Genomic DNA, 121,896 nt, shown 5'->3' with positions numbered 1-121,896 from the left:
TATTAGGCTAGGCTATTATTAGTGTTATTATTAATGACATTCTTAAGTAGTCAATTTCAATCTGAAATGTGTTGGATAAATGTGTAAATGGCCAGATAAAACGAAAGTGTCTTTAAACTGAAGGACACAGCCTGTGACAGAGGCTTTTATCGGAGAACCAATCAGATGCTCTAGATCAGTTTTGGAAGCTGAAGCATCAGTACAAAGGTCGGCGTGCGCGAGCTTTTGCAGCGATCAGTCAGCGAGAGCAGCGGGACGCGCGCGCTCAATGGATTTTTGATTTCTGTATAGCCTTCATTAAAGCCAGAGATATGAGCAAAGAAGCAGAGGGGGGAAATCCAGACCAAACAAATTGCAAATATAAATCACACATGTTGTCCTCGTACTGCATCGACAGTATTCTGGGAAGGAAAAGTTCCTTAAAAGTTAAAGGTAAGTCGCTTATTATAATGCATTCCTGTTTTAGTTGTTTTCACATGAAGCCTATTGAACTGAATTATTATTTCTAAACTCAGTGCCTATTCAAGAGATGAAACCTCTGCTTTAAATAAGAATTTATTTCTGTGGACTTGAAATAGGCCTATAACAATTAATTAGTGTGTAGCAAATATTGTATTACAATTAGCCTAATTACAATAACAATGTGCTGTTACAAGTAGGCCTACAGAGTAATTACATATTAAGTACACTGTAAAAAAAAAAAAATTATGCATGACAACACGTTTTTTACGTTGCTTTAACTCATCAAAATAAGTTAAGCAATTTTCACAATTTTTTAGCTGTAAGTTAAACAAGAATCAACTAATTTAAGTCAGTTTAATGTAATTTAAGTGGAAATGACTGAAAGTTTCTGCAGCTTAAATACTCATTAAGAACAAATCATGTTAAATTAAACTGCACGGACATTAAAAGTATAGTCTTCCCTGTGTAATTAAATTAGATCCTTATCTATAACTTAATTAATCCTATTGATAATAGTTTAGATTATTATTTTTACTGACAGCATCACCGAAAAGTTTGTGGTCCCTTCAACCAGAGATGCACCTGCCGCCGAAGCTCCGCCGCCCCTTCGCCGGGTTCACAGACTCCTCCACCATAGACATTCACGCAAACGAAAACGAGGCAAGACTGCTACACACAGCTTGTGAAAAGATCAAAATTACTGAAGCCTCTCTAAGCATCACTCGTGCTAGGTCGTATCAGGAACATGCGTCTCTACAGTCCTGCAAAAACACGTCCAGTCCCACGCCAAGACCGGAGGAGGAAGAAGCCAAAAGAGAGACAAATGTGTCTCCGAATCTATTGGGGTTGCAAGAACGAGACGCATATTTGAAGAATTGTGAGGAAACTACTTTATCAGCGGGAAGTGACACTGAAGATGGGATGATGTTAAAACGAAAACAGAGGAGATACCGGACCACATTTACCAGCTATCAGCTTGAGGAGCTGGAAAGAGCTTTTCAAAAGACACACTATCCTGATGTGTTCACAAGGTAACGGCAACACCTGGCAAATAATCTGCCTTACATGTAGGCTACTAGACCTTAATGCTTTAACGTTATGCAATAATGCATAATAATAAAATAAAGTGATTTATTGGTTAAATGGCATTATCCGTCACATATTCATTTAACACAACAGTCATTTTCAGTAGAATTTAAAAAACACTTTTAATGTTTAATAAAAAAAAAAAAGCTTATGCATTAATTATAAATCATAATTTATATTTCATATATTTTCGTTGCAATACAGGCTGCCTAAATTCACATTAGCCGTTTCAATAGGGAATGTTTAAAATAAATAGATTGAATATTTGCTCACAAGAATGTAAACGAATAAATATAGCCTATAAATATTTTAAAATTTAGTCAAATTCATTGTCAATGTGAGTAAAAGTAAGAGATCAAGATTCAACCTACAACTCTCTCTCTCTCTCTCTCTCTCTCTCTCTCTCTGTAATTAAAGGGAGGAATTAGCAATGAGACTTGATCTTACAGAAGCACGGGTGCAAGTAAGTCACTTTCTTATTCATCTCACCTTTTTCAACATTCAGTTTATTAGCCTGTTCTCTTTCACTGGGGCCACTTAAAAAGCATTAAACATTAACAAAATCACATAATTGGATTCTTAATTCTATAGGTAACCGTTAAGTCTAATATGTCCTAAATATTGTTGGCATTTTTAAAGTACAATTCTACACAATGCCAACAATTCACGGGACAAACTATCGAAAATATAAGATTCATATTGAACATACAGACAGCCTACACCTGACTTGTGGATTTGTGTATAGAAGCTTATTTCGATACACTGAAAAGCAACGTAAAAAAAAGATCTAGATCTTCAGATCTAAGTGAGAAGTGGGCAAATAGATAAGCTATTACGTCAGATAAACAATGTCCAAGAATATAGAAACATTCGAGGTTCTTTTATTTAGCTCTTTATTTAGCTCTATAATAAAAAAACATTTTTTGTCATTGACATTTACTCACCCTCATAGTTGTTTGTTTCACAACTTTATTTTTTACAAAATACAAAATAAGAAATGTTTAGATTTTTTTTTCACATTTTGTATTACAGAAGACGGAAAGTCATTCAGTTTTAGAAAGACATGAGTAAATGACAGGATTTACATTTTTAGGTACAATTATTCTCAGCCATGACTCTTGTGTTATCACAGATATGAGATGCAGAAATAAAAAAAAGTTCTGTAACATTGCATTTCTTGTGATATCCAAGAATATTCTATTTGAGCCTGTGGTCTAGCTTTCATTTTTCTTTGACTAAGGGAACAATAGCAACAGCAACAGTAATAGCAACTTTATAGCACAATTAAAACAACACAAGTTGACCAATGTGCTTTACAATGTCACACAGAAAAGAAAAATATATACATGAAAGCACATCAATAGCTTGATGTGCTTTCATGGTGGTTGGGACAAGATTTCTTTACCAAACGTACAACTGTTCTTTTTACTTATAACTGACAAAAGCATTGTTTTCCTCTCAAGGTATGGTTCCAGAATCGGCGTGCAAAATGGAGGAAACGGGAAAAGGCGGGGGTTCAGTCGCACACTCTGAGCCTACACTATCCTGGAACCCCCTCTGCTCCACAGTCCTTATGTCATTACCTGAGTGGGAATCCTTTTGTCCCAAACCCGCATCCAGCTATTGATTCAGCTTGGCCTGGCCCCCTCCAAAGACTGGCTCAGCCACCCCCAAACTCTGCTTCCCCTCACGGCTTCAGTGCTCTGTTAGGGGCGGCCATGTTTAGACATCCCGCTTTCATGAGCCCCCCTTTTGGAAGGTGAGCCTCATGTGCATGTTCAACACAAAACCATTAAGTTCCGTTTCACACTATAATATTCTGTTTCTAAATTTCTCAACAGACTGTTTACAAGCTTAGGTCCAATGGCACTGCAAAGGATACCCCTTCCTGCCATCGAGAGTCCGATTCAACGCTCCCACCTCACCAACAACCTTCTCTCCTCTTCACCACCCTTACCGTCCCCCCCGACGGTGGACTTCCGTACTTCCAGCATAGCAGCACTGCGTCTCAAAGCGAAGGAGCATTCTGCTCAACTGACTCATATCACCACGGCAGGAATAGCTGGAAAAGAGGAGTGCTGAGCCTGAGACTCATCTCACTTGAGATATGGCAAAAGACCAAAGTCAAGCAGAAGCACTAATATCTACAGAGTTATTATAGATAGACACATGTCTCTTTAGTCTCTGGAAGTTGAACTGTAGCCTTCTAATAATTCTTTCTTTGTTTATTGCTGATTGTTGATGAGTGCTGAAAGTTTTTGTTTTCAACAGTTGTTGAATGAACCATCTAGATTTTCATTCTGTTTTCATAATTGTAAATGGATACAACAAAAATAACAGCTATATCTGAGCAAATTACTGTTACTGTTACACATCCGACACTTTTTCAAGGTCTGTTCTGTAACAGTGTTTTATTCTACAAGTATTTATTCTACATCAGAGATAAAGTATTAGGATTTTTTTTTGAAAAAGGCTGCACTCTCTGTTCTCAGAATAGTAGGCTACTAAAACAGTTTTTTATGGTTGTCATGTATTATACCATGAGTTTTATTTATTTATTAAACTTATGAGCCACAATTCAGGGAAGGAAATAAAATAACCATATGCTTATATTGATGAATTAGCCAGGGAAATATTAAGATAATGTGAAAATAAAATGAACTGAATTGAAAATGCTTTGTGTTGTCTTAAAATTTCTTCTGTATTTAATGCATTCAATAAATGGACAGGTTAAAAAATACATAAAGACTTATTGTTCATTTTCTGACCTAAGTGTAATGGGCATTTTAAAATGCTTTCCCCCCCTTTGCATTACATTAGACTTTTTTTTCTTTTTTTTTTTATCAAAGATTGTTTGCACAAAACTGCGTTTTAAAAAACCTTGCAGAAACCACAAAATGTACATTAATTTAATGCAGATTGGGTTTGCATTAACGCAAACGCATTTGATTGGGCAAACGCAAACGCGTTTGTTTTTAATTATGGCAACAGTTCGCTGATCCGATTGAGCGCTTTAATATCTTTATAGGTATTTGAAACAAACAAATATATAGGTAGGCTATAGATGAGGACGAATTCGAGAAAATAAACATTTATTTTAAAATGATTTATATTACCTTCTGTTACCTTCATTAGAACAAGGGGTATTCTCTGCCGCCATGGGAATTGCTGTGAAGAAAGGCAAAATTTAAAGCTTTAACACCTCCATAGGTGTCCATGTAATCTGGGCATTAATGCCCAAACTTGTTTTCACTATTCACGCAAATTAAGAGGCTTACGCTTGTCTCAGCTTCCTACTGTCCTTTTTTCTTGTCAAAGGCAGTTGTTAAGTCGATGCCATTCGTAAAAACTTTCCTTTCTTAAAAAAAAAAAAACTAGTTTAACTCCTTCGATCTAAGCTTCATCCAATTAGTTTGGTGTATACGGTGATTTGTCATCTGATCAGTGAAAAACAGCATGTCGTTGGACCAGCGTGGGACTATGTATAGCATCTTTGACCTAACATTGAAAGCAATGAATAATATAGGCTAGAATAGCCTATAATGTCCTAATTAAGATCTGAAACGCTATTCAGAAACCACCATTCAGAGGTCTGCCCGTGATGACGTAGGGCTTTAACGTGTTAAAATGTTTGAATGGTCAATTTAAACCACTGATTACCAACCACGGATTAAGACACTTTCTATAAAGAAAGGAACTGAACATTTTTTCGGGGCTTGCTATTGTGAGACCTCTGGTTATATGGTGACTTGAGGAGTAGGAGGATTAGCAAGTATTAGGCTACTATGGAAGTGCAGGTGTCTTCATAAGCCTTTTTTCAATCACAAACTAAATCACCTACTGATAAAATTGTATGAGAACCCAAGAGATTGGGGACACATTATATTTAGTGCTGTAAAATCGAATCATCGCATCATAAAAGTTACACACTTTTATGTTAGATGCGATTAATCGATTTGACAGCACTAAATATAATGTGTCCCAATCTCTTAGGTTCTCATACAACTTTACATATATACAATATATATTTGTGTGTGATATGTGTATGTATATAACACATATTAACAAAATGTTTGTTAGATACGATTAATCGTGATTTATCGATTTGACAGCACTAAATATCATAGTCACGGTCGGTTACTGTAATGAAGCGCACAAAGGAGATACTCAATATAAATCTTAAATCTAGGAATCAATACCATAAGCAAGGGAACAATTCGGAGGAAACACAACCACGAACACACTGACATCAAACAAACGACGAGCCTGACGAAGGGCGGCTCAGGCAGAACAGGAAGCCTCCAGGGTGGTACCAATGTTACAGGGAACCAGGGAGGTGGAGGTGGCTCAGGAAGCCTGGGAGGGACCAGATTCACAGGGAGGCAGGGAGGTGCATCAGCTCAGGGAGCCAGGGAGGCTCGGAGTGGCCTTGCCTGGGAGAGCGGGTGGCTCTAGGACAGCGGACTCAGGGGGCTGGAGCAGACTCTGGAGCGGATTCAGGGGGCTGGAGCCGACAATGGAGTGGACTGAAGGGGGCTGGAGCCGACACTGGAGCGGACTGAGGGGCTGGAGCTGACACTAGAGTGGACTCAGGGGGCTGGAGCCGACACTGGAGTGGACTAAGGGGCTGGAGCTGACACTGCAGCGGACTGAGGGGGCTGGAGCCGACGATGGAGCGGACTGGGGGGCTGGAGCCGACACTGGAGCGGACTAATACCCCTTTTCCACCAAGGCAGAGCTGGTGCTGGTTCGGAGCCAGAGCCTAGTTTCAAATCGGTTCTTTGTTTTTCCACCGCCAAAGCACCAGCTCCGAACCAGTAAAACTGGTTCTTAAGTAGCACCAAATCATTGCAGGGTCTAGAACGGAGCCAAGAAAGAACCGCTTGCGTCAGAGGCTGGGGGCGGGGTTACCGTGGCCAACAAGACTGAAGAGAAACTTGTGACCGCCATTTTCAAATAGCAGCTAATCGAGCTAATAGCGGCTCGATTATAATATCCGTCTATGTAAGTTACGGCGAGCTGCACGAACGCGTTGGATTCGCCATGTTTGGATGCCGATTTATTTTCGCAAACCCATGAGCATCCATAGTAACGCAACGTCAATTATTGTTGATGCCTTGTTCGAGATGCATCGGAGCAGCGTGGACCGATCAGAGCTGCGGGAGTGTTTGGAGATCATACGACTCCTTGTGCTTTTTTATCGCTTTCGCAGTGCTTTGATTTCATGTGCTGATCGTTCTGCGAGAAGCCGATGCATCTCGAACAAGTCTGGTGTGTTTGTGTTTGGCGCTGCCGCACTAGCGTTGCTGGGAAACATGATACGTATGCAGTGACGTAAGATATAGCTCTGTTGTGGCTCTCTGGCCGGTGGAAACGCAAACCGGTTCTTAGTAAGCTCGTCAGTTGAACCAACTCCGAACTGGCAATAGCTCTAGCTCTGAACCAGCACCCGGTTCTTGTTGGTGGAAAAGGGGTATAAGGGGCTGGAGAAGACACTGGAGCGGACTTAGGGGCTGGAGCCAACACTGGAGCGGACTCAGGGGGCTGGAGCCGACACTGGAGCGGACTGAGGGGGCTGGAGCCGACACTAGAGTGGACTCAGGGGCTGAAGCTGACACTGGAGCGTACTGAGGGGCTGGAGCAGACTCTCGAGCAGACTAAGGGGGCTGGAGCCGACAATGGAGCGGACTAGGGGAGCTGTAGAAGACACTGGAGCGGACTTAGGGGCTGGAGCCAACACTGGAGCGGACTCAGGGGGCTGGAGCCAACACTGGAGCGGACTGAGGGGCTGGAGCAGACTCTGGAGCAGACTGAGGGGCTGGAGCCAAAACTGGAGCAGACTGAGGGGCTGGAGCCAAAACTGGAGCAGACTGAGGGGCTGGAGCCGACACTGGAGCGGACTGAGGGGCTGGAGCTGACACTGGAGCGGACTACGGGGCTGCAGTGGATTCTGGAATGTGTTCAGGAGCTGGTGTGGATCTGTGTGTGGCCCAGATACATAAATGTTAGAGCCATTATGGACAGTGCAATGCTCTCCGGGTTGAGCTCTGTGATTTCCCTCACTGGAATGGACTCTGGAATTTTTCTCACTGGAAAAGACTCTGGAACATTACTCACTGGAACGGACTCGGAAAGATCACTCTCTGGAAGCATGTGACCATTTGTCTAGACTCTAGACAATGCTGAAATCCTTGGACCTGGAGACACTGTGACCATTTGTATTGGCAGTACTGCTAAGTCCATCTGTAACTGTCTTGCATTCTGTCACGGTCGTTGGCTGTAATGAAGTGCACAACGAAGGAGATACTCAAAATAAATCTTTAATCCAGGAATCAAAATAATGCAAGACAAGGAACAGAAAGAAACTGAGGGCTTAAATATATGAGAGCAAACAAAGGAGCTGATGATAAATTTAACGAGACACACTAGGACAGAATACTCAAATCAATCAGAAACCATAGAAACAAACAGGCAGGGAACAGAGGAGAACTGAAGTAATGAACAAGTAAATAATCAGATTATCAATGAAACTCAGACATAAACAGAACATAAAAACAGCTTAAAAACAATATATAATAAGACTATTAACCTGACAACATTAGGTTACAGCAACAAAAGTCACTTTTAAAGGTTAGATCAGTGTAGAAATAGGCCCACAAACACTTTTTACAGTGTGATTTCAACAGTCGCAATACCTCGATCCTAAAATGTTTACTTTTCTTTCTTGTTTTCTTGTTGAAATGAAAACTCATTCCACATTCCCTACTAAGAAATGAGCCAAGTCAACCCCACATATCAAAAAGTAAGAGATAGAGAATTGCAAATGCAAAGAAACAGAACTCTTTCTAGCTTGGAAGAAAAGACCATATACTTCTTAAAGCAAAGATGTTTAAATGGGAAAAAAAGCATGAAGGATTGAAAAACGTGACTAGACAGACTGTAGGTTTTTATTCAAATTTCCTGAAATTGTACATGAATTAGTGCCGCATGGAACAAGTCTTTAATTTCCTTTCTCTTTTGATTTCACAGTCATCTAATTCACCACCACCTCTTATTGACCTGTTAAGCCTACTTTTCCTCGATTACCGCTTTACCACATCTGCTGAACTGACCCCTCGGCTGTCTTTTGAAAATCTTTAACCCCACAGCCCTTTCTGTTTCCCTCAGCAGAAAGTGCTGCATGTAAATTTTCCTCAATCACAGCAATAGCAGGTATCTCCACTGGCTTCACTGTGAAGGGGAGCAATCAGGGATAATTGAGTGCCTTTCAGACGGAGCCTGGAGCATTCACTCCCATTCAACACCCGTCCATTCACCACATAATCACTCTTTAAACACACCCAATTTTCTAGGGAGCAAAGTCCTGTTATAATTTTGCTTAAGTGTATTCGGAAATCATACCCCCTTTGAGCCGAGATAATTGAAATCAAATCCTTTTCATGGCTACTGACATTTTTTGCGCTGCCAATCCAGTGTAATTAATTGTTGAAAATTGAGCCTGAATATCGTTAAATAGAAGGCCATTATGTTTTGAAAGGGGTGAAATGATCTACCATGCAGTGTGGAGATGTCAACGTGTGCTTCAGTTAAATGTCTTTGTTTCCCATGACTGTTTGCTTTGTAAAGATTAACATAAATTGGCTCATAGCATAAGTTTTACTCAAGTCTTAGAGGATGGACCCTTTCTTATTATTTGTTCTTTGAGCACTTCAGATTTCTGGATAAAATGTGCTTTTTCTTCATGAATGTCCTGTTCTGTGGAGCTGTGCTTATGGCTGTCACTTCATTAGTTTACGACTGGACTGCATTTGAGTAAATTCGACATAAGATGATTTGCTGTGTGACGATCAGAGTCAAAGTGCTCTGGGCTGATAAATTATTAATAAATAATACATTATTTTTTTAAGTGTACCAAAAAAAAAAAAAATGCAAACATTTTATTTCATTCTGAATTCTGCATTTCAAAGGGTTTATTTCAGACTTATTAATATGATAGTTTTATGCATTTATACTAGATATATCTCAAAAATGACATCCCTCTTTTTTTTTTTTACAGTTCGCCATGCTCTGTTTATGATTCTCTGATGCGTATTCATCTGTTTTTGATTGGCTAGAACCACAGTTGGTTTTCCGTATTGCTGTGCTTTAAATTCTGATTGCTTTGAAGCTGCATTCTCAGCTCCATCATTCCACTATTCGGTCATTTACTCGTGTTTTCTAGCTTTCACTCATTCTCTCAGCGGTACCTCTAGCCATTTGAATTCTGATGTGACTCCTGCTGGGTTGAAACTATTGGGCAGTTCGTAGCAAACAGAGCAAAACAAATTTCATATTTCATCACCATAATGGTAAGGCAATTATATATAGATGGCTTCATGAAAACACTCCAAATGGACCAATCAGTGATCAGCTGACTGAAATCAAGATTTAGATTATGGATCAGGCCAATGGGGCTGATGCCCTGGGGTCTCTAAAATAATTGTGTTGCCCTATTACGATACTAAGGTTCTTAAAAAGAACGGAAAGGCGATTTTCTAGTTTTTTTAGCGTTAACTCTGTGTCTTGCTTCAGCTGGTTGTATCTCAGGTCAGAGTTCAGAACCTCATCACCTTTATGCAATTGTTCCACACAAGAACAAATCTCTTTCTCCCCCTCCCCTCGCTCTCTACCTTCTCCTTCCGCAATCGTGCCCTGTTCTGTGTCAGTTTCCATTATATAAAGTCATTGTAAAAGTGATTGCTAGCTTTTGAAAATCAGTGATAGGAAGTCAATCAGCTTCAGCACTCAAAACGACTCTAGTGTGATTACCTGGCTGAGAGTGTGAAGTGTACAGGGTTAGGAGTCTCTGCTCTGCCACGGTTAGTTAATATGTCTCTTTTGAGGCCTTTTCTGTCTGTCAGTGTGAAAGAGACAGAAATTACAAACAAAAAAAAACGTGGTTTGCTCATTTAGGACTTTTAAAGCACTCCCTCGTTGGTCAGTGGTCGACAATCATCTTTGCTGTGTAAAATTTGGATTACTTGCAGTACATTTCTCTTCAGGTTTTGTGAAGAAATTCTGGTTTTTGTGGTAGGCTACTGGCACCATCCTGAGGGGAACTGATTTAAGGACAAATATGTTGGAAATCATATTTAGTACTGTTATTTATGACAGGAACAACTTCCTGTTGCATCTCTCTCGCACTGCGACAAGTTGTCCAGTCCATTCACAGAGCAGGGCTTCGCTAAAGATGTTGTTGTGTTGTGAGTCCTGAAAATTTACAGACGTGAGTTTGGCTATAGAATGTGGTTGTCAATCCTGTAAATAGTATCCGTATTAAGGTCTCAGATAGACTGGCCACAGTATTCTGTTGAGTGTGAAAGTGACTGACAATCAAATGAAATGCCCCCTGAAATAAAAATGTAGGTTTTTTAGCTTTTAGTATGAATATGTTGGCCTTAAGGTTATGAGTAAGCTGGTGTGTTCCAAAACAATGACAAAATTCGCATTTAGGAGATATAAGCATTCAATACTTGGATCACGGATTTTTATGACATCACTGTGGACTTCAGCTTCTCATCACATCTTCTGTCCAATCAAATGCTCTCTAAAATCTAAAGCGTCCCGCCTCCTTTGCTATAAATACCACCTGGCCAAAGCCACCGTTGACACCGTACGTCACGGAGCAATATGAGTTGGAGATGTGTGTTCGGTTGCTAAAACGCTCGAGTTTTATTCCGTTTTCCAACTGTATGTTGGTTAAGAAAGAAATAGCCAGAATGTATTCACACCTCTACTATTGAATCCAACATATCATCAGCGCACGGATTCGCTTCCATGGTGCTGTCAAGTACGAATTGCTGTCTGTGAGGTAAACTAAACGCTATTGGCTATTTGAAAACAGGGAGGAGCCATTCAATATGTCCTGCCTTAGTTTCTTGTTTCAGTGGAATTTACGACAACGCATCATACAGAGCTTCCCGTTCCAAGGCACTTCAGTGGGCCTTTAAATGTTATAATATGAGGTTGCAGTGCCAAACAAAGCTAAGCTCATTTCTGGTCTGATAGACTGAAATGAAGAAAAAATGCATGAAAGAGGATGAATAAATAAATAAATTCCAGCCAGTGGTGTCTCCATGGCTATACTGTGCAGACACCATAGCAGATATGAAGCAGGCAGCAAACTTAACTGTATTGAATTAATAATACATCTTTTATAGTTTGGTTGTTTCTTCTATATCCTAAGTAATATATATCATATATTTATATTTCAACTATATTTTTCAGTTTGAGCATCTTTCTACATCCTTTTATTTCAACATATAGACCCATTGTCCACTATTGCAATTATGACCCCTTCCTCTCCAGCTTTGCAGGTACTTATGTATCACCGACTTTTGATGGTTGACATTATACATACTAGACTGGTCTAACCACTGTGACTGAAACACTTTTCCTTTAGAGACAGACCACTTGTCCATTCTAGTATCCTCACTCTCAGTCCCCCACTGACTATGTCATTCAAATGGAATTATATCTCCTTTCCCAACCACTGCTGCCCAGCTGGTGCCCACGGGCAATTAGCCCAGTAAGCATAATTGCAGTAATTTGTTAAGCGCTATGGCAACCTCCATTTAGGCCCAGAGGTAAATATATGTCTCCAAGTGTGCAAGACGTTTATGGATGTTCAAGACCGACATACATAGGGCTCGGGAATGTACACGTTCTAATGTAAATTTGCTTTAGTCCTACTAGAGAACAGAGAACTGCTAATAGGAACAGTAACCATGTGTCTAGTACAGTCAATACCAATGCTGATTAATGAGAGTCTTGTGTTTAGACAGCGTGCTTGTGAAGCGAAACTTACTGTCGCTATGCAAATACAGCCAGCGCTATGAAGATTACTTTTGTCTTCTTGTCAAATAAAGAAGGATGTGCTAAGGGAGAAACAATTCGTCTTATAGCAATAGCGCTTGGATGGCTCTCTTTGCCGTTTGTCTGCCAAACGAGAGTAAATGTACAGCCGTGGCCAAAAGTATTGGCAGAGACCAATCATTGTGTTTCATAAAGTTTTCTGCTTCAGTTTTAAAGGCTTTTATTTGTAAAAACATTCAATATATGAAAATAATTCATATTTACTTCTTCATGGCCTCTGCAATTCACTCTGGCATGCTGGATATCAGCTTCTGGACCAAATCCTGACTGATGGTGATTCATTCTTGCCTTATCAGTGCTCAGAGTTGATCACAATTTGTGGACTTCTGCTTCTCCATTGGCCTTTTGAGGATTGACCACAGGTTCTCTATGGGATTACGTTTTGGTTGAGTTGACTCCATGGACACGGATCCAAAATTTCAATGTTATGATCTCCAAAACACGTCATTATCACTCTTGCCTTGTGACATGGTGCTCCATCATGCTGAAAAATGCACAGATCCTGGATTGTTGGGAGAAGTTGCAAGAACTCTTGCAGGATGTTTTGATGCCATTCTTTATTCCTGGAGGTGTTTTGGGGCAGAATTGTGAGAAAGCTCACTCCCTTGGATGAAAAGCAACCCCACACATGGATGGTCTCGGGATGCTTCACTGTTGGCACGACATAGGACTTTTGAGACATCCTTCGTTCACCTTTTCTTCACCGGACAAACGATTTTTCAGATGTCCCAAACAGCTGGAAGGGGGTTTCATCAGAGAAAACAACTTTTCACCAGTCTTCTGCTGTCCAATCCTTGTACTTCCTGCAGGATTTCAGTCTGTCCTTGATGTTTTTCTTGGAGACAAGTGGCTGTTACCCTTCTTTAACACAAGGCCATTGTCCAAAGGTCTTCACACTCACACTCACACCCACCTGCTGCCAATACTGATCAAGCTCTGCACTGCTGGTGACACAACTCCAAAGCCGACTCAGACTGCTGGTCCTGGCTCTTGCTGGACACTCTGGGACGTCCTGAAGCTATCTTCACTGGAGTTGATCTTTTCTGCTTGAAATTCTTGATGATCCGGTAAATGCTTCTTTTCAGGTGCAATATTCTTTGCAGCAATTTCCTTGCACTTGAGACCATTTTGATGCAAAGCAATGGCTGCACATCTTTTTTCGAGGTAACAATTGCTAACACAAGAACACAATGATTCCCTCCTTTTATAGCAATCAGTCTACTCTTGTAATCCAATCAGAATGATACTGACTTGTACTCGTTTATACTTTCCAATGTGCTGATGATGTGATTAGTAGAATGATGTAAGTTGGTAATTTTGTACCAGAAAAAAAAAACAAAGAAAGAAAAAGAAGGAAAATTGGAAAAAGATTTATTTGGGTTTTGTGATAAAGTAAACATTTTTGGTCAATTAAGCTTTTTGCAATTATGCATCTGATCACAATAATACAACCAATCAAAACCACAACAACTGAAGCTGCAAACTTTGCAAAACACATTACTTCATTTCTTCTGTGGAACATAAAAGGAGATATTTTGAAAAAAGTTTGAACTCATTCAAGTTGATTTACCTGTTGATTTTCCTTGTGTGGACAAAAACACAGACATTTTTCAAAACATCTTTTATGTTCACAGAAGAATTAAAGTCATACAGGTGTGGAACAACATGAGGGTGAGTAAATGATGACCAACTTTTATTTCTGGATGAACTATTCCTTTAATCACAATTGCTGTATTTGAAATAATGTTATATACTGCCTACAACTTTACTGTGAACAATAATAAAAAAAAAAATGCCACACAATACAGCACAGAAAATGCAACACCACATGTTTTATATTGATTTGCGATGAATCAAGGTTTCAAAATGATAGTGTGTTATGTTAAAAAATTACCACAGCTTGCACTAGCAGGACACTTCCAAGAAGATCGATCAAGAGCATCAGGATATCACAGTATTTGTGAAGAGATGGAAAATGAGGAAAATCTTTATCATCAGATTTTCCCACGGATGAAATAAGTAAAAAACAATCAGCAAATCAAATATTTACCATGTGAAATGTAAGGGTATAACATAAAATCAAATCTAAAAAGAAACAGATGCAATCAAAGACTGAAATAATGCACAGTAATATTGTGAAGTTGGGGGCCCCTGGTGGTGAACGTGGAACATTTCGGGCTATGCATGACTCTAAAAACAAAACACTATTCCGGTGTAATTGGTATATTTTTCTGTGGAATTCAATGTTTTAGGCCAGGGAAGGAGATAACATTGAGCTCCGCAAAACTCAAAGCACTTACCTGACAACAACCTCAGATATCACTATTTTGCAATGTAATTTTGTGCGCACGCTGTAAAACTGCCCAAAGTTATGTGTGAGAGTGAATGACTGCGTAGGCTATATGTTAGCCCTGTGATTCACTAGCCATCTGTTCAGCATGCTATCAATGGTCCAAGATGCTGGGATAGGCTCCAGCATCCCTGTAATCCCTGTAAAAGTGGTTTGGAAAATCAGCAGTTTAGGATGGATGGATATTGTGCGAAGGAGAGTTTGTGTGCAGTAAACGCCTGTGACGATTGCTACTGACAACACATGAGAGGTTCATGTGTCCATTTGTAGGCACTAGATTAGCACCATTATTTCTGAACAAACACATACCACCTGTCCAAATCCCTCTGCTTTAGAGGTCACCACATGTAAACAAATCACTTCCAGTACCTAACACAGCCTACACACATACTCGAAGATAAAGTGTAAAAAATTACAAAAAGTACATTAAAGTAAATTAATAAAATAAAATAAAAATCTATTAAAATTAATAGATTTAAAAAATAATAATAATACAGCTACAGTACAACACAGTAATAGAGTAGAAAGAAACGAAATAATGTAACAAAATATATAAATATTTTCCAATCACTATTTTATGCAAATTTGCAGAATTTTACAGAATAAATTTGGTCTCTGTACATGAAAATATATAACTGCTTTTTAAATTTTAGGATGGGGGGGCCCTTGCACATGATCATATTTGGGTGTCCATGATATCTAAAAGATTACAAACCCCTGCTCTAAAATACTTCAAACACATTCAAAACTACCTGTCAGCATATCGTTTCATAAACACATTCAGAAATAAAAATTCACTATAATTTTGCCATGGGTGGTTGCAGGTGAACAGGTGAAGTCAGACGATGAATAAAGTTCTAACACCAACTTTATTAATAATGTTCCAAAAAAACCATGGCAAACAGGCAGGAAAAACCCACTAAACGTAGATGTGACCGGATAACAAACAGAGGAAAAGGAGGAACTTAAACACACAGTGATAATGAGGATGTAATGAACAGGTGTGGTGATCTGATGAGTGTCCATGGTTGAGTGGCGGGAAAATCAAACAGGAACACATGTGATGAAAACAAACTGAAAGTCCATGAAAACCACACTAGGGACAAACACAACTCTGAGTGATTGTGACAAATATGCTGTTTGATTAGGACAAGGCCCAAACATGGATAAGCTGTTTCCCAGTTACTGTCGGAAACAGGATCAAAATACTTTAGAAAAACCATCATTGGATAAGTCCATGTACCTTGATGAAAGGGTGTTTTGGAATAAGACATGAGCATTGGCACATTTTAATTTTGAGTATTCAGAAATGGGTAATATTCAAATCTAATATTTTGTTCTGTCTGCATAACCTGCAGCTACTTCAGGAATGTTCGACTATCTGTCTACATGTCTGATTTAAACACCTTTACTGTCTCTCGTTAGACTAATGCAGTTATGTTTACAGCCTTTTGCTCTCTGCCAGGACATTGCACACAGTAGGAGTGTGTCTGCTTTTAACTTGACCGATAAACGGAGAATGATATATGAGAGGGATCACAGGGGCAGGCAGTGGAACAAACAGATGTCAGATAGGCCTACAATCCTAAATAAGTGGAGAGGTTAAACTTAATATACAGTGTATGAACAAATAGGGCATGATGATAAGTAAACCAAACAATGATCAAGGTCTTTCTGAATGAACAATACTGTGTTGAGCAAGAAATAAATAACTTTTTGTTAAAAGTAACAAAAAAAAAGTCTGATTTATTCTTGTGAAACTGTTTGTTCTGTAAATTAACAATTAAAAATCCATTCACTGATTCAAGTCTCTGTACTTTTATTTCAACTTCATGTTAGGGTATTGTTGTATTTTCTATACCCTAATTTAGACGGTCACTCAGTTACTTTCACTCAAACCCCCTCATTGTTTTTGTGCAGTTCTGTTTGTAGTTAAATCTTTTTAAAACCAGTAGCTTTAGTTTAACTAACTGAAGTTATCAGCTTGTGACTTGGTAAGATACAGTTCCAAAGCAGCTTCCCCTGAAACACCTTGAATGTCTTCCAGTTTGAGTGTGACGCTTCTGAGAAGGAGAATGAACAGAGACTGAAAGACAAGTGGTTGGTCGACCGGTCAGTGAGGTGATGTTACTTTGAAAATGCACGACTGACACGTCCTCAACAGACACAACGGACTGAAGGATGACACGTTGACACAAGCTCCACATGTCACTGTCTCAGACAGGAATGTCTACATCCAAAGGGACTCACACACTCAGGCTTAAAAGGTAAGCCTTAAAATGATATGGAGAGTGGATGCAAACATATTAGATACTGTACTTAAGCATAATGTTTTTTTTATGCTTTCTGAAATTTTCTGAAAGTGTTTCAGAAAATGCTAAATGTGTATGATTATAATCCTTATAGTGGACTACTACTGGACTAAATCGTACACAAAATAAAGCAACACTGCACATTTTCAGCTGGTTGCAAAATTCTTCCAGAGTACGGCAGATTTCGGCATCCCCAAACCCCACACCTACCCGTTTCTTTGTCTATGTCTCTGGCTGAGCAGTAAAAGGCCATTATGTGCGTGATTAGGCAGTGTTCTCATGGAACCCAAACCTGTCGTGCCTCCACAAATCCCCAGAAAGCCCCCTCTTATTTAATACAGCTGCCCCGGATAGCATGCTCATACTGGCATGCTGATACTGACACCTCAATAAATCAAGATGCTTCTATATTTTACTACCACACGTCCCTAACAATGATCTGACACCCACCACAAAGAGCAAACATCCACATCGTGGGAATGCCACAACAATTATTCAATAATATTCAGCTTTTTGACTTCTAATTCAGGTCAAATTAATGTATCAAATAACAGTATCAGAGATCTTACTACTCTTTTCACATATTGTTTTTTGCCTTCTATATGTGATTGCGGAGACAGCCACTAACCTGATTCATGGTCTGATTCAACTGATTCATTCAAAAACACTGAATCAGTACAAAACAACTGACTGGCCTTATAAGGGAGTCATTGAATCAACTCAACCAACTTGTTTAAAAACAGATTCTTTTGAAAACAAAGCAACTGACTGGCCTTATGAGTGAGTCATTGAATCATTCACTCAGCCAATTCATTTAAAAACACTGATTCATTTAAAAATAAACAAGTGACTCCCCACCATACCACCCCCCTCTACCCGCCTCAGGGAACCACAGCCCCCACCATGGTACACCCCCCTGCCCGCCTCAGATTTGTCAAATGCGTGAGACTGTGCTTGTATGTTAAAAACGAAGTAACTTTATTTTTGCACCATTTAATGCAGTTGACACTCCTGAAACATGAAAAACAAAACTTTTATTCTTAATGTCAATGTGTAATTATAAACAGAATGTAAGCAGAGAGTGCTCCCATTACAGAGCTGACGTCACTTCATTGAGTTCACGGAGAATCTCTTATTTAACTCTCTTATTTAATGTTTACAATGTTGGTTATAATTAAAAGTTAGAGGTATTAATAATAATAATAATAATAATAATTAAACATTTGTAAAGCAACCCTGAGTATGAATAGGAACTATAAAAAGTATAAAAAGACTATAAAAAGGTGCAACATTTTCGTCTTGCTGACAATTTCAGACAAATGCCAGACCTGAAATTACTTGTGAAAACAATGCAGACTTTTCAGTTTTCACTAGGAATAAGGACTTTTTTTTCATCAGTTCTTGTTAAGTTTATTTGCTCAATCATTTTTCTTTATGCATGTTCAGTGACACTTTAAATAGGACAACCATTACAGGTTTAGTAAGACTTAGCTAGATAATAAACTCAGTAAAAGTACAAATATTGCCTTAAGTAGGCCTACTGTAGATAAAAGTCTTACGATCCAAGTTTTAATTTGTGGCCCTTTGCATTTTATGTGGTTTAAAATGCGTCCCTCTTGGCCTCCGAACTTGAGTACCCCTGATTTAATAGTGTATTATTTTGCTTTATTTTTGTTAAGAATTTCCATGATCTCCATTCAGCCATTATGTTATGAAACATACTGCCATGGCAATTCAACCTGCCATTCAACCCACTGTGTTAAACGCATCACACTTCATTCAATGTATTTATTATTGGAGATAATTATAATGGCTTAAGTGACATGTAAGGGATAATGTAGTGCGAGGCGGTTGTTATAGCGAATACAACCCCGACAGGCTGATCAGGACCCCGACGCGACGCAGATAATTATTATTACATGGCTTGGTTGAATTCTAATGCAGAATGCGGTCTATTATTTCTTGATAACACACCGCTGCCATGAAAAACAGTGCGTTGCTATGGATGCAGGATTCTAACCGTAGAGACGGAACGGACTATTTTCTTTAGCGGAAGCAATACAATCGTTTTTAAATCAATAAACTCCTTTATAAATCAATATTTTGTGTCAAATTATTTATTTACTTGGTAGGTAGCCATGTAATAAGCAGGATAATGTAGAGCGAGGCGGTTGTTATAGCGAATACAACCCCATCAGGCTGATTCAAGATGATCAGCCTGTCGGGTTGTATTCGCTATAACAACCGCCTCGCTCTACATTATCCCTTACTTAACAGCCTGAATAATTTCCATCAACTTCTAGGAAAATGTCATTCAAAGTGACCACCCTTTTACACACACAGAACTTTCCATGAATGACAAGAGGGAATGAAGCTGTTTGTCATGATGTAACTTATGATTTGCTCTAGAACTCCATTTTATCTTCCTGGAAACCTAGAGAGCACTGCCTGTGGTTATGAAAAACCTGTCACTGAATATAGAGCACTATGTATGAGCACTATACAGAGCCATCTTCTTTCCATACATGCATAGTTGATCCGCTCATGCTTGCGGCAACTGACCTCAGACCTACAAGGCATTCACACACACACACGCACACACACTCACTACTGATCAGATAATGGGGCTCATTTAACTCTGCACCTGCTCTTCAAAATACTTGAGGCTTAAAATGACACATGGGTAAGATTTCAAAGAGGAAACTTCAATTATAAGCTAGCTAACATATTTATGACTCATCATATAGCACATAAACCTACATGAAAAAAACATGCAATATAATAATACTCTTTAAAGGACTAAAGTGCTTACTTGCTGCCTCTTTGTTACCACCTTACTAAACCTGACAATAAATGGCATCCAGCTATGAAGAGATAAACTCATCCATATTTTCTCTGACAGGGTCATGATATTAATGAGGAATCGCACGATGAAGGGTATCATAAGGAATAACAGTCTTTATTGTGATCCACAAAACCAGGAGAAATATAAACAAAAAAGCAAACTGAAATGAGAATCAACAAGGGATAAAGGACTAAACAAAACCGGGATTTTAAATACAAGATGAACATAATGACTGACAGGTGATAATTATACATAATAGAAACAAACGAGGAGATAATCAGAAACCAAGAAAACCAGAATTAAACTGAGCAGAGAAGCAGGAACTAACCAAAACAGAATTTAAAAGTCCATAACCCCGACAATTATTATATTATATTACATTACATTACATTATATTATATTATATTATAAAAATGTATACTGTAGTACATGGGCAAATTAGTTTTTGTGAAAAACTTGAATTACATTCAACTATTTCTTCCAAAGAAACAGCTGATATTGCATATGTCATCTTCCTGGTAACACACCAGAATATGTTTCTATTCATTTTGATTTCATCACAGTTCCCTGAAACTGGTGGTGCCTCAGGTTGTCTATGTAGTCCTGCACGAGGCTAAATCTAGCTGGTGATTTACTTTGGCAGATAATTGGGATAATCTGTCCACTAAATGCCCAACGCTTCAGACATGCCTCTGAGAAACAGTGAGGTGGTTGTTTGCCATTTTGCTTCTGGACAGTAGCCTGCACAAGGCCGTTGACTATGAGCTTGAAATGCTGACTAAGTTCATTTCAGACAAATGAGTGGCCTACCATGTATTTATAGAGTTGCAAGTGGTGAATGAAGTGATTTATTACTCTTAACACCTTATTCAAACAGCACAACAGTTATTTTGGCACACATATCAGTCTGTTGTTGACCTCTTTGTTCAAGGACAAGGTAACAATGGGCACATGATTAAATTAATCATATTGCTAATTCAAAATGAGGCATTTCTTATTCTGTATCTGAACACCAAACTGCCTCATTGCATTAAATAGCACTCTACAACAACTCAAATGAAATCATTGTTCTTGGATAGTATGATCATGTTTGGTCACTAAAAACAGGTGGACACATGCCAGAGGTGATTGTTGGTGACTGTAATCTTTTGGACACCCATGGAGAGGGACAGACTAAAGTAGTTCCTTCTCCTGTTTCGTCTTTCTCTGTCCTTTTCCCTCTAACAAATTAAGCGTCATGCTTTAACAATGTTTCAAATTGTCAAAGAACTCAAAAGCACTTACAAAAATAGATCGTGCATATGTAGAAAACACAGCACATTTGTGAAGAATTGTGTCACTCACAAAGTTTGATATGTTTCCCACCAATTTTTGTTCACAATTTTCTTCCATTTCTGTATGGTGGAAACAGAAATCACTGAGATCACTAGATCAGCTGCCAAAAGAAGCTTATGTAGGACCTGGTATTTGTTTAACCAATCCAAGGTAAAAGTGGTTGTCTGTACTGTTAACTTTCTCTGCCAGATGTGTATAAAATTCAGCATATAACTCAAAAATGAAGAATATAGACAGATTACCAAAGAGATACCTCACATTATGAAAGGGGACACACCAAGAGGTGAAACTTTAAATCTAACCTGTTTTAAGTTAAAATGTAATGCTGACCTCTGCTGGTCATGATGTGGCTGCACACTCCTTAATTATTTGTAAAGTTTTGCCAGTTACATTCTAATGGCAGGAACTTGGCAGGAAACACTAGCATAGCATAGACTCTGGTGTAAATGGTAGTTAATTCTGGCCTAAGCCTGCTTAGTTAAACAGGAAGGGGCCATCTGACCAAAGTGTACAATGACCAACCACAGTTTTATGTGATTTCAGGGGCTGGTTATCTCTGAAATGAATGAAAACACTAGCAGACCATCGTGCAAGACCTTAAAAGGATAGTTCACCCAAACATTCTTTTCATAATTTAGTTCCAAACCTGTATGACTTTATGGTTACAGTGTAATCACACAAATGAGTAGGCTACTGAGTAATATGAATAAGCATGTATATACTATAGGTTTAAGGTTAGGGTATGGTTACTTGTAATTCAGTACAATTTACTCTTATTGCTATAGTAAGTACATCTAACTTGTAACAAGGACTATAAGTTACTTTGCAACTAGATGACAACTAGCAGTTATCAAGGTTATGTTTAAGGGTACGTTTACTCAACAATGATATGCTTAAAACTGAGAAGTTTTTCCTTTGCGTTTTCCGCGACGACACCATTGTCAAAACGATCCCCTTTGGGGATCACGGATCCGCGAAAACGACTAAAAACTCTGTGTTCTGCTGCCAGGCCATTAGATGACGCTGAAACATTATAGACTGAACACGTAATACGCATGTTGCGTTTGTGTTGTTGACACGGAGACCGTTTTCAAAAACTTGGACTTTGAAACCCGTTTTCAAAAGTTTGCGTTTTCAGGTACTCAAAACGGCATTGTCGTGCAAACGAACGGCCAAAACACATAAAAAGTTTTACGGTTTTAGATTAAAACGGTGTAGTGTAAACAGCCCCTAAGTCTGTCTAGTTTCATTGTGATTTGTTTTTTCCTGTTCCTGTTTTGCCTCTATTCCTGGTCGTTATTAGTTTCGTTGGTTTCTGATTAAATACGCACCTGTTTCTGTTCCAGTTAATTACCTCACTCTGTGTCCTTAAGCCCTTAGTTCCTCTTAGTTCTTTGTTAAGTCTTGTCTATGATTTAACATGGTTGTGTTCTCCTGAGTTTTTCCTTGGATTTATGATTAAAGATTGTTTATTTCCCTTAATCTCCAGCATTGTGCGCTTACTTCAGCCACACACTGTGACAAGATTGAACCTAAAGATATGATTTTTTGGTGGCATTTATAATAATTGACTTACCAGCAGTCACTCTGCTTTGCTTAGAGCAAGAGGAGCAAACCCTTAAGGACCACATGAGTAAATTTTTTGTCTCAGTGGAGCCAGGGGATTACTTGGCAAGTGGATCCCCTGGTTTCATCTCTGGACGCAGAGCCTGTCACTCCACCTCTGCCCTTTGACCAGTCAGCTCCACCTTGGCTCCCCGCCCCATCGACTTCACCTTGGACTGTCGTCTGAACGGCTCCACTGGGCTCCTTTGTCCCTCCAGCTCTGCCTTGGTCAGTCATCACTTTACCTGCACCACAGACTTTCTGGCCTTCAGCTGTGCTTCGCCCTTCCACCTGTTCAGCTCTGTCGAGCTCCACCTTACCTTCAGCAACGCCTTGGTCCTCAATTCCAACGGCAGCACCTCAGTCCTCCGGCACATTGGCTCCACCTCAGCCGCTTGTTACCGCAGCTCTGCCATGGCCTCCAGGACCTTCTGTGTCGCCAGGTCTCACCGACTCTTTTGCTCTGCCTGGGTCTTCACCTCCATCAGCTCCATCTCAGTCTGTCATTCCCCAGGTTTCGTCTGCCAAGTCTCCACCATGGCTCCTCCCTCCCTCAACTCCGCTATGGGCCTTCGTCCTGGCTTTATTCTGGGTCCCAACCTGGCTATTCTTGCCATTGTCTCCTCCCTGGCTTCGTATTTTTAAAGTATTGTTATATTATTTACGCACTATTGCTTTGTCAGGATACTTTGTGCATCACGGAACCATTACGACTTTCTCCTGAGACTGCATCCGGACGCTCGTAACAGCTAAGGCACTGCAAGTATCGTACATTTAACTAACTAAACAGAGATTTTAGTATAAGCTGCAGACCCCTTGTTTACAAGGTGCTTTGAACTAAGAAACTGATGGTTACTTTTCTTTTTATAATAAACAAAAATGTAAAGGTATGTCCTCATGTCCTTGAACTCCAGTAAACTCAACCAACATGGCTGATGTCCTTTTAAGGTTCTAGGAGTAGAACCACAGTTCAGTTAAGTGTCCTTAATTAGCAATTACTGTACATCTCTGCCCATACAGTATAAGGCATTTGTTAGATACAAACAAAAACATTCCTCCGTGAGACTAGAGGCCGGTGTGGTTCCCACGACTCTCGGCCTCGCTCTGCGTGCCACAATACATTTTTACATTTTCAATTACATATACATGTTTACATGCATATGTGATTCAATTATAACATCACCATTTTTGTCCAGGTCTTCCATTTGAGAGATGTGACAGGACCCTTGGAAATGATTCATGGCCAATCGGTATTACTCCACATTCACCCTCTGGATTCTCCAGGCATTGAACAGAAACCTGAAACACATTACAACGGTTTTAAATATGTAAAACAACACCTAAGCTGCTCCTAACCATACTAATTTCATTTAAACTGTTTAAACTGAAATTTCATTTAACTTTTTCACACTTTTTGTTTACACTGACAACAGCATAATTATCATTTCACATCCAGCTTTTAAATCTTTTAAATCGCATGAAAGCATACATTAAAAAATGAATCAATCATGATAGGTTGAGTGAATTATCATGACATACGTTTGGTTGAATGATGTCCTGGAAATGATTCGGAATCAAACACTACTATTCCATCTTCACCCTCTGGATTCTCCAGGCATTGCACAGAAACCTGAAACAAATTATGGTATTGATAGGCTGAACTTAATAAGCACTTAAACTTTATTTCATTTTGAATACCTTTTTTGTCCGTTTAAAAGCACATCAAGTTTACCCATGACTTTATTCACAATATAGAATGGCCTCTTATACCAAATAATACATTTGAGCAATATCAGATTGAGTGAATTATGACCTACATTTGGTTGACCGATGAAATGAAAATAATTGGGAAATGATTCAGAGTCAAACACCACTTGTCTATCTCGACCATCATGGTTTTCCACACACTGGACAGGATACTAAACATAATGAAATAGATATATGCAAAATAAAACTTAGATTGTTATTTTGATAGTTTTTAGATGTTTAATTAATAAATAGTTGGGATAAACTACCTTAATCTGCCCAGAGGCAATGACAGTTGGACACAACTCCAAATCCGTCAACCAGGAGAAATTGCAGCATGTGTTGCCCTAAAAAAAAAAAAAAATATATATATATATATATATATTAATATATATTTTAAAATTATTATGTATATAATTAATGTAAAATGCCAAAAATATGATGCACAAAATATATTTATTTCAAGAGCAATGCAGTCCTTATGAGACTGTGTGCATGTTCCGCAATGCTAGCATGTTTGCATTCCAAAACAAAAGTAATTGTATATTTGCAATCCATTGTTTAAGTTAAATTTGCAAGTTCAAATCTCTGTTTAATCTTTATTAATCCTAACTAATGAAAGAGTTTGGTTATACTATCTGATATTATAACAGTATTATAACATTTATATGTTACAGGGGAGAGGAAATGTGACGATCGTGAAACTGCTGTGTCACTTGCTAGCATGAAGCACAACTAGAGCCTCTACAACTTTTTCTCATTGTACAGAACATTTCTAAAAACTAAATCAAATTGTAGATAGTTCATACTGATTGTTCAGATTAACAATTTTCTATTTTGCTTATATTTTTGTTCTTGTTGCCACTAGCATGCTCATCTCCATTTTTTTCCGTCCGGTCGGACATCTTTGCCAGATCTTTAGCCTCTGTAAATTCTTTAAGTTTGTACACCCTTGATAGCCATAAATAGTTGCAAACATACTTACCATTGAAATATAATGTTGCTGTTCTTGATGTTCCAGATTTTTTCTATGTAATGATGTGATTAGCTTAGCTACGTTTTAAACGTGATTAACCCTCGATTGTAAGCATGTATGGAGATTTGTTACGTAGTGCGAAGCATTCATTCTGATTGGTGGAAAAATAACCCATTTACATGATAAGTACATAAATAAATTATATAAGACCTATGGATGAATGGATTATTAATACATTATATTTAGCAGCAACATACACCAAAGGTTAAAACCTAATAATAAAATTAATTAATAATATGAACAAACATTATTACATTATATAGGCCTGATGCTTGAAAGATCATTATAATACATTTAAATAATTAAAAGTCTCATAAAACTGTGATTAAGTTTTTGGACACTTAAGTGATTTAATTAAACATTTTGAATATCCATTTTATCCAATTTTGAATATCCATATTGATATATCCATTGGTTTAGGATCTGAAACCTAACAAATACATTTTATAAATTTTTTGTTTAAAAGATGTTCTTGTGCTATCTTTCTTTACAATAACTTGGTTTTATATTTTGATATAATGCAAAAACATTCATACATTTTTAAGTTTGCATAAAGTGAAAAAGATCACTATAATAGGCATATTGATGTCTAGTGTGTTACTGTTATGTAGGCCAACTGTTTGGAAATTAAAGTTATTACAAAAGTTATTGCCAACCAAAACCAAATAGAAGTCAACAATGTACAGCTTTCTAAAAGACAATTATCACAGCAAAAGTTCATATCACCTTTTTGTCCCTGGGCTCAGCATTGTGAAGGGAAGGCTTGACATTGTGAATTTCCAGACATCCATCTACTCCACAATGAAGTACAAAATCCAGACAAAAAATAAGCCCAAATGATATAGCATATACAGTATCCACAGGTGACTAGTCTGACTCCTGACTCCAACACCTTTTATGACTCTCACTCAAAACATAAATAAATTCTTCACATTTTCTGAAGTAATTGTACAACAGGATTGGCAGGCTTCACAACTAAAGGAATGCAATGCAAGATGACACTGTGGAAACTATGATCCAGGCGGGGCCACCAAAGGCAAATGAATGGAAAAAAGAGAGACAAACATTTGCCTGTTTGCAAATTATCTGCAGTAGTGTAATGGTCACCAGCTGGAGTGCCCTTGAGAGCCACCAGAGGGCACTCCACAACAGACTATTATCACTCCCTCACAAACTACATTTCCCATAACTCACTGCCTGGACTCATCATCACTGATTGCTTTCACCTGTGTCTCATTACCCTGTTAGTCACAGCCTATTTATACCATGTTCACTCATTCACTCACTGTGAAGTTTTGGATGTTGTTGCACTGCATTTCCGAGCGGTTTCCCTGGTTTCTGGATTTTTTTTTGCCTGTTCTGTGGATTACTTTTTGCCACTGACCCCTGTTTGTTTGTTTGTTTGTTTGTTTGTTTGTTTGTTTGTTTGTTTGTTTGTACGGCCTACCTGTGTTTTGACCTATTGCCTGTATATTGGATTACGTGTCTGGATTGCCCCTTAATTAAAGCTGCATTTGGTTCTCGACCTTCGTGTCTCGGAGCAGTTCGTAACAAGTAGGAAGTAAATCCTAATAAATGGATGTTTTGCAGTGAATAAAAGATACTAGAAGTAGGGATGTCCCGATCCACGTCATCAGTATCGTGCTAGCGTTGCCACCCGTCCCGGTTTTCCAGGGATTGTTCTCTTTTTTGAGCGACAGTCCCGAAAAAAAAAAAGAAAAAAAAACACACACACACACACACACAGACACACACAGACACACACAGACACACACAGACACACACAGAGTTTAAAAGCCAAAATGATCTCATCTTTTGGACATTCATCATATTCCATTGTATTGGTTTTCATTTCTTGTCCTAAAACAGACTAATCTGTTTATTTTTAAGTTACACATTCTACATTGATTAAAAATGAAAATCAAATGTTTTTTTAGCCTAGTATTATTTTATACAGAAATAAATTATTTATAATTCAGATGAGAATAACGTTAAAGTTAATTAAAATTTTAAGGAAACAAATATATTGATCTGAAATATAGCAAATTACAGGTACAATTACCAAACATATCTCAAGATCTCTTGAATAAAGGGTGGCAGTCTTTCATTAACAACTGCTGTTGTGGTCTATATACTGGAGAAGTATTTGTTCTCCATTTGAGTGAGATGGTTTTATGTGGCTAATTGAGCAAAGTGCTTCCATATATTTTATTATTATTAGTATTAGTTCAAGAATAAAATAAAAATATCGGATTGATATCGGTATCGGCAAATAGCCAAACTGCGGCATCGGTATCGTATTGGAAGTGAAAAAGTGGTATCGGGACATCCCTAACTAGGAGGTACATCAAATATTTACAATATGTATTTCTTTAATGAAGATAATTACAAATTCAAATAATTCTGCATTTTACATGTGTGTCCTCAAAATAACAAGCATGCTGGGTGATTAATAAGCTGGCCAACCACAACTCACAGAGGGTAAGGTTTTGCATGTACAGTATATAAAAAGTATACACGCCCCTGTAAAACAGCTTTTTGGTCATTTAAAAAAACGAAACGAAGAAAAATTATATCAGAGCTTTTGCACATGTAATGTAAAAATTACAATCTATGCAATGCCACTGAATGCCAAAGTGACACATTTCAGATAAAAACAAAATACTGTATTGTGTGTAATCACTGCATAAGAGTGCACACCCCTGAACTAATACTTAGTTGAATCACCCTTTGATTTTATCACAGCACTCAGTTTGTTTTGTTAGGAGTCTCCTTGGCACATCTTGACTTGGAATATTTTCCCAGTTTTCTTAGCAAAAACTTTCTAGATCTGTTAAATTGGGAGGGTCGCCTGCATACACGGCCCTCTTCAGATCCCTCCACAGATCTTCCATAGGATTCAAGTCTGAGCTCTGGCTGGGCCATTCCAAAACATTCATCTTTCTTTGCTGAAGTCATTCTTTTGTTGATTTACAGTGTCCTCCACTAATATTGGCAACCTTGGTAAATATGAGACTTACCAAGGTTTAAAACAATTGAAAGTGGGGGGAAACTCACGTTATGAAATAGGCCTACATGTTTTTCTCCAATGCATGTTAGCCACAATTATTAGCACCCCAAGAAATTCTTATGAGTGAAATATCTCTGAAGTATATTCCCATTCATATTTAAGTTTTTTAGCACACTAGGAGCATTAAATTGTCCAGCCATGACTTCCTGTTCCACAGGAGTATAAATATGAGGAAACACAAAGGCCAAATTCCATTAATCATCCATCACAATGAGTAAAACCAATGAATATAGTTCTGGGGCCGTATTCACAAAGCATTTTATCTTACCACTAGGAGTACTCCTAAATCGCACTAAAAGATTTTAGCTAGGAGTTTTCTCTTAAAAGTTATTCACAACGCCTTTCAGACCTACTCTTAGTAAAGAAAAATGAAAACTCCTAAACTAAGAGTGAGTCTTCGTTGCTATGGATGACGTCATTACTCATGCACGAGCTTGACTGAAGTGACCACCTTGATTGGCTGATGATTGTAACGCGGGAATGATTCCAAACACCTCCCCTACGATGATGAGTGACAGGTGACAGGTCTGAGAATGCGTGCGCTACACAAGTAGTGCGAAGGACGGAAGATGATGAATAACTGAATAAATAGCCTAAATAAATAAAGAGTAAGGCAAAACAAATATATAGTAGCCTAATGAAACATATGGATTGATGCAATATCTTTGCAACATTATTGAATTAATCTGTCTCTATATGCCTCTGCCTACGTTTGCAAAGAGAAGAACATTTTTGATTCACAATGAAACGTTACAATTAGTTTACATGCAATGAGTAGCCTAGGTTTGGTTGTTGTTGGTGGCGTTATTGCATCCAATGCAAAATTGTTCCCTTGCGATTGGAAGCTCCTGAGCCGCCGCATACGCATTTCAAAACATCGCAACGTGAAATGCCACAAAAAGCGGTTTGTGAATCGGTCTTAGTGAGTTACATTTACATTTAGTCATTTAGCAGACGCCCTTATCCAAAGCGACTTACAAATTAGGACTAAATTCAGCGAGTCATCATAAAGAGGCAAAAGCAACAACAACGCAGGAAGTGCTCAAAATACGAAGTTCAGGTATTATTCAGAGTAGCATAAGCCTGATAAGTGATGTTTCAAAGGGAAAGGAATTATTTTTATTTTTTTTCTATAAGGTTAAGTGCTCACGGAAGAGATTGGTTTTCAGCTGTTTTTTGAATGTTGTCAGGGATTCTGCATTCCGGATGAGGGTGGGGAGAGCGTTCCACCAGCATGGAACTGTAAATGAGAATGTTCTGGAAAGTGATTTTGTGGCTTTCTGTGATGGAACCACGAGACGTCGCTCGTTGACCGATCGTAGGTGTCTGGTAGGGATGTAGACTCGTAGGAGTGAGTGAAAGTAGGAGGGAGCTGAGCCTGTGATAGTTCTGTAAGCAAGCGTCAGTGCCTTGAACTTGATGCGAGCAGCTAGAGGTAGCCAGTGCAGAGAGATGAACAGAGGAGTGACGTGGGCCCTCTTGGGCTCGTTGAAGACAAGACGAGCTGCAGCATTCTGGATCATCTGTAGGGGTTTGGTCGCACATGCTGGGAGTCCAGCCAGAAGGGCATTGCAGTAGTCAAGCCTAGAGATGACCAGGGCCTGGACGATAAGTTGTGTTGCATGCTCAGTTAGGAAAGGCCTGATCTTCCTGATGTTGTGCAGTGCAAACCTGCATGATCGAGCTGTCTTTGAATATGCTGGAGTTTGTTTTTGGATGGGCAAGGAGGATTCTTCTTGAAAGCCTCCCAAACAACTTGTGGTGATGTAGGAGTTAGGAGTTAGGAGTTAGGAGTCCTCTCGACTTCTTTTAAGCTGTCCCAGACTTAGGTGCTACTTTTAGGGCTAAAATGCTTCGTGAATTACTCTTAGTCAAAAAAATTAGGAGTCCTAAAGTTACGAGTGACACGCCCATTATTTTTAGGAGTTGCTCCTAAATTCGCCAGTTAGGAGCTACTTTTAGCCTTAAAATTCTTTGTGAATACGGCCCCTGATGTGCAGCAAGTGGCTGTAAGAAAATAACTAAAGCATTGAAAATCCCCATTTCCACCATCAGGGCAATAATTACGAAGTTCCAATCAACTAAAGATGTTACAAATCTGCCTGGAAGAGGACGTGTGTCTATATTGTCTTCATGCATGGCGAGGAGGAAAGCTTGAGTGGTGAAGGATCACAGATGGAAAGTTGCAGAGATAAGCTGAGTCTTGGGTTCAGAAAGCCTAAAAAAAGGTATCAAACAGCACCTACATCACCACAAGTTGTTTGGGAGGCTTTCAAGAAGAATCCTCCTTGCCCATCCAAAAACAAACTCCAGCATATTCAGTTGTCAGACACGAATGGAACTTCAAACGGGACCTGGTTCTATGGACAGATTAAACTACAAAAAGAGTTTTTTGGCAGATGGGTTCAGTGGAGATCATCATAACTATGCCAAACCTATGGGCGGCAGTGTAGGGAGAAGGATAAAGCCATGCAAGCCAATCATAATCCTCAGAAATACTTAGGTAACATTTGCCTTAGCAGTGCAGTTTTGATCAATTTTGGAAAAAAATGGTATAAGAACAGCTGAAATTTATTTGGAGTCACTTCAGGTGAAGACAGGTGTACAATTTTACATGAGCTCGATGATAGGTTAATTCTGAAGACAGCTACATACCCAACTATAAAAGGGTGTGCACACTTATGCAGTAAAGCTATTTTAAGTTTTTAGTAACAAAAGCACACAATAGCAGCAAAAGTGTTTTGCAATACAACATGAACACAATCAGTACACTGTACCAAACAATTATTTTTAGGGCAAGTACATAGTAAAGACACCAAATATAAAGCGTGACCAGTATATCTAACTTTGATGTTATTTTGACACTCCCCATGTGCAGAAGTTGTCGAGAGGCTTCCAGTAAATAAACAGAGACTCACGACAACAAATATGAAAAACACAGCACACAATATTTTTTTAAAACAATACATTTGATTGAGCCTAGAAAGTATTAAAGGCACATGAAAAACAACCTTTGCTCCTTTGCCTCGTCACAAGGGTCAGTGTGACTGGCCAGTTATCAGTACAGGAGTAAAAGCAAAGGCTTGTCACATATCTGGGAGAGTGCAACTGGTGCAAAGCCAAATAAGAGTAAACTAAAATCTCTGCCATGGCGAACAGGAGAAGAAATGGATCCCGTGCTAATGGTCGTGCTGGTCGAGGAGGAGTTCAACCACAGCAAACGCAGCAACGCAAGCGGCCACCTATTAAGGTTAGTTTGAACAACTAATAATATTATAATTTCATAATTTGGCTATGCAGCATCTGTTTGGCTCTGATTCCGGCCTGTTTCTGTCCTCTCTAAAATATTCTGCTAACACTATATTTCGATGATCCACTTTAAACATTATACCGACTATAATTAACTTTGAAACTACATGTCAACTTATTCTACTAACCCGAACCCTAACACCTAACCTTAACCTAACACTCGATTACAGTTCACTATCACCCTAATGAGAGTTAGTTGACATGTAGTTGACAAGTTACTTATAGTACAATGTCTGAAGTGGACCATCGAAGTAAAGTGTAACCAATAGTCTTAACCATGAAGAAAATAACTTACTGCGGTGAAATATGTATCCACTTTATATGGAGAAATCTATGAATTGTATGAATGAATGCTTTAAAATGCAATGAAAATTAAAATATGAAACCAAAAGAGCAGCACATGGCTTTCAATCATTGGTATTTCTCTTACATAATCTATGAAGTCTGTTATCTGAGTACATGGTACAGATTCCAAGCCTGATGCCTTCCTCTAGTCACGGCAATTATTATTTATTTTATATACAGCTCATCATAGTTCATATCCACCAATCAGATCCATCAAGCAGTGGTGTGGTGTGGTGTGATTATAACTATCTATATCTGTCTGAGGGGTTCCCTCCTGAACAGCTGATGGTTCTAAAGGGCAGTTCCAACATCATAGATTATTGGGAATTTGCACATACACTCATTCATGCACGTTTATTGAACACCTGCATATTTGTGCAGTGCTTGCTCAGCTCCTCTTATCAAACAAGGACAAGATAATTGCTCACGAATTTGTACATTTTGCAATCAAATTTTTGTATAGTATTTTAGGGAACGTTTACACAACAACGATGTACTAAAAAAGTTTTTTCCTTCGAGTTTTTCGCATACATACGACAATGTTGTCAAAACAATCCCCGATCACATGGATCCACGATAGCAATTAAAAACGCTGTATTCTGCTGCCAGGCAGCTTTAGAGAGCTTTTTAGACAGTTTCATGTGCTTTACAGGACCTGATTCCAGTAATTCTTTATAATAACAGCCGATATTTCTCTGATAGGCTCTAAGAGACCCAGCCATTTTTGCTAAACAATCAGGCAGTGACTCGGACACCCCACAAGACAAAGTGACTTTAGCCCAGGCACGCCGTGGCACTCCAGGTGAGAGAAAGAGTCAAATGTAGAGATACCGGTAAGATAAAATATTTTCATACAAATTGGTGCATCCAAATTGTACTTGAAGTATGTATTTGTTTTTTGTGCAGCTCATCGGCCCGTGCGAGTATATGCCGATGGAATCTTTGACCTCTTCCATTCGGGTCATGCCCGTGCATTGATGCAGGCCAAGAATTTGTTCCCAAACACACAACTGATTGTTGGTGGTGAGTCACACCGGCGTATGCACAGACTCTTGTCCAGTTTTGCAACAAAACCACATCAACACATCAGGTTAGACACCATATTGAATTTAACGCAAATGAGGCTGTGAGTGAAACAGTCTTTACAATGGCACACACTGTCCATTGGTCCTAGTGTCACAAACTGCTATGAGACAGTTAAGGATCCAAATGCAGCTTTATTAGGACAATCCAGAATCTTAATCCATAAAACAGGCAATGGGCCCTATTTTAACGATCTGAAACGCAAGTATCAAGCACAAAACGCAAGTAACTTTGTGGGCGGGTCTTGGGCGCTGTTGCTATTATACCGGCGGGATAAATGACTCTTGCGCCCGACGCAAATCTAAAATGGGTTGGTCTGAAGTAGCTTCATTATTCATAGGTGTGGTTTGGGCGTAACGTGAAATAAACCAATCAGAGCGACATCTCACATTCTCTTTAAGAGCAGACGCGCTTGTTCTAAAGCGGATTCCTATTGTAACAGCGGATTTGCCAGGCGCGCGCCAGGAGCGGTTCACAGCCGAGGAGACCGACGTTCTCGTCAGGGCTGTAAAACACAGAGAAGTGACGTTGGGGATGGAGAAACACACCCAAATTAACTTCGGTTAAATAGGCGTATGATAATTTGGGTAAATGTGTAAGCTAGATGTATGCTTTTATAATAATCTATCTATCGTAATAATGTATGATTTGCAAAAATGAAAACTGCTGCTTCTGTGTAGATGAGAGAATCAAAGTGTATGCGCGTTGTGCACATTGATTATGGCCAAGCATGCGCCCTTAAAATAGCATCTGAATAACATGCGCAACGCGGCACTGACTTTAAACTAGTTTTTTTCGGTTAGTGGCGGAATTGTTTTCTAAACCTGTAAAATAGCATGAGGGAACGTTTGCGCCGGAACACGCCTCCTCTTTGCGCTGAACCGCCCCCGGGAGCGCAAGTGTATTTCTTAGTTAACCGACGTGCTTCTGTGGAGGGAAAAGTCCGCTGTGCGCAGGTGCAAAATAGGAATGATACATGCGTCGGTGTACAAAGTCAATTGCGCTGGGTGCAAGATAGGGCCCAATAGGTTAAAAACCATAGACTGTAAAAAAAGGTGTCTGTGACGTCAGCTGTAGGTTTCTGAAGAGCATTTTTGAAGCACAAAGTGGTGGGCGGAGCCATCTTGGCAGCGTGTCAATGCGCGTCACTCCCGGATAAACAAAAAGGGGCAAAGAGGCGGAATTAACTGAGGTGACGTGACGGCTAACAGACAGCAGACAAACGGCCTTAATTATGCACTTTAAGGCTTAATATAATTTAAACGGAAGAGTTATAAAAATCACCAATATATAATTAGACATATAGACCAAAACCACTTTTTGTACCAGGCTGTAAACATATTTTTTTCTGCTGTAAAGTTGGGCATTTTAACATGGGGGTTTCTATGGGATTGACTCTCTTTTGGGGCCTGTCTCTAGCGGCCAGTTGATGAATTTCAGTTTAAGCCACTTCCGTGTTGGATTCAAGAGAGAGATCGGAAAGTTGCCGCTTGATCAAAACACAGGGAAGATAATCCAAAAAGACAGCAGGGCAGAAAAATACAGGCAAACAGGGAAATTCAGGAAACTAGGCAGAAAGTCAAAACCAAAACACAGGTAACCAGAGGGCACACACTCAGAAATGCAGTGTGACACTTACAAGACTTTGCAAAGAATGAGTGAAAACACAGGGATTAAATAGGCAGGCATTATTAACAAAATAATGAGACACAGTTGAAAGTAATCAAACATAATAATTCCAGGCAATGGGTAATGGGAAATGCAGTTTATGATAGGAAATCCAAGGAGATGGGAGGAGTGCCCTCTGGTGGCGATCATGTGCACTCCAGTAGGTGGATGTGACACCTAGATCATTTAATTTTCAAAACTACTTTCAGAATTGTTTTATATAGTTTTTGTCTACTGAAAGTTATTTTCTTTTTCGGAAAGATGTTTTGTCAGCTGAATAATCAGTATGTTGTTAAACAACAGTACAATCCATTAAACGCACTTTATTCTATCTCTCCACCTCCCTAAAAGCCGATGTGCAGAAATAAAGCTGAAGAAGTTTTGTAAACAGAAACTCGTCTCCTACATTCCAGAGCGAAGGGGGACTGAGAATATCGTGGCGGCACTGAGAAATAAAGATATCATCTAACACTCTCACAGCCTCATTTTCATTCCTGTCAAAAAAATGTATATGGCGCTATCCTGACTAAGGTCTATAAGCCTCATGTCCAAAATTTGGAAAAGCCAAAGGTTTATTTGACTTTAGTCTTTAGTCTCTTTTTCATTGTCTTACTTAAACCATGCCTGATGACTGCTCCATACCTTGTGTGTATCTCTGTCAGTTTGCAGTGATGCTCTGACGCACAAGTATAAAGGCTACACAGTGATGACGGAGGACGAGCGATATGAAGCCCTCATACACTGTCGTTATGTGGACGAGGTGGTCCGTGATGCTCCCTGGACCCTCACTCCTGAATTCCTTAAAAAACACAAGGTAAATTAATATTCAGTTCACTGTAGTAAAAAAAAAACATTATTACATAAAATGTATTATTTAATTATGTCCATTTTGTGTGCAACCCTGTTACCACAAAACTTTTCTACTCTTAACATATATAACATTCTTTAAAATCTTGACATTCAAGAATTAACACAGTTTGGACGAGAGGACAAGTAAATAATTCCATTCCATGGAAGTTGTTCTGTTGACTGCATTTGTCAAGTTATTGTATGAAAAAATAATCAAAGAAATATATATTTTTAAACTGAAATAAATTTACATTGATATAAGTTTATTAACTACAAGCCAACATTTGTTGTTCCAAATAGTAGCAAGCTCGATGCTAATGTAACGTGTGTGCTGTTTTGGTTTAGTTTCACTGTTCTGGTTTGCCTGTGTTCCCAAGTGAATTTTCTTGGTTGTTAATTAGTTCTACACACCTGTTTCTGTTCAGTTGATTACTCTCCCTTGTATTTAAGCTCTCAGTTTCCTTTGTTTCATGGTCTGGTTTTGTTTATGTTAAGCCTTTTTCCTGAGCTTCTTCCCTGTGATTCTCCTACGTCTTCCTAGTGGAATTTACTATTAAAGACTCCTTTTGTTTTAAAGCCTACACTGTGACTGACAGCTACTGAGTGACACCTCAATTTAGACTGCATTTGCAACCCTGTTACCACCAGTGCTATTTTAGTAATTGATTATAATTTTTGTTAGTTTTTTAAATATATTTTTTTAGTTTATTTAGTTTGTTATTTTGCTGTCTTAACCTAAACTAAATGAAAATGAGAAATGCTGCCTTGACAGCTAGCTAAAATATATATTTGCCGTCCATTTTTATATATTTTATTTCATTTCGGTTAATGTTCAGTTCAGTTAACCTTGCCTGTTAAAACATTCGGTACAGTTTTCTATTTTTACTGTATTATTATATTTACACAATATTGACTGTTTTTGCTAGACACTTGCAAAATCAAATTTTTTAACTATATTTAGACAGGATTTTAAACTGCATTCTGTCCAAAACTTTAACAGGCTTGCAAAAAATTACAAATTACATAAAAAATAGAAAATAAAACAGCTCATTTCAAAATGAACTTGATATTCAGTTTCCATATTGTATCGCTCTGTTTTATACCACATTCATGGAAAAGTTATTTAAAAAGACTAGAGAGATCATTGAAAATGTGAATTCATGGTGTCATACCTATTTATTTATTTTCCTGTTGTCCTCAGATTGACTTTGTGGCACATGATGATATCCCATACACCTCTGCTGGATCAGACGATGTCTACAAACATATTAAAGAAGCAGGTAAAGACTTTAACAGCAACCAAACTGCACAATTCTAGAGCTGAGTCAAAGGACTCATAAGAATAAACTTCTTCTACATGATCTGTAAGGAATGTTTGTGGCTACTCAAAGAACGGAGGGGATCTCCACCTCTGATCTCATCACTCGCATTGTTCGAGACTATGACGTCTATGTCAGGCGTAATCTGCAGAGAGGATACACAGCACGGGAACTCAACGTGGGCTTCATCAATGTAAGAAAGAAATTGTATGGCTTCAGAACACACATAGAAAAGTGGCATTTACTACTTTATATGATCTTTGAAACACATCGCCAGCAAGAGTTGACAGGTCATTCCAAAACTGGCAAAATGTGTGTTCCGTTCAGTGTTCAACGGAAGAAATTTGGTACGGTATGAGGAAGAGGAAATGAAGATGGGATTTACATGTTTAGGTGAACTATTCCAACTCTTTTGATTGACAGGAGAAGAAGTATCGTCTGCAAGAGCAGGTGGACAGAATGAAGGAGACTGTGAGGACGGTGGAGGAGAAGTCCAAACATTTAGTGCACCGTGTTGAAGAGAAGAGCCACGACCTCATCCACAAATGGGAGGAGAAATCTCGCGAGTTCATCGGAAACTTCCTGGAGCTGTTCGGTCCAGATAAAGCCTGGGTACGAAAAAAAAAAGAAAAAAAGAAGTGGTGTAGAAACAAATTTCTCTCAGAAATTGCTAGTAAATTTCACAAACGATTACAAAGAAATGGCAAGTGACACACTGAATTAAAAGTAAAAGTTTGAAGAGTATTTGTGAAACAATCTTGATTCATCTTTATTTTATTTATTACTCCAAAAAACAATCATGAAGGACATTAACAAAACGCAGGCATTAAATGTACAGTGTTATTTACCATTTTTCAAATTGGTTCTTTTGTGCTCTTTAGCACATGATCCAGGAACGGAGTGGCCGTGTTCTCCAGGCTCTGTCTCCCTATCAGTCTCCAAGTACGTCGCCCAGCTCCAGTCCCACCAGAAGACGCTCAACATCGCCCGTCAACCACTGGCCACCATTCACCACCACCCAAAGGAGCCTCAGTCAGCAGTAGTGAGGGTGACAAGGAGGAGAATGTAGATGGATGCTGGCTCTACCTCCTGCACATGCAGTCACCTTCTCATTCTGTTTACTGTATTTTATGCACCAAAATGTTTCATAATCGAGATCTACAATGGCATGCTGCTCAAAGATCCAGACTGACCTCATAATTCTGTAGAAAAACAAATATTAAAATGCCATGATTTGTAATACCATTTAAACACAGAACTGTGCACTTCATAACTTATCTGTCAAGTTAAGACCTGTTCAACCCAAGAAAGATTAGAATAACTATAACTGTATTAGCATCCACACCAAGGGACAATAACGTTCTGTTTATTAAAAGTCAGCAGCACTAGTTGTCATCTACATCTGCTGCTTTAAATGCTCAAGCTCTTTATAGTTGGGTAGATTCTGATTGTCTGTCAATGTTTTTAGCATTCATCAGCTGAAAAAAAAATTGTATAAGGATAATCGTGCCATTATCATTATAGCTGTGATGTAGACGTCACTATTAGAGTGATTAGTAAAACTTTATGGTTGTAATTATATAACATATTTATGAATTATGTATTTTATTAAACACTATCCCAACTAACAACATGTTTTAAGAATGTTTTGCTAATGTTCTCTGAATGTTCAAAACGTCCAGTTTTTTCAATGTTTTAAAAACTTTTTTCTTTGGTTATGTGAACATTTCATTTTGCAAACATTATGGGATTGTTACTTTTGAATGTTCGCTGAACATTCTGAAACAAGTAGTAACATAAAAAAAAATATGTTTTCCAATCGTTCCATGAAAGATGTCTAATAATGTTTTTATGCCAGTGTTTTGAGAACATTATTGAAGACCATGGTCCTAGTTTATACAATGTGCGTACACACAGATTTGAAGACTGTGTCTGCGCTAAAATCCAGGCCAACGTTCATATTTCCAGTTTTTGACGTGTTTTCCTTATGGTAGAAAGTCGGAGTACTGTAGGTATTTGGAAATCTAATCAATTCTTGTCGCAAGCCGTTCTCAAGTAAGGATTTGGACGTTGACTGCTGCTCTTTAATGGTAATGACAATAATAAATGACATTAATTAGGCAGCATTTACAAGGCGGAAGTCTGAAACCATTCAGCTGTGCACAATTTTGAGATCATTTGCAATTTATAATTTCACTTCTGGAATAGAGGCGTATGCACGTTTTTTTCTGAGTATGCTCGTTTCACAAATATAGGATGGTTTCTACGCAATAAATAAATTATATAAATGAGGCCCCAGATAACTTTGGGCAAACATTCTATTTAAGTTACTGGAATAATGTTTGTTCATAACTTTGAGAGAACCTTGCCAGAACGTTAGTTAAATTTCAGAGAATGTTGTTCTGAATGAAATGAATGGTGTACCATTTGACCTAATGTTTTAGAGTGTTTTAATAAACTGATTAGGTTAGATTTAACATGAGCTAAGAAGCACATTGCAAAATATGGCATGACACAATCATATAAGGAACATAATAAATATACTAATTTATGGTGGCCGAGAATTGCTGACAAATTTGATAGATGGATACTCACACTATGTCTACAGTGCAAATACAGGAATATTTTGAAACTAGTGTAAAATAACTGCATTATTTATATGTTAACATATATTATATTTATATTAACTGTCTGTATTGGGAGGCATTATTAAAACATTGCTCTCAAGTACACATGCAAACCATAGCATCGACTGCTATAAGATACGTTACTACCCCAGTTAAGAGTCACATGATCTCACATGATCCATTAGCTAATCCACTAAAGTGCTATCAGTGCTTGTGCATTATGTGTATTCTTCTAACATAAGAATATAAAGCAATGCACTGAAATTAAAATATTTGAGCAAAACAGGAAACTGAAATTCACAATACATTAGCCAAACACCGAAACGATCCGGTTACTGACGTAACCTCGGTTCCCTGAGATAACGGGAACGAGCATTGCGTGAGAGATTCTCTTACGCTATGGGAAACTCCGTTTTCTCTGAATACTTAAACCTGATTGGTTCACGTCTGAATTCCACAAACAAATGGCCTTTCAGCCCGCCAGAATGGGTGAGACCGATTGCCTATTTAAGTCGCACTGAAATGGCCATCTACTCAGATTTTCTCAACTGAATCATGACAGTGTCAACTTGCGCATGTTTACTCGCATTACGTGAGAGATTTTCTCTATTACACTATGAGGAACGGCTACAAAAAGCCGTGCTACCGGCGCAGAACGGAAGCCATCCTGCGAAGCCGTAGCCCGGAGGCACTCAGTGAGGAGGGCCCCAGGCAGGCTACAAGAGTCAAAGACTTCAAATGTCCAGAAAGGGCAGACTCCGGTTCGATGACCGGAGTCTGATGGTGTGGTTATTTTAGAAAAACCCTGTCCTGAGGGTGGGGCCCACTCTAGACCGACAGAGGACCCATGCCTGAAGGACCAGGACGTCCAGGTTGTAGAACCTGATAAAGGTGGACGGCGATGACCAGCCAGCCGCCGCACAGATGTCATCCATGGATATTCCACCAGACCACGCCTAAGAGGAGGCCATTCCTCTGGTGGAGTGGGCCCTCACTCCAATGGGACACTGACTTATAGGCTACCACTATCACATCCACTATCCAATCGGACAGTCTCTGCTTCGTGACTGTGTTGGGACGAGGCGGATATAGCCTTCTGGCTCCTCAGAGAAATCTGACCATCAGGTTGTATTTCCCAATCGACTGGCCGTGTATACTTTGAGCGTGGACGGAGTGTGTCCGCCGTCCAACAGCTCCTGAAGAAAAGAGAGGATGGACTCTATCTCACAGGATATGGGGTCTATAAGCCAGGTTGTTATTGGAAAGCTCGTACTGAGCAGAGATTGTTCTGTGCCCACAGGAGTAGGCATCATGCCAGTCTGTTCAGTAGACGGGACCTGAGACCACCCTGGTGGTTTATATAGGCTACCACTGTCATATTGTCTGACCAGACCAGGACATGGTGCCCCCTGAGCTCCCGCTGAAATTCCTTAAAGGCAGCCAGCTGGACAATTTTCAGGGAGCGATCCGATGAAATGTAGGCCTGCATTTCGGATGAGTCGAGTACTGCCCCCAGGAATGTAATGCGTTCGCTGCCCTTTGACTCAGCGGGGAGAAATTTGCATCCACGCATTTCGTAAAGGTGCATGGAGCTAGAGACAGTCTGAATGGTAGGACTGTATATTGGTGAGCCACCCCCTCGAATGTGAATCTCAAGAGTGGTCTGTGGAGGGGGGGCTATCTGGATACGAAAGAAGGCATCTGCGAGCAAATTGGAGCGAGTAACCTCGTTCTATTATCCCCCTATTATAACCTGCTATTATCCAGCACGGCACTCCAGGGATGGCTTGCCATGCCCTGGGTCGAGTGGCAAATGGTTGAAGTATTACAGTATTACCGCGCTGAGGCGGGAGAAAAGCACCTGTTACAACATTGAGAGGAGGAAGAATGCTCTTTTCGTGAGAATGTAAAAAAAAATTTTTTTGCTTCGCTATAACAGCGAGAAGTGATTTGGGCTGGTGGGGTGGGCATTTAAAAAAATAATAAATGCTGTAGAAGAAGAAAGACATTTCTTTCTTTTTAGAAGACATTTGCTCTTCTGTGATTTCGCAGGAAAGCCGCAGGGGAGAAGCCGTAGATTCCACTGCAGGAGGCTGTTCTTGGTGGCAAGTAGAGAGGCTTCTCTTCTTAGTCTTCAGAGTCAGCGAGGCGATGTGTCTTCACGCTGAAGGAGATTAAATCTGACTAGATGGCCATTTCAGTGCGACTTATATAGGCAGTCGGACTCGCCTATTCCGGTGGGCTGAAAGGACGTTAACGAATCAGGCTTCAGTATTTTCCCATAGTTTAAGAGAGAACATTTCTCACGCAATGCGAGTGAACCGTATCGAAAGGGAACTAAGAAACGAGTTCTGTTGTTTCTTTACTTTGCCAGTATCACTGCATAAGTACAAACATATTTGATAGTAACTTTAATTTAATAATAATTTACACTACCATTCAAATGTTTTGGATCAGTAATTTTTTTTGAAGTTTTCGAAATAAGTCTCTTATGCTCACCAAGACTACATTTACATTACAAGATTTAAATGTTATTACAATTAAAAATAACTATTTTCTATTTTAAATATTACATTTTTTTATATATTCCTGTGATGGCAAAGCTGAATTTTCAGCATTACTCAAGTCTTCTTCAGTGTCACATGATCACATTTTTGATTATTCAAAAATCATTGATATGTTGATTTGCTGCTCAAGAAACATTTATTAGTATCAATGTTGAAAACAGTTTTGTTTTGATAAATAGACATTTAAAAAGAACAGCATTTATTTAAAATATAAATCTTTTGTAGCATTATAAATGTCTTCACTTTTGATCAATTTAATGTGTCTAAGCTGAATAAAATTGATCATTTCTTCAGAAAACAAAATCTTCCTGATCCTAAACTTTTGAACAGTAGTGTATGTATAATAATTTATTTATATCATTTGTAGCATTACAATAATTTATCATACACTGTAAAAAAATATATTGTTGGTTTAACTTAACAAAAAGTGTATTGAAGTAAAAAAAAATGTTTAATACAATAAAGGAGAAACTCAAAATATAGAGTTATCTGAACCACATAAATCATCTAAGTTGATTTGACAAAAGAAAAATGTTTGTGATAAATCAGGAAAATATTTTTTTACAGTGTATAAAGCAAATTTCTAGAAAAAGCATCAAACTAACAATCTACTGTATTCTCCAGATAACATTCTTCCAACATCCTTCACACCCTCACTGATGTAAAACTATTCACTCATTAAGTCTGACGTCACACGTCACCGCTTCCGGGTCCAAGTGCTCTATCAGATGCCAAAGAAAACAACAAACACTGCTAATATACACTCACAGCGTGTTGTAATACTACCAAAAAATCATGATCCTAACCTTTATCTCCATACCGAAATCCCAGAAGGCCAGACAGTGATTCAGCTTTTATAAATTGTTAAAATATTTATGCCCGGGATGCCGTGAGACTGCCATGAGAATACACTCCCATGCGACTACGTTTTTAAATGCGTTTCTTAAATGTGTAATATGAATAAATAGGCTATAAATGACTGTTGAGATAGTATTCTCAAGTGAAACGAGTAGAGGCTTGCACCCGGAAACAGCATTCCTTACATCACGACTATTATTTTCAGACAGTTAGAAGTGGTAAGCAAGTACTAAAAAGGCCTAGAATCAAATTTCCTTATCTGGCAGTGTTCAGTATAGCTTGGCAGCAGTAAGCAGCTCATTACTAGCTACTGCAGCAGGTTTAATAAAGTCATCTGTTGGCTTTATATGTGGATGCATCTCGTGGGTCACTGCTCGGGTTACTCCAGTCATCAGCCTCAGGACCTGTCTGGTAATGTCGCCATGCTGACTTATTGAAGACTGGAAGACGCTCAAAAGATTCACTCGAAAGAGCCTGGAGAGAGTGGAGAGAGGCGACTACTTTCTAGTCAAAGCTAATATTATTACTCTCTGTAATCCAAGTGTCCCACAGATAGAAACGTCAATGCAATTACCTTAAGATGAATTACTGCATCTGTCCCGAGCCCTTCAATCGAGTACAAGTTCAAGTCTCCCTGAAAGTAGCGTGCATAGAGTCTAGAGATTGGCAACCCATAGCCAAATCCAGCCTGCAGAGACAATGTAAACAGGGTGCTTGATACAACACATACATATAAACACAGACGTAAGCTGTGTGATGGGTATTTACCAGTGGGACAGCAGCTTGAGAGGAGTCCAGACGTGGTGTTGGGGCAGTGGAATACATATAATTGAAGAGACGATCAATCTTTCGTAAAGGGACACCCCCACCTTTATCACTAATCTTAGAAGACAGACACATTGGCATCAAATGAATAAAGTGGACGTGTTTTGAGATTTAAGCAAGTCTCCATCAACATTTATGTTTTTGCGAAATAGGCATGTGTTGAACCTTTATGGAGAGGTCTTCTTTTCCCAGAGTAACCTTTGCTTTCACTGGAGGAAGACCCTCACTGTTGTTTTCATAGAGCTCTACCGTTGCCCGCATGGAATTCTGCACATATACATAATATACTGACTTACAAAAAAAAAAAAAAAAAAAAATTAAAAGCAATAAAATGGCTTACAAAAGCCCACCTAAAGTGTGATCATTTGAGAAACATCTAATTTAATTCCACTTAAAAATATAAGCAACTTTTTCGTGATACTTCATTATAAGGTTCATTTTGTTAACATTATTTTATGCATTACATAAAATGAAAAATACTTTAAATTGCATTTATTAATCTAGGTTAATGTTAATTTCTACATATACTAATCATTTTTACAATTTCGAGTTACATTTCTACATATAGTAATGTCTTTTTAAAATAATTTTCTTTTAAATAAAATACATAACATGAGTTATTGTAATTATTGTACAATTATCTAGTGATGGTGTTAGCTACATATGTGCCAACATACCAGTGCATGCATACCAGTAAATGGCCTATGCTATTTGTGCCTGAGCCAATACGGTTAAAACGCACCTAATTAGAAAGCGCACTATACATTTACATTTACATTTAGTCATTTAGCAGACGCTTTTGTCCAAAGCGACTTACAAATTGGGACTAAATTAAGCAAGTCATCGTGAAGAGGCAAAAACAACGCAAGAAGTGCTCAAAATACGAAGTTCAGGCATTATTCAGAGTAGCATAAGCCCGATAAGCGAGAATTTACAGGAATATATACATATATATACAATTGTTTTTTTTAACTTTTTTTTATGAGGTTAAGTGCTCACGGAAGAGAAGAGTTTTTAGCTCTTTTTTGAATGTTGTCATGGATTCTGTATTCCGGATGCCGGTGGGGAGATCATTCCACCAGCATGGAACTGTGAATGAGAATGTTCTGGAAAGTGATTTTTTGGCTCTCTGTGATGGGACCACGAGACGTCGCTCGTTGACCGATCGAAGGCTTCTGGTAGGGATGTAGACTTGTAGGAGTGAGTGAAAGTAGGACGGAGCTGAGCCTGTGACAGATCTGTAAGCAAGTGTCAGTGCCTTGAACTTGATGCGAGCAGAGAGAGGTAGCCAGTGCAGTGAGATGAACAAAGGAGTGACGTGGGCCCTCTTGGGCTCGTTGAAGACAAGACGAGCTGCAGCGTTCTGAATCATTTGTAGAGGTTTAGTTGCACATGATGGAAGTCCAGCCAGAAGAGCATTGCAGTAGTCAAGCCTAGTAATGACCAGGGCCTGGACGAGAAGTTGTGTTGCATGCTCAGTTAGGAAAGGCCTGATCTTCCTGATGTTGTGCAGTGCAAACCTGCATGATCGAGCTGTCTTTGAAATGTGATCTGTGAAGGTCAGCTGGTCATCAACTGTTACTCCAAGATTTCTGACCGACCTTGATGGGGTTATTGATGATGAGTCTAGCTGGATAGTGAAGTCGTGTTGCAGAGACGGATTGGCAGGGAGGACGAGAAGCTCAGTCTTTGCTAGGTTGAGCTGCAGGTGATGTTCCTTCATCCATGTCGAGATGTCCGCCAGACAGCTTGAGATCCGTGCAGCTACTGTGGGATCATCTGGTTGAAATGAGAGGAAGAGCTGTGTGTCATCAGCATAGCAGTGGTAGGAGAAACCATGCGCCTGTATGATGTGTCCCAGTGATGTGGTGTAGATGGAGAAGAGGAGGGGACCAAGAACTGAACCCTGAGGAACCCCTGTGGTCAGATGATGTGCTCTGGATGCCTCGCCTCTCCATGCAACCCTGAAGGACCTACCTGTGAGATAGGACTCAAACCAGTGGAGGGAGGTTCCTGTGATGCCCAGTGATGAGAGGCTGGACATAAGGATCTGATGATTCACAGTGTCGAAGGCAGCAGACAGATCCAGAAGAATGAGAACTGAGGATTTGGAAGCAGCTTTTGCGATCCGTAGGGCTTCTGTGACCGACAGTAATGCAGTCTCAGTTGAGTGTCCTTTCTTGAAGCCGGATTGGTTGGCGTCCAGCTGGTTGTTCAGAGACAAGAATGATGTTACTTGGTTGAAAACAGCTCTTTCAAGTGTTTTTGCAATGAATGATAGGAGAGAGATAGGTCTGTAATTGTCTACAAATGATGTGTTTAGTGTTGGTTTTTTAATCAGTGGGGTTACCCGAGCCTGCTTGAATGCAGTAGGGAAAGTGCCAGTGTGGAGGGATGAGTTGATGATGTGTGTGAGTGCTGGTAGAAGTGTGGGAGAGATGGCTTGTAAAAGGTGTGAGGGGATGGGGTCTAGAGGGCAGGTGGTAGGATGACTGGACATGATAAGTTTAGATACTTCTTCCTTGGTTAGCAGAGAGAAGGAGGAGAGAAGGTTATTGGCTGTGGGAGAGGTTGGTTTGGTTTCCTGTGTGTGTGGAGCTGGAGCTGAGAACTGACTGCTGATAGTTGTTGTTTTGTCGGTGAAGAAGTTAGCAAAATCGTCAGCAGTTAAAGAGGAGTTTGGTGGTGGTGGGGGTGGACAGAGGAGAGAGTTGAATGTCTTGAAGAGTGATCGTGAGTTAGAGGCGCTTTTGATCTTGTTGTGGAAGTGGGAAGATTTAGCAGCATGAACATCAACAGAAAATGAAGAGAGGAGAGATTGATACATACTAGATCAGATGTGTCTTTTGATTTGCGCCATTTCCTCTCCGCTGCCCTGAGTTCGGTCCGATGTTCATGAAGAACCTCAGATAACCAGGGGTTAGAGGGAGTAGCGCGTGCAGGCCTGGAGGAGAGAGGGCAGATTTTGTCTAGAGAAGAGGTTAGAGTGGAGAATAAGGTATCCGTTGCGGTATTCACATCCAGAGATGAGAATTGTGAGGGTGAGGGAAGAGAAGATGACACGGCAGAGGAAAGATTGGCGGGAGAAAGTGAGCGCAGGTTTCGTCTGAAAGTGACTGGTGGGAGGATTGGTGGTGCAGGGGTAGAGAGTTGTAGACTGAAAGTTATGAGGAAATGATCTGAAACATGGAGAGGTGTCACCAAAATGTTGTCTGTGATACAGTTGCGTGTGTAAACCAGGTCCAGTTGGTTGCCTGATTTGTGAGTACCTGTGGTGATGAGCCGTTTGAGATCGAAAGAGGCTAGGAGAGAAATGAAGTCTGTTGCATGTGGCTTTTCAAGATGAATGTTGAAGTCACCAAAGACTACAAGTGGGGTGCCGTCCTCAGGAAAAGAGGACAGAAGCACATCCAGCTCCTCTACGAAGTTACCCAGCTGACCTGGGGGGCGATAAATGACTACAAAATCAATCTTAATGGGAGTTGTAAGTGTAATAGCATGATATTCAAATGAGTTGTTGTTGCATAGAGAAGAGAGCGCTTTTGTCACATACTGTTTTTCACCTACTATATAGTACTATATGTATGGTATGTGATTTCGGATGCAGCCAATGTGATTGCAAGCAGATTGAATTAAGGACCTTACACCCTGTGCCATCTAGAGTTTCATGACAGAACTTTGTATATCTGCCCTCAAATGTTTGAATAAATAATTTAGTTTTTTTCTTTTCGTTTTCTTCTAATGTATTATGACTAAACACAAATGAATACTAGTATATTTATAAATGAGCTTTAACCTAGATTAATAAATGCTGTAAATGTTGTTTGTCAATTTTTTCATTGTTTGAACCTAATGCATAAACTAATGTTAACGAATTGAACCTTACTGTGAAGTGTTACCCAGTTTTCCTTCTCCTTTCAAATGACCCCACTGTCTATTTCTCTTGCCTTGAAGAGCTCAAACAGCATGTGGAAAAGATGAGAGGGCACATAGACCACCTGTATAGGCTTCTTTGGAGTTTTGGCTAGCAGATAGAGAGAGATAAGGCCAGAAGGCACAGATATATTAAAAAACCAACTATGATTTTGATATATGTTATTAAGACAATAAGAGAGATCACATTCTCACAGTTGAATTCCCCGATCTTTAGTTCAGGCGCCATCATGTAGTACTGCTCACAAAGCATCTTTGCGGTCTCATATGCATCTGTAAGGAGATATCAGAATCTTCAAAATGGTTTATGTTGTGTATCTGTGTATTTTAAGTATCTTTTACCTTACCTCTGACCACTTCAGCAACATTGCAGGCTGGGTCGATGCTTCCGATGTGTTTTGGTTGTGCAAGAAAAGTGGCATCGCCAAACAGAAGAGCTGAAACAGAATAAAAGAGCTGCTTATTGCCATACTTCAGTAGCTTGAGGTCCCAGTTCTAAATGGTATCAGGACATTTCTTCTGTCGTATTTAATTACATTTATCCAACATGAATGTGATGTCACCCACTGTGCTGGTTGATGAGCATGCGGAAAGAAATGCGATTGGTGTAGAAGCGGTCAAGGAAGTACTGCACATTGCTGCTGATGAAGGGGTCGAAACCAAACTTCTCTTTATATTCGATGACGCCCTGGGCCATGGTGGGCACCACGTCATTGTGCCTGTTCCGAATCTTAATCAGGATATCTAGGAAGCTGAAGCCCACAATAATAAGTTCTTTACTACTAGAAGACTTTGGTCTTATGACTAAGGAGAAATAGGTTGTGTTCACACTTGCAGTTTAGTAAGACAATGATACAATTTACAAAGATACAGAAGAAAAAAAAAGGCTTTTATGACGTATTTTTACGGAAATTACCGAAAATCCATAACGATGCTGTGTGCTGGGCTAAATGCGCTTGTTGTTGTATATGCGTACATATTTTTACCAGCTGAGAACTCACAAAGAGCTTATAAAATGTGTAACGGATGTTTTCGGCTCCGCTTTCACACGTATTCAAATGAACCGCATTAACAGAGCAATCGCACCAGAGTTCGTATTATTCATACCAAACCTGCCAAGTGTGAACACACCCAAAAACAGGTTTGATCTATTCATTTGATCTATTATGTTAAACTATACTGCAGTATTTGGGTAAAATTAATAGTGCTAAATGTGCATTTTTAGTAAAAATACACATTTGATACACATACCTTAGTTTAGGCAAAACATTATTTTACACTTTCCCTGGCAAAATTGTGTTTGCTGAAAAACAGGACAGCACGTTTGCAAAGGTTGGAGACTCACTCATTTAGGGTGTGGGGATCCTCTGGACTTCTTGTCTCGTATTCTAACAGCTCGTCAAAGCTCTGGCTGTACCTGATACCACAAAAAATAAATAAAACGTATTATATAACAACTGGCTCTTCCCTGTACTTTATGGCTAAAGCTTCATTCCTCTCATAACCACTAAGTGGCGTATGTGGCTCAATAAACCTAAACACTGCTCAGTGAGTGTTAACAGCTCAAAAAAAAACATAGTGTGAAGAACCTTTTTCATCTATAAAGAACCTTTTTGTGCAATGGAAAGATCCCATAGATGTTAAAAGTTCTTCATGCATGCATACTGTATGAGTCTGCACAGCATGCACTGAATATCTAGATGACTGATTGCACTACAACACTGCAAATTTACTTTGAATTTACTTTGATTTTCACAACAAATAATTACAAAGATAAATGACAAGCGACACATTGAGTTAAAAGATAAATTTTTAATTGACGTAGAAAGACTGAACTAGTATTTTCTTGTAAATGTATTCCCAATAATCTTTACTTTATTCACAAAAATCATTCAGTGTGCTGTGTCCCATAATTCAATGTGCTCAAACTGTTCTTTCTTTTCCAGTCTGAGACACATTTTTTTTAAAGGGATAGGCCTAGTTCACCCAAAAATGAAAACACTGTCATTAATTATTACTTACTCACTCTCATCTCGTTCAAACCCGTAAGACTTTTCAAACAAAAGGTCTTTTTGATGAAATCTGAAAGATTTCTGTCCCGCCATTGACAGTTACACAACTGACACTTTGATGCTTCAAAAAGTTCATAGAGATCGTAAAACTAATCCATATGAATTGAGTGGTTTAGTCCAAAGTTTCTGAAGACTCGATCGCTTTATATGATGAACAGATTAAATTAAGGCTTTTATTCAAATATAAACATTGATCAGCGAATATAAACAGATGTTGATGCACAAGAACAATCCTCTTGCGGAGGCTCAAATGTTCTGTGTAACACAAGAATGAACCTCATTGGTTCTTGTTTAAGCTCAAACGTGCTGCATTTAAACATGAGAATGAACGTCATGAATGAGGTTCTCACGTCAAGCGAACATGCTTGAGCTTCCAGTTACCTGAGGCCTATACCATGAAGCCGGTTTAGGTGGCTAGTCAGGTATGTTTCAGTTTAGTTTGTGCCAACCCTGGGTTTTAGGCACCATGAAAGTGGTTTGGCTTTTAGCAGTGTTCATTGCCATAGTAACTTACGATCCACAGCTAACCTGGTCCGGGGCAGGTTATGTTCCAGGTAAGAGGTTGGACCAAACCGAACTTGGACCAATCAGCTGTGAGCAAAGTGACACATGTCTGATGCGATAACGTCACTCCACCTGTTTCTACTCCAAATTAAAGGTCACTACATAGCAAATAATTTTTAAAGACAAAATCGTCTGGCTTTTAGTAATGCTTATTTAGAATAATAATTTTGTATGATTTAGATATTATTTATGTAATTATTATACCCCTAATCGATCACACACATGTACGATTTTAATTTATTATGTATTATTACGCACAGTTTAAATGAATAAATATAAAAAGGTAATATAAACACGCTTTAGAATCAACAGATAAAGCTATAAAATGACTATGTGAGCTTAAATGTTAAATTATCTCTATACCTTTATCAACTGTATAAACTTTTACTTGCACTGATATAGCAATACTTTTTCTTTTAGTTCTCCTCTTTCATACATGTATTTTCTTCTTGCTGTGTAAATTTGTTTAAATTCTTAATATTTTTCAATCTCGTAATATTAGGCTTGTTTGAGATGCGCCTTGCCTCGCCTGAAATGTAGTCGAGAGTAGGCGGCTGCAGTGAGGGGAGGAGTGAAAAAAGCGCAGGCAAGCCGGACAGATCTCTCTTCTCGTAGTGGATCTGACACCTGCGAGATCAAAGATGGATATCGCGGGATTCACGCTCGTGCACAGTGTTGCTAATAAACTGGATGTAATTCAAGTTCTGTTGCTTTTATATGAAAATAAATAAAATGAACAAGACACCCAAAGTACTTGTTATTTAATTCCATTCCAAATACATGTTTATCAATATTTTTTTCTTTAATACAGACATGTGTTTTTATTTTTTTATTTTTTTTATAAAAATGAAATTGCATAACCCAAAGAGATCGGACTGTCAGATAGTTTGGGAATATTCACACATAACATATACACATAAAACATGATATTAGAGTTTTAAAATCAAACATTTTAAAAGAGACTCACAGTTGTTTAAACCAATGAGCATTAAGCTTTGTCGTCAGCAAGTCGTTTCCCATCGTGCTTTTGATCAGCGCAGTCAGTGGAGAGCAACTGCGCTCGACTGCAGAATCCGACACGTGCGCCTTGCGCTCGCGAGAGATTTTTGACATACGTCAGCATGACAGCAAGGCGGACCGCACTCGGACACATTTCTAACCGGCATGCATCTCGCGCTGATCACCGGTGATCGGTTCTGCGCAGATTTTGCTCATCTCAAACAAGCCTATTCTGCAGAAGAGAGAAGTGAATCGCGCTGCTTCTCTCGCGAGGACTGAATCGCAGTTTCACTCTTTCTCAGCATGTGATTGGCTGTTCGCTACTGATGTCACACCTAAACTCCTAAACTCAGGATCAAAGCCTAAGTTGACAGAGAAAGTTGATGATCAGCATCATGTACCAACAAAGCCTGATTGGATTGGTTTGGTTTTGTCAACTCGAAACTAATCCTGTAACCCTGAGTTTGTTCAACTACCATCATGGTACAGGCCCCAGATCTGATGTGTGAGTTGATGAATGTTTATATGTGAAAGTCCCCCTTTAGTCAATAATGTTATCCCTTAAAACTCATCTTTGATCACCAAAATTACATATTGAAATTTTTTCCGTGAATCTTTTTTTGCTTCATGCCTTAAAATAGCTTGAATGTAACTCTACACCCCTGCCTCGTTTAGTATACGCGGTTCTATGATTATGTAAATTAGCCCCGCCTCCACGCACTCACAGCAGCTCAGAGATCCACTTGTTGACGATCACACATTGACGTAATCGGTTACAAGGTAGTTTGTAACGTCAGAAACACCAGCGATTTCAAACCGCAATCTTGAGACTGTCTTTGGTTCATGCAGTTTTATGGAGAACATACTCAGCAATGGTGTTGACATGAATTTGCACATGGTTTGTCTTAAAGCATATTAAAAACACCACATAGACATACACTGTATAAGCAATTAAAACCTTGATTTTCACCACAGGGGGGCTTATGTGAAGAAAAGCCTAATTTAAATCTGTTCGCCATATAAAGCGATCGAGTCTCTTCAGAAAATTTTGACTAAACCACTCAATTCATATGGATTAGTTTTATGATCTCTTTATGAACTTTTTGAAGCGTCAAAGTGGTAGTTGCATAGCTGTCAATGGAGGGACAGAAATCACTCAGATTTCATCAACAAGATCTACATTTGTGTTCTGAAGATGAAGGAAAGTCTTACGGATTTGGAAGGACATGAGGGTGAGTAATTAATGACAGAATTTTCATTTTTGGATGAACTATCCTTTTAAGATCTCAATATGTGTTCAGACAGCCAGACTTTTTTGTACAAAAATGGAATTAAAGGACAAGTTCGGTATTTTACACTTAAAGCCCTGTTTACAGATCGTATCTGATGAAATAGAACGGTTAAGATTAAAATTTGGACACATGCTCCTGTCCCGAGAATTTTAGGTTTATTTCGCTTTTGTGGACCTATTTTGCCAAACGCGTCACACCCGTGATTCTTCCGTTGAGAGCTTGAATAATAGACACTCCAGCCCAGTTGGTGGCGATAATGCACCTTTGCCAATTGCAAGCAAACCACGGGCATTTCATTGAATACACAGAAGAAGCAGAAGAAGAAGCGGCGGAGAAATACCGTAGAGGTGCTGCGGTCTCACAGCATGTCCTATTAAGTCAATGGAGTTGGACAAAAACTACGATAAAACCTGTTGGAATGCATCTTTTTCAGCGATTTTTGAGGGAACATATCAGTGAACACCCCTGACCACTCGATGAGTTTCACGTCTTTGTAAACGAAAGTTTAATGTGTTTTTAGGACGGAATCTTCCAGTGCATATAGACAACCATTGTGGGGGGGGGGGGGGGGGGGAGCGAAATAAACCTAAAATTCTCGGGACAGCAGCATGTGTCCAAATTTTAATCTTAACCGTTCTATTTCATCAGATACGATCTGTAAACAGGGCTTTAAGTGTAAAATACCGAACTTGTCCTTTAAAACGTTTTTAAAATGATCACTGGATGCCAAGCACTTGACAACAATGTCACATACTATTAATAATCAATCATGGAATAATGCCTACTGTAACTATTTTCAGAAAATAGAATAGTATAGTATGCAGTGTAGTATTCCAGGACTTCAGCTTCATCCAGCATTTACGTTCTGCTTTATAACTTATGTGATGCTAGTGTTACATATGTATTCAGAACACTCACTCTGAGCACTTTACAACAAACCCAGTCACTGTTACTCACAGCTTACTCACAGCTTACTCACATTATCACACCTGGCCACAGGGACGGATGACGCAGTCGTGCCCTGGGCCAGTCAAAAGGCCCCCAGTGCTCCGATTTCTCATTGTGTATGGGTTTAGCGGTCCAGCACGGCACTCCGATTTGTCATTGAGCGGGTCATTGAGTTGATCCTATCATCACCCTCCCACCCCCGGAAGCTTGTCCGGGCCGCCCTTCTAGACTAGTGCCCGGTTGGCCCGTGCGTTTATCCGTCCCTGCCTGGCCCTCACTAAGCCCTGCCTTCCTCACCAGGACTCCACCAGTTTGACAGACGGCTGGCTCTGAAGATTGGGGGGCAACAAGGTGACTTCCCTCATTGTATTGGCCAACCTCACTGCCAGTTCTTTCCGCAGAAACATGTAGGAGGTTTTTTCACACGCATTTTCCCTGCCTGGTTAAACAAGAAGCAAGAACAAGTTATTCTTTGTTATTCAATGATGCGCCCGTTTAGTCTGTGTGCATGAGTGATACAGCAGTATTACAACCATTGTTTAATGCCAAAGATTCGAAAAAGAAAGCAAAGTCATTAATAAATATAATAAGAAAGTAGATAATGACCATGAATTACAATAATCAATCAATCAATTAAGGGCACTGAGAAGGAATGTGACACCTCAAGTATATTAACATATAAATGATATATACTATACCAGTAGAAAGTTTATAATTACTATTTCCCACATTTTAGAATAATAATGAAGTCACCCAATCTGTGAATTAACACAAATGGAAGTTGGGAATTAGGAAGTGAATTGTCTGCATACTCCAGTTTTGTTTAATAAACTAGGTAATATAGGTTATATTTCTCTGTCTTTCCAAACTTTTGACTGGTAGTGTATGCTTGACATCATGCATAAAAAAACACACACACATTGGACTCTTGAGATACAAGTTGTGTATAATAATAAAACATTTATTTATTATAGATATATAGATTATGTATTCAATATACTCATAAAACACGTATTATTTAGCCTTTGCAAAACTGGACCAGGTTCATGATGTTCTGAGTGATATGAAACGGCGAGTCTATTTTTATACAGTTGATGTCAGTGCTGTGCCAATGCTGAGCTTTAGCTTTCACTTGACCTTAACATTCAAGGTTAATATAAGTTACGGCATATGTAGTCAACGTGTTGATTTAATCACGCGGAATAAATATGTGGTGAAATTAAAAACAATTTATTCAAAATGAGACAGACAGCAGAAATCGCTGATTCAAGTTCAGCACGAGACAATCCTACATCAAAAATACAATTTGTTGCATCATTGGCGGTTCTTTAACTCTATGCGTTTATCCCAATGTTTCATTACTCACCAAAATCCAGGAATTGCTTGATTGACATCGGTGAGGGCGAAAACCTTGAATAATATTCGATTTTGTGCCTGACATCTTTCAGCAAGTAGTTAAAGAGTTTCATGTTTAGATCTGTCAACTTCCAAACAGCTCGAGTCCCGCGCTGCGCGCTCACTCATTCAACACTTTACGATCTATTTCGTTTCTATCATAGGTTTCTATAGATACAGCGTTGTTGTAGCGCTTGTTATCGAGCAGAAGCTTGTGGTTCTCGTCACGTGACATGACAGCGCGTGCTATTACTTGCAGGGTTGATTACACTGGTTGTCTGTAGGATGGATTGAGACATGGATCTGGTATGTAATATAAATATATAGCAATAGGTCTAAATTCTTGCTTTAAGCTTCTATTTTGTGCTAACTTGTACCCTATTATACGGGGAGATCCATTAGGAGATAATATATGAATAATTAGTGACTTTGGTTTTGAAGATAAAAAAAAAATATTGAACGAAGACAAATTGAATACACAATCAATAGAGCCTGCAGTTGTTGAACAGACTGGGCGGACGTGATTTCACCAAGTACAAAATGTTCTTGGCTGAATCAACATCTTTTCTGATCCTGGAACAACATTCTAATCAACCAATCAGATTTGAGGGACAAATGTCAAGTTTAGGCTTACAACCAAGTTTGTACAGGTGCGTCTACATCAGTGTTATTCACCTGTCATTTCCCTCTGATTTTAGAGATAAGTTATGGCCGGGTATAGGGTTAGATTTAGGGGTAGGGATAAGGTTAGGACAACATTTTTGGACAGGAATGTTGTTCCAGGAGGATCAACAAAATGTGTTAGTCCAGCAACATGTCTTGGCAAAATCAAGGTGACCGAACAGACTGTTAAGAGTGGAGCTTACATTGTTTCACTGTTACAAGGCAGCCCTAAGACGTAAGGGCTGCACATCAGTATTAAAGCATATACCAAGTAATTTATGCTCATCATTTTTAACATTTTTGTGACATTACAAAAAACTGCAATTTTAATGTAAAAAAGAAAATGAAAAATGTTGTTTCAACTTTTTAAAAAGTGTTTCTGCTGCCTTAAATTTTTAAGTTTAATCAACTTGAAATGTGAAGTTGTACTAAGTGAAAACTTGGATATTTGAATTGACTAAACTTAAAATTTGAAGGCAGCAAAAACACTTACTTTTTAAAGTTGAAACAACATTTGCATCCAACCAGTTATCTAGCATGAACATACAAAGAAACACAGAATGAACAGCAAAAAGTAAAAAGCAACTCAAACTATATAATGGTTTAAAATTAACCATGAAATAAATTATATTTAAGGAAATAAACAATATCAATAATAAAAGTTGTATGAAAATGAATGCAGACTAAATATGTTAACAAATGAGAACATAACACAGTGTAGTAGAACACAGATCTAAATTATAGAAATAACTAATTATTAGTGAACAATAGGAGTAACTTATAAAGGAAATAAAGAGCCATCTTGTAGCTTGAACAGTAAACCATGGCACTAGCAATAGCAATGCCAAGTTTTGGGTTCGATTCCCGAAGAAAGCAAGAACTGACAATACCTTATGCAATGCATGTCGCTTTGGATAAAAACATATGCCAAATGCATAAATGAAATAAGCTGTATTTGTAGTGAAGTCAAATGCAGCAAATTTAATGTTAAACAACTTTTATTTGAAAACATATTAGGTTAAATCTGACATGAAAAATCTATTAGCTATGCTTAAAATAATGAATAATGTAATAAGCCTATTACATTAATCCCAAGACATCCTCTATAGCAATTTAGGCGGTTACATAAGAGGTGATAGCTAGGCAGTCAATAGAACTTGATAGACTGTTATCTGCAATGTCAGCAACCATTAATCCTCACTGAACTACAGATGCAGATGATAGAATAAGGGTCAGCTGTTATTTATGACAGTGATAGCCAGTGGAGGTGTTTGTAAACAGGTGGGATTGATAACACTCAGATTCTCTATTGATCTGATGACAGCACAAACATCATGCTTTTGTTTGCATAAAAGTGTACCTTTGTAACACACAATATTGTAGTTTGAAATACGTAAAATACTGTGGAAACTGTTCTCAAACTGTTCCAGAAATCATCTTTTTACAAGCTTATAGGACTGAGGTCATTTTATTACCATTTCACACCAGTGAGGCCTTTGCCAATTACAAATGTTATGGGCCAGCAAAAACTCAAGACATGATGCCTTTCTCCTCAACCTTTCTCCTCTGCTGACTGTCTTTCTCTTTGTGTTATACTATTTTTGAGGTTATCTCCAATCATTATTCTTATTTCCTAATGGGAAGTGTTTGCCAGATGTAATCTGTGTGAAGTGAGTTCAATGTGTCAAACAACTATGTGATGCAATAAGGTGTTGCACAATTAGATTTACATTAATAAAGTAAATCAGAAATATTTTAGATGCTGCACTATGTGTAGGTCATTAATCAAATATATACTATAAAATAAATATACTATATTTGCCACCAGCTAGAATGCTGATAATATATATATATATATATAAGTAAAAGTAAATCTCCCAGAATCATAACGATCTACCTATTCCCTCTGAGTTATGAACTTACTTGAAGTTCAGAGCAGTTTTAGCACCATAAGGAAGAGAATATTATATCAGTGTATGACAAATAACAATCTGCCTATATCCATTTTTTTTTTAGTTCACATTTTAAATGCATCACATTTATCACACTCACTTATTCATTGTCAGTTGCTGTTAAATAAAAGAATTACATCTGAAATAAACCAAGAAGCTTATTATATCTTCTCACTGGATTTTTTATGACCACAATCTGTCAAACACCTTATACAGATAAAAATACAGATATAATTGTATAACATAATCATTGTCTTAAAGTGAAAATAGATTTGATTAAAAACGATATCAAAGGTACAAAATGTTGAAGCTATTAGGCAACAAATGTGGAAAGAAATAAAAAAGGACTTAATAGTACATATTTAGAATGGCAAGAAAGGTGATTGAAGTGACTTTGAACGTGGCATGGTGGTTGCAGACGGGCTGATTTTCAGAAACTACTGATCTGTTGGGATTTTTACGGCACGCCCAACCATCTCTAGGGTTAACAGAGAATAGAATAGAATAGAATAGAATAGAATAGAATAGAATAGAATAGAATAGAATAGAATAGAATAGAATAGAATAGAATAGAATAGAATAGAATAGAATAGAATACCACTTTATTGTCCAGCCAAGGCTGGAAATTTTTCTTTGGTCTCACCAGACCTATAAAAACATCATTATACAAACATAAACATATATAAACATACCAACATCATATCACATCAGTGCCGTACATCTCTCCGCCCATCACATCACATCACTGCAGTTTGCCCCATACACATCTTGTACAATATACTTTCTCTCCAGAAAAATACCATTTAGTGTGGTTTATTCATTAAATTTATTGCACTAGGTATAAAAGATCGCTTATAGATATTCTTGTTTGCCAGAGGCACTCTGTATCGTCGTCCTGAAGGGAGCAGCTCAAACTCAATATGGAGGGGGTGTTTTTTTGTCACCAATGATGCTCAGGGCCTTTCTATATAGAGCTGTACCATAAAGGACATCCAGTGACTTTTGTTGCCGGCCTGTTACCTTTCCTGCTGTTTTGACTATCCTGCCCAACTTATTTGTATTTATAAGTGTTAAGTGACCGAACCAGACCGAGATATTAAACACGAGAATACTCTCGATCAGGCTGACATACAGAATGGACAGAATAAGACAAAATTCCCAGTGAGTGGCAGTTCTGTGGGCGAAATTGCCTTGTTGATGCCAGAGGTCAGAGGAGAATAGCCAGACTGGTTCAAGCTGATAGAAAGGCAACAGTAACTCAAATAACCACTCGTTACAACTGAGGTCTGAACACAACACGTCGAACCTTGAAGCAGATGGACTACAGAAGCAGAAGAACATACCGGTGTCATTCCTGTCAGAGAAGAACAGGAAACTGAAGCTACAATTCACACGGGCTCACCCAAATTGGACAATAGAGGATTGGAAAAAGGTTGCCTGTTCTGATGAGTCTGGATTTCTGCTGCAACATTCAGACGCGGGTCAGAATTTGGCGTAAACAATATGAAAGCATGGATCGATCCTGCCTTGTATCAACGGTTCAGGCTGGTGCTTGTGGTGTAATGGTGGGGATATTTTGTTGGCACACTTTGGGCCACTTTGTAACAATTGAGCATAGTTTAAAAGCTTACCTGAGTACCGTATTGTTGCTGACCATGTCCATCCCTTAATGACCACAGTGTACCCATCTTGGCAATGGCTGCTTCCAGCAGGATAACGCATCATGTCACAAAGCTCAAATCATCTCAAACTGGTTTCTTGAACATGACTATGAGATCACTACTCAAATGGCCTCCACAGTCACCAAATCTCAATCCATTAGAGCACCTTTGGGATGTGGTGGAACGAGAGATTCACATCAGAAAAATCTGCAGCAACTGCGTGATGCTACAGTATCATGTCAATATGGACCAAAATCTCCACCACCTTGTTGAATCTATGCCAGAAAGATATATATAATGTGTACAGGCTGCTTTAACACACAAAAAAGTCTGTCAACAATAAAGACAAGGATGTGTGCCCATCTGTGTCAATCACAACAGATCTAGTGTTAACCATAAAACCAGTTTTGCCTGTCTTTCACAGTTATGAGACAGTCTGGGCATGTTTTCCATATAGGTATGGATACTTGTCATGCCACATTATAGTGTACAGTGAAGCAGAAGGAAACAGAAAAGCAATGCTTTTTGGGTTTGGTTCTTTGAGTGGGTTATTATCTGGACGGTGTGAGAACATATGAATTTGATGACCGGCAGGTGGCTTAGAGCTATATGTGGAAACCAAGCCTAAAGTTACATGTTAATCAGCTAAGAAGCTCAGCACTACAACTGCACAGTCTCTCACTCTCAGGATAAAAGGATAAAAACACTGAAGGAGTCTTCTGTTCTATACACAACCAAACATTTCCTGCAGAAAGAGAAAGTAATGTCTAATGGGCTTGGGGCATATTGATTAAAGTTATAATATTGATTTGGAAACATACTGGTTTGTTAATGGATAGATTAACTGCTCAGAGCTTTTTGCCTTAGCCTTCTGTGATTCCATGTCAATGACGATTCTGTAATACATCATTTAGTTTAGTAACTACTGAAAAAGACACCTTACAACTTGGTAGGCTACTTCTTTTGACCGCGCCCAGCCTGTTGTGAATGCTTCACACTATGTGTGAAGTCTGACTCATTCCCACAAATCGGTTTTTTGAGCAATTCAGATCCCAGCGTAACATAGCCTAGGGCTAGCTAGCTAGCCTATAAAACTTGCCAATAAGCCACCTGCAAAAACAAATATACAGAGAGATTGATTACAGCAGTCAGAAAAGAGAAAGACTTTTCTAGATTTGCGATGTTGATAACTCTGGAAACGCATTATCATATTCCGTGAAAAGGGTCAATTGAAATGGCTGAATTTTGCCAAGTGAAATTTTGCTGAACATTTTCGCAGGAGAAATTTCTATTTACCATTGTTCAGTGAATTTTCATACGTGAAATTCGTTCATAGGAATTCACTCAATCTGGAATTTAGCAAGAGTGCGTAAGATTTCCCCACGCAGATTTTGTGACTGCACCTAAACTTTTCTGCAAATCGGCTATTAACTTGTAGCTTGCAGATTTGAATGAATAAATTACATTTATTAATAGATGTAAATTACAAAATTACTCACAAATAATTTTGTAAACTGTAGCTATTTGTTTGTGTAAATTTTATCTAATTTTACAATTACAGTTAACAATTGTTGGCTACAACGTTTTACATACAATTTACATAGGTTATATTTATTGCTCCATCATTTCAATATGACTTGAGATCCGCTCTGACAGATTCAGCCAGATTCGTGAACGACTAGTTTAATCGGTTGATCCGATTCAAAAGAACGATTCGTTCACGAATCGAACATCGCCTCTGTGCTGGTTGGATTGCAGTAACGTTAGGAGCAGAGAGAGTGAGGTGAGAGAGAGAGAGAGAGAGATGAAAATCACTGCCCGGCCACAAGACAGACGGGCCACGCATGAAGAACTTTTACGGCCGAGGCGACATTGAAGGGCTGTCATATCTCGGGTGGATACAGAGAGCGCCCGTGGTGTTGTTTAAAGAGCCACTCACAGCATTTCTCCCGTGTTTTCCACGAAGGGAAGGAGGTGAAAACTACCCGCCGCCATTTTTTTGGAAGTGACTGACTGGGAGTGGAGAGTTAGCTGTAAACTGGCCACAGCTGATTTAGTTTATATTCCCTGTGAGTCATCACCTTCGACACTGTCAGCCCGGACGGCCTGGATACTGTAAATACACCGACTCGTCTCAACTATACGAGCTGCCGAAGGTCCAAAGGAATAAACAAGAAGAGAATTTGTTTACACGTTTCTCCTGAATTCTCACTAACGTTAACTGTTCCTCCCAGGATTGCTGGTGTGGGCTACGTTAGCCACATTAGCACGCTGAGGATTTCTCCTGGAGTCCAATCAAACCTGGCCTGGTGGACGGGTGAGTTCAACTACACCCTCAAACGAGCCGTTTATCTATTCTTGTCAGGACCTTACAGATGTCTCGTTGCGGTTGTGTCGTTATTTTGTCGTCGTATGAAGTTGGCTAACATTCCACGAACTGCTCAGCTAATATGTGGCTAATATGGCTAAGTTGGGTTCTGGTCTGCAACTTTTCACGTTGTTTAATACTGTGAAACAGCCAAACTGAAAATATACCCTCTTTAAATGAGTCTTCTCTCAAATAGCCGGTGTCACTAATGTGAGAGAGTTTTGTTGCTGGTTAGGTAATGGCAGCTTTAATTGTGCCAGCATGCAGGTTTAACAAACTTGATTTATTTTGGTGAAACTACTTTGGCATTCATAAAACTCAATGTCGAATGGACTGCTCAATTAACGTTAGTGTTGAGCTAACTAGCCAAATGTTTAAACTTGGCAAACTTGTGCCCTTCTTTGAAGGATTAAGGATTAAACCAATAGATGAGGGAAAACATTATTTTTCCCCCCCTGAAATGTATTTTTTTGATTTAGCATTCGTTTTTTTACTCCATTTGTCTGTAATAATATCAGTTAACCACATTGTTTACAAGACAATGTCCAGTGTCGCATATTATTGCAATGACACTCCCTCCCAGTTTCACTGCACTGTTTCCAACAGCAGGCTTTGATAACTAAATAAAACAAGCCTTTTAGGGGCTTGTAGTATAATTTGCTTCCTCATTATATAAATTATGCCTCTGTTATGACAAGTAAGCAGTTGATTAAAGTGCTGGTTTATCGAGCTGGGTATTCCCTTGTTGTGAGCTGCATTCAGCGCCGCATTCCTCTTCTCACAGTGTTGACATTGCGTAACACACACTGGACTGGCCAGAAGCCCGTGTACTCTCTCCATACCTATTTAAAGCGTCATTCATGATCGTCACCTGGCCTAAGGACAATACGGTTCACCTATCAGCGTAGTTACCGCTATTTAATAGACCACTTTCAAACAGCATCGTCTCAGAGCTCAGCCTGAATATTGATCGCCTTATTGAGTCTGCGCTGCTCTTCCCGTTCTTTGTCAATGTGGATCTATCGGTTTGTATATTTACGAGATTCGATGCGCTTATGTGGAGTTTAGCAACCATTTGCATGTTAAAATATCTCTAAATGCATATCGCATAGTGTCTGAATGATAGTGTTTGTTTATATTTTGCGTAACAAGGGGCATGCGCTTGGATATGTATCTGGTTGCAAGCCCGTCGAATGTGCTGTTCCTGCTTATGCTGTGCATTGAATGCTTAGTGCGTTTTCATGGATGTGATTGTCTAGCAATTTTGTGTCCCTATAATTTACACTTTTTTTGTCCTTGTTTACCTTTGTGGTGAAGTGGCATATTCATGTTCGTGTAATTTAACTTTTTTTTGGGGGGGAGAAATTGTTACATATTTTATATAGGCTATTCTAGCCCAAGTAAAACATTTATTTTGTATGATACTTTTATGAACCACATCTTGCTTTTTAAAATTATTTTATAGTAGTGAATAGTGATGCAAAGTGTTGTTAATGCTAAATGTAATCCGTTTAAGCATTCAGGCGTGTATTTTCAACCTACAGTAAGGATACATTTTAATGATCAATAATTATATTTTCAGTACATATTTTAATAGGTTCTCCTGCTGTAGGCTACTATCTAGTTATTGCAATGGCACGAGTAAGCAACAGCAATTACTTCTCTAGATTATCCATTATAAATCACTTTTTGTTTGAACTCCTGTTCATCAGTTCTCCTTTTTTTTCCCTTGGCCTCGATTGCAAATTCTGATTGTTCCTCGTTCACCTGCCCTTTCTCAATGTTGTATCATCTTAATGATGTGCTTTATATCTTCTGTCCTTTAATATTTTGATACTTGTTATGTGTGGAGTAGACTCATTTTTCAGTTATCTCTCTGTAATGGAAACTGAAGTCACACTGCTTTGGCTAAAATTCTGAGATAAATAGCCATTCAGAATTGCAAATTTTTTACAACATGTCAAGTTAGGCCTGCTTAATGCTAGACTAGGCTATATCATCCTATTTTTGTAGTACTATTTCTGTGGACAGAACTAACATTTCTGGGAATTGTAGCATGACAGTCATTTATGAGAGATCATGACCTTGCCGTGATTTGATTGACTTTATCTAACCATTTTGCGTTATTGTACATAAATAAGCATATTTCTGTCTCACAATCTCACATAGGCTATTCTGAAATGCCATTGAAGTTTAGTGACGCATGCATTTATCTAGCCTAGCAGATGGAAACTTGATGAGTGTGTGAGAATGTCACCTTTAGAGAATCAAACTGGATACCTGCACCAGGAAGGAGGAACCTTCTGTCATGTGAACAGTTTTAACAGCAGAGATCTTGATCAATATAGGAGGCTTCCAGTGAAGAACAGTTATGCTGTTTTGCACAAACAAGCTGGAAAGAACACGTCTGATGTTGTCTGGTATCGTTTTGACTCGTGTAAACCGCTTCATTATGACATTACCAGTTAAGAGAGGCAACCTTTTCTTTATCTGATAAACGACTGCAGGGATTTTGACAACATTGTCTGTCCATATAGATTTATTAATGTGACGAGGGAACCAGGAGGATGACCATAGCTGTCAAACTTGTTGACGCCACATTTAATCTAATCACAAAGGGAAACTTTATCGGGAAATTGCTCAAATAGCTTGGTCCTCATCCTCAGAAAACCAAGAATGTACTGCACAAATTGTATGAACTTAGATTTTGGATCTTGACAGCTGTGGTCACCAAACTGTCATTGTAGGGCTGTACGATTAATACACATTTTGTCTAAATTTGGCTTATGAAAACACAATCATTGAGAAAACAAATGTTTATTGTGCCGCATTTCGTTGCTTTCCCCTTATTGCGCTTTTGCCCCTACAGGATCAGTTTGATTCTCTGAGACGTAGCGAAACATGGACCAGCGAATAGGAATGTCAGGGTGAAGAATTTTTCACTCTGGTATATAAACTTGTGACAACACCGGTCATACCGATAACACCAGGAGGAGGGGGGTTATTTTGAACGGGTGCTTGCTTTCCGCTTTTGAATTCGCAATACGCGTACTCTGTGTATAGGCCTATTATTCGTGGGCATTACAGGGAGCTGCTATCAATATGCGGGGTGCTGAAATCACTTATGAATGCACGCTCTCTTTTCACTTAAAGGGATAGTTCACTTTGAAATTAATTTTTGGTATGTTTTAGCTTACCTCAAGGGCATCCAAGATGTAGGTGTCTTTTTTTCCGCAGTAGTTTCAATTTTGATATTTTTAGGTCAAACCGTTCTTGTCTGTCAGTCATAATGCAGGTCTATGGTCACTGTCTCAAAGAGCATGCACAGAGTTCAAATTAAAACAATTCCCCGTCGTCCAAATTAAACAATTCCCCATCGTAAGTACACATTGATGGCCTAAGACACGAAAAGAGCGGTTTGTGTGAGAAAACGAACAGTATTTATATCGTTTTTACCTCTTATACACAGCCATGTCCAAGTGATCTGATCTGACGTGTACGCAGACTGGTGCATAGATATATACACTATAGGGGTGTCAAAATTAATCGTTTCTACGATGCATCGCGATGAAGACGAGGACGATTCGGTATCGGTTCAGTAATAGACCATAACCGGTTATAATGTACTGACGCTTTTCTTACGTCATTTGTCGCGTACGTGCTTTGTTGCGGTAGCATACAATGGCAGAGGGAGGTGAGACGCGAGTGAGAGAAAATTAAAAATGCTCCAACTACTTTAAAAGCCAACATCTGGGCACATTTCGGCTTTTATGAACAACGTGGTAAGCACGACCTGCAGAAGACACGCGCTGTGTGCGCTCATGTCACGCACAAATAGAATATGCAGGAGGATATACCACTAACTTGATAAACCACGTTAGCCGTTTTCACCCCGAGCTGTTATCGCCCGGCAGAGTCTGACTGCTTTAGAGTAAGTGGATGAGCTCCGTCACCCGAATCCGCAGCCAAAAACAAATCACCCACCCGCCCCAATAACTTTCTCTGACTTAAGTATCCGCACCCGATGGTCAAATTACAATTATTCTGTGTTGTTACACGTGATTATAAATGGATGATCGTCACTTTCAACAGCGGACTCGGCGACGGTTGATGCGCGCATCTGTGGTGAACAATTAATCCGTGCAAGTTAAGACACAGAAAAAAATTGTTTGCCGTGGTAATCTTTAATCAAAGTCTGAAAAGTTACTTCCGGTCTGGAATGGCGGTCCCTCTCTGATGACATAGGCTTGACGGCTTGGGTTGAAAAACGCTTAACCACTCCCCTCAAACCGTTAGTCTGCTATGAGCGAGAGATGGAGAGGAGGAGCGCTAGAGTAAAACCCTGCCCTCTGTTCAATATTCCGTTTCACTGGGAAATACGTCACAACACTGGAGAAAAATCGTGTGCAACTTCCGGTTCACGGGGACTTTAATACAAAAACATAGGGCTGCTCAATTATGGCAAAAATTATAATTATGGTCAATATTAAAGGCTCCTAATGTTGGTTTGGAGTCTCCTACAGGTTTACATGCGTCAAAGGTTTCATTCTCTCATAATACACATTACCACATTTTTCAACGACTCGATAGATGAATCAATGTCTCTAAATCCCTCCTTTCTGACAGCTCAGTTTGTTGTGATTGGTCTACCGCTTACAAACAAAAACGTTCATTACCATAACTGAACGTCAGCTCCATCCGGAGGCTTCCTACAGCTCAGCGACTCTTCACTAAAGACAGTAACGAACAATGATGTCGATTTTTACAATATCAACCCGAGCTCGAGTCTGATGATGAAACGTTGGAAGAACTAGTTATTCAACCCGAACCTCCATCGCAAGGACGACTTGAGCAGAACGTTTCTCAGTGATACGCTACTCATTTTGAGGTACATTATGAGATGTTACAGCTGTAATTCCTTACCATCAGCATTACGTGTATGTCCATCAACAAACTGATGTGTATATTTCTCATGTATTGCGGTGCACATGCGGGAACTGTATCAATAACGGTGCATATGTTCGCCCAGTACTAACGTGAATGACTGATGTAGCATACATGTTTGTAAAAACAAATCTTGCTCCATCCTTTATCTTTGCTCAAAGTAGTAAGAACGACAGACAATCTCCATTAATAGACACAGTTTTAGGTAATAGTGGCACACAGCTGAATATAGCAGAAGTATTTCAGTAAGCCAGTAATAACGTGATTTAGCCAGTTAGCCGGAAACTTACACAACATAAAACACAAAACTAAGTATTTTGAACACCTGTAATTTGAAAGGTAATTTAAAAAAATCCATAATTGGGGCACTTTAAACGGAAATTTTGCATCCGACTAGTTTAAACTTCCTTTCTGCATTGTCCCTCATAACCGGTTAGTATAACAAGCCCATAAGGCAAGCTTAATTGTTATATGACATGACATTGAAGAAAACGGAAAAGTTTTGTGTAGGCTTTCAAAATACCTGAGCAATTTCACAATACCAAAGCAGAAACCAATACTCTGCAAACTAATGCAATTAGAAAAAGTCCTCAAACAATTATTGAAAAAAGTGAACGTGAATTTTATGTGAATACTCGCCAAAACAGGCATTTTGACATTGTGTAGGCTATTTGACTGCTTAAACGTGTATCCAAACCCCAAAGTATACTTCGCTTGTAGGCTTGCTGCGGTAATCTGTGTTACACGGTGTTCGGCCATACAATGATTACATTACTTTTTAATGGAAATAAAAACCATTTAGTTCAGTTAGACAACGGACGCTACAATTAGAAACTGAAAGCTCCTGCTCTGCTTCATATAGCACGAGCTGTAGCCTCGCAGCACAGTGCAGACGGAGCCAGATTTCACTGATCACATGACAAGAGTAAGGAGAGATGAGATGACTGATAGGGCGATGGCGGAGGATTTGAGGAAATTAAACATCCCTCTTTTCTACCTCGCTTTTAAATCACGTAAAAAAAAAATTGAATGCCGTGTGCATTTTACTTTTGCTTTCAAATTAGCGGCTTTTTGGGGGCGGCAATAGCTTGAATGGTGGGTTCATTATTATTCTTAATGAAAAACATAAAACAATACAATGAACCCGCTTGTATTAAACAGAACTTTTATCAACAAAATGAACAAGCACGGCATACACCATGCAATAGGCCTAATATAAAATAACAAATAACTTACAGAAAATTTGAATAAAAAAAACTGAAAATCAGCAAAACCAAATATTCCGCCATTGTCAGTCAGCTCGCCTCATTCTCGTCACGCGATAAATGAAATCTGACTTCTGCTGCTGATCTGTGCTTGAATTGAGCAGACGCGTTCAGTTTTTAATTGTGTCTGTTCTGTAACACCGATAACTTGGACTATCGCAGCAAGCCTAGTGCGCAACATATCCTGAGTGTCATTGACAAATATCTTGCAAAATGTGCGGTCAGTCCCACTGCTCCCTATACACAATGTACGCGCGATCGCAAAACCTTAAAGGGATAGTTCACTTTGAAATTAATTTTTGGTATGTTTTAGCTTACCTCAAGGGCATCCAAGATGTAGGTGTCTTTTCTTCCGCAGTAGTTTCAATTTTGATATTTTTAGGTCAAACCGTTCTTGTCTGTCAGTCATATAATGCAGGTCTATGGTCACTGTCTCAAAGAGCATGCACAGAGTTCAAATTAAAACAATTCCCCGTCGTCCAAATTAAACAATTCCCCATCGTAAGTACACATTGATGGCCTAAGACACGAAACGAGCGGTTTGTGTGAGAAAACGAACAGTATTTATATCGTTTTTACCTCTTATACACAGCCATGTCCAAGTGATCTGATCTGACGTGTACGCAGACTGGTGCATAGATATACACACACTAGATGTCGCCTTGTCTACGGCAGTTCATTGGAACGAATGTCTTTAAGGCGACATCTAGTGTATTAGGGGTGTGAACCGACACTGGTCTCACGGTTCGGTTCGATTATGATTATTATGTCATCGATCCGGTTCAATTCGATATCACGATGCATCACGATGCACCGCATCCTCAGTTTTAAATTTTACTTCAAAAGTGATGTGTGCGCGCATGTGCTCGCCTGCTGGGAAGTTGCAGTGACAGAAACAGTGACATTCCAGTTTAAGTTTCATGGGATTAAAGCTTGTTTATGACACTAAGAAAAGGAAAATCTGTCAAATAAATTTTGTTTTAAAGAAATGTTCATTTAAAAGCAGCGCTCATTAATCAATGTATTATGTTACCATTAAAAGACTAGTAATATGCGCTAACAAAGTAAATAGGGTCAATTTTGATTTCACGGGGACTTTAAAGGAATTTTTAATCCAAAGATGAAAATTATCCCATAACTTAGGCTACTCGCCTCAAGCCATTCTAGGTGTATATGACTTTCTTCTTTCTGCCAAACACAATCAGAGTTATTTTAAATAATAATATTATAAAAAACGCATCCATCCATCCATCATCATAAAAGTAATCCATGTGACTCCAGTGGGTTAAAGGGATAGGCCTAGTTCACCCAAAAATGATTAAAGACCCTTTAATTTGTCGGGTCCGAGGTCACCCTTCCGCCGTAATGCGACACTCTCGTGAACACGCTTACGGCCGTTGCCAGAAGCCAGTGATTGATTATAGTTCATAAAAGTTTTAATTATATATTATTCTTACTAAAACCCATCGCTTCGCTTCAGAGGCCATTTATTAATCCACTGGTTTTGTATGGATTACTTTTATGATGGATGGATGGATGTGCTTTTTGGAGCTTCAAAAACTCGAGCTCTATTCAACACCTTTACAATGCTGGGAAGAGCCAGGATATTATTTAATATAACTCCGATTGTGTTCGGCTGAAAGAAGAAAGTCATATACGCCTAGGATGGCTTGAGGGTGAGTTAATTATGGGATAATTTTTATTTTTGGGTGAACTATCCCTTTAAAAGGGCTGTGTAAATTCTGCAGCATTTCTCCTACATGACATGAGGGTAGTAAATAACGAACTTATTCCTTTAAGGAAACAATGCAAGTCTGTATAAGATGAGTTTGAGTTTGAATACCATGGTTAATTAAGATGCCTCTGTGATTTGAATGTCAGTGCTGGTACACACAAGAATACCAAATAATCAACTTAAACTCTTAGCTGGACTTCACCTTTTCTTTGGCTCTTTGGAGTTATTTTTTATTCTTTCAGCAATAGATTGTATAAAAGTAAATTCTTTATTCTTTGTTATAGTTGGTTTCCAAACAGCACAGCAGAAAACTTTGTGTTAGTTATGAAATACTAACTTTCAATCTATTTCAAAACTCGCTGGAACAAACAGATGGCACTGATTGTGTCATTTAGCGATTCGTTCATTTACACTCCCTGGATATTTGTCAGTCAACAGTTCTTTTTGGTTTTGAATCACGCCTGTACCTCCAGGTAGGCTAGATGTGATGGATAATCTCTTTTCGGCTATCGAAGTTTTTAATATATGCATTTCCTGTTAGTGCTGTCTGGAAGAATGTCAGTATGGTTGCAATCATTCAGCAGTAGCGTGACCTCAGAGTAAATGACATGCTCCAAAAAATGTATCTGTCCTAGTTTGTTGTTTTCAGTGGTTTTGAAAATCAGCCGGAAAAGTGTTGTGAAAGCTGTTCTCTATGTCTACTCTCTTCTGACCGTGTCGTTGAGAAATTAACAGCACGTTATGTGATGGCGATTTAATCGTGGTGTGAATTCCTTGCAGAGGTTAAATCCAAACTCTAAATCCGCACTGCTTATTGGAGATTAAGGCCCAATAGACCCCTCTCACTTATTTAATTTTTTTTAAAGCATGTTAAAGGGAATTCCCACAGAGACTAACCAGAGATCATGGCCAAGTTCCTGGAGTTACTAGTCTGTGTCCCAGACTTCTCTTGCTGAGCTTCTGTTCTGTCATGTACAGGCCTGCAGCACAACAAAACGTTGCTTATGAAAGACCCAGGCCTAAGTTAAAAAGCGGCATAGTCTTCTAGTTAACCGCTCAGCTTTACTTGGTGTATTGCCACCCAGCATACTATGCAACCCAGTTTCTTTTTCTTTTTAATGATATATTGTCCTGCTGATCATGACCATGTTTTGTTATGATTTCCATTTAGATCTCGTCTGAAATTCTCCAAATTATCCAACGCTGAATTACAGTTGTTAAAGACATTATCTATAAAAAGTGAAGCCTGTAATTATAATTATAATGTAAGCACTAAGCAGATTTAGGAAGTTGGATTGCAAATGACAGTGTGAAGATCAAAATTGTACATTATAAATATTCTCTGGTGCATAATAATATATTCCCTACAGCCTTATGAATGCTGAGCTGTTTTCTGTTTGGTCCCAGAGGAGCATCAGTAAAGAGTAATTCAGCATTTTTTTTCTCCGTTATCTGTGGAATAGGCTGATAGTGTTTGATATTTATGAAGGGATTTTTCTTTAATGAACCGAATCAATCAATGAAGTCAACTTGGTTAATTAGGCTTACTCAGCCTTGTGAGGCAAGATTTTGCCCTGTGGGGCTTGTTTGTCTGATTTCAAAAAAGTCATTACTGTACATGAAAAGCTTGGAATTTATGTGAAATATTGACTGTTTTTGCTGTCAGCCATCAAAAAAATCATTTTTAAAGAAGTGGGTTTTTTTTATGTTGATATACTTTCTCCCATCTTAAAGGCACAATATGTAACTTTTTTGCTTTAAAAACAGCAAAAATCACTATATCTATGTTATATATTTTTTTTTGTTGTGTACTTACATTATCCCGACTGTTTCCAACAACTTTCAAACCAGGAGAAATTTGTAATTTAATTCGAGAAACGTCCCGTTTCTTTATTTCCGTTTTGTCGCCGTCAATGGCGTCATATCCGCGTTGTCCCTGGTTTCCGCTCGTACTGCCATGGCAACCAGAGCTATGAACCAGAGCCCTCTGATAGTAACCAAAGCGACTGACGGTAGTTCGCAATGTCTATTTGCACGCTGTTGTTGTTTCGTTCAAACATTATGGACCATGGCAAGCAGACTTTGGATACAAAAGGAGAACTAAAACGAGAATCAATATCAGCGCGGTGTTTTCGAGATGCCTAGAGCTCCCATAGACAGTATATAAACGAGAGCTCCACGTCCGAGACTTCGACCGCTTCTACATGTACTTTATTAAACAGGTGAGCACATTTACATAAAACTAATCAATGTTATATGGCTCAACATGATGAAATGTTAGAATATGATCTGTATGTTATTCTAATGTTGATCTAGCTTACTGCTAGTCTCATACAGACAAACTAACACATACATTTCAACACATTCAAATGCAGTTTAGTGTGATAGTGTAATGTTAGACCAAGTGAAACAACGCTGCGTTACCTCACAAGTTTAATTTGTCTAATAAACTGACCTGTGACTGTGAGTAGTAATTCTGCACTCGCGTGTAACGTTAGTTCGGTAGAATGAAATGTCCATATTCCTTATGCGGGACTCGCGTCGCGTGTGAAGCTGATAGCTGTCTCTTAGCAATCCCGAACTGCTTCATATCACAGTCATGATAAAAGCATCGATGTATTCAGTCATCCATAAACATTATTAGATCCATAGATTAGATCGGTCGGCTTGACGTTGACGACAAAATCCATAATTCTTAGCAAATGTTGCGTCATCAAACTACGCCTTTGTTATTGTAAATAGGTTAGTGACCCCTAGTGGCGAAAAATTCCATACTGTACGTTTAATGTAGATAGAAGGTTAACTGTTAGTAGGTTGCACACCCCCACCCCCCAAAAATGTAAATGTTGTAGTACTATCAAAGATGTCCTCTCTTGACTTGGGCCAGCAAACCCAGAACACCCTAGCAACCACATTTAGAAAACCTTAGAAGCTGTATAGCAACGCCCTGGCATCGTGGTGACGACTGTTGTACGGGCAAGCACAACAATGGGCATTCTCACAGAAACAGTTTTTGCATTTAAAACCTGAGATGCCATGGCTGTGAAATGAAATAAAATCCTGCAAAATCTAGAGATATTTTTTCATAGGTTGAACTATGGCTGTGTGATTAACTGTAATTGATTTTCAATTCCGTTATTGACTTATGTCAACGATTATGAAAACAAGATATGTAAAAAGTTCATTGTGCCGCTGCTGCATTCCGTCTAGCGCACCTTCCTTTCCTTCACAGCGGTGTGCTTTCAAACACTTTGTTCCTAACCCGCCGCGACACGCGATAAAAGGTATCTCTTCCATGTTAATCTGAGTTTTTGTTCTAACCAGCCGCGACTGCGACACACGACAATTCTATTTTAGAAACAGTTCCTATTTCTGCAACGTCGCGGAGAACAAAGTATGCTAATCTCAGGTAGGCTACTATTAATTTGCTTTATTTAATGTTAAAAGCGTCTGTGTGAGTTTGCATATAATTTTGTGTGTCTTTTATAGCCGTACTGAAAGCATCAATTCACCTCAGACCTTCTAAATAAATAAATAACTCATTGTTAACAGTCAGGTGTATTCTATGACAACGATTGTTTCAGCAACTCAGTATGTATTTTTAATAGTGTTAAAATGGTGTAAAATTCATGAATTTGATTATGTACTTATCCATTTAGTTGAGAGTGCCGGGAGCTTGCCTAGAGAGCCCACTCACTCACGCTCTTCTGATTGGCTGTGAGTTTTGATTGACTACATCTCGTCCCATAGTTGCATCGCGTCTGGTGTGGACAGTCAAATTATTTGTCGCTGGAATCTTATCGCATCCGTCTGGTTAGGACACGGTGTGACATTCGCCTAATGATAAAAAACCCGAACAATACACGCGTGTCTCGAACCGTGAAAAGTGAATTGAACGGTTCAGATTTTTTTTCATGAACCGTTCCACCCCTAGTCTTATCCGTACACAGTTGAGAAAGAAAACTCGTGTGTAACACTATATTGGATCCGTGCATTACCTAGCTCTTAAAGTGACAGCAGCCAAATATACCTGCTGCTGTCTGTCATCATAATAAACAAACAACAAATGGCAAAAAATCACTCACTGATCTTGACTGAATAACTAGCTTTAATAAGGATTAATCTATATTTAATGTGAACAATAAGACTGCAGTGTTATATGCAGTTATTTTACATTTGCTTATTCCATTTTTTTGGTGTATGCTATTACTTATCTGAATACCACTGTTAGTATACATCTTCCTGAAAAATGTAAAACACTGTGACTGTTTATTTAATTTGCATGTTCATTCTGTTGTATTTATTTGTCCATTTATTTTGTAATTAGTTTCTTTGTTCTTATTGAATTTCTGACTCAGGGCTCAACAATAAGGACTGCCTGATTGTCCGGGTCCAGCGTGAAAGACACTCGGGCCAGTTGACGGAACTGTCACTTGCCCCACTGCACGAGTGCTGCATCTTCACAGATGTTGATCATTTGCCATAATCGATCAGCCCCAGGTTTAGCTACTTTAAACTTCAGTGTTGTGTGCAAGAAGCTGCAGTAGACATGCAGTGGTCAATCATGTCCGTCTAGCACGTTTACGTAGAAAAATTATAGAAAAGCAGAGAATTGGCATTAAAGTTCTGTAGGAATTACTTCTAATACTGTCTTTAGAAAATCTACAAATGTAGTTATCTAAAGGAGAAAGATAATAAATCCTAACCTGTCAGAGCATTAAGTGTTTAGTAGTCACCCTCCACGGCCTGTCTTGTGACTCGAGCTTCCCTTCTCTGTTATCACATGTCTAAGGAATACTTTTTGAAGGGCTAAATCTGTTGTTTACCCACAGATGCTCTGACTAATGCAGTCACTGCAGGAGAGATAAAGGATGGTGAAAAAGCCAGTGGTCTTAACTGACCGCACAATGGACTTTTTGGAATATGTTTGCTTTGAGCAACTACATAAGAAGTATCTACACAGGGTGCCAATGCCCAGCCTGTACACTTTCCACACATTTCCAGCCAAAATAATAGGTTCTGCATTTGACAAATTTTCTGGTCTCGACCAGGATTATAACTTCACAGAGTGCTGAGGGGTGGTATAATGTCGACACCAATTAGCCTAAAGTTTTTAACGTAACAACAACTGACGAAAAAAAAAAAATCAACAATATCGTGCTTTATAATCAACAAAGCACTTAAAGTAGAAATATGATTTGCAGTGATGATGTGACATGCTAGGCAGCTACTCTAGCCACTTCATTGATAAATTCAGTACTGAGTTTTATGTCTGACGCTTGCATAAAAAGCAGCTTGTCATGGCATAAAGACTCATAAACTCCCTACAGATAAACATCTACAAGTGTTTTGTTGGAATGTAGTCAGTTATGTCATCGCTTCGGCTCTCAAGTCAGTGGAAATTCCATTTGAATGGAAAAGAGGTAACCTACCCACAATTGGTCTTTCATTTATCCAGCTAATCAGCTCTAATGGTTCGTGAATACGCCCAGAGTTTGACTGTTATTCAACACATTGCTTCAAATCCCTCCAAACCTGTATGAGCCTGAAGAGGTGATAAGAATGCAGCAGAGCAGGTCAATGTGAAAGCTGGGAGCACGTCAGCTGTCGTGCTGCGACATTACTGTATTTACAGCCTGTAAACAAAGGTCAGGTCACCGGTCGTTGTTTGGAATTAGTATCTGAAGATAAGACAGGTACTGTGGCCTCATGGTCTGTTCCTCTTTAACAAATCCACAGACGCTCATCTGGCTTATCTTGTATTTGCAGCTCAACCTACAGATTTGTAAAAGGGAAAATAAAGATCTGGGCAGGTAACTAGTGTTGTCAAAAATATAGATTTTTCCGGAAATATTTGAAACGGTTCTGATATTCATTTTCCACAGTATCGATACACGGACAGCAGCTGCGCTTCTTCATCTCTGACACACCCGCCTCCTTTTAGGCCACGTTCACACTGCGAGCCTTAGTGATCAGTTCTGATTTATTGCTCAGATCTTTTGTATAGCTGTTCACATTATTGTTTTAAATGTGGCCAATATCAGATTTCAGTGTGAAGTTGAACAGATCATTGTCCTGGACTGACCAGCATGTGCAAAAGAACAATAAAAAGATGACACGCAGCACACTGTCATACACTCTAGGGCCTTTCACACTGCGCTTAACCCCGGGTTATCGTTGTTCTAAACACCACTTTTAACCCTGGGTAAAGGAGCATTTCACACTTGTAATTTAGATGCGGGGTTAGCACCACTTTTTACCCGGGGTTATGAAACCCTGCTCTAGAAAAGGGTTAGCATCACTTTTGCGGTGTTAACTCTGCATTGCAGTGGCAAACTTGTACAGTGTGAAACGATGCGGTGTTAGAATGTTACAACTAGATGCTTAGCATCCACAACCAATCGCGTGCCTTATATTCACGCACTTTAGGCAGTAATGGCAACAACGCGCGATGCATACAAACAGTTGTTTCTGTGTATGATAGGATCAAACGGTGATGGAAAACGTGACAATTGGAGTGAATAGACCATCATTCTTAACTTTTATTGTTCGAAAAGTTCACTCAGAAAAAAATTTATATTACAGTCAGCAATGTGTAATTAGGACGTGCAATGCTAGAGTCTTTATGTAAACGGTCACATGCTGCGTTTGTCCAGTGAGGAATGTGAAGTGTGAACTGGCAATTTATGAATACCCAGGATTAACTGTTAACCCCGGTTATAGTATGAGAAGTGTGAAAAGGTGAATAAAGATAACCCAGGATTCCGAGTTAAGAATGACCCAGGGTTAACTAGGCTATTTCAAGTGTGAAAAGCCTACAAGGTACAAAAGCTGTCCCTGGGGCGGTACCTTTCCAAAAAGTACACTTTTTTTACTTTTAGGTATTAGTTCACTTTAGGACAGGTATTAATATGTAACTTTAAGTTATCAATATGCACCCTTTAGGTATAAAAGTGTACCTTTTGAAAAGGTACTACCCCAGTGACCACTTTTGTAAAAAAAAAAATCTGAGAGTGTACGAAAGTAAATACAGATGACATTAACTCTTTCCCCGCCATTGACGAAAATTTCTGTCATTTATGAGACTACGCTTCCCCACCATTGACGGAAATTTCTGGCTTTCCATGTTTTCACTTTTATAAGGTAGGGGGCGCTTTGACATCATCTGAAAGAGTACTGAATTTCTTTATCAAAAGATGTGAAGTAGTAGCAGAAACGAGCGATAGCATATGTAAGCAGATGCAAATGTAAATAATGTGATCATCAACATTAAACAGCATACAGGCCTACATCAAAACTGCCTAACGTTACTGAATGAATTGTTGACCCAGGACGAGGTATAGGACTTTGCAGGCTGCAGAGTATGTGTGTGGAGTGGAGCGCCAACGATTTCCCCTCCGCGCTCTTAAGCGTTCAATAATCACTACGCTCCTGGTTCACCATTTCCCGCTCCACTCCTCACTTACTGATATCAAAAACACTGCTCCATCTTCACTCCCTGAGGAAATTTGTGGCTAAAATATTTATATGCTTTGAAATCTCACCCAAAATCTGTTCATAGCATATAGTTAAATACTAGGAGAATAGTTTCAATGTGGTTTATTGGAACACTCGTGTGCAAATTATTTTCCTAGGACATGCCAAGCTTATTACATGGTGATCAGCATTAAAAGATAAATATCACTGCTGCTTTTTGCAGTTCAGATTTTGTTTGAAAAGATGAAAATAACGTTTTTGTCAGTTATTTTATCTATGGGTCGCCACATTTGTTACAGATTTCTGCTCATTCGAAATCAGATAAAGATATAAAGATAAAGTAGCACTGCAAGACCCGAACGCATTAGTGAGAGAGCGATTGCGTGTGTGAATAAGTGCTACCTGTTTAAAGTGTGCTTTCACTCGATCATATTCAGTAGCCTATCTAGAAGATGCAAACAACACCTGTATTGGATTTAGGACCACATATGGAAGTGGCCCAAATCTGAATTGAAAAGATCAGATTCTATGTGGTTTTTGCTGTTCACACACGGTCCTGACAAACAGATCTGAGTCACGTATGAGCAAAAGGGTTAGTATGGAAGCTTGTTTCCACCACTGAATAATAAATAAATAATAATTGCGACTTTTTATCTCACAATTGCGAGTTTACATCTCGCAATTCTGACTTTATTTCTCAGAATTGCGAGATATAAAGTCAGAATTGCGTGAAATAAAGTCGCAATTGCGTGTTATAAAGTCAGAATTGCGAGATATAAACTCGCAATTGTGAGATAAGTCAGAATTCTGACTTTTTTTTCGCAATTGCGACTTTATATCACGCAATTCTGACTTTATAACACGCAATTGCGACTTTATATCTCGCAATTCTGACATCTTTTCTCAGAATTGTGAGATATAAAGTCCAATTCTAAGGGAAAAAAAGACGGACTTTTTTTTTTTTTTTTTTTTAGAGAATATAGTTTATATCTCACAATTCTGACTTTATAACACGCAATTGCGACTTTATATCATGCAATTCTGACTTTATTTCTCAGAATTGCGACTTTATTTCTCAGAATTGCGACTTTATTTCTCAGAATTGCGACTTTATTTCTCAGAATTGCGACTTTATATCCCGCAATTGCGACTTTATATCTCGCAATTGCGACTTTGTTTCTCAGAATTGAGACTTTATTTCTCACAATTCTGACTTGTTGTCTCGCAATTGTGAGAAAAAAAGTCAGAATTGTGAGATAAAAAGTCACAATTATTATTATTTATTTATTATTCAGTGGCGGAAACAAGCTTCCATAGGTTAGTCCGCATTTACCTGCAGTCTGAACTTAGCCTTAATCACTCTTTCATTTGCTCCGGTTGAATAGAGTTGGTGCTACAAGGCCTGAATTTCGGCATACATTTTTTTTTTTTTGCAGGTTTTGTGCTCACACACATAAAGCTGCTTCTCAAACTGATTTCCCAATTGAATTCTTTTACGCTGCTTTTGCTCTTAAACTGTCAAATACACAAAATTTCATGCGTTTGGTCTTAAAGGTCTGTAAGAATTATTCCTGTATTTAATTTTTTACAATTAAGACAGTCCAGTGTTATTTTACATTTGATTACTTTGTTCAATTTCTGTAGTATTTCTGAATATTACTTTTAGATCTACCTGAAAAACCTAAAGCACTGTTTATTAAATTTTTTTCTTTATTCTGTTGTTTGTATTTGTGCTATCATTTGTAATTTGTTTGTTTGTTCTTATTTTATTACTGACTGTCTACTTTTTTTATATTTTTTTTATTCAAAGTTTGAAATCAAGCTGCTGTGTATATTAAGCTACTGCGCAACAAACACACAGCACAACAAAATTATAAAAAAAACAATTGAGTGAGCAAACATTTAGGCTAGGTGAGATTATTGTTATGGTAATTCATCACACAGGGTTCCTACGCAGTTTGGAAAAGTATGGAAAAATATTTGTTTTTCCAGACCATTGCCCCTATTCAGTTTTTTAAAAGACTATATGTAAAATTAATAAATATTCTTATTCTTAATAAAAAAAGAATTTTTAAAAATAAATGTTTCTAAAGTTTTCATTTTCAAGCCCCCCAAAACACCATTATCTTGAACGGCCAAAACGCATAAAAAGTTTTCAGTTTTTAATTGAATATGGTGTCATGTAGCCCAAACGGCACATAAATCAGACTGTACTTTGCTGTTTGGTGATTATGCAACATCAAACCACATTTACAATATCAAAGTGATGTTCAAAGGAGAATATATGCAGATTATAAAGATTTATAGCTTTCTTCTCATCATGCAAGCATCTTGTCACTTCGAGAACCCAATGAAAAACAGAGAAAATATTTATTCTATATTTTTATATATATATATATATATATATATATATATATATATATTTATATATATCTACAGATGACTGTACTATTCACTGAAAATAATTGTGTGTGTGAGCCATTTATTTTAAAAATCGTTTGGAACGAGGTCTGGAAATTTGAGTCTGGAAAAGTATGGCATTTTGAAATAGAAAAATGTGTTGGAACCCTGTTTATATGTGAATATAAGTCTAAATTAAAATCTGTTCGTCATATAGGCTAAAGCAATTAAATAGATTCTGTAAAAAACAATGGGGTGTTAGACACCCAGTCTTCTATTTTGGGTGTGATTCATTGTCAAAACAGGATACAACTAAAAAGAAATGAATGAATAATTTTATTCAAAATGTCTATAGCTGAAAGCCTGATATAGTATCAACTCCATTACAAATGTTGATTAGGCCTGTATTTGTTTACCTGCAGGTCTCTATGCGTACACTGCCTCCCTCTGGCAGATGAGTAACCAGCGGGGCCTGACGGCCAGATAGTCCCCTGCGAGCGCGGCGCGGCCCCGGCTCGCAGCATGCCCTCCACCAGCAGGGCAGGGAGTCTGAAGGACCCCGAGATCTCAGATCTCTTCTTCAAGGAGGACCCCGAGAAGCTCTTCACAGACCTCCGTGAGATCGGTCATGGCAGCTTTGGCGCGGTCTATTTTGTATGTTTTATCTATTTAATAGGATTTGTCATTTTAATGCATGTTACAGTACATTATGAAATGTTTGGGAGATTAAATTGTGAAATATCAGATGTGTATATTGCTCAGGCACGGGATTCGCGGACTGCAGAGGTGGTGGCCATCAAGAAGATGTCCTACAGTGGGAAACAGTCTAATGAGGTCAGTTTTCCTACATTCCAGAGTCATTACATACAGTCATGCAACAGTTTGGTTGTGGATTCAGCTTTTCCTTTTGAGGGTGGGCACAGTGATAGAAATGATTGCATTACACTTCTAAGACTTTTTTCATGTTTTTGAAAGAAGCTTCTGATGCTCACCAGGGCTGCATTTATTTGATCAAAAATGCATTAAACACTGTAATATTGTGAAATATTACAATTGAATTGCAATTTTTCTATTTTAATATATAATAAAATGTAATTTATTCTTGTAATGCAAAGCTGAACTTTCAGCATTATTACTCCAGTCTTCAGTGTCACATGATCCTTCAGAAATCATTTGAATATGCTGATTTGCTGCTCAAGAAACATTTATTATTATTATTATTATTATTATCAATGTTGAAAACAGTGTTTTCTGCTTAACGTTTTTAGTGGAAACCATACCATTCAAGAGTTTGGGGTGAGTAGGAGCAAAGAAATGAATGGAACTTTAATTTGATCTAAAGTGACAACGAATAAACACATTTATAATGTTACAAAAGATTTCCATTTCAAATAAATGCTGTTCTTTTGAACTTTCACAAAAATATTAAGCAGCAAAAACTGTTTTCAGCATTGATAATAATAACTATTATTAATTGTACTCGGTTATTAATAACTTAAAATAATCTATCAGCATATTACAATTTTCTGAAGGATCATGTGACACTGAAGACTGGAATAGTGGTTGTCACAGGAATAAATTACATTTTAAAAATGTATTAAAATAGAAAAGAAGCTATTTTAAATTGTAATAATATTTTACAATATAACCTTTTTTTACTGTAGTTTTGATCAAATGCTGTCTTGGTGAAAGACAATTGTATGAAAACCAAGAAATCTTGATAATTCCAAACTAATAGATATTTTTGTCTCTTTGTTTCATACTTACAAACAACTATGGCTTGGCTCTCAAACAGTGACTTGGCTCAGTATCATACGAGCAAATTAAAGTCAATTGCTGAAGTCACATTAAATCTCCTGTAACACCTCAGATTGAAGTGAAGCACCAATGCCATTCATACTTTAGCTGGTGGCAGCATTTCCTTTGTAATTTCAGATTAGCAGTAATCGGATTACACATAATCTCTGCAAAGAATCCTTCAGAAGCTTTAGGACTGACTTTCTTTTTCAGGAACTGTACTAGTAAATCGATATGTCCAGTCTGCTCTTGTCAATAGTGGATACAGTGATCAAGTGGAAAATTGGAATACATTGTATGCTTTTCCGGCCAGTTTGAAAGAAGACTGTTTGACTTGATGCTTTCTTCTCTTTACTTAGAAATGGCAGGATATCATTAAGGAAGTCAAGTTTCTCCAGAGAATACAACACCCAAACAGCATAGAGTATAAAGGATGCTACTTGCGGGAACACACAGCATGGGTAAGATCTTTCTTTTTCTCTTCTGAATCACTCATTCTCACTATCACTCTTTGGCATGACATGTTAATGAGTGCATCAACACAATATTCATCTTTTTTCCCCCTCTTTAGCTTGTCATGGAGTACTGTTTGGGCTCAGCCTCGGACCTCCTTGAAGGTGAGATGCCAAACATTTGACTTCATGTGGAAGCATGATCAGTATTTTATCCAAAATGTGTGTGTTTATTTATTTATTTAAAATATCCAAAAACCACTAGCCACTAGTGTCATATTTTATTCGCTTGTGTACTAACATTATCCCAAATATTTACAACAATGTTTAAATCCAGAGAAATTCGCAATTTTAACCAGTGTAACGTCCCTCCTCATTGCGTCGCCTGTCAATGCCGTCATCCTCGGTTTCCGCTTTTGGTGCCGTAGAAACCATGGCAACATAGCAAGTCTAATGAAAAAATGCGGAAGTAGTAATTTTAGCGTCTGGCACGCCACTCCTGTTGTTGTTTCGTCATGGACCTCAATTATTCGTTATTGTTTGCAGCAGGCTTTGTCGAATAGTTTTGGACAAGATGAGAAATAAAACCAGGATCAATATCAGTGTGGCATTTCCTAACACTGTTTTACAAGTCTATGGCAGTGTAATTAAATACACAGTATGTGTTAAACATAACTTAAATAGTAAGTCAGCCTTTTTGCAAATGCTGTGGGTACGCTTAAATGTGCTTTTAGTTTAATAGTTTTGTACATGTAAAACTGCGCTGCGTTACCCCACCATTTAATTTGACAAATAAAGTGACATGTATGAGTAGTAATTTAGCAATGAACATTACGTTACTTGTGGCTAATTAAAATTAAATAAAACCATGTGATCAAATTTAAAGGTTATAAAACTCTATTTAATTTCATACCTCATTCATGAACATGATTTGAGTCCTGTCAACTCCCATCATTCCACGCTCCTTCACAGCATCATCAAACTATGCCTTTGTTATTGTTTTGAATATGTGACCTCTAGTGGCAAAAATTATATACTGTGCCTTTAACATTTACATTTATTATTACAAATAATAGAGCATAGTGCTAGCAACACCAAGTTATGGGTTTGATTCCCAGGGAATGCATGAACTGACAAAATGTACTGTATATCTTGAATGCAGTGTACATCACTGGATGAAAGGTCTGTCAAATGCATTAATGTAAATCATTGTCACTTTGATGAACATGCAACTTTACTGTTTTTTTGTTGTTGTTTAGTTCACAAGAAGCCCCTTCAGGAAATTGAGATTGCAGCAATTACACATGGTGCTTTGCAGGGCCTTGCATACCTTCATTCCCATAACATGATTCACAGGTTTGTGGGTTTTTCTTTTTCTTTTTCCTAGTAGTGTTGGGCATCGAGAACTGGTTCCACAGGAACCAAATGAATTTCATGACTGCTTCCGCTAATAGATTCTGCATTCTTGCTCTGGAGACAAGAAACCTTGTTGGAATACTCTGGGAGGGTTTCCTGCACATTTATTATTTTACGGCACAGTGCAGTCTCTAATTAAATTGTTTTAGCAAGTCAATGAATTCAATGCAAGGGACGACAAACATACAGACCTGATTCTGTGTCTGATTCACGAACATATGGTTCTTATGGTCACAAAGTCTCACAAATAAAGTTACAATGAAACATAAGTAGTAATAGATATTTTTTTCCATATTGTGGGGTACATCCGAGTATTACTGGTTATGGGAAAAGAAAAAAATTGTAGGACGGGGACTTGGTTCTATGCATGGGTTGTTGATTGGATTTTGAGATGTGGGAAGTCTTCACAGTACATTACCTGTGGGTGTCAAAGAAAATGTTGATTATTCTGTGTATATTGTCATCTTAACTCAGGGATATCAAAGCTGGGAACATCCTACTGACCGAGCCTGGACAAGTCAAACTGGCAGATTTTGGTTCTGCCTCCATCGCCTCTCCAGCAAACTCTTTTGTGGGGACACCATATTGGTGAGCACACTGAGGATCTTTAATAATAATGACTCCTATGACACAGCCTGGTTACTAACACGCACGTCTGCTCTCAGGATGGCCCCTGAAGTGATTTTAGCCATGGACGAGGGACAGTATGATGGAAAGGTTGACATCTGGTCTCTTGGGATCACCTGCGTAGAACTAGGTGACGAAGAAGTGCTGCTCATCGTAAATTGAATTGTGCGTCTTTCACAGTGTGAAAGTCGAGCTTACTTTTGCCTCTCCTTTTTGCTGTAGCGGAAAGGAAGCCTCCTCTGTTTAACATGAATGCGATGAGTGCCTTATACCATATAGCGCAGAATGAGAGTCCCACACTGCAGTCAAGTGAATGGTAAGTCCTCTAACACAGGGTTTCAATCTTTTAGATGACCCCCAAATATGATCAGTCTCATCCTAAAACGTACTATAGTACTATACTGTTAGATATATTAGTTATTTATATCAATTTACTTATTTAATTTTTATTTTAATCAAATTTTTATTTATTTATTTAGTGATGATAAATTCGAACATGAAACTCTAGTGTTGTCTTTAGTAATCTATAGCGGTCTTTTAGATGCCATAGAGAGCCCAAATATGATCTTCCTCGTGTGAGACCCCATCCTAAAATTTAAAAGGCAGCTATATTGTTTCATATCCAGAGAACCAATTTATACGGTGTAAAATTGTATATTACAAATATGCGTAAAATATAATTTGGAAAATATTTAGTTTATTTTCTTTAAATGATTTCCCTTTTTGTTCTACTCGCTATGGTATGATACTAAATAAATAGATTTAAATAAATCTAACAGCATTTATTTAGTAGATCTACTAAATAAATTCTGTCAGATTTATTTTGTTCAAAACCATTATTCTTATTTAATTTTAATCTTATTTAAAAAAAAAATTTTTTCATTAAGGCTAGGTAGTAAATCAAATATTGGGGTGATTTTTGCATACTTTTTATTTGACCATTTTTTTCCATGTGAATTGCGAGTATCTGAGCAATAATTAAATAAATTAAGTTTCTGATTTAAAGGGTTAGTTCACCCAAAAATGAAAATTCTATCATTAATTACCCTTATGTCGTTCCAAACCCGTAAGACTTTCGTTCATCTTTGAAACACAAAGATATTTTTTATCAAATCTGAGTGATTTCTGTCCCTCCATTGACAGCTACGCAACTACCACCACTTTTATACTTCAAAAAGTTCATAAAGAGAACGTAAAACTAATCCATATGAATTGAGCGGCTTAGTCCAAATTTTCTGAAGAGACTCGATCGCTTTAAATTAGGACAATATTTATTTTAATTAACTTTATTTAAAAATATTGAGCGATTTCTGCATTAGCGAGTCGCTTAACCTGCTGTGTTATTCTTTCCTCAGGACGGATTATTTTAGAAATTTTGTTGACTCTTGCCTTCAGAAAATCCCCCAAGACCGACCACACTCTGAGGATCTGTTGCAGGTGTTCACTTTGCATTGAATTATCAAGAAATTTAAATAACCTTTTTGTTTGTTAGTCTTAATAATCCATTTGAATACTTAGTTAACTGCCTTATTTTCTGCACTCTTTGCAAAAACAATAGCATGCATTCGTCCTGCGAGAGAGGCCAGAATCTGTTCTGATGGATTTAATTTTGCGGACAAAAGATGCAGTCCGAGAGCTGGACAACCTGCAGTATCGCAAGATGAAGAAGATCCTCTTTCAAGAGTCCCACAATGGGCCGACCACTGAGACCCAGGAGGGAGATGAGGTCAGATCTCAAACCATCCCTAGTTCCAGTGCTTTAACATTGATTGGCTCATATAAATTAGTCAAAATGTCTGAGTAAAGATCTGAGTGTTAACGGTACACTATGTAACTTTGGCCCTTTAGCGGTTAAAAAACAAAACTGCATGCATTTTGCGGAAGAACGTTGTTTTGGTTGTGCTTCGGCTATGTAATATGGTTATCCTACAGCTCATAAAACATTCACTACTAGGCTTAGGCTACGTTCACACTGCAGGCTGAAACGACTCAATTCCGATTTTTTTGCCCCTATGCGACCTGTATCTGATCTTTTCATGACAGTCTGAACGACACAGATCCGATCTTTTCAAATGCGACCCAGGCCACTTGGGTATGTGGTCCCAAATCCGATACATATCCGATCTTTTGAAATGCGACTTCAGTCTGAACGGCCAGGTCGCATGTATCCGACCCGCACGTCATTGATACGCGAAAAACGTCATAATTCTGCGTTGAAGTAGTCGTCGGTTTGAAAACGGACTGCATATTCGTCGAGCTGAGGTAAATCTGCCGAACGGGTCGACCTCGACGAGCCCGTTAATAAAAAAATAAATAAATAAAAAAGCCCACGGCCATTATATATACATTATGTTAACTTATTTGTGCTGAATCTGATATTAAATAGGTCAGCGGCTGCTGTCTGGCTCTTGTGTAACGGTCGCTGCGCGCGCTCGTGTGTGTGTGAGAGAATCACAGTTAAAGTTTAGCTACTTCCGCAAACAACAAGTGACGTCGTTGACCGTTGAGTACTCTTCTGCGCATGCGGGTCACTTCTGGGTCATTTCACGTTCACACAGGAGATCACAAAAGGTCGCATTTAATTGGAAATGTGAACGGCCTTGCCAAAAAATTGAATTTTTTCAAAAAATCGGAATTGAGCATTAAGCCCTGCAGTGTGAACGTAGCCTTAATAGATATAACCAGTTTAGATGAAAATGGATCTCAAGCTGACTAGAGATCCAAATGTTACTGTAGCTATATCCATTAATAGACACGGTACCATTCCAGCACAGCGCTACGCCATAATGAAATGACCCTTCACGATAGATGATGCTTTATAATGATCTCTGTTAGAGAGCTACATATGACAATTTATCTGTTCAATAAAATACCTTTCTGACCTATTGAGTAATAAAACCACCATCTCCGCTTCGCTTTTGCAACATTTAAAATCCCTCAGGTCTCACCCTCTCCGAAAAGCCAAGCCAATGTTGATTCTTTTTTTATTGCGATCTCTTTCGCGTTCTCTTTTTGCCAGCGAATCTCCTCTGTTCGGTGTGATTCAGAGGTGATTCCTCTGAGGTTTTAGATTCAGTGGCTCCACGTTAACCTTTTTTCGCACGTTGTGACAATTAACCTATGCCGTTCCCACACGTGTAAAAGTAGGGGGACCAACTTTTCTCTATTGACGGATATGACGAGATGGGTGAGTGATGCATGTATGAAATTACCCACAGTAAATCAGGGTAAAATAAAAACAAGGTTGATGATTTATTGACTAGTTATTTAAATTAATTTGTAACAAAAAAAATTTTTCATAGTGAACCTTTAAAACAGAACACTTTTGAAAAAAGGCCGAATGTTCTCCTTTTACAGGATGATCTTTGGGTCATTCTCAAATCCTGGTAAATAACATGACTATCAGGTTTAACACAAACTTATGAAGTTTATGCAGTTTATTTAATAATAAAAAAAACTTAATTATAAGAATTGTCAGTCATGATTTCAGTCTTTTTAAGCCAACTCAATGTTTTTTGACTTAAATAGAGTTGCTGTTTTACTGCTGTGCTCTGAATTGCTGTTTTTTTGTGTGTTCAGGAGTCGGAGCACAATACTGGTCGCACGGGCACAGTGAGCAGTGTGGGCAGTAATCAGTCCATTCCCAGCATGTCGATCAGTGCGAGCTCTCAGAGCAGCTCAGTGAACAGCCTCCCTGATGCTGCCGATGACAAGAGTGAACTTGATCTGGAGAAAGACCACACTGTTATGTCTAACAGTTCGGTCATACATCTGAAACCTGTACGTTCACACACCTCTTCTTAAAATATCACAGAAACCTTCAGTGTAACCCAAATCAGAGATTCTTTATACTAAGTAACTGTGAACAGTGAATATACATTTTCCTGTTTTTGTGTCCATTAGGAAAGGGAGGAGGTTTACCCTGAGGATCCTGAAACACATCCTCGTCCCTCAGAAGCCCAGGCGCCACCTGCACAGCCCCCACAGCGCAAACACCATCGCAACCCTGAGCACTTTGCCACCATCCGCACAGCTTCACTGGTGAGGCAGTCAAGTCCAATCTGTACTGAAATGCTTCACAACCCTAGTGTCCACATCAGATTTGTCAAAACTGAATTGCTCATATTATAATCGATAAACCGTGGCATTGGACGCTTTCAGTGTAGACACAGTGTAAAATGAATGACTTCGCAAGAATTTATTGTTCACTTCCAGTCTCAGGTTCTTGAAATGTTCAAGATTCATTTCATTTTTCTTAAACATCTCTTGATCATTTTTATTCCTCTTCCCTGTCCCTTCATTTCCTTGTGTCCCTCCTCTTGCCTCTTTCAGGTAACACGACAGATGCAGGAACACGAGCAGGACTCTGAGCTGAGGGAGCAGATGTCCGGTTACAAGCGCATGAGACGGCAGCACCAGAAGCACCTTATGGCCCTGGAGAACAAACTGAAAGCGGAGATGGACGAACACAGGCTGAGACTGGACAAAGAGCTGGAGGCCCAGAGGAACAGCTTTGCCAGTGAGATAGAGAAACTTGTGAAGAAAAACCAAGCAGCCATTGAGAAAGATGTAAGTGCACACGAGACATGTCACATGACGGAATTCCACCTGAAAACTGCTCAGGAATCGGAAATTCCCCTCTTCCTCATATGCCATTCAAACAGTTTCTTAATCAAGTAATAATATCTTTCATATACATGACTTGGCCAAAAGTATGTGATGCCCCTTTCTGATTAACTGTAAGCAAGACCCCTCAATTCCAGTGAAGACAAATCTTAATGTAACATCATAAAATTACATTCTTGAGAATGATGTGCTCCATACTTTGTTGCAAGGGGAGGTTCCTGTTCTGCTTCATTATGACTAAAAGGCTCTGTGCACAAAGCTATTAATATTTAATTTATTCATTTTACATTTTCATGAATATTGTCTTGAAGGCCAAGTCATTTGCCAATGATGAGAAGAAATTCCAACAGCACATTCAAGCCCAGCAGAAGAAAGAGCTTAGTAGCTTCCTGGAGTCACAGAAAAGAGAGTACAAGCTACGCAAGGAGCAACTGAAAGAGGTATAGGCATATTTCAGCAAGGCTTTTTGCCCACCTATGAATCCACCAATTGTGTGTTTCATCTTGGTGTAAATCCACCTAGATTGACCTCTATTATGAGATCTTTTTGCATGAACAGTGCAAATGAATCAAGAAAAGTGAAAAAGCAGGAAAGTGGGCATGGTCAATACAGCTGAATTAGAGATGCACTGAAATTTAGCAAACTAAAAAATGTTGTTTGTTTTTGGCTGAAACTATTTTTAAAGGGATAGTTCACTTTGAAATTAAATTTTGGTATGTTTTAGCTTACCTCAAGGGCATCCAAGATGTAGGTGTCTTTTTTTCCACAGTAGTTTCAATTTTGATATTTTTAGGTCAAACCGTTCTTGTCTGTCAGTCATATAATGCAGGTCGATGGTCACTGTCTCAAAGAGCAAGCACAGTCCAAATTAAAATGATCTGAGAGCGCGGGCGGGTATAGATATATACACTAGATGTCGCATTGGCTACGGTTTCGCAGTAGCCAATGCGACATCTAGTGTATATATCTATACCAGCCCGCGCTCTCAGATCATTTGGACGCAGCTGTGTTCAAGAGGTAAAAACGATATAAATACTGTTCGTTTTCTCACACAAACCGCTCGTTTCGTGTCTTAGGCCATCAATGTGTACTTACGATGGGGAATTGTTTAATTTGGACGATGGGGAATTGTTTTAATTTGGACTCTGTGCATGCTCTTTGAGACAGTGACCATCGACCTGCATTATATGAATGACAGACAAGAACGGTTTGACCTAAAAATATCAAAATTGAAACTACTGTGGAAAAAAAGACACCTACATCTTGGATGCTCTTGAGGTAAGCTAAAACATACCAAAATTTAATTTCAAAGTGAACTATCCCTTTAAGGGCCAAAATCATTGACTGAGACATTGACATTTAATTAGTACTTCTCCTTAGGCTGGCTTTTTCGTGGATAAGCTACAACAGATAAACTTTTCTGTTTATAGCACAAAATAAACATGAATGAACATCAGAAGGTATGTTGGAAGAAACAAGTTACTGAAATGTATCATGTCTTATGTAATCGCTCAATCAGTGTTTCAGTCTTGGAAAACGTCAATAAAACAGCTTGTAAACAATGTTACATAATTTAATATTTACCTCAAGATAGCAATTCAATGTCTGTAGCTTGTTAGCTAACTAGAAAACAACTCTAGATAAGGAACATTTTGCTAAATATATGCGCTTATTCATTATTTTTACATGTTGTCTTCATTATTAATGTATGTTTGAATAAATCTGCCATGAGAACGTACATCTTTATTATAGCCACAGAGTAAAAACATTATAATATAATCAATAAAAAATTTAATATAAAAGAGCCTTATATGCAATTGAAATAATTATATAAAAATTTGTTTTGAGTGTTAATTATTAAATAAATTTCATGGATTAATTATTAACTTTTATTTTGGATTCTGGTTTCAGTATATCAATATTTCTCAGCATCACTACTAAAAAGTAATGTTTCTCTATTGTTCAGCCATTTGACAATTTTCAGTATACATCCTAGAGGATGAGAAGGACTATTGTTACTAAGTATATTCAAGTAGATTGCAAATGTACATTTTATATTTATATAAATATAAGTAGCTAAATTTTATTTATTAATAAAGTATTTCCGCTTAACAACTCCCATTAATGTTTCCCACACTGTTTAGGAGCTGAATGAGAACCAGTCCACCCCCAAGAAGGAGAAGCAGGAGTGGCTGTCGAAGCGGAAGGAGGACTTTCAGCACTACCAGGCAGAAGAGGAAGCCAACCTTCTCCGCCGACAACGCCAGTACCTGGAGCTCGAATGTCGCCGCTTTAAACGCAGAATCCTCATTGCAAAACACAATGTAGAGCAAGACCTTGTGCGGGAGGTAATGTTACTTTTCATAAACTGTCAAATGTGTATTTTTATTATTGACTAATCTATCCATGATTCCTTCGATTAATTGGATTAAAACCAAAGAAAACAAATATAATGACAAGAGGTTTTCTTGATCCAGGAGCTTAATAAGCGGCAGACGCAGAAAGATCTGGAACATGCCATGCTGCTCCGCCAACATGAGTCGATGCAGGAGCTGGAGGTGAGGCAGCTGGGCACCATCCAGAAGATGCGCTCAGAGCTGACCCGCTTGCAGCATCAGACTGAGCTCACCAACCAGCTAGAGTACAACAAACGCAGAGAGCGAGAGCTGCGCCGCAAACATGTCATGGAGGTCCGGCAGCAGCCCAAGAGCCTTAAGGTGCGTTTCCTTTTAAGCCTTTTTGTAGTGCATACCAGCCGCGGCTCGTCTGTAAGGGCCTGTGGGGCAGCGCCCAACCAAAATATTAATCCAAACATACACCTCTATATAAACTGAATTAATAATAAATTGTAAATATTTTCACGTTACCTCGCATAAACCTCGCTCCAGACCAAGACGATATCAGTGCGCTTAAGCTATGTGTCTGCATCAAGTCAGTAACTAGTTGGTGTGTCAAGTTAATTCAAGTAACCTTTATTCATATAGCGCTTTTTACAATACAATACAGTTTCAAAGCAGCTTCACAGTGATAACAGGAAAATAATGCAATAAAGTTTGTTTCGGCTATACAGCAGATCTGGAAGAAAATAGCATCATTGTCCAGCTTAAGTAAGTTCAGTGATGGTTCATTTTTCAAAAAAGTTATTAATTTAGTTCATTTATCTCTGGAGAAAACCTTGATGTCATCGTCCAGCTCAGTTCAGTTCTCATATAATAGTGTCAATGCAGGCAGATCAATAATATTGTTGAATGTTAAGTCCCCAACTAAGCAAGCCAAAGGCAACAGTGGCAAGGAACCAAACTCCATCAAGGTGACAGAATGGAGAAAAAAACCTTGGAAGAAATCAGGCTCAGTCGGGGGCCAGTTCTCCTCTGGCCAATGAACAAACAGTGTATGATTATGATTCAGGCAGCATTACAGGTCAGAAGTCAGATTGGATCAGAACATTCAGAATATTATCCAGTTCCATCTGGTTGAAGATCGGAGTCATCATGCCGGTATGGAGACGAGTTTGTTGAGAACAGTGTGTCTGTTTTTCCTATGTGGAGTAGTGTATCAAATTAATGAATGTATAAATCCTTTAGTTTAAATGTGCTCATTTATATTCAGTTGTTCTGTTGTGTTTGTTCTGAGAATAGACATGACTTTGTTTTCCTCACAGGAATTCCTACACAACATTCTAAAACAACATTCGGAGGCAATAAATGCTATATTAAGGCAATATTATGATAGCAATCTATAGGTTTGTCATGTGTAATAGTCTGTCAGTCGTCATAAGAGCGCCATCCTCAGGCTGTATACTGCAAGGACATTAGAATTCTGCCAAAAGATATATGTTCAGCGATTAGAATATAAAGCTTACAAAATGTGTATCATAAACTAGCGCCAAAGTTTACGCTTCTGGTGCATACTAGTTTTGTGGTGGAAGTAAGCCTTTCCTCCTCTTTGATCTGTATCAGTCTAAAGAGACGCAGATAAAGAAGCAGTTCCAGGACACGTGTAAGATCCAGACACGGCAGTATAAAGCCCTGCGCAACCACCTCCTGGAAACCACACCAAAGGCCGACCACAAGGCTGTGCTGAAGAGGCTGAAGGAGGAGCAGACACGGAAGTTAGCCATCCTCGCTGAGCAGTATGACCATTCCATCAATGACATGCTCTCCACACAAGCTGTGAGTCCTCCCATCTCATGTGTATATCTTCCTGTAAGGCCATCAAAGAAGGACGCTTGCAGAAGGCGGAAATGTTATCCTAATTGAAAAATCTTTTACACACTGATTCTAAATGTAACTCCACCTCCCGTCTTGATCCTCAGCTGCGATTGGACGAGGCACAGGAGGCCGAATGTCAGGTGCTAAAGATGCAGCTGCAGCAGGAGCTGGAGTTGCTAAATGCCTATCAGAGCAAGATCAAAATGCAGACGGACTCGCAGCACGATCGTGAGAGGAAAGAGCTGGAGCAGAGGGTTTCGCTGAGGAGGGCTCTTCTTGAACAGAAGGTAACTGATACAAATCCAAGCAGCACACTACAGAAATGACAGCGCTTTTGACGTTCCAAAATGAGAATTAAAGGTATAGTTCACCCAAAAATGAAAGTTTGTTTTCAAACCTTTTTTTTTTTTTTTCAGTGGAATACAAAGGTTGAAAGTTCAGAAGCATTTAAAAAAAAATATGGAGGAACGTGTTTAGCCTAAATTCATGTCATTCACTTACTATGTTTTGCCATTAAGGATGTTGACCCTGCAATTTTCTACCCTAACAAATTCTACTTTTATGTTCTACGGATTCTAGAACATAAAAGAAGAATTCTACTTTTGTGGCAGTTTTAGAATGACATGAGGGTCAACAATTGAGACAGTATTTTAACTAAAGGCTGGAATACACTACATAACTTTTAAAATCTGAACTCGAGGCATCATACACTTGCCGACTGAGGTTCCAACCACAAAAAACCTTGGAGATGCATGACAACGATGTGTTCTAAAATCTGCTCAAAATATCAAAGATGTTACGCAATTTTCTGTGCAATCTCTCAACTCTGACTGCCCAAAATCTGCAGAATCACTCTGACTTTCGGCACACTCCAGACTGCAAATCAGGGCAAAATTCATTGTATAGTGTATTCCAGCTTTAACTATCCCTGTAGCAGCTGGGAAGATTTCATGTCATCGCTGAAGCGTTACCTGATTCTATTTTGGTTTTGGTCAGATTGAAGAGGAGATGGTTGCCCTGCAGAACGAGCGATCAGAACGAATCCGCAGTCTGTTCGAGAAGCAGGCCCGGGAGATCGAGGCGTTTGACTCTGAAAGCATGCGTCTGGGCTTCAGCAACATGGTGCTCTCCAGCCTGGCTTCGTCTGACGGACACAGCCACAGCTTTCCAGGGGCACAGAGTAGCTGGGGCTCTCAGCACGGTCCAGGCTCTCAGGGGTCACACTGGGGAGGGCAACATAGCGGCAGCCAGCACGGCCACCACCAACACCCAAGCCACGGTGGCTCTATCCAGCAGCCCTGGGGCCACGGCCTGTCTTCAGGGGGACCGCCTCCCTGGGGCCACCACGGGTCTGGAGGCAGTCAGCGCTCGAGTGTGGGAAGCAGTGGGCTACGGAACAGTCCCCAGGCGGTACGGCGGGCCACCTCAGGGGGCCGCAGTGAGCAGGGGATGAGCAGGAGTGCCAGCATCGCCTCTCAGATTTCCAATGGCTCGCACCTGTCCTACACGTAAGATCCCCCGCTGCTCTCCCACAACACCTGTCTTGGCCTAAAATGCCATAGGGGAAGGGATAAAGGGGCACCATGGTCCTTTTTTCTTTTTTTTTTTAACACCCATTCCTTTGTTTCTAGTCCTCGAAATACATATTTTATACACATGGCAAGCACAAAATGCATTCACTGTAAGTTCCAGTTAGAGAATGTCTATATATTTAGTCAGAATGTCAAAATATTCTGGCCTGTTTTATCAAACTTCAGCTAGAATCCAGAATGACTAAGTCATTTTTTGCAGTGATGCGATGTGCATTTTAGAGCGCGTTAGATTTGATATGAGAATGTTAGTTATGGTAAGAATGAATAAATGAATGCTGTGTATTGTATGCAAGTCTTTATGCAGTGGGTTTTTATCATGGTCTTATTAGCAGGTTGTTTCGGCTGGCTTCGTTTGCAAAGAGAGGGAGTTGAATGCATATGAATCCTAAAAGAAATGATAGGAATAGGTTGGATAGCAGAATGTGAAAGAATCAAGCTTTACAGTGCACTTGATTTTTGTCTAGCGTATTCTTTTATAAAGCACTAATGTTTTAATGTGTTCATAAACCGTATGCTATTTTGTGCCAGAACAAATTTTAACTATGAAAAGATACTGTGAAATTCCAAGATTTTGCTAGAAGTATTATTTTGATTATTAGATTATCGTGATTTTACAATTTTGCCATGCATTGCCATCCCTCCACTAAAAACTGTGGAGAGCAGGATGCCATTTTGCTTTTTGAAAACAAAGCTTAAAACTCTGATAATAAGTGTAACAGGTTTGTTCCATTTCTATATGCCAAAAGGACATACAGTAGTAGTAGGTTATAAGGTAGGTGTGCAAAATGACTACATTAATGTGAAGGTCTTGAAAAGTTGAGGTGTCTTGGACTGAATATGTAGAATGACACTTTAAAAAACAGGGTTTGCTATGTGAATGTACATAAGCATTAAAGCATGTTGGCAGGGTAGATCTTCACTTCTGGATACCAGTATGACAAAAGCTGTTGAAAGTATATTAATGTTCGTTTTAGTCTTTTGATTTAGTGATGCCAAAGGTAACAATCACAACTATGCAAAAGGAGAATAGCCTGTCACATTCACATCTTCTTTCACTGAGCGTAACATCCCAGAAAAGCACTTTACCATCCCTTTCTACTCTTAGTTGAACACTACAATCACATACGAGCAGATCTCCTGGACCTCGGGTGCCCCCTCCTCCCCTTTCTCAGGCTGGGTTTTACAAGAGCGTGTTGTGTGGATTTTAAGGGTGGGGAGGTCTAGGTTGGGTAGGCTTGAGACCGCTGAATGTTTTTGCTGGGCGGGCGGGTGGGTGCCGCTGCTGTCGTCCCTGCAATGCCTTGGTTTCTTCCATGCCCACCCCAGAGCTCCAGTGACTGCTGCCCACCCTCCAACCGAACACTTATCACAGCATGTAGAAAAACAAAAAGTGATTAAAAATGCAATGAAAAACAAGGTTAGATAGCATATAAAACATTATGGTGGAAGGGTATACAGCCAGAAGACAGCTTTAAGTGAGATGTATAGGAAAACATTTGTGTATATTGTATATTTAGAAATTTAAATAAATGAATAAATGGAAATCAAGAGAGACCCAAGTTAAAACTAGACTAAAATTTAATTGCTTGAATGTGAAGATAAAATAAAAAAATAACTTGGTTTCTAATATTGACTATTTAAAAAGAGAAAAAATTATATTACACACACACACACACACATATATTACAGAGGTGTCAAGCGAAGCCAAAAAAGATTTTATTTTCCCTGCAGTTAGATTCACACAGAGGATATCACTCTTTATATGGATTTTTCCATCGTCCTCTCTTTGCTTCTTGCTCTCCTTGCTTTCAAAGGTATGAATTACCATATTCACTTGTGCCAGTACTCATATTCTGTTATCTGTGAACCAACAGTGAACTTTAATATTCTGAGACACAAATGCCATGGGTTTTCTTTTGTTTCGGTCAAAAAAACGAGAACATTTTCAACTGCCATCATGCCTATTACAGAAGAGCTTCAAAAACACTTTCTTTCTAGGAAAAGAAATTCCGGTTTGGAACGTCAGTGCTGTCTACAATATTTATCAATTCTGAACACTATTTTGGCACACTTCTGGTATATGCATGGGATTGCAGATTACATGAAGTTGCCTATCTCAGTCTAGACTAACTAAACCAACTGAGCCAATGCATAGCCAATCCTAAAGATTTGGGCCAAGTGTAACAAATTAACATGAGATTATATATAACATGCCAATCATCTTATCACATTCAGTACTCTAATGGAATCACTGGACCTGAGGAACAGCCATAGACTCAAAATGTGATCGTGTTTACTCTTGCAAACAGGGTCATGCAGTATTTTCCAAAGGAGAGCAGTGTGCCCTGTAATATGAGAGTCATTTCTTTGGAAGCTCTTAGCATCCTTGTTTTAATGAGCCTTTGAAAAAGTGAGAAAACAACAGGATAAATAATAATCAAGGAAGGTGGTACATCTCTGTACAGTGCGTTTACCAGTATTTCAACCATTTTCTTTTGATGGTCATCCTCTCATTTTCCCAGCTTTCAACATTACCATAGCAATCCATATATAACCTGTATTAAAATGTATAGATTGTGCAAAACTGAATGTCGGAGAGATTACAAAAAGTTATGACTATTCATAACAAAAAACACTTACAAGTGAATTAAAATATACAAAAAATATGAAAACTTAAGGGGACAAATGTAATGTTTTGTTTGTAATTACTCCTTTTGTTGGCAGGGGGCTACTGGACAAATAAATCAACTGTAATAAAGTAATTTTAGTATATATTGGTTTTGTCATTTGTATCTTTTAACACATTTGTGTATGTTTAAAATTGAAGTGTACTTAAAAAGTGTAGTCTTTCCTGTACATACTTTTCATGGTCAATGTTCAAGTTAATTAACAATATTGATTCCTTTTAACACGGTGCTCTTGAATTCAGATATTGATTCCAAAAATTTGTTATAGAGATCTTTACTGTGGTGTCATATCTAGTGAGGAGAAATTGACTTGCATACAGAGAGTTGCCCAGCTTGCTCCATGTGATTAGTTTGTACAAAGAAAATGGGATAGCTAAATATAGCATATAATGGTATAGGCTGATTTAAGCCCCATGCCAGTCAGTACATGTCTTTTTTTATTACATCTCCATTTTGTTCGCTTTTTAAAATCTGTATCTATTGTAATCTCCTTCTTGCTCATTTCCACACAACTGTGGGTTTCTAACTGAGGGAAACCTAACAGTTTTTAAACATGTTCTGTGCCTCTTGGTATTAAGTTTAGCACTGCCAATCTACTATGATCTTATGATACCACCTGCTTCTCTCACTCAGCGAGTGTAGGATCTATTCCAAGTAAAATCCACCTGCTCTTCTTCAAATGTGAATCTGTCCGAGGGAGTTGAGATCTGCCGTCTTCGTGATCCTAAGATGGGCCTTTCTTTGCGGAGCAAGGTTGACCTCCTCCTTCTGGACAGCACAGCACTGGCGCTATGCCTCAGGCCCTGGCTGCCACGGTGTGCAACATCATCCTTGAACCCTTTCTTCTCCTCTACCCCAAAGAAATCGGCAACTACCCTAAAGTATTCCAGCACCACAAAATGACTCCAGGAAGTTGCACGTCCATGTCCATCTTCATGAAGAAAGCCACAGTGGCCTCCCTGTTCTGTTATGGCCAGCAGAAAGTAAGGGCTATTATGAAAAAGTGCATTGGGCACAGTGGAGAGAGGTGGAAGTAAAGGATCATCTCGGCTACACAAACAGAGCACTGGCACTGCCACTTCGTCTGCATCTCGCAAAGGTTCATTCCTATCCCAATAACTTGCCCAGTCAGGCTTTGTTGATGATCTTGAACGGTCCTTTCCAACATGGTCTATTGAGTCTGACATTCTGTGATCGGACTGCTTAGTTGCACAGAACATGAGCTCTTCTATATCTTGCAAAGATCTGGACTGTAGAATTTTTGCTACATCCATCACAGAGCTCAAAGCAGTGGCGTACCTGTGGAAGGGGTCAAATGTTTAAATTCAAACCGTTTGTAATCCTAGTTGCCTTTTAATATGGCAGGTTTGCACGGTGACATCCTACAATACCCTAACTTTGCTTGCAGATTTTGTACTTTTACATTCACAAGATTCAGTTCACCCAAAAATAAAAATTACGTTTTTTTTTTTTTTTTTTTACTGTTGTTCCAAGCCAAAGATTTTCTTTTGTGGAACACCATAATGCTGCCCCTCCGATATACGAATATACTGCAGGCCTTGAATCGCAGATCACGGCTTTTGTCTAAAATCTCCATTGACTGTCGCAAGTGGAAAATCAGAGCTAAAATAATGTAGCATAAGTGAAAATGGAATGGATTGATGCTGTAGGCCAAGGGTGGGCCTACATAAATAAAAAAATAAAAAAATAAAAAATAAAAAAATCCTTTCCCTTTGAAACATCACTTATCAGGCTTATGCTACTCTGAATAATACCAGAACTTTGTATTTTGAGCACTTCCTGCGTTGTTGTTGCTTTTGCCTCTTTATGATGACTCGCTGAACTTAGTCCTAATTTGTAAGTCGCTTTGGATAAGGGCGTCTGCTAAATGACTAAATGTAAATGTAAATGTAAATGTGCCCAATCCTGTTCCTGGAGATCTACCTACCTGCAAAGTTCAGATCCAACCCTGATCAAACACACCTGTCTGTAATTATCAAGTGCGTAGATCTTATTTAGCTGGTTCAGTTGTTTGATCGGGGTTGGAGCTGAACTTTTCAGGAAGGTAGATCTCCAGGGACAGGATTGGGAACCATCAAAAATGGCCATAAAGCACCATAAAAGTAGTCCATATGGTTTGTGTGCCAAGTTGTAGCAAGATCGTTATTAAAGGGATAGTTCACCCAAAAATGAAAAATACCTCATGATTTACTCACCCTCAAGCCATCTTAGGTGTATATGACTGTCTTCTTTCAGACGAATGCAATCGGAGATATATTAAAAAATGTCCTGGCTCTTCCCAGCTTTATAATGGCAGTGAATAGGGGAAAAGATTTTGAAGGCCTAAAAAGTGCACCCATCCATCATAAAAATACTCCACATGACTTCAGGGGGTTACAAAAGGCCTTCTAAAGCGAAGCGATGCATTTGTGTAAGAAAAATATCCATATTTAAAACTTTATAAACTAAAATGCCTAGCTTCCGACAAACGGCCTACGCAAGTCGACTTGCGTCAAAAGAGTAACCCCGACGGCAATGTATGACGCCATTCACTACCATTATAAAGCTTGGAAGAGCAATGATATTTTTTTCATATAACTCATTGTATTCGTCTGAAAGAAGATAGTCATACACCTAGGATGGCTTGAGGGTAAGTAAATCATGGGATCATTTTAATTCTTTGGTGAACTATCCCTTTAAGGCTCTCAAAATTCAGTGTCACACAAGGTTGCCTTGAATGATGTTAAATGGCATAGGATATTTCTTGAAATGCTGAAGTTGAATGAACTACTTTTATTATGCTTTCTTTAACCAGTACCTTAACAGTACTACAGTAAAGGAAAGAGTATAGTAGAGTACAGTATAGATTCTGCTGTCCAGAATATACATGCAAGATAACACCTTCAATTAAAGATCAAAGGTCTACATTTCTGTGTAATTTGCTACCTGTTTATTTGAAGCTTGCGATAGATGAGGACTATCCAGTGATAGAGCCAAGGAAGCTCATACTCAAACCACAGTTGGCCATGAAACACAGGAGAAATGCAAGCAGCAGCCGTCAGGTAGGATGAAGAGCCACATTCCCCCAGATATGACAGCAGCAACCCTGATCCCGAGCCCTCACTTATTGCAAGCAAAGTTGAGGATGGATGATGACTCCGCAAGTATGCTACTGCTTGCACAAGGTCAGAAGGATTTCCGAACTCCTGGTAGTGTGGAGTGGTCAGCGGGCAACCACCTTGACCACGTCGATGGAACACCACTGGATAGAAACCCTGTTGCAAAGCCTGGTGGCACAATCTGATCAAGTGTGGCGTCACTCTGCCCAGGGCATTAGGAATTATAATAACAATAGCCGGATTGCTGGAGTGAAGGCCCAGAACTTTTCCACCAGGATGATGATCTTTTTTGGCCTGAACTTGTTGCTCTATCAGACTCACAGCCCAGTCCAGGGCCACAATACCCCCGTCCTCTAGGAGAAGGTTATCCCTTTTAAAGCGGACTCCTCCTTGGAGTTCAGCGCCTTCCTCTGTGGGCCACATGAGATGGGTGATTATCTGAAGATGAGGGTCGCCTTGAGGCCATCGTGCCAATGGAGGCTGGGTCAAAGCATAGCAGTGTTTCTTCAGGTGGCTGGCAAGGGCCGTGGGCTTACAGATCAGTCTGACCTCTGCCTGGCATTCTCCTATGGATTTGGAGACTGGAATATGCGGCAGTTTCAGGACTCTACAGGCCATAATCCACATACAGCGACCCAACTGCTGAACGGTACTATCTGCAAGATGGCAGATCCAGTTCAATCGAAGCAAAATCTTTACCAGGATCAATATTAGAGAAGGAAGCAGGCAGAGAAAGAATTCCCACATTGCTGCGATTGCTCCTAAGTCTGTAACCTGTAGGTCTTTCCAATGCAACAATGAACATACCTTAGCACTGAGGTTGGTAGGCAATGGTTTCCTCAAGTGAGCAAGTGGAAAAACTCAAGAGCTTTAAACCAAATGTTCTGTCCTTCTCTCACTAGTGCGTCAACCTAAATGGACTTGCACCTCCCCCCTCCCCATAGCAAACATCTCTACTCCCCCTTCAGAAATCATTAACAATACTTTTGGTCCAAAGACTGTTTTTAGCTATAAGAAGCAGTTCAATAGCAATCTAATGGAACTAATGGAGGTTTTGCTACTTGAATGTCTGAGATTCAAGCCATTCTTTCCTTTACTTCCATCTGAACCCACTTCAAGTGCTGTGGAGGTGGGACACATTGACTATTAACATTCTGAAATAGGTTGGAGACCTTCAGGATATTGCACTCAAACCAGTACCCTTTGTTTCTTGGTTGTTTATATAATAGAAATGAGAGAGCTGTATGGTCCCATAACTAAAAACTGAACAGAGAAACTGTTTGCTGTGACTAGAAATAAATTAGCTAGTCTCAGGAAGAGTAATTACCCATGGTAAATGTGTGGTGTGTGTGTGTGTCTTTCCATTTTTATGAGTGACAATGCATGTAACAACGGCAACATTTTGTACAAAAAGGGTTTTATTCAAACTACAATACTCAAATGATCCTCTACATAAAACAAAACAATGTCTTTGGTTTTGATATTTTGATGTTTTTTTCCCCCTAGAATAATATTTACATTTTGAAATGTTAAACAGAAGCCACATGAGTTTTAGTTCTGTTGGTCAAAGCTGGAAAGGCAGAGGCGTGTAAAGTGAGAGTAGCAATTTAAGAATCAATAATGCAAGCACTCCTTACAGAAGAGGGACAAATGGAGACATGCTTTCTATGCTAACATTCTTTTGCTTTCTATGTCAAATCATTATACTTAGATTTATAAGATTTGATATCTGCGAACAAAGATTTGCCCAGGAGCAACCTGCATCTGCCTTAAGGAACAGTTCAACAAATAATAATAATTAAGATTCTGTTCTCACTTACTTGCCTTCATGTCATTTAAATCCCACCTGATTTTAGCAGAGAGTTTTAGCATAATGTTCAGGCTGTTTTACATTCACAAAGGAGGGGAAAAAACTGTATAATACTAATACAGTGCACTACAATTCCAATTCTTCTGAAGTTATGGTCTATATATAGTTTATAGACCAAAATGATGGCATGATGCATCTTGTGCCATGTTTGTTCCTCACACAAAGCAATCATAAGGCTTCAGCACACTTGGAATATATAGTGCATGAGTCATATTAACCACTTTTATGCTACATTTTTATTTTATTTTTGGAGCTCAACAGCCCAGGTAATAATTTACATTCATTGTGTGGAGAAGAGCAGCTTGGACATTCTACAAAACTTATTTTATATTTTACTGAAAAGTAAACATTATAATTTGGAACAACATGAGGGTGAGTAAATCCTGACAGAATTTAGATTGTTGGGTGCACCGTTCCTTTCCGATGAAATGGTAGGAAGGGATGTGCAGAACACTTACTGAGCTCATTATTACTGTCCTGACGTATTATTGGGCGAATTCCAAACAGAGTTTTTGCACCCTTGAAGGGCAGTTTGGGAAGGGGACGCCATTATTAGGCACGTTCCAAAAGAAAGTGAACAACTGAATCCCTTCGCGAAGGACCCTTCCACAGGTCCGGTAGCGAAGGGAACATGCAATGGTCACTTCAAGGAAGTAATTTAATCATTCATGGTCATGTTCTGCCCTTCTAAGTGAATAGGGCATAGGGATGCTCACTTCCGAATGGAATTTGCCCATAGTCATGCCATTTGCCCATAGTCATGCCATAGATGTTGTTTGGCCAGAGCTGACTAAATAAGAGCTACGTATGCAACCATCTGATCCCAAGTCCTGGTCTTTACAATGAGGTATGTTCACACAGAGACTACCAAAGACACTGTGGCTGTGCTGCAGCTACATTTCTTCTGTCATTCTTTGTCAGCATTTCAAGGTTAAAAAGCGGTAAGTGCATACAAGGATTTGTAAGTCCTAAAATGAAGGTGGTCTTGCCTACCCTTTACATAGCTGACATAAATGGTTTCTGATACGATTCCTTAAGCATTTAAGGAATATAGCTAATACTGTGTACTACTACACAATATTAACAATGTTAATACAAAGCATCAGGAAAGAATTATAAGTGCCTTTGCTAAATGATATCGCCTAATGCTCCAAAATGTAACTACTATAAGTGATTTATTCCCATTTAGAAAGAGCCTGTGAAGTCAAGTGGCAGTACAGCCACTTGAACTGTAGTTACAGTGTTGATAAAACTAAATCATAGCTGGGGTGAGTTGAGGTGGCTTGGCCTATCTGTGCTCATACTTTAGCTGTGAGAGTTAGCAGTGAATTGGACAGTGTGCACAGGATGAGTTAGTTTTATTCAGACTGTGCCATTAGTGTACTTGGAGAGCTTATTCTCCAAGTCACAGATTCGCTTCTCCTGAGAGAGAACTGTGGCCTTCAGATTTTGGATCTCCTCAACAAGCTTCTCCAACAACTGCGGCTAGAGTTTGAAAGATATGAAGAGAAAGCGGAGGAAGAAAGGATGGCAGATGGAAAGAGGAAATAGAAAGGAAGAGTAGTGGAAGGAGGATGAATAAGAGCAAAAAAGAGGGAAAAAGCAAGAGGAAGTCAAGGACAAACGGAATCAGGAAATGGAAAGACATGCTTAGCTTCTAGGGATGGGAATCGAAAAGATTTGAAGGATTCTGATTCAGATAAGTGGTTCTTTTACGATTCGTAGAAATCAATGAAGGACCGAATTAGATTTTTTAAAAACTGATCCAAACAGTATTATAGCATTTACTATATTTTAGATAGATAGACAGATAGATAGATAGATATTGTCTCCATGTACTAAAAAAACACTCCATGTCTTTTTCTTTACAAAGTGACATCGCCAACTACTGGCCTGGCAGCAGAATACAGCGTTTTTAATAGTTTTCGTGGATCCGTCTGAACGGAGATCGTTTTGACAACGTTGACGCATTTACGCGAAAAACGCAAAGGAATTTTTATTTTTAGTACATCGATGTGTAAACATACCCTTAAACTGTTACATTGAACATTTTTGTTGTTATTGTTGCATGGACAATGTAATCCAATGTAAAAAAAAACAAATTTTTTAATTATATAATTTAGTCATAATAATATCATATCAGAGACGTCAAGCAACAGCGAAAACATTTATCTGCCTTTTTTTTACCCGGTTATAAATAAGATTCCCAGCCCTTTTTGCTTTTGAAGAACTGTTGATAAAAGCAGGTGGTGAAGGAACAAAAGCCATGAAAGAGACATTTCAAGACCAAGATTAAGCAAGATATTCTACTCACTGGCAAACTGCTTCCATCTACAGCAGACATGCTTCTACGTGTTGCAGGTCTGGTGTCTAAAACGTTCTTCTTAGCCACCTTTAGCTCTCTGCTCTTTGGAGGAACATATCCATCCCTCATGGACACTAGTATGGGGTCTGCGTCTCGTCCAACCATCCATTCTTCAGGTTCCAGAGCCGGATCTGGACCGGCTGTGTCTGGGTACAGATCATCCTGGAACAGGTCCGACTGGAATCATAAAAAGAGAAAGAGTTGACTTCTTCATCATCAGTAACCTACTTTTGTTTCCAATTCTTCTGTTTTGTGGGGGTCATTCAGAATTAAAACAACCCTCAACAATGAGCAAGTGCTTACCTTTCTTGGTACTGTCATCATGATAGGCTCACACTTTCTCTCATGGAGTTTATATAATCTATATGATGAAAAAAGAAAAGGTTCTGGGATGCTCAATGTGAACGTTTAGAATAATGCATTGATGAATTATGCACAAGAACACACAAAATGTGTATTGAGAAAAATAAAGAGTCTGTTTTCTAGTGTGATATGTTTGAAAACTGGAGTAATGATGCTGAATATTCAACTTTGCCATCACAGGAATAAATTACATTTTAAGTGTCACTTGATCCTTCAGGAATCATTCTGATATGCTGATTTGCTGCTCAAGTAACATTTCTTATCTATTTTGAAATTGTTGAAATTTTGAATAGTTTGAAAATGATTTTGTGTAAACAGTAATTTTGTTCAGGATTCTACAGCATTTATTTGAAATAGAATACGTTGGTAACATTTTGATCAATTTAATGCATATTTGCTAAATAAAAGTATATTTTAAATTATGAAAAATGTTTTTTAATTTTTTTATTTCTTTAAAAAAAAATCTTCTGAACCAAAACTTTTTAATGATAATGTAAAGATAAGGTATTTGAATATACCATATATTAAAGGGATAGTTCACTCCAAAAAAACCTATTGCCTAAACCTGAAGCCTAAATTCAATCTGTTCATCATATAAAGCGATCGTGTCTCTTCAGAAAGTTTGGACTAAACCGCTCAATTCATATGGATTAGTTTTACGATCACTTTATGAACTACTTTAAGTGTCAAAAGTGGTAGTTGTGTAGCTGTCAATGGATGGACAGAAAGCTCTCAGATTTCATCAAAAAGATCTTCATTTATGTTTCGAAGATGAACGAAAGTCTTACAGGTTTGGAACGACATGAAAGTGAGTAATTAATGACAGAATTTTCTCTTTTTTTGGGTGAACTATCCCTTTAACTCGGCTAACACATATCAATGGATCAATATTACAAATCAGCAAGTACAATCATGCTAAACTGACCTGGCAATCTCACACTTGCTGACATCCACTCCTCTCTTGGGCATGAAGCCCATTCCTCTCTGTGGCTCCTTGCTACTGAATGTGCTGATGTAATGAACATAGGGAGGCTCCTCTGTGATCTCAAAATACCGAATACTGCTGTCACCCTGTGGAGACAGAGACAACGCTACAGTGCCAGCTGGAGTACCATAACAAATGAAGATGAAACATGGATTCATACCTTGCCACTGAGATATACAATGTTGGTGTCTGGATCATAAAAAGGCAATAAAACTCCATTACTTGTGTCCAACTCCAGTAATGCTATGGGCTCTTCAAAATTAGTCTAAAACGACAAAAATTAACAGCATCAGTTATTTGAAAGAAAACCAGGGATGTGAAATCAAACATACACATCACATATACAGGTAAAAACAAGTGATAAGCCCTATTTATGTGTGTTTATATGTGAATAAAGGTCTAAATTATATCTGTTCATCATATACATCAATTGTATCAAGTCACAAGGCTTGGATTAAACTGCTCAGTTTCATTTTGCAACTCCTTTATAACCGTTTTTGCATCTTCCAAGTTTTGATTACCAGTGAAAATATTTTAATTTGTGTTCTGAAGATTAACCAAAGTCTTGGGTATGGGTATGAAACAACATGAGGGTGAGTAAATGATGACAGTATTTTGATTTTTGAGTGAACTGTCACTTTAATTTTGCTCCATTACCGGATCCCACAGGCCAAGCTCCCTCTGGCTCATCCTGGTGAAACCTGTGGTGAAAATGTTGCCCTCTTTGGTAAAAATAGCTCTCATTGGCCGGATCCCTTCATGTGGGGCCAGTCTTTCCTACAGGAGAAAAAAAAAGTTCACTTCAACCACCAATTCTCTGTTAATCTTGACATTTTTGTTTTTTATTAGACATCTTAAAGAAATAGTTTACCCAAAAAGCCATCTTGCAGTGCGCACAGAAAGCACGTGGGGATCAGTCTCGTTCGCAGTTTAATGCGTTTTTAATTACTCTTTTTAAAATAAAGCATGTCCCATTTTAGGACAGTGATGTTGCATGATTTGCCTGATTTGGACATTAAGTTTAGGCTTTTAAGGAGGGGTGAAAACACAGTGCTTTTAAGGAAAGGAACGGCATGCAGCACTCATCATTTTATCTTGATTATCACGTTTTCATAATCGTTGGAAGCCAAAATCGAAACCGCAACAAAAAATGTATTCATCACACAGTCCTACTGCTGTTGAATTGTTTTTCAAATGCATCACCACGCATGAAAGACACATGATATAATTTGGCCAGTCACCACAGCCCTGTAGTAGATAGTCAATGCTGTATTTTATAACATTATTATGAGGACATAAAAGATCACAATCTCTACGATTTGCATGAAAAGTAGATAGCAGATGTCTTCAAGATCGATCACGATATAACATCGTCAGATCGCCCACCCCAAATATCAACTGAGCGGTTTAGTCCAAATTTTCTAAAGAGACTTTATATGACTGCTTTACATGATGAAAATATTTAATTTAGGCTTTTATTCACATATTAACATTGATCAGCGGACATTAACTTAAACTCACACAAGCTTAACCGAACTTGCTTGACGCACGAGAACAAACCTTTTGCTGAAGCTCAAGCGTGCTGTATAACACGAGAATGAACCTCATTGGTTCTTGCTGAAGCTCAAACGTGCTGGTTAACACGAGAATGAACCTCATTGGTTCTTGCAGAAGCTCAAACGTGCTGTATAACACGAGAATGAACCTCATTGGTTCTTGCAGAAGCTCAAACGTGCTGTATAACACGAGAATGAACCTCATTGGTTCTTGCAGAAGCTCAAACGTGCTGCGTAACACGAGAATTATTGGTTCCCCGTTATCCACAACTGATGTGTGAGTTGATGAATGTTTATATGTGAATAAAAGCCTAAATTCAATCAGTTCATCATATAGCGATAATATAAAATAATATAATAATATGTAATAATAATAATAATATATCGATAATATAAAAAGCGATAATATCTCTTCATAACATTTTTGACTAAACTGCTTGACTCATATGTGCAGCTGTCAACAGAGGTACAGAAAGCTCTCAAATATCATCAATTGTGTTCCAAAGATGAACAAAAGTCCTACATGTTTGGAACGACATGAGGGTGAGTAAATGATTACAAATTTACATTTAATGTGTCTGGTCCAAGAGTACCAACAGGTCTGTGGTTTTCCTACATACAGTACATACATACATGCCATAATACTTACCGCCACCACCTCGCTTTTCCGGGGATCGCACACTCGGAGACGACGGTCCTTGCAGGTGGTGCAGAACAGGCTACCGTTGTAGTTCCAGCTGACGTTGTAGATGAGATCAGGATGGTCATCCATTGTGATCAAGGGTTCTCCAGTGCCCACGTTCCATACGATGATCAGATTATCACTGCCTGAGACACAAGCACACTGAATTGAAGCCATCTTGCATAGTGGGAAAACTACTAAGTAACCTTATTTTTTATACATTAGTCTATCTGTTAAAAGTGAGATGTTAAGACAGTAATGCAGACTGATCTTTACCTGCAGTGAGGAGTATGTTGCGGGCAGTTGGGTGCCATTTGATGATGCCCACACGTTTAGAGTGACCCTCCAGCACCACAATGGGCTCACTGATGGGGCGAGAGGGAGTGTGGTCAGGGATCTGCCATACCTGAGTAAACACAACTGTATTAGAGTAATAGTTCTCAACCAGGGGGACTCAGCAAACTTTCAATAATGTAATATTTTTTTATATAATTAATTGCAATATTTTTAGATCATCCTGCAACCTGCATGACTTATTATACATTATTTCTGTCATGACAACTCTCATGTGTTAGCATGGTAATGGTTATGACAATGTTGATATGTTTGGTCTTGGTGGAATAGATCTGCTACACTGCTACTGTACGGGACTTACTACTGCCAGTACATACATGACACACTACTGTGAGCAAGACAGACATGCTGCTGCTGTACAGTATAGTGTACATGAATTACCCATAGCAGATCTATACAGGTGGAGCTGGGGAAGGTGGAGGGTTTCTGAAAGCACTCTGCACTGCTATAGCAAATACTGAACACGTATTTGATGGTTGAACAGCGAGCTCATTGGCCACTGATACAGCAGGAACCAATCAGCTGTGCCCTATAGAGAATGATGTGATTGCAAGCAGACTGAGTTAAGGACCTATCAGCCTTCGCCATCTAGAGTTTCATGACAGAACGTTTTATTAAAATTTCTATGAATATAATTATTAATATAATAATTAAAATGCAAAAAAAAAGTTAAAACATACATTAATTTGCCTCTGCTTAAATGGGTTAATATGTATAATGTAAATTCTTTTTGTTTAAATTTTGCTGTAGTAACACAATAGAACAGTTAAAAAAGCATAATCAGCCTCTCGATTCAACTTTTTGGGTATACTTATAGATTGGTTTGCAATATGTAGTGGGAACGTTCCTTTGGTGTTCAGTGAGTACAGCAGCAATGCCAGCACAGATGACAGCTGCAGTTAACCTCTAACAGCAGTGCATACAGTGCATGCCATTCACGTTTGTAATGTAGTGTAATGAAATAGCTCTAATAGCATTCATATTTTATAATACATCTTTACATCGTCTTGCTCAACTTTGGGGAAATGCTTCTGATACCAGTTTTCAATATATTATATAATACTTTTTAGTATACTCACATTTCAAAATGTCTGAATGTCAGTAGATACATCAAACCAAGTGACATCTGCAAGCAAATACGTACTTCTAGAGTTCTCCTCAGGTTCACAAAGGTATAACTCATCACTTTAACTATGAACATGTCCTTCTAAAGTTTGACCACCACAGTGTCCAAATCCTGTTTGTCTTGATTTTGAACAGTGACATACACTGAAAAAATCACTTAGAAATTGCTTGTCAATTTCACAAATAATTACAAAGAAACGGCAAATAACAGAGAATTAAACTTAAAAAAATGTAAGTAAAAAGACTGAAATAGTCTAAAACATACTTCAATAAACTTTTATTTACAGCTGATTTCATTACATCTATTTCTAGTCATTCAGGTCTCAGCCTATTGGCCCTGACTGAGACCTGGATCAAACCAGAGGACACTGCCACACCGGCTGCCTTCTCCACTAACTTCACTTTCTCACACACCCCTTGCCTGACTGGAAGGGGTGGAGATACTGGTCTGCTCATCTCAAACGATTGGAAATGTTATCCTTTACCATCTCAGTGTGACAACAGCTCATTTGAATCGCATTCAATTACCATCACTAGGCCTATTAAAATCCATTTTGTAGTTGTCTATCGTCCACCAGGTCAACTTGGCAGTTTCTTGGAGGAGCTTGATGTGCGACTCTCATCCTTCCCTGAGGAAGTAGTTCTTCCTTCTCGTAGTTCTTGGAGACTTCAACATCCACCTAGAAAAGCCTCAGACTGCTGATTTCCACACTCTGCTTGCCTCATTCGACCTCAAACGAGTATCTACTGCGGCTACTCACAAATCAGGTAACCAATGCCTCAGAACACAACACACATGTGTTACCACAGTGTTACCACAGAAACGCATAATTCCCAGTACAAAGACGTCAACAGCTCTGAGTAGAACGCCATTACGGTAATTACGACATGGCGTGAACGCAGCATACTGTAAGTGTCCAAATACTTTATAGGGTCACTGTATACAGAAGTGTTTGAGCATGAGGACATGCACATGTTCCAGTGTGTGCTGAAAATGAAATGACTCATCCCTATAGACACCTCAGGCCCATCTTTCCTTGTCTGTCATTACCACTGGCTTATTTGAGAACAGGTTTCTGGCTAAGCACTCCCTTCTAACATGCGTTTATAAATACCAGCTCCTGTCCCATGCCTGGACGTTAACTCCAGTCATCACCCTTCATATTAACACTATTGACAGTCACTGTGATCTTTCCCTCCAGTGTGAGCAGATATATGGAGACATGCTTCAAAAAAAGGCAACTGAAAGGCTAGTGGAGATGTTTATGAATGTCACGATGATTACCATGGAAGTGGTGTCTTCAGAGCAGCTGGCCAGGATGTTGTCATTGTGAGGACACCAGTCAATGTCCAGAACAGGCCCTGAGTGTCCAACCACTAGAGGGTAGTTTTTGTCCACTCGACCCATCTATAGCATAGAAAAACAAGGAACAAAGGATAATGTTAAGACTTGTTCTTCAAAGAAGTCTCTTTTGCTCACCAAGGCTGCATTTATTTGATGAAAAATACAGTAAAAAAACAGTAATATTGTGAAATATTATTACATTTAAAATAACTATTTTATATTTTAATGTATTTAAAAATATTATTTTTTTTCCTGTGATGGCAAAGCTGAATATTCAGCATCATTACTCCAGGCTTCAGTGTCACATGATCCTTCAGATATCATTCTGATATGCTGATATGGGGAGAAAAAATATTATTTTGGTGCTCATGAAACATTTCTTATTATTATTATTACAATGTCGAAAACATTGAAAGTATTTTTTGGAAACCATGATAAATTTTTTCAGGATTCTTTGATGAATAGAACGCTTAAAATAACAGCATTTATTTGAAACAGAACTCTTTCTTAACCTAAATTTCTTTACTGTCACTTTTGATCAATTTAATGCATCCTTGCTAACTAAAAGTGTTCATTTCTTTCAGATAAAATCTTACTGACCCCAAACTTTTGAACAGTGGTGTATACAGCTAAAAACTTTTAGCTGCGTCCCACATTTTCCCCCCATCAATAAATGAAAGATTATTATAATTGTGACAGGATTCGGGAAGAAACTTAATTTGGCCCCTTTCTACAGCCCAGCTCATTTTCTCAAATTTTACAGAATTTGAAGCCTGTGTTCGTAAAGCTCAACTATTCAACCCTGTTACCAAAGTTTAGACAAAATATTCAGATATTCTCTTTAATTTATGGAAAAAAATTCATTTGTTCGTTTTAATGTTTAGTGGTACAAAATCACACAAATCAGGGTTTTAAACATGTTAATGTATCCCAGGTTTTGTTGCACAGTTTTTCAAAATGAATAGACAATAAACCAGCTCTTTTAATATTTATTTTGATCAACATTTTCTGAAGGTTAAGCTCCGCCTTTCACAGACACACACAAAAATTCTTCGTTTATTTTTCCACCCTTATTTTGGAAAGTGCCTATAGCATGTATTTCTAAACTGCTGTTATTCTATAAGGAATTCTAGGAACTCTACAAGGCTTCTGATGTACCTTTGATGTTATTTTGTTATTCGTGTTGAGCTAATGTAAGCACGTGTTGGCTCTGTGTTCGGCTGCTCCTTCTCCAGTCACTCCCCTCATACTCCTGGTGTGTATTTATAACCCTGTGATGAGGCGTTGAAAAGAGAGTTTTTCTTTTGGCCTGCCTGAGACTGAGCACAGGGGAGATGGCTAGCTGGGTATTTATAGCGTGTCTATCCAGGCCTGCTGATATATGCTCGTGACTCGGCAGAGAGGCTACACTAAAGGGCATTCACTGATGGACCCTTAGAGAATCAAGACAAACTAAAAAAAAAATGGATCCAGCGATGTGACACACTGCTGTGGATCAATATATAATGTTTGACTGAGTCGTCTGACAAAGGTTGCACATGCATTAGGAACAGCTAGAAATAATGTAAGATGTTTTAATCTCCACATGAGTAGTCCTACATGTTTTATAGTGTAACCTACTTCAAAAGAATATTTTAAATACTGGCTCTATTTTGGGCCCAATTCTACCCTTCCGACAAGTCCTGATTATCTTTGTAGTTCTACAGATTATCTTATCAGATAAACTGACCGACATCAGTAGCAGCTTTGTGGCGATTTGAAGGTTGCTGCTCTCTTGCTTGGTCTGCAGATTGGATACATAAAGTATTGCTGTTTTCTCTGCGAATGAGATAGTCGTGCATATATTGCCCACTCCCACAGTCACTGAAACATGGGAGGAAAAGTGTTCAGCATCCAACACTTGTTAAATCAAGGAAGATTTTGTTACCACCCTTACACATCAAGCTGGTTCTGATGAAGAACTTTGTCAAGGCCATTGAAGAAACACAAGCAGCTTTCAAGTACCTCAGTGGAACATTTCCAAGATTAAGTGAAGCCAAGATAGAGGAAGTTGTCTTTGTTAGTCCTCAGATTTGTGAACTTCTTCGAGATTATGCATTTGACTATGAAATGATGGCATGAAAAGCCTTCCAGTTAGAGGCAATATAATTTCTCAGAAACAACAAAGCAGACAACTACAGGTTGTTGGTTGAAAACCTTCTCAAGGCATACAAAAGCCTTGGTTGCAAAATTGTAATAAACATACATTATTTGCACTCTTATCTAGATTTTTTTCCACCGAGCTGCAAAGAAGTTAGCGACGAGCACAACGAGAAATTTCACTGAGATGCTCCATTTAATGAATACCAGAGACAAGTCAAGAAGCGCAGAGTAGACACTGAATAGGACTAATCTATGAACAAAATAGTTTTTTGCCTTTTGTTTCATAATACATTTGATTTATGACCCTTTTGCTGATTCTTAAAGTGTTACATAAACAGGACAGGTGACAGGTACTGGCCACACAGGTAGACAAGTGTTCTCTAATGCAATGACATTTAGGCAATATTAACTGTCCAAATATGCAATGTATCTGTGAAATCCAATTATTTGAAATATAAATATTTTGTAATGTTATACATTTATGAACTGTAACTTTTGATAATTTTCCCTTGCTGAATAAAAATGTATTCCTTTCTATAAAAATAAAATAAAAAAAGATTTATTGAAATTTTGAACAATAATGTATTTTGTGATTCCTTTAACTGCATCCCACATTTGGCATGCAGCCCTGACACAGCATAATTTCCCACATTGATAAATTAAAGATTATTAAAATGATGTCCCCTAGGAAGGCTGTGTTCATCAAGCTCAACTAGTCAACCCTGTTACCAAAAAAATAAAAAAATAATCAAACAACTATTGTTTTTAAAGGTATAGCGGAGGATGTTTTACTTCCTGGTGGGTAACCTATACTATTGGTCCTCCTAATTGTCAATCATTCTGGTGAATCAATCAAACTTTTCAAAAAGTGGAGAGGGCGGGTCTTATCTAAAATTTGGAAAGATCCTCCGCTATACCTTTAATTTATGGGAAATAAAATATTTATTTATTTTTATTTAAATTGTTTAGTGCAACAAAATTACACAAGCCATGGTCTTTAACAATAAACTAATGTGATGACATTTAGGCATTTTGTGTGTCCAAATACTTTTTGAAACCACTGTGAAACCACCTGTGAAATCCCAATAGGAACACCATATGCTTACATTTGTCAGTGTCAGTTTAATGATGAGTTTTCCAGAAGGTAGATATAAGTATGGGTGCATTCTGAAGAAACCGGCAGATTTCAGAGGTTCGGAAACACGAGAGCAGACGTTGAGAGTAGACACGCGAGAGCAGACGTTGATGCATGAACGTGCATTGGAGATTAATATTTTGTAAATAAAGAGGTAATTATGTTTGTTTTTTGTTTTTTTGCGCAAACAAAGCACTCGCGCCACTCCATAATATTGAGTTTAAACCACTGGAGTCACACGGATTACTTTTCTTTTCATGCCGAAAGTGGTAGTTGCGTAGGCTTTCAATGAAGGGACAGAAAGCTCTCAGATTTCATTAAAAAGATCTTCATTTGTGTTCCAAAGATGAATGAAAGTCTTACGAGTTTGGAACGACATGAGGGTGAGTAAATGATAGAATTTTCATTTTTTGGGTGAACTAACCCTTTAATAAACTGTATTAGAAATCTGATACTGAAAAAACGTACTCATTTCATAGTTCCATCAGTATTTGTGATCAAATATTACAGATTATAAGATACATGGACATAAGATCTTCATATTGGCATAATGATTACCATTGCTTTGCTGATATTGCAATGCAAGCTTCTAAAGTTCAACAGATAAGAAGAGATGGCAATGTATGTAGGGATTACATCAACTCACAAACGCTTACTTATCATCTCTAAACTCAGCTGCGGTATGTCACAGAAGTAGTTTCAGACAACATATGCAAGTTGTGTACCCTGTTTCTATGGGATCCAAACCTTTGCCTCTATGAGGGTGAAATGGAAGCCCTGTGGGGGATGGGCCCCTCTAACATCAGCCACAGTTGAGACTCTTGAACAAACATACCCATAAATATAGTCCCATGAAGATAAAAGAATAGACAAAGGGGTTACGCTTTATTTCGATGGTTCACTTTAGACATTCTGCTCACTATAAGTAACTTTGCAACATGTCAACTAACTCTCAGAGTATTAGTAGACTGTAGTAGAGTTTTAGGTTAGGGTGTGGGTTAGTAGAATAAGTTGATAGTAGATAGTCAATTGAATGTCTGTTGGGGGACCATCAAAATTAAAATGTTAGCAGATATTAAGCAGACTGTCTACTAATACTCTAAAAAGAGTTAGTTGGCATTGCAAAGTTACTTATAGTTAGTAGAATGTCGTGGACCGTCAAAAGAAAGTGTTACCGACAAAGGTTACATATAACATGTATAAATTCCATTGTATTTAGGACAACAGATAACAGACAATGCACTACCTCTAAAGACAAAGCAGAGCCCTGAACTTTACATGTTCTGGTAGTTCTCTCCTCAAGCCACTTACCTTTGAGAGAGGCAGGACAAGAAATGCTCCGCCGCCACTGGATTCCACAATAACTGCCATAAACTTTGGGTTAACTGCACAGAATGAGCTGTCCCATGTCACTTTGGAAACCCGAATATCATCATAACCTTGATCCGCCTTCACCGCCTGCCCAAAAACATGCCGGAACTTACTCTGGCGCACAATGCTGCGACTCATGGCTGTGAAAAACAGAGAAGGGTGTAAGAAAGATATGTGTATAATATATGTGTATCTATGAATATATATATATATAAAATGAAATAGCCTTTATAATACATACAATATTTAATATTTATTATTTTGAGTACACTGACTCCATAGTAAAGCTGTTCAGGAATCACTATCACACTGTTATTTGTTTGTGTTGACTATTGTCTGTTGTTTATTTTCCCTTTTTAATATGTCATTAAAATACATGCTGGATTTTTTTTTTTTTTTTTATGTGAGTTTATGAAAACAGATTTAGCCAAATAACAAGTATACTGCAACTATAAGGTTAGTACAGCATAAATGAGAAATGTGTGGCTGATGAGACACTAACCTATAAACCTGTATGTTGTGATTTTTTATATTAAAACATATATATATATGTATATGTATATATATATATATATATATATGAATTATAGTAATTATTTTGATATTGTAATATTTTATTTTAAAAATGTATCATGTCAATGACAGTAAAATTAAAATAATAAAAATGTAATTGCTTTAAAGTTTTAGCTTCATATTAAGATTACATTAATACAGCATTAGTCATATTAACATTGAACACATTGTTATAGTTATTAATAACAATAATAATAATTTAAGAATAATAATGAGGAAATATTATGGAGACAGGGATAACTATGATAAACATATTACACTGTAGTTATCTTTTCTTTTAAAATCCATTCCCCCCCCCCCCCAGTTGTAATAGGAGAGAGTATTATTTGTGGAAGTTTCAACAGATCACTGACATAAACAAACACACATTCCACATCATCAACACAAAGGTACCCTAAATAGCGCCTACTGAACAACAAGGAACAAGTCATGGCTGTGCAAGAGTTTAAAAACGTGTTTTAACACAGACTGAATGATAACCCCATCAGTTTAACCAATTAGAAATTAGTCACAGGGATGAAATAACTATCATGTTTGACCCTCCTGCGGTGACAGCAGACGTTAGCTTGCAGGATTTACAGGAAAGAAAAAAACATTTCTGAGGTAAGAAAGTAAAATGGATTAATGATATGATTGTTACAGACCATTCTGTCTGTTTTGGGTGGGTTTTGCTCTTGTTTTAGTTCAGTTTCCTGTGTTTGAGTTTGGTTTCCTTGGTTTTTCATTGATGAAGCACACCTGTTCTCTACTTCATTGATTAGTTTGACGTGTGTTATTTAAACCCTGAGTTTGTTCAGTTCATTGTCTCAGTGCTGGTCCTTCATATGCGCAGAGTTGCTTAGATCTCACGAACCACCAGGGGCCCCTTTAATCGTGTAATGTGACTGTCATAATATACAGTCTCCCGTCAGACGTGCATGATACACACAAATACGAACGAGACGCTGTTCCCCAGGTGGCTTTCTGTGCGCGCGATCTGAGACGAAGAGAGCACGGATAAGAATAGGCTACATTGGGCTTTGGGCGTATGTTTAAACAGACAAATACACACAAAAATATGTCAAAATGTCCGTCTTGGTGAGTTTTCACTTAAACAAAGTCAGTAAGGCTATGTCTTGAGTGAACATAAACAATTGGGAAAGTGAATGAGAGAATCATTCACTGCTCTTCACTGAATAACTTTACTTTAATAAGAATCAATGTATATTTAATTAATACGGTGAAGACTAAGCAGTGTTTTTATTTTTTACATTTGATTACTTTATTCAATTTCAGTATAGTAGACGTATTATTAGTAGTAGACTAAAATTATTTAATTTGTATCTTTTTTCTTTTGTATTTGTCCTATTGTTTGTCTTTTTTAAATTTTATTATATCACTGACTGTTTCAGCTTACTTTCAGTGAAACTGCTCTGAAACAACAGATTAAGGGGTTGGGGGTCATTTGTTTTTTTTTACGAACGCACTGAAAAGGTTATGCTTAGGGCCCCCAGAAGTCTAGGACCAGCACTGCATTATATATTCTGTTTTATGTGTTTTTGTATCCAGTATTCTGAGAAGTGTTATTTTGAGTTCTTACGATTAAATCCAGCCTTTTATTTATTGTGATTGCAATCAGTGCTGACAATGATGTATAATCCTGTTAATTAACCAACAAAGTATGAGAAGTCTTTGATAAAAGATTTACATGTTAACTTATCCAGAACTAAAATTCTAGGTGGCAAGGGGATGACAATAATTATGTTGAACAAGCATATCTGAATGATTACCACAATTCATATTCATAATTTAAAAACATCCATGTTTTCTACTGGCTTTAGGTATAAGTTGTAACAGCAGCGCGCAAAGTTTGAGACACACAATTAAACGTAATTGACACTGATACTACACCACATAAATTTGTTAAACCCCCTTCAGAATGAAGTATCTTTAAACCACACAACAGTGTGTCCCATGTGAGAAGGCCCTCTCACTGTCTTCAGACACGGCCACTTTCCTAATATAGTCATGCCAAACTAACCATGTGTCTCCCACTCTGTCCCCTCCAGACAAGATCCTTCCAAATTTACAAAGGGACAGAATGAAAATATGCCAATGTCAGTATACCGCCTCAGCTATTCCGCGCACACCTGGCCTTTAATTATAGATATTCCTACATCAGCTCAATGATCAAGCAGAACGTGCTGCACTGATATGTTATTATGATGATGTCACAGCCTGTACGTAACTATAACAGAATAGAACTTTACAAAACTAGACAACGCGCGTGTCGTCACAATGCAGCATTCCATCACGAGGAACTGCATAACTGTCAATCAAATGAATCACTTACCTCTGTCTTTGGGGAATATTCGCTGATTCTGTCTTTAAATTTGCTCTCCCCCTTTCTCGAGGCGGTTAACGGCTCCTCTGGACGCTGCGCTTTTAGAAGCGTCTCGTTTATTCCAGCTCACAAACTTGCTACGGACTCGCAGAACTAGCAGGAGTTCGTCCTCACTAGTTGTTCCTGAACATCGAGAGAGAGAGCGAGAGAGAGAGAGAGGTGGATTGGGGGGACTGGATGAGTGCACAGACGGGGTGTATAGGCTATGTATGGCAAGCCAATTTGACAACACATTTACACACATTTTGTTTTTTTCTTATTGTTATAGCCTACTGTATAGTAGGCTACATAATTATGAAATAAGGAAAAACAAAATGTGTTTAAATGTGTGTTGACAAATGTTGACATGTCCACATTCAAGGGACATTCTACCAGAAACGTACATTATCTGTCCTTGAATTGTTACAGTGAATAAAAAAGTATTTCATCCAAAAAATCCTAAAACTGGCTCATAGTTGATTTCTGTGAGTTGTTCTGTAAAGGAATATGTCATTCATTAGGTTCTCAGATATTTTTTTCTTTATTAAAAACACTTTTGAAAATTACAAATCCTGTCCATGTCCTAGTCCTCAGCCAAATTGGAGCTACGTCTTTCATAGTTTTGTTATGCTAAAAACTGATATTTAGGACAAAAAACTCCATCAATAACAAGTTTAAGCTGTTATCATTCACATCAACTGATCAAAAACATGAAATTATATATAAATTCTACAAATAAATTCTATTTTACAACTGTCCCCATGTTTTGGTCAGTCCTGTCACGTTTACATAAAACTCTACATAAAATGTGTGAAATATGCCTTCAAGGGAATCACTCAGAGGAAGTGACATCATTTGACCCAGGTGAAGCTGACATTGATCAAGGCTGAATTCTGGCATTGAATTGTATGATTTTAAGCTTGTTTTTGTATGGGTTCTTTTAGGAAGACGAGCTAAAGGGTCAGGCCCTGTCATGGTAAAACATTCCAGAAAATAATGAAAATGTTTTAAATTCAAAACATGTCTAAAAAGGTAACTGAAATTCCTTGCTTGCATGTTAACAGTTCTCTTACGAGAGGTCTCTCGTACTGCGTAAGATATCTTACGCTAGGGGAAAATCCTTTTCCGCGAGATATTGAAGCCAAAAATTATCCTTAATTTTGTAATAATGCAAAACGCGTTGCAGCAGCAATGCAGACATAGGCGAGACAGCTCGCGCGCCTATTGGCTGCTCTGCGGCAACTGCAGCAGCCTATCGAGCGAGGCCTGGCGTGACGCCAGACCCAATCAGGGCACTTCGCGCCCGCTGCGTCACGTCCCGCCGAAATGGGCGTGGTCTAGGCCTATAAATATCGCTCGCAGGCAGCTATTATCTGATTTTTCATCCTTCAAGCGAAGCACACGCATCGCTGGAGCTGGATTAGAAGCCGCGCCGTCGAGAGAGAGCACCTTCAGCGGGACGAGTCACTGAAGTCGCTGGCCGCGCCGCCTTCCTGCCTTCCTGCTGCGCTTTCCGGCGCTTATATCCTTCTCTTTTATTTGCACTGTATTTCTGTGTGTGTGTGTCGCCGCCGCGACACACATTTCTAAAAGAGCTAGCGTCTTTTTAAAGATGCCTTCCTGCGGCTCGTGCAGAGCCACACTCAGCGACGGGGACCGCCACGTGATCTGCGTTTCCTGCCTGGGTGAGGAACATGCAGCTCTCGCGCTCGCTGACGGCGGATGCCCTCACTGCGAGCTGATGGCAATGGCGACTCTGAGGACTCGCCTAGCCGTCTTCACCGAGACTGCTCCCCCGCCCGCCGCGGCGTCGCGCCGTAAAAAGCGCCGTGCCCAGCGGGCCCCGGAACCCTCCCTCAGCCGCCAAAGCTCGCCGGTTCGCCCGCTTGCTTCCCCGGCTTCTTCTGTTTCGCTTCCTGACGGACAGCGGCCGCCGTCTGCCGCCGCTTCCGTTGATATCGCGGATGAGGAAGCCCTGCTGGGAGAGGATGATTCCTGCTCTATCCTGGCGTCAGGCAGTGAGGATTGGGCGGGCTCTGAGGACCCCGCACCCCCTGCCCGCACTTCGTCAGGCAAGAGAGCTTCTATTGAGACGGAACTCATGCGAGTACTCGCACAGGCCGCGGCGAGCCTCGGCCTCGAGTGGTCTTCGCCTGAGCAGCCCGCTCACAACCGGCTGGATGGATTTTTCCTGCCTGGGGAGCGTGCTTCGCCTGTGTCCAGACCGGCGCCTTTTCTTCCTGAGTTACACGAAGAAGTCGCCAAGTCCTGGAGCGCCCCCTATTCTGCTAGAGTGCGTCCTGCTGTTTCTTTGGCATTCTCCGCCGTTGACGATGCCAAGAACAGAGGATACCTCTCGCTGCCGCCGGTTGAAGAGGCGATAGCGGCCCACTTATGCCCGCCCTCCGCTGGACGGCGCGCTAAGCCGGCCCTGCCCTCTAAAGCTTGCCGCACGACGTCGAGCTTGCTCCACCGCGCTTTCTCCGCCGCCGGGCAAGCTGCGTCAGCGTTGCACACCATGGCAACGCTCCAGATCTTCCAGGCCGATCTCCTCCGTAAGCTGGATGAGGAAGGACCTGACGCGATCTGTGTGCCGGACTTAAGGAGTGCCACGGACCTCGCTCTTCGTGCTACTAAGTCCGCAGCGCAAGCCATTGGACGGACTATGGCTTCTCTGTGTCTGAGAGACATCTCTGGCTGACGCTCTCGGAAATGGCCGAGTCTGAACGCACCGCGTTCCTCGACGCCCCGCTTTCCGCCACAGGCCTCTTTGGATCCTCCGTCAAAGATTTCGCGGAGAGATTCGCAGAGGTACAGAAAGCGTCTCAGGCCATGAAGCACTTCCTCCCGAAGCGCTCCAGCTCTGCAGCAGGCCGTGCGAAACCGTCTGCTCAGAGCTCACAGCCACAGCCACCGTCCACTGCCTCCACTTCACAGCGCCGCCAGGCCAGAAGCGCGAGACCGCGCTCCCGCTCATCCGGTCGCCGCCCCGCAGGACGCGGCTCGTGACCTAGGATCACGGTGAAGCCCGAGGCCCCGAAGTCGTCCTAGCACAGCTAGGAAAACGACGGTGTTCCAGTCCCGCTGCGGCCGGACTCACACCAAAGCTATTCGCTCGTCCAGTTCCAGAAAATGTGACTGTTCCAGTGTTTTCTGCAGCCAACAAGTCGGTTCTGTCACCCGCTTGCCTGCACACAAATGCCGTTTTCACGGCTACCCAGATAAATCCCCAAAAGAGTGTATTTTCTGGTGTCCCGGCCACG

General features: G+C 38.9%; 6 protein-coding genes and 1 long non-coding RNA gene across 17 annotated transcripts; 3 read left to right on the top strand and 4 right to left on the bottom strand.

Moving 5' to 3' along the window:
- The first annotated feature begins 256 nt into the window (after nucleotides 1-256).
- On the top strand, nucleotides 257-4,209 carry arxb (aristaless related homeobox b). The gene is made up of 5 exons (XM_082142060.1): nucleotides 257-432; nucleotides 1,037-1,493; nucleotides 1,966-2,011; nucleotides 3,012-3,307; nucleotides 3,390-4,209. Exons 1-5 carry the CDS (start codon nucleotides 312-314, stop codon nucleotides 3,628-3,630), a joined length of 1,161 nt encoding a protein of 386 aa, XP_081998186.1. The 5' UTR covers nucleotides 257-311; the 3' UTR covers nucleotides 3,631-4,209.
- A 15,864-nt stretch (nucleotides 4,210-20,073) lies between these two features.
- On the bottom strand, nucleotides 20,074-38,322 carry LOC309477594. Of its 6 annotated transcripts, none has more exons than XR_014198665.1 (11): nucleotides 38,183-38,322; nucleotides 37,720-37,942; nucleotides 37,425-37,479; nucleotides 37,188-37,272; nucleotides 35,809-35,965; nucleotides 26,418-26,482; nucleotides 24,925-25,002; nucleotides 24,727-24,828; nucleotides 24,449-24,539; nucleotides 24,093-24,208; nucleotides 20,074-24,007 (listed from the first exon to the last, which is right to left on the bottom strand). It is a non-coding gene; the product is annotated as an uncharacterized lncRNA (long non-coding RNA). The 6 variants fall into 6 exon arrangements; XR_014198670.1 differs by having other exon boundaries at nucleotides 20,075-24,013; XR_014198667.1 differs by having other exon boundaries at nucleotides 20,075-24,208; nucleotides 37,425-37,517.
- Nucleotides 30,552-39,632, top strand: pcyt1bb (phosphate cytidylyltransferase 1B, choline b). The gene is made up of 8 exons (XM_082140872.1): nucleotides 30,552-32,011; nucleotides 33,118-33,217; nucleotides 33,322-33,438; nucleotides 35,829-35,980; nucleotides 37,217-37,295; nucleotides 37,385-37,527; nucleotides 37,758-37,946; nucleotides 38,216-39,632. Exons 1-8 carry the CDS (start codon nucleotides 31,910-31,912, stop codon nucleotides 38,375-38,377), a joined length of 1,044 nt encoding a protein of 347 aa, XP_081996998.1. The 5' UTR covers nucleotides 30,552-31,909; the 3' UTR covers nucleotides 38,378-39,632.
- Nucleotides 39,633-39,767: 135 nt separating this feature from the next.
- pdk3b (pyruvate dehydrogenase kinase, isozyme 3b) lies at nucleotides 39,768-55,657 on the bottom strand. 5 transcript variants are annotated; one of them, XR_014198664.1, is made up of 12 exons: nucleotides 55,386-55,657; nucleotides 54,317-54,458; nucleotides 49,490-49,561; nucleotides 48,712-48,896; nucleotides 48,492-48,581; nucleotides 48,340-48,417; nucleotides 48,159-48,235; nucleotides 44,377-44,478; nucleotides 44,155-44,268; nucleotides 43,961-44,074; nucleotides 43,617-43,860; nucleotides 39,768-43,566 (listed from the first exon to the last, which is right to left on the bottom strand). XR_014198664.1 is itself a non-coding variant. In XM_082140869.1 (11 exons), exons 1-11 carry the CDS (start codon nucleotides 55,486-55,488, stop codon nucleotides 43,717-43,719), a joined length of 1,221 nt encoding a protein of 406 aa, XP_081996995.1. In that variant the 5' UTR covers nucleotides 55,489-55,657; the 3' UTR covers nucleotides 39,768-43,716. The 5 variants fall into 5 exon arrangements, 4 of the variants coding, with proteins under 4 accessions (XP_081996995.1, XP_081996996.1, XP_081996994.1 ...); XM_082140869.1 differs by having other exon boundaries at nucleotides 39,768-43,860; XM_082140870.1 differs by lacking the exons at nucleotides 54,317-54,458; nucleotides 55,386-55,657 and adding an exon at nucleotides 54,051-54,300 and having other exon boundaries at nucleotides 39,768-43,860.
- A 5,788-nt stretch (nucleotides 55,658-61,445) lies between these two features.
- On the top strand, nucleotides 61,446-97,371 carry taok1b (TAO kinase 1b). 2 transcript variants are annotated; one of them, XM_082140676.1, is made up of 21 exons: nucleotides 61,446-61,846; nucleotides 61,925-62,007; nucleotides 80,301-80,532; nucleotides 80,641-80,712; nucleotides 82,035-82,136; nucleotides 82,247-82,292; nucleotides 83,387-83,483; nucleotides 84,018-84,131; nucleotides 84,209-84,300; nucleotides 84,393-84,486; nucleotides 85,526-85,607; nucleotides 85,729-85,896; nucleotides 87,750-87,950; nucleotides 88,074-88,211; nucleotides 88,503-88,739; nucleotides 89,108-89,236; nucleotides 90,941-91,144; nucleotides 91,274-91,513; nucleotides 92,756-92,968; nucleotides 93,112-93,294; nucleotides 94,004-97,371. In XM_082140676.1, the coding sequence occupies exons 3-21, from the start codon at nucleotides 80,401-80,403 to the stop codon at nucleotides 94,517-94,519; spliced, it is 3,060 nt and encodes a 1,019-aa protein (XP_081996802.1). In that variant the 5' UTR covers nucleotides 61,446-61,846; nucleotides 61,925-62,007; nucleotides 80,301-80,400; the 3' UTR covers nucleotides 94,520-97,371. The 2 variants fall into 2 exon arrangements, with proteins under 2 accessions (XP_081996802.1, XP_081996803.1); XM_082140677.1 differs by lacking the exons at nucleotides 61,446-61,846; nucleotides 61,925-62,007 and adding an exon at nucleotides 62,066-63,083.
- Nucleotides 96,186-101,608, bottom strand: LOC309477427 (protein ABHD15). Its single transcript, XM_082140692.1, has 2 exons — nucleotides 100,233-101,608; nucleotides 96,186-98,585 (listed from the first exon to the last, which is right to left on the bottom strand). The coding sequence occupies exons 1-2, from the start codon at nucleotides 101,150-101,152 to the stop codon at nucleotides 97,916-97,918; spliced, it is 1,590 nt and encodes a 529-aa protein (XP_081996818.1). The 5' UTR covers nucleotides 101,153-101,608; the 3' UTR covers nucleotides 96,186-97,915.
- Nucleotides 101,609-101,808: 200 nt separating this feature from the next.
- On the bottom strand, nucleotides 101,809-118,806 carry coro6 (coronin 6). The gene is made up of 11 exons (XM_082140693.1): nucleotides 118,604-118,806; nucleotides 115,639-115,838; nucleotides 110,991-111,113; nucleotides 108,503-108,632; nucleotides 108,194-108,372; nucleotides 106,646-106,765; nucleotides 106,149-106,253; nucleotides 105,929-106,074; nucleotides 104,944-105,001; nucleotides 104,590-104,817; nucleotides 101,809-103,760 (listed from the first exon to the last, which is right to left on the bottom strand). Exons 2-11 carry the CDS (start codon nucleotides 115,834-115,836, stop codon nucleotides 103,638-103,640), a joined length of 1,410 nt encoding a protein of 469 aa, XP_081996819.1. The 5' UTR covers nucleotides 115,837-115,838; nucleotides 118,604-118,806; the 3' UTR covers nucleotides 101,809-103,637.
- Nucleotides 118,807-121,896: the final 3,090 nt, after the last annotated feature.

Source organism: Leuciscus leuciscus (genome assembly GCF_965113295.1).
Source record: "Leuciscus leuciscus genome assembly, chromosome: 16".
Lineage (NCBI taxonomy): Eukaryota > Metazoa > Chordata > Actinopteri > Cypriniformes > Leuciscidae > Leuciscus > Leuciscus leuciscus.
The sequence above is the reverse complement of the archived record's forward strand: the minus strand, read 5'-3'. Positions and strand labels throughout refer to the sequence as shown.

Excerpts from the sequence above, each read along its gene's own strand:
- arxb (XM_082142060.1), top strand. The coding sequence starts at position 312 with ATGAGCAAAGAAGCAGAGGGGGGAAATCCAGACCAAACAAATTGCAAA. Across the intron at positions 1,494-1,965 it reads TATCCTGATGTGTTCACAAG|GGAGGAATTAGCAATGAGAC; the intron begins GTAACGGCAACA and ends CTGTAATTAAAG. Across the intron at positions 2,012-3,011 it reads TTACAGAAGCACGGGTGCAA|GTATGGTTCCAGAATCGGCG; the intron begins GTAAGTCACTTT and ends TTTCCTCTCAAG.
- pcyt1bb (XM_082140872.1), top strand. The coding sequence starts at position 31,910 with ATGGCGAACAGGAGAAGAAATGGATCCCGTGCTAATGGTCGTGCTGGT. Across the intron at positions 33,218-33,321 it reads GGCACGCCGTGGCACTCCAG|CTCATCGGCCCGTGCGAGTA; the intron begins GTGAGAGAAAGA and ends TTTTTTGTGCAG. Across the intron at positions 35,981-37,216 it reads AATTCCTTAAAAAACACAAG|ATTGACTTTGTGGCACATGA; the intron begins GTAAATTAATAT and ends TGTTGTCCTCAG.
- pdk3b (XM_082140867.1), bottom strand. The coding sequence starts at position 46,711 with ATGTCCAGTCATCCTACCACCTGCCCTCTAGACCCCATCCCCTCACAC. Across the intron at positions 45,991-46,188 it reads GTTTGAGTCCTATCTCACAG|ATGATCCCACAGTAGCTGCA; the intron begins GTAGGTCCTTCA and ends CATTTCAACCAG. Across the intron at positions 44,479-45,210 it reads GCTAAAAACTCTTCTCTTCC|AATTCCATGCGGGCAACGGT; the intron begins GTGAGCACTTAA and ends GTATATGTGCAG.
- taok1b (XM_082140676.1), top strand. The coding sequence starts at position 80,401 with ATGCCCTCCACCAGCAGGGCAGGGAGTCTGAAGGACCCCGAGATCTCA. Across the intron at positions 80,533-80,640 it reads GCTTTGGCGCGGTCTATTTT|GCACGGGATTCGCGGACTGC; the intron begins GTATGTTTTATC and ends TATATTGCTCAG. Across the intron at positions 88,212-88,502 it reads CCATCCGCACAGCTTCACTG|GTAACACGACAGATGCAGGA; the intron begins GTGAGGCAGTCA and ends TGCCTCTTTCAG.
- LOC309477427 (XM_082140692.1), bottom strand. The coding sequence starts at position 101,152 with ATGTGGGAATTCTTTCTCTGCCTGCTTCCTTCTCTAATATTGATCCTG. Across the intron at positions 98,586-100,232 it reads CGCAAGCTTCAAATAAACAG|GTACGCCACTGCTTTGAGCT; the intron begins GTAGCAAATTAC and ends CCCCTTCCACAG.
- coro6 (XM_082140693.1), bottom strand. The coding sequence starts at position 115,836 with ATGAGTCGCAGCATTGTGCGCCAGAGTAAGTTCCGGCATGTTTTTGGG. Across the intron at positions 111,114-115,638 it reads TTGTCCTGCCTCTCTCAAAG|ATGGGTCGAGTGGACAAAAA; the intron begins GTAAGTGGCTTG and ends TCTATGCTATAG. Across the intron at positions 106,766-108,193 it reads GGAAAAGCGAGGTGGTGGCG|GAAAGACTGGCCCCACATGA; the intron begins GTAAGTATTATG and ends TTTCTCCTGTAG.